At 49.3% G+C, this 138,374-nt stretch overlaps 7 protein-coding genes across 22 annotated transcripts; 4 read left to right on the top strand and 3 right to left on the bottom strand.

Annotated features, from left to right (window-relative positions):
* The first annotated feature begins 33,638 nt into the window (after window positions 1-33,638).
* On the top strand, window positions 33,639-35,935 carry UPK2 (uroplakin 2). Its single transcript, XM_031652891.1, has 5 exons — window positions 33,639-33,841; window positions 34,289-34,420; window positions 34,593-34,731; window positions 34,986-35,056; window positions 35,472-35,935. The coding sequence occupies exons 1-5, from the start codon at window positions 33,766-33,768 to the stop codon at window positions 35,606-35,608; spliced, it is 555 nt and encodes a 184-aa protein (XP_031508751.1). The 5' UTR covers window positions 33,639-33,765; the 3' UTR covers window positions 35,609-35,935.
* Window positions 35,936-49,167: 13,232 nt separating this feature from the next.
* On the top strand, window positions 49,168-59,100 carry FOXR1 (forkhead box R1). Its single transcript, XM_003910797.5, has 6 exons — window positions 49,168-49,440; window positions 56,533-56,607; window positions 56,711-56,958; window positions 57,196-57,422; window positions 58,309-58,547; window positions 59,026-59,100. Exons 1-6 carry the CDS (start codon window positions 49,380-49,382, stop codon window positions 59,052-59,054), a joined length of 879 nt encoding a protein of 292 aa, XP_003910846.1. The 5' UTR covers window positions 49,168-49,379; the 3' UTR covers window positions 59,055-59,100.
* A 12,512-nt stretch (window positions 59,101-71,612) lies between these two features.
* On the top strand, window positions 71,613-83,878 carry CCDC84 (coiled-coil domain containing 84). Of its 4 annotated transcripts, none has more exons than XM_021926610.2 (11): window positions 71,613-71,823; window positions 71,935-72,098; window positions 72,517-72,615; window positions 78,671-78,737; window positions 79,119-79,181; window positions 79,830-79,894; window positions 80,040-80,145; window positions 81,470-81,500; window positions 83,071-83,175; window positions 83,403-83,535; window positions 83,629-83,878. In XM_021926610.2, the coding sequence occupies exons 1-11, from the start codon at window positions 71,704-71,706 to the stop codon at window positions 83,687-83,689; spliced, it is 1,014 nt and encodes a 337-aa protein (XP_021782302.2). In that variant the 5' UTR covers window positions 71,613-71,703; the 3' UTR covers window positions 83,690-83,878. The 4 variants fall into 4 exon arrangements, with proteins under 4 accessions (XP_021782302.2, XP_021782303.2, XP_009185720.2 ...); XM_003910802.5 differs by having other exon boundaries at window positions 71,615-71,823; window positions 83,089-83,175; XM_021926611.2 differs by lacking the exons at window positions 79,830-79,894; window positions 80,040-80,145.
* Window positions 83,796-86,817, bottom strand: RPS25 (ribosomal protein S25). Its single transcript, XM_003910805.5, has 5 exons — window positions 86,429-86,817; window positions 86,106-86,201; window positions 85,517-85,700; window positions 83,927-84,025; window positions 83,796-83,842 (listed from the first exon to the last, which is right to left on the bottom strand). The coding sequence occupies exons 1-4, from the start codon at window positions 86,429-86,431 to the stop codon at window positions 83,931-83,933; spliced, it is 378 nt and encodes a 125-aa protein (XP_003910854.1). The 5' UTR covers window positions 86,432-86,817; the 3' UTR covers window positions 83,796-83,842; window positions 83,927-83,930.
* TRAPPC4 (trafficking protein particle complex 4) lies at window positions 86,635-92,017 on the top strand. Its single transcript, XM_003910803.4, has 5 exons — window positions 86,635-87,135; window positions 87,312-87,486; window positions 88,524-88,627; window positions 90,140-90,266; window positions 91,674-92,017. The coding sequence occupies exons 1-5, from the start codon at window positions 86,961-86,963 to the stop codon at window positions 91,750-91,752; spliced, it is 660 nt and encodes a 219-aa protein (XP_003910852.1). The 5' UTR covers window positions 86,635-86,960; the 3' UTR covers window positions 91,753-92,017.
* A 1,002-nt stretch (window positions 92,018-93,019) lies between these two features.
* Window positions 93,020-99,571, bottom strand: SLC37A4 (solute carrier family 37 member 4). 5 transcript variants are annotated; one of them, XM_003910799.5, is made up of 10 exons: window positions 99,492-99,571; window positions 97,921-98,263; window positions 96,880-97,112; window positions 96,314-96,557; window positions 95,607-95,765; window positions 95,273-95,358; window positions 94,638-94,751; window positions 94,361-94,426; window positions 93,859-93,997; window positions 93,020-93,744 (listed from the first exon to the last, which is right to left on the bottom strand). In XM_003910799.5, exons 2-10 carry the CDS (start codon window positions 98,066-98,068, stop codon window positions 93,578-93,580), a joined length of 1,356 nt encoding a protein of 451 aa, XP_003910848.1. In that variant the 5' UTR covers window positions 98,069-98,263; window positions 99,492-99,571; the 3' UTR covers window positions 93,020-93,577. The 5 variants fall into 5 exon arrangements, with proteins under 5 accessions (XP_003910848.1, XP_009185718.1, XP_009185717.1 ...); XM_009187454.3 differs by having other exon boundaries at window positions 98,863-99,501; XM_009187453.3 differs by lacking the exon at window positions 99,492-99,571 and adding an exon at window positions 98,846-99,481.
* A 16,589-nt stretch (window positions 99,572-116,160) lies between these two features.
* Window positions 116,161-129,454, bottom strand: HYOU1 (hypoxia up-regulated 1). 9 transcript variants are annotated; one of them, XR_004177332.1, is made up of 26 exons: window positions 129,233-129,413; window positions 128,283-128,380; window positions 127,962-128,055; window positions 127,705-127,783; window positions 127,381-127,535; window positions 127,180-127,256; window positions 126,688-126,869; window positions 126,321-126,436; window positions 124,521-124,713; window positions 124,179-124,313; window positions 123,961-124,043; window positions 123,690-123,822; window positions 123,309-123,496; window positions 122,908-123,046; window positions 121,740-121,800; window positions 121,525-121,604; window positions 120,987-121,172; window positions 120,683-120,855; window positions 120,451-120,538; window positions 120,227-120,349; window positions 119,925-120,058; window positions 119,713-119,797; window positions 118,530-118,799; window positions 118,385-118,435; window positions 117,748-117,801; window positions 116,161-117,621 (listed from the first exon to the last, which is right to left on the bottom strand). XR_004177332.1 is itself a non-coding variant. In XM_031652884.1 (26 exons), the coding sequence occupies exons 2-26, from the start codon at window positions 128,371-128,373 to the stop codon at window positions 117,560-117,562; spliced, it is 3,003 nt and encodes a 1,000-aa protein (XP_031508744.1). In that variant the 5' UTR covers window positions 128,374-128,380; window positions 129,366-129,454; the 3' UTR covers window positions 116,161-117,559. The 9 variants fall into 9 exon arrangements, 7 of the variants coding, with proteins under 7 accessions (XP_031508744.1, XP_031508748.1, XP_031508743.1 ...); XR_004177331.1 differs by having other exon boundaries at window positions 117,748-117,798; XM_031652884.1 differs by having other exon boundaries at window positions 118,530-118,770; window positions 129,366-129,454.
* Between the last annotated feature and the right edge of the window lie 8,920 nt (window positions 129,455-138,374).

The raw sequence follows: 138,374 nt of genomic DNA, 5'->3' as shown, positions 1-138,374 counted from the left end.
CCACAGTTTAACAGCTTGTGCCCCGGAACGCAATCCCGGAACTGGTCGGGTTCCAGGGCCCAGAAAGGCTGCTTGGTTCTGGAGTCGCCACACGCAAAACAAGGCACCTGAGAGTTGCGGAATCGCCCGCTCTCTTGCCTAATCTTCCCTGCCTCCCATCCCCACCGCCGCCCTCTGGGTCTCTCCCTCCACTCTTTGGCTACCCTCCCCCCACCCCACCCCCATCTCCAAGTTGCAGTCGAGAGCCGAGGTCCTTGCCAGATTGAAGCAGGGGAGCCCGGAAGTCTGGGTTCTGTAGCTGCCTCAGCGCTCTCCTCTACATCCCACCACTGAGGCCCAGCGCAGGTGACCGCAGCCCATGCCTCTCTTGCCCCCAGAGGGCCTGCTTCACCCATCTGGGGGGCTAACTACCCTACGGAGGCAGGGAACGCTGGCCTCCCCCAGCTCCAGCGAGGACTGAGGACCTGAGTAGCTGGAAACCTGACTTCGCCTCTACCCTAGCCCCTCCCCTAGCGAACAGCCCCTCCCCCGTCCTCTGTGCCCCTCAGCTCTGCTGTGAACGACTCTGCCGAGAGAATACCGCAGACTAGGCAGGAAGGGGTTAACGCAGCTACCGCGCTCGACTGGAGCGCCAGGTGAGGCACCGCCCATCTTGGCCTTCAGGTGTGTGGGTGGGGAAAGAGGAGGGTATACTGACCTTAAGGGCTGCTTTTTTGCCCCCTGGTGGCTAAATCTGGCTTAGCAGCCGCTGGCAAAAATAGGCTCACATGGGGATTCGCGGAAGAAGAGCATTGGCGACGACAGTAGAGTGTTCGTCTTGCGGGAACAGCACCTTCCCAGGGAAGGAGATCCTTCTGGGAAGGCTGATGGAAGGAGGGAGCTCCCACAGTCCCTGCCACACCATCTCTTTCATCAGGCTGCCTCAGCCACTTCCAGATCCTTGCCCTAGGGGCTCTATTTGCGCGTCCCAAACACCTGAAGGAGGGTAGGAAAAAAACCGGAAGATATAGGCCCTGTCCTCCCAGGGTCTCCATCTAATAGAGAGGGTCTGTAGGAGGAAGTTGCTCGCTCCTACCTTTTCTTTCTGTACCTCAGGCCTTCCCAGAGCACCCATTCCCTCCAGACCCCAGCATCAAATACAAATCAGCCAGGCTTCAAAGCTCCTACCAGCCACCCCAACCCCCGTCAGCTTCCCTCCCCTCTAGCCAAGCTGCTTTCTAGGTCCCTCCCTGTAAAAAGACTCCACTTGAGGGATTCCAGGTGTTCTTATCCCCAGCATGGCTGAGACCCTTCCTCCCATCTACCCAAAGCCCTCCCTGGTTAGCAAAGCCAATCATCTTGAAGGGCTCCTTCCCCTCCCCCTTTCAATTGCCTTACTTTTCCGCCTCTCCTTATTTCCCACTACTTTCCTTTCAAGACTTCTTTTTGCATGGGCAGTTCACTCAATTGGAGACAATTCTGTCCTCCTTGTACCCTGTGATACCTCAATATTTGCCTTTTCTCCCAGCTCAGTGGCAAGCCCTGTAGCCCCAGCTAGCAGGCGGGAGGATCGCTTGACCACAGGAGTTCTGGGCTGTAATGCATTATGCTGATGGGTGTCCACACCAAGTTCAGCATCGATATGGTGACCTCCTAGGAGTGGGAGACCACCAGGTTGACTAAGGAATGGTGAACTGGCCCAGGTCAGAATGGAATAGATTGAAACTCTGGTGCGGATCATGGTGGGATTGGGCACACAAGCCTGGACAACACCAAGACACCCTTTCTCTTTATTTTTATTTTTTTCAAACACCAGCTCAAACCAGATGAGACCTTGTCTCTTAAAAAAAAAAAAAAAAAAAAAAGTCTTTTCCTTCAGGAATCCTTCTCTGACCAGCCCCACCTACTTATTCATCCAACAGATATTTATTGAGGAGCTGCTATGTGCCTGGCACTTGACTAGACACTAGGTTGGTATATGTTGGTGACATAGATGTTTGTCCTTGTCCTCACACAGCCTGCAGCCTAGTGGGAGTCAGAAAACAAGTGAACGGGTGATTTCAATTCAGTGTGGGCACACTTAGGAGAAGTGGACACCAATCCCAGACTTGAGAGTTTGAGGAAGCTGCCTGCAGGGACCAACTGTCTGAGCTGGAACTTCCAGCATCAGGTATGGTTCTGTCCAGGCAAACAGTACATCTCACTAAGCTCTAAAGATAGAATAGGAGGCTGGGTGTGGAGGCTCACGCCTGTAATCCCAGCACTTTGAGAGGCTGAGTTGGGTGGATTGCTTGAGTCCAGGAGTTCAAAATCAGCCTGGGCAACATGGCAAAACTCTGTCTCTACTGAAAGTACAAAAAAAAAAAAAAAAAAATTAGCCAGGCATGGTGGTGCATTCCTGTAGTCCCAACTACTCGGGAGGCTGAGGTGGGAGAATCACCTGAGTCTGAGGTGGTCGAGGCTGCAGTGAGCCGAGATCATACCACTGCACTCCAGCCTGGGCAACTGGAGTTAGACCCTGTCTCAAAAAAAAAAAAAAAAATAGCATCCCACCAAAGCCTCTCCACCAGTTGTTGAGAGGCCTCTAAGGCAACATTCCCAAACAATGCTTCTTTTTGTTTGTTTTTTTCCCAGAGTCTTGCTCTATTGCCCAGGCTGGAGTGCAGTGGCGTGATCTCTGCTCACTGCAACCCCCGCCTCCCAGGTTCAAGCAATTCTCCTGGCTTAGCCTCCTGAGTAGCTGGGACTATACGTGCCTGCCACCACACCCAGCTAATTTTTTGTGTGTGTTTTTAGTAGAGATGGGGTTTCACTGTTTTAGGCAGGATGGTCTCGAACTCCTGACCTTGCGATCCACCCACCTCGGTCTCCCAAAGTGCTGGGATTACAGGCGTGAGCCACCATGCCCAGCCCCAAACAACCCATTTCTGATTCTCCAAGTCCCAAAAGAACTTTGGTCTAAGAGTCCAAAGTACAAGACCTTGGCCTAGTCACTCCCTGTCTCTGGGTTGCAGCTTCTTCAAATGTAAAACAAGAGGCTTAGGTGCCTTTATCTTCATGCTCTTCTTTATCCTATAGATAGCGATTAAATAGTTGGCTTGTTGAGAGAAAAACGCTCACTTGGCTCTGATCTGCGTGGGGCTACCAGAGCTCATAAACCCAGGAGAAGCTGCCAGAGGCAGGGTCTCAGAGAAAGCCAGTTGGTCAGTCACCCGTGTCTCGCCCACTGCCCCCTTGGTCTGGCAGTTCTGCGTCCTGGGAACATTTCATTCTTGCTACTAATGGAAGGCAAGAGGCTTTCTGAGATTGTGCCGGAGGGGAGAGCATGCCCATAATATATTTAGTTACTGCATTAATCTGCTCCAATATGTAGCACTATAGGACTGTTATTTTTGAGAGATGGAATGTTCTCAGGTGAGGAAACTGCTTGGTGAAGGTCCAGAGTGGTGAAAGGACTTCCCTAAAAGCATAGGGCTGGTGCTGATAGCTGGAAGAGGTACCCAGGCCTCCATGTCCAGACTCTTTCCACTACACCACAGCAGCACTTGATCCAACTTTCCATTGGACTTCTTCCTGTGTCTGGCTCATTTCCCTGTGAGGCCATACGATCTGGGAAGGCAGACTCGGCCTCCTTATCTGGACATCCCCCAGAGCCTGGAGGGGTGCTCAGAACCTGCCTTCTCCCAGGCCCCCCTTTTCTCTCTCATCATGACCCTGTTTATATTTATGTAGCTCTCTTACTCGTTCTAAAATGGCTTCCCTGGATTATGGACAAAGCCCTGGGCCAGGCATAGTCCCAATCCCAGCCAGACCTAAAACCTGCTCTGTGACTTAAAACAAACTGATTCACTTCCCTGGGCCTTGTGTTCTCCATCTGTCAAGACCTATAACCTGGTGGGGCACAGTGGCTCACGCCTGTAATCCCAACACTTTGGGAGGCCGAAGTGGGTGGATCACTTGAAGTCAGGAGTTTGAGACCAGCCTGGCCAACATGGTGAAACCCTGTCTCTACTAAAAATACAAAAATTAGGCCAGGCTCATGCCTGTAATCCCAGCACTTTGGGAGGCCGAGACAGGCAGATCACGAGGTCAGGAGATTGAGACCATTCTGGCCAACATGGTGAAACCCTGTTTCTACTAAAAATACCAAAAAAAATTAGCTGGGTGTGGTGGTGCACGCCTATAGTCCCAGCTACTCGGGAGGCTGAGGCAGGAGAATCACTTGAACCCAGGAGGCGGAGGTTGCAGTGAACCAAGATCGTGCCACTGCACTCCAACCTGGGTGACAGAATGAGGCTCCATCTCCAAAAAAAAAAAAAAAGACCTATAACCTATTCTAACTCTTAAGGCATTTGTAATCTCACCTCTGAAATCCCAAATCAGGGAAGTGTTTTTAAAAGACATAGCTCTGCCGGGCGTGGTGGCTCACGCCTGTAATCCCAGTACTTTGGGGGGCCTAGGCGGGTAGACCACAAGGTCAGGAGTTTTGAGACCAGCCTGGCCAATATGGTGAAACCCCGTCTCTACAAAAATACAAAAATTAGCCAGGCATGGTGGCACGCACCTGGGAGACTGAGGCAGGAGAATCACTTGCACCCGAGAGGCGGAGTTTGCAGTGGGCAGAGATCGCACCATTGCACTCCAGCCTGAGTTACAGAGCGAGACTGTCTCAAAAAAAAAAAAAAAAAAAAAAAGACGTAGCTCTGAGGTAAGGGAATAAGCCTAGTGCTTCTGTCTTCCTGCGGGGTCTCACAGCCTCAGGACCGCATCTGCTTTATCTGCAGGGACTAGGATGCTGCTTTTTTTTTTTTTTTTTCCCCCCAGAGGTGGTTGTCTCTCTATATTGCCCAGCCCCAAGTTCTTGTCCTTACTAGTCATTGTACAAATAATACAGGTACCTGCCTTCAAGGGGCATGTAAGATGGGGACAGTGGGAGAACAATAAAAGATGCTGAATAGGCCGGGCACAGTGGCTCACACCTGTAATCCCAGCACTCTGGGAGGCCCAGGCAGGCAAATCACCTGAGGTCAGGAGTTCGAGGCCAGCCTGGCCAACATGGTGAAACCCCATCTCTACTTAAAATACAAAAAAATTAGCCTGGAGTGGTGATGCATGTCTGTAATCCCAGCTACTCGCGAGGCTGAGGCAGGATAATCACTTGAACCCAGGAGGCGAAGATTGCACTGAGCCGAAATCATACCACTGCACTCCAGCCTGGGAAACAGAGCAAGACTCCATCTCAAAAAAAAAAAAGATGCTGAATAATTAAAATGATAAGGAGGGTTCATGCAGCTTTCAGTGCAAACCTTTGCACCCGTAGACCTGGGTGGAGAAAGAGAACTGACTCCGGGCCTGGAAAAAGACAGCCAGGACAGAGGCATGGGAGTGGGCCTCGGTGGAGGGGCAAGGAAAGAGCAAAAGCAGGATGAAATACAAATGGAAAGGGAGGAATCCCAAAGACCAAATCACCTAGTCTAAGTCTCCTCTCTCTCTTTTTTTTTCCTGGAAATGGGTCTCACTCTGTTGCCCAGGCTGGGAGTGCAGTGGCGGATCACGGCTCACTCCCAGCCTCACTTCCCCACTTGGATGGGTCCCCTCCTGCCCTCAGCCTCCTGTATGAAGCTTGGGATCAGCAGGCAATTTACTCTAATGCATAATCTTTGGCTAATTTTGTATTTTGTAGAGCTAGTTTTATTTTATGTTATGAGGGCTTTGTTTTAACTCCTGGCTCAAGCAAATCAATTCTCCTCAGCTTTCTTCCTCCCAAAGTGCTGGGTTTATAGGTGTGAGCCACTGTACCCAGCCTTCAAACTCTTTCTGATGGTTACCTCCCTGCCAACATCTCTGGCCAGCAGTGTATTAGCATCTTCTTTTTTTTTTTTTTTTTTTTCCTTGAGATGCAGTTTTGCTCTGTCGCCAGACTGGAGTGCAGTGGGGCGGTCTCAGCTCACTGTAACTTCCACCTCCCAGGTTCAAGCGATTCTCTTGCCTCAGCCTCCCTAGTAGCTGGGACTACAGGCACGTGTCACCACTTCCAGCTAATTTTTGTATTTTTAGTAGAGACAAAGTTTAACCATGTTGACCAGGATTTCTTGATCTCTTGACCTCATGATCCACCCACCTGGGCCTCCAAAGTGCTGAGATTATAGGCGTGAGCCACGGCGCCTGGCCATCAGCATCTTCTTGAACACCTTCAGTAACAGGGAGCTTACTGCCTCCCAAGACAGCTCACTCCATTTGTGGACATCTGTTTTCCTTCCTTAAAGCTGAACTTCATCTCCCAGTGGTCCCCACGAAACTGAACTTCATTTTGAGCTGATCTCTTATCTCCTGGTGGTCTGTGTACCACTTTGTGGGGGTGCACACTGTAAGTCTAATTCTTCTTCCCCATGATAGTCCTTCAGGTATTTGAGCTTTAGTGGTCCCTACTCTTTCTCTCTTTTTTTTTTTTTTTGTTTTGAGACAGAGTCTTGCTCTTGTCGCCCAGGCTGGAGTGCTATGGTGCAATCTCAGCTCACTGCAATCTCCACTCCTGGGTTCAAGGGATTCTTCTGCCTCAACCTCTCAAGTAGCTGGGATTACAGGCGCCTGCCACCACGCCCAGCTAATTTTTATATTTATAGTAGAGATAGGGTTTCGGCATGTTGGCCAGGTTGGTCTCAAACTCCTGACCTCATGATCCACTCTTTTCTTTTGCCTAAACATTCCCAAGTCACAAACAATGGCTCCCATTATAACACCTGGCCAACTTACAGTAAAGCAAGATTATCTATCTTCTCCTTTATTCCAAATACTGTATCTCCAGTAACATGACTTAACATTGGATTTGCTCCTGGCAGTCACGTTCAAGCGGGGTTTTGTATTTTTTGTAGAAACGGGGTTTTACCATGTTAGCCAGGCTGGTTTTGAACTCCTGATCTCAGGTGATCCACCCACCTCAGCCTCCCAAAATGCTGAGATTACAGGCATGAGACACCACTCCCAGCCTGCTGTCACTTTTTCTTTTCTTTTTTTGAGACGGAGTTTCACTCTTGTTGCCCAGGCTGGAATGCAATGGCGCAGTTGGTCTCAGCTCACCACAACCTCCACCTCCCAGGTTCAAGCGATTATCTTGCCTCAGCCTCCCAAGTAGTTGGGATTACAGGTGCCTGCCACCACGCTCAGCTAATTTTTATATTTTTAGTAGAGACGGGGTTTCACTATCCAGGCTGGTCTGGAACTCCTGGAATTCCTGACCTCAAGTGATCCGTCCACCTCAGCTTCCCAAAGGGATTACAGGCATGAGCCACCACACCCGGCTTGATGTCCCTTTTTCTTTCTCCTGATCCCCTCTCCCCCACCAATGCTGATGTCTCAGACTGAACTTACTAAAACCCCTGATTCTTTTTCACCTGAACTTCTTCTAAGCCATGTCTGGCCCACTGTGTATTGCTGAGGTCTTAGATATTTGATCACTTTATTCTGTTAGGTTTACCTAACCATTCTATACATGGAGGTGATTCTTGGATTTTTAAATTTTTTTATTTTTATTGATTTTTTTTTTTTTTTTTTTTTTTGAGGAGTCTCGCTCTGTCGCCCAGGCTGGAGTGCAGTGGCGCGATCTCAGCTCACTGCAAGCTCCGCCTCCCGGGTTCCTGCCATTCTCCTGCCTCAGCCTCCCGAGTAGCTGGGACTACAGGCACCCGCCACCTCGCCCAGCTAGGTTTTTGTATTTTTTAGTAGAGACGGGGTTTCACCGGGTTAGCCAGGATGATCTCGACCTCCTGACCTCGTGATCCGCCCGTCTCGGCCTCCCAAAGTGCTGGGATTACAGGCTTGAGCCACCGCGCCCGGCTGAAAAAGGCTTTTTCTACGAAAAAAGGCTCAGAGGTTTTTGAGTAGAAGAGTGATACAAGGAACAATCTGGCATAGCAAAAAAAACAAAACACTAACCTTGGAACTCAACAGATCTGGATCTGATCTACAATTCCAGCTCTATTGCTTATCAGCTGTAGAACTTTGGGCAAATTGACTGCTCTGAGCATCAGTTTCTTCTGTAAAATGGGATAACAATCACCTTAGGATTTATTGTGAAGATTAAATGAGATAGCATGTATGAACAGCCTAGTACATAACAGGTACTCAATAAATGAAGAAGAAAAACGAGAGGGTGAGGAGGAGGAGAAGAAAGTGGTGCTCAGGACAGGCCCAGGTCTAGCAGTGTCTCACTCTATTGCCCAGGCTGGAGTGCAGTGGCGTGATCTTGGCTCACTGCAACCTCCACCTGCTGAGGCAGGTGTTTCTCCTGCCTCAGCCTCCTGAATAGCAGGGATCACAGGCATGTGCCACCATGTCCAGGTAATTTTGTATTTTTAGTGGGGTTTCACCATGTTGGCCAGGCCGGTCTTAAACTCCTGACCTCAGGTGATCCACCCGCCTCGGCCTCCCAAAGTGCTAGGATTACAGGCATGAGCCACGGCACCTGGCCAGGTCTGGTTTCTGAAGAGGGACTGCATTTGTAGTAAACCCAAGCGGGAAGTCCACCTCTGAGGCTTCTATGAGGGCCTAGAATGACTCGCTGGGGCTTGGTCTAGGATAATATGTATGGAATGGCAAAGGGAAGGAAGCAGATCCAAATGACATTTCCAAAGGAGAATTGGTCCACCTTGGACTCGAGTGAGGTGTGGAGGATGACAGAGAGAGGAGTCACAGGTAGCACAAAGGTTTTGACTCTAGGTAGTGACAGGGAAGTATGAAGGGGGTGATGATTTGGGGAAGATTGTTCATGTTTAGTCACTGCATTAGGCATGGCAATAGGATACCAAGTGGACATGACCAGTGAGGAGGTGAAAAGATTTGATTAGAACTTCAGAGAAAGAGAAGTCAGAGCCAAAGTTAAGTTCCTGGGAAGCACCGCATGCCAGTGGTAGCTGCAGGCAGTGGGTGAGGTCTCTGAGGGTGAGCTGGGAAGCGAACCAAGGACAGGACCCTGTAGAACACATCCAGAGCCATGACTTAGGGCTGGAGAAGAAACTGCCCAACACTGCTTTCCCTCCCCACCATTCTCTGCCTCCTGGTCAGAGTTGAAAAGATCAACCCAAGCTGACACCCACCCACCCACTGCATCACGGCAGACAGAAATCTGCGCAAAGCCCACTGGAATCAAAACCCTCCAGGACTCTGCTTTTCTGTCCTGATATCAGAAAGGACACAAGTTATTGTCTAATCAACAGACCCCAGCTTGTTGCTGCAAAGGAGGGATGCCATAGAGAGATGTGGACAGAGGCAGGCAGGGACACCTTCGTGAAGAGCAGGAGAGAAACAGAAGCTGAGGGACAAAGGGGAGGGGAGCGCTGTGAGTACCTCGAAAGGCCGACTGATGGAGTAGGAGAAAAAGAGACTTAAGGAGGGGGCAGGAGAAAAGATTCGCTGAGAAGCTGATGAAGTGCAACTGAGAAAACTGTTGCCATGGTGATGGGTCCAGAGGAGGGAGTAGGAATATAAATCAGATTATGAGTTGGGGGAGTCTGTGTGTGCCGGGGGTGTTCAAAACCCAGATGCTGTCCCCCCACACCAGGCCTTCCCCACGAGACGTCCCACTGCAAGGAGCCCTTCCCAGAGGTCCTCCCCAGGCCAGGCCAAGGAATGCAGTGAGCAGAGGCACTGGAGTGGCCCAGGGCTCAGCATTCCTCCCCTTCTCCCCGAAAGGCCCCTCAGTGAAACAGAATAGCCCTGCCCCCCGACACCGGGTGCCCCCTGCCTCTTGGAGAGCCCTCTGCACGGACCCTCTTCATCAGTGCCCCGAGGAGAGGAGGGCATTGTTTTAAGCACCTACTTACTCTGTGGCAAGCAGTGTGTTGGGCACTTCATTCCTTGTTCATTTGGTCCCCACCAGGGCTCTGTGGGACGGTATTACCACCTCCATTCATAGACAGGAAGTGGGTCCAGGACACAAGCTGGAAGGCTGCAGACAGAGGGCGTGTAGTCCTGGCCCATCTGCTCCAAAGCCCATTCTTTCTCTTCTAGACCTTGCCTGCCTCGCATGGCCTGCTTCCCATCCCCTGCTTCCCATCCCCCGCTGCCATCTCCTGCACCCTCAGGGCACGGTGGGCATCTTGGGAGCTGCTCAGGGGATAGACTAGGGTGAGGCTCTAACTCCATTCTTGGAGATGAAGGGAACTGGGAAGGCTTAAGCCAAATATGTCACAGCCAGCGAGACTCCAGGTTGGGGAGGAGGTGCAGGGCAGCGCTGAGCTCAGGGCTGGGGAAATGGGGAGGAAGGGCTGAGGTTGAGAGGCCCCAGCAGGTCGGGGGAAGCTCCAAGGCCCAGGATTTCCGGGAGAGCAGAAACTCCCAGCATGGGCCACGTGGGGAGCTGGGGAAGCTGCAAGTCTCAGGAGTGGTGAGGGAGAGTGCTGGGGGTGGGCATTTTCCTGCAGGTCCCTGCCAGTGGAAGTGGCTGGAGGGAGGAAAGGGGGGGAGCAGCCTCCCTCCTTCATCTTCCCTCAGGTTTCTGTACAAATAACAGTTTTGCAAAGGGCACCGGTATCTGATGTGCATACCAAACAGGGCCTGGGGAGGTGGGAGAAGGCCAAGTTCAGGGCTGTGGCCTGGGTAGCTGTGCCAAGACCACCCCCAAACCCAGGAGGATGGGATAGGATTCCAAAGCATTCCCACCCCTTCCCATCATACCTGGCTGTTCCTCCTGGTGACCATGAAACATCCCCCACTGTTCTCTCAGGGGACCAGCCTGAGACACTTGGAAGTCCCTGTTGGGGTGGGTGGGGTGTCAGAAATGCCTGGACTCCAAGAGGAGTTAAAGGTCACAATGCTGTTGGGTCCCTTGGCCACTGGGCTGGAGAGTCCAGGTCTCTGCCCCACCTCTCCAAAGGAGGATAGGGCTCCTTCCTCCACAGGCCTGGAGGGAAGGGCATTCCAAGATCAGCTTGCTTTGGTGCTTCATTCATACCTTCTCCTCCGCCCTCCACCAGCATCCCAGGGAGGCCCTCCTGACCCTACTTCCCTGTGCCCATCAGAGGTTCTTTCAGACAACTCAGAAGGGGGCCCAGCAAGAGCCAAAAAGATCTAAAGAAGTGCATGGGGGCCGGACGCGGTGGCTCAAGCCTGTAATCCCAGCACTTTGGGAGGCCGAGACGGGCGGATCACGAGGTCAGGAGATCGAGACCATCCTGGCTGACACGGTGAAACCCCATCTCTACTAAAAAATACGAAAACTTAGCCGGGCGAGGTGGCGGGCGCCTGTAGTCCCAGCTACTCGGGAGGCTGAGGCAGGAGAATGGCGTAAACCCGGGAGGTGGAGCTTGCAGTGAGCTGAGATCCGGCCACTGCACTCCAACCTGGGCGACAGAGCGAGACTCTGTCTCAAAAAAAAAAAAAAAAAAAAAAAAAAAAGAAGTGCATGGGGAGGTGGGGCGGGGCAGCGGGGAGGATCCTTCCCTTTCCTTCTCCTGCCCTCTGGAGGCCCTCTGGTCTCTTAGCCTTTCACTGCGTCCTAGACCCTCCACACAGATATTTAGTCCTTCAGCATCCTCTTGCCCAGCTTAGTCCCTCTCATTCGCACACCCTCCAGTTTGAAGAGCTTTCCAATGACTCCTCTGACTTGCCAAATCCAAGGAGCACATTTCAGCACATCTCTTCAGTTCCCTGTGGTCCCGCTGCTGCTCGATGTGCCTCCCACAGGAATCTTCCTTGGGCACCTGGGCTACTGCTCCCTCCTGGCTATTCTTTTTTCTTTTAGGGAAGCCTCTTGGTTTCCTTTGCAGTCTCCTCTTTTCCTTTGCCCATAAATGCTGGGGCGCCCCAGGCTCTGTCCTTGACCTTGTCTTCTCAATCAGCATCCACTTGCTCCTCTCCAAGGCTTCAGCTGTCGCGCCTGCACTGACAACCTTTCCTGTGCTCCAGACCACACATCTAACCACCTTCCACATACCTCCATCTGGGTGTCCTTCAGGCACCTCAACTGGCAAGTTCAAGACCCAAATATCTCCACCCAGCCCCTTGCCACAACCTGCCCCTCCCACCCCCTACTGTGTTCTCTAGCCCCTGACAGTTCTGTCATCCACCCTGCTGCCCAAACCAGGACCTGGGAGCATCCTCCTTAACTCTGCTCCCCAAACCGCACACAACTGTCCCTATCACCAGACCTTGTCAGTTTTTCCCTCTACCTAGAGCAGTAGCCTATGCCTATAATCTCAGCACTTTGGAAGGCTGAGGCAGAAGGATCTCTTGAGTTCAGGAGTTTGAGACCAGCCTGGGAAACATAACGAGACCCTGTCTCTACAAATAAAAAGTTTTAAAAAATAGCTGGGCGCGGTGGCTCACGCCTGTAATCTCAGCACTTTGGGAGGCGAATGCGGGTGGATCACGAGGTCAGGAGTTCAAGATCAGCCTGGCCAACATGGTGAAACCCCGTCGAGAAAGAGGGAAAAGAAAAGAAAAGAAAAGAAAAGGAAAGAAGGGAAGGAAGGAAGGAAGGAAGGAAGGAAGGAAGGGAAGGGAAGGAAGGAAGGAAGGAAGCAGTGAGCCAAATTTATTGGGCTTCTAGTATATGTCTGTAGTCCCCAGCCACTGAGAGGCTGGAGGCAGGAGGAATCTGTTTTGAACCTTGAGGTGGAGGCTGGGTGTGAGCCAGATCATGCCACTGCACTCCCAGCCTGGGTGATGTGCCAAGACCTGGGCCTCCAAAAAACAAAAAAAGTTTAAAAAATCAGCCAGGCATGATGGTGCACACCTATAGTCCCAGCTAACCTGGGAGGCTGAGACAGGAGGGTCACTTGAGCCCAGGCTTGAGCTGCAGTGAGCTATGATCATGTCACTAAACTCCATTGTGGGCAACAGTAGAAGACCCTGTCTCAAAAAAAACAAAAAAAAAAGCCCTCTCCCCAATCTGTTTTTTTTTTTTTGGAGACGGAGTCTCACTCTGTCACCCTGGCTGCAGGTATATGATCTCAGCTCACTGCAGCGTCCGCCTCCCAGGTTCAAGCGATTCTCCTGCCTCAGCTTCCTGAGTAGCTGGGATTACAGGCCTGTGCCACCATGCCTGGTTAACGTTTGTTATTTTTAGTAGAGACGGGGTTTTGCCATATTGGCCAGGCTGGTCTCAAACTCTTGACCTCAAGGGATCCGCCCAAAGTGCTGGGATTATGTGTGAGCCACCACGCTGACCTAGAATCTGATTTTTTTTTTTTTTTTTTTAGACAGAGTCTTGCACTGTTGCCCAGGCTGGAGTGCAATGGCGCAGTCTCCGCTCACTGCAACCTCCGCCTCCCGGGTTCAAGCAATTCTCCTGCCTAAGCCTCCCCAGTAGCCGGGATTACAGGCGCCTGCCACCACGCCTGGCTAATTTTTTATATTTTTTAGTAGAGACGGGGTTTCACTATGTTGGTCAGGCTGATCTCCAACTCCTGACCTCGTGATCCACCCGCCTCAGCCTCCCAAAGTGCTGGGATTACAGGCGTGAGTCACCGTGCCTGGCTTTAGAATCTGATTTTAACAGCCTCTAAAATGTCTGCCAGCTATCTATCCAACACAATCTCTACATTGCAGCAAGAGCCATCTATATTCAATACAATGTGATCAGCACACTCTCCAGTTTAAAACCTTTCAAGGGCTTTCTTTTATCCTTAGGATCAAAATTAAAATTCTTTAAAGGGACTGCAAAAGCCTTCCATCTTTTCCCAGCTACTTCTCCAGTGACTTCCCCAAATTCTACTCTGACCCTCCAGTGGACCCATTCTCTGACCTTGTGCCTTTGCAGGTCTCTCAGCCTAGAATAATCTTCCCTCTTCCTGCCCTCTCTCCACTTTCACCTTGCTAACTCGGACTTAAATTTAGGTCTCCACTTAGTTACTACTTCCTCCAGGTAGCTCTTCCACACTACACAAGCTCATGTAAGTTGCCCTTTGGTGAGAAGCCTCTTTAGCAAGTTATTTAACTTATTGTGCCTTAACTTCCTCAATAAAATGAGGATAATAGTATTGCCTGCCTCACAGAGGTTGTTATAAGGTTTAAGCAATAAAATATATGTAAAGGGGCCGGGCGCAGTGGCTCGCGCCTGTAATCTCAGCACCTTGAGAGGCCGAGGTGGGCAGATCACGAGGTCAGGAGTTCAAGACCAGCCTGCCCAATACAGTGAAACCCTGTCTCTACTAAAAATACAAAAATCAGCTGGGCGTGGTGGTGCACACCTGTAGTCCCAGCTACTCGGGAGGCTGAGGCAGAAGAATCTCTTGAACCTGGGAGGTGGAGGTTGCAGTGAGCTGAGATCATGCCACTGCACTCCAGCCTGGTCCAGCCTAGGCGACAGAACAAGACTCTGTCTTGGGGAAAAAAAAAAAAAAGGCTGGGCACGGTGGCTTACGCCTGTAATTCCAGCACTTTGGGAGGCCGAGGCAGGCAGATCACCTGAGGTCCGGAATTCGAGACCAGCCTGACCAACATGGAGAAACCCCGTTTCAACTAAAAATACAAAATTAGCCAGGCATGGTGGCGCATGCCTGTAATCCCAGCTACTCCGGAGGCTGAGGTAGTAGAACGGCTGGAACCCAGGAGGCAGAGGTTGCTGTGAGCTGAGATTGCGCCATTGCACTCCAGCCTGGGCAACAAGAGCAAAACTCCGTCTCAGAAAAAAAAAAAAAAAAAAAAAAAAAGACGGCGTGGTGGCTCATGCCTGTAATCCCAGCACTTTGGGAGGCGAAGGTGGGTGGATCACCTGAGGTCAGGAGTTCGAGACCAGCCTGGCCAACATGGTGAAACACCCTCCCTACTAAAAATACAAAAAATTAGTCTGGCGTGGTGGTGGGCGCCAGTAATCCCAGCTACTCGGGAGGCTGAGGCAGGAGAATTGCTTGAACCCAGGAGGCAGAGGTTGCAGTGAGCTGAGATCACACCACTGTACTCCAGCCTGGGTGGCTGAGTGAAACTCCATCTCAGAAAAAAAAAAGAAAGAAAGAAAGAAAGAAAATATATGTAAAGGAATTAATGGAAAATATACATAAAAAGGAGTTAACATGCCTGGCATGTGGTAAACACATTATTCTTATTCTTATTAATTTTGAGAAAAGGTCTTGCTGTGTTGCCTAGGCTGGAGTGCAGTGACACGACCTCAGCTCACTGCAACCTCTGCCTTCTGGACTCAAGCAATTCTCCCACCTCAGCCTCCTGATTACAGGTGGGTTTACAGGCTGGGTTTACAGGTGGGATTACAGGCCGTGATTAAAGGTGTACACCACCATGCCCAGCTAATTTTTGTATTTTCTGTAGAGTCTCATTATGTTGTCGAGGCTGGTCTCTAACTCTTGGGCTCAAACAATCCTCCCGTCTCAGCCTCCCAAAGTGCTGAGATTACAGGCATGAGCCACCACACCCAGCCATGGGAAACACTTAGTGAGCAATAGCTGTTATTATATCTTCCACTAAAATCCTGATGCAGTGTAGTAGTGAACTCTTCTCAGTACCTCTCACTAGACCTTATTTCAGTAAGAGCAGTGTCTTATTCACCCCTCAATGTCCATAGCTCAGCATAGTGACTGACACTAAAGCATTTATTTATTTATTTATTTTGAGACGGAGTCTTGCTCTGTCGCCCAGGCTGGAGTGCAGTGGCCGGATCTTAGCTCACTGCAAGCTCCGCCTCCCGGGTTTACGCCATTCTCCTGCCTCAGACTCCCGAGTAGCTGGGACTACAGGCGCCCGCCACCTCGCCCAGCTACTTTTTTTGTATTTTTTAGTAGAGACGGGGTTTCACCGTGTTAGCCACGATGGTCTCGATCTCCTGACCTCGTGATCCGCCCGTCTTGGCCTCCCAAAGTGCTGGGATTACAGGCTTGAGCCACCGCGCCCGGCCAGCATTTATTTATTTATTTGAGATGGAGTTTCGCTCTTGTTGCCCAGGTTGGAGCGTAATGGCGTGATCTCAGCTCACTGCAACCTTCACCTCATAAGTTCAAGCGATTCTCCTTCTTCAGCCTCTCGAGTAGCTGGAATTACAGGTGCCCACCATCACACCCAGCTAATTTTTGTATTTTTAGTAGAGACGGGGTTTCACCATGTTGGCCAGGCTGGTCTCAAACTCCTGACCTCAGGTGATACACCTGCCTCGGCCTCCCAAAGTGCTGGGATTACAGGCGTGAGCCACCATGTCCTGCCGACACAAAAGCATTTAATAAGACATTTATTGAGGCCGGGCGCGGTGGCTCAAGCTTGTAATCCCAGCACTTTGGGAGGCCGAGACGGACGGATCACGAGGTCAGGAGATCGAGACTATCCTGGCTAACACGGTGAAACCCCGTCTCTACTAAAAAATACAAAAAACTAGCCGGGCGAGGTGGCGGGCGCCTGTAGTCCCAGCTACTCTGGAGGCTGAGGCAGGAGAATGGCGTAAACCCAGGAGGCGGAGCTTGCAGTGAGCTGAGATCCGGCCACAGCACTCCAGCCTGGGCGACAGAGCCAGACTCCGTCTCAAAAAAAAAAAAAAAAAAATAAGACATTTATTGAATAAACTAATTCATGTCAATTTAGTTCATCATTATGTCTTGTGTGGATGAGCTCTCCTTCAGGCCTGAGGAAAGGATTACCCCACAGTGAAACCTCCACCTACTCTTAATCTTTCTATAACCAAACTTAATTATATCCCTTTCCTGCTTAACCCCTGTGAGAGACTCCTCATGTCTGCAGAATACTTGTGGACCAGGTCTTTCCCAGGGCAATTGCTCTGCCACCTCCTCCACTGCCACCCCATGCCACTGCAATTCCTCCTTCCCAGGGCTCTGCTTGCTGGCTGCCCTGAGCACATTGCTGCTTCTAGAATCCTCCAGCCAATTTCCCACCAACTCCAAATATTCCTCCTTCTTGCTCACCTAACAACCTATTCTCCTCCCAATACCCTGTCCCAAATGGCACAATGTTGGGGGCCCTAATGACAAGGCTGACCTTGAAGAAGTATATGATTTGGCTCACAAAATGCATTTTCATAATGTGTATTTATTCATTGCAAATTTTAAAATAAAGTTGCTTTGCCTGAAAATCCAGATTTCTGACTCTGTCACCAGGCTGGAGTGCAGTGGCAAGATCTCGGCTCACTGCAACCTCTGCCTTCCGGGTTCAAGCGATTCTCCTGCCTCAGTCTCCTTAGTAGCTGGGACTACAGGCCCCACCACCACATCCAGCTAAGTTTTGTAATTTTTAGTAGAGACAGGGTCTCACCATGTTGCCCAGGCTGGTCTTGATCTCTTGACTTGTGATCTGCCTGCCTTGGCCTCCCAAAGTGCTGGGATTTCAAGCGTGACCCACCGCACCTGGCTGAGACCTGATGGTTTTATAAGGGGCTTCTCCCTTCGCTCAGCACTCATTCTCTCTCCTGCTGCCCTGTGAAGAGGTGCCTTCCACCATAATGGCCTTCCCAAGCCATGCAGAACCGTGAGTCAATTAAACCTCTTTCCTTTATAAATTATCCAGTCTCGGGCAGTTCTTTATAGCAGTGTGAAAATGAACTAATACAGTCCCTCCTTCTGCAAGGCAACTCTCACAGAGCTGAGTGAGGCAACCCCCTTTAGATAGAGCTCATGCTGCTACACTCTCTTCAGTTGGCCGCTCCTTGTACTATTTTTGTTATCTGCTTGGCCCCTGGAGGCAACTGGGTCTGCGACCCCTGACCTGGCCTCACAATATTTTGATCCACCCAACTGCAGTGAGGACCTCAGCTTCCTCTCCCCTGCAGCCACCTAACTAGCTGCCACTCTATGTCCTGTCCCCATCTACACTCTCCTGCTCTTTCGCGTCTCTCATGCCTTCCTTCTGCCCTGAGTTCACTGAAAATCTCCATCCCTCAGTGCTTTCCCCTCTATCGCTCTTGTCCATCACTAGCCTGGACCTTCTTCTCCATTTCTTCACTTCTGCCAATACCTCCAGATTTCCCTGCCTTGAAAACCCCAACCCTAAGCCAATACGACCTGATGGCTTTGTGATTTCTTCACTCAGCTGTTGGGTAATTTGAAAAAATCTGAATATGTCAAGGTAGATGCGATGGTTAATTTTATATGTCAATTTAGGTGGACCATGGTGCCAGGGATTGAGTCAAACATTATTCCAGATCTTTCTGTGATGGCATATTTTTGGATAAGATCAACATTTAAAATGATGGATTTTAAAATTTTTATTAAATTTGGCCAGGTGCGGTGGCTCACACCTGTAATCCCAGCACTTTGGGAGGCCAAGGCCAGAGGATCACTTTAGCTTTGGAGTTTGAGACCAGCCTAGCCAACATGGTGACACCCTGTCTCCACCAAAAAATATAAAAATAAGCGGGACATGGTGGCACATGCCTGTAATCCCAGCTACTCTGGAGGTTGAGGCAGGAGAATCACTTGAACCAGGAAGGCATAGGTTGCAGTGAACCGAGATCACATCACTGCACTCCAGCCTGGGTAATGGAGTGAGACTGTCTCAAAAAACAAAAATGAATAAGTAAATAAATTTAGAGAGTTGCGCTCTGTCACCTATGGTGAAGTGCAGTGATGCAATCTTGGCTCACTGCAACCTCTGCTTCCAGGGTTCAAGCGATTCTTGTGCCTTAGCCTCCCCAGTAGCTGGGATTACAGGCACGCGCCACCACACCCAGCTAATTTTTTTGTATTTTTAGTAGAGATAGGGTTTCGCCTTGTTGGACAGGCTAATCTCAAACTCCTAGCCTCAAGTGATCCATAATTTTAATTTATAATTATTTATTTAGCGCCGGGCACAGTGGATCACGCCTGTAATCCCAACACTTTGGGAGGCCAAGGCGGGGAGATCACGAGGTCAAGAATTCAAGACCAGCCTGGTCAACATGGTGAAACCCTGTCTCTTCTGAAAATATAAAAACTTAGCTGGGCATGGGTGGGCGCAGCATGCCTCCGTAAATCCCAGCTGCCCGGAGGCTGAGGCAGGAGAACTGCTTGAACCTCGGAGGCGGAGGCTGCAGGAGCCAAGATCGCACTACCGCACTCCAGCCTAGGACAGAGCAAGACTCCATCCCTGAAAAATATACATACAGCATGGCCGGGCTGCGGCCCCAGCCTGTAATCCTGCACTCTGGGGAGGCCGGGCGCGGGTGGATCACGCAGGCCCGTGAGATCGAGACCATCCTGGCTAATATGGCGAAACCCCCGCCTCTACTGAAAATACAAAATTGCCGGGCTGGGCAGGGCGGCCGTAGTCCTCAGTTATTTTCAGAGGCTGAGCATGTGGAGAATAAGAACTCCGAGGCGGATTTTGCGCATGAGCCAGATCAGGCTTTCACTGCACTCCAGCCTGGGAGCAAGCATGGTGACTCCGTCCCCAAAAAAAAAAAAAGAAAAATATATATATATATATATTCTCCTTTGGGGGGATCCCACCTGTCACCTAGGCTGAGGCAGAAAGTGGGATTACAGCTTACTGCAAGCTCTGACCTCCTGGGCCCCAGGGTCCTCCCCCAGCCTTCCCAAGTAGCTGCTGGGACTCAGGAACGCAGCCACCTAATTTTTCCTTTTTGATGACAGAGTCTTGTTCTGTCACTCCAGGCTGGGAGTGCAGTGGCTTGACTTCCACCTCCACTGCAACCTCTGGCCTTCCTCCTGTCTGCTAATTCTCTGGGCTCTAGCCTCCTGAGTAACTGAGGATTACAGGTGCCTACCACTACTGGCTAATTGTTATATTTTTTAGTAGAGAAAGGGTTCTACTACTACTGTTTTGTTTTTTGTTTCTTTTGCTTTTTGAGATGGAGTCTTGCTCTTGTCAGCTTCTGTGGCTGAGTGCAGTGGCTGGATTCAGCCTACTGCAACCTGCCTCCTGGAGTTTTATACCCATTCCTCTCTGCCTCTAGCCTGGAGAAGGGACTACAGGCACCTACCACTTTCCCCTGCTAGTTTTTTGTATTTTTAGTAGAGACGTCTCTACCTGTGATAGCTTGTGGGATGGCTCCCCATCTCCCTGACTCCTTGATCTCACGCCTTAGCCTCCCAAAGTGCTGGGATTACAGGTTTGAGCTTAACCAAGCAATTTGGCCTACTGTTTTGTTTCTTTTTTTTTTTTTTTGTTTTTGTTTTTTTTGAGATGGAGTCTCAGCTCTGTCTCTTCGGCTGAGTGCAGGGCTGGATTCCCAGCTCACTGTAAGCTCACTTCCTGGTTCCTGGCCATTCTTCTGCCCCCTAGCCTCCCTCCCGAGTAGCTGGATTTACAGGGCGCCTCTGCCACTCCGCTTCAAGAATTTTGTATTTTAGTAGAGACGGGTTAGTTTCTACCTGCATAGCTTGTGGGATGGTCTCATCTCCCACCTCGTGGACTCTGGCTCTGCCTCCCCAAAAGTGCTGCTGGGATTATAGGCTTGAGCCACCTACACCTGCCCTGTTTTGTTTTTTAGTGAGGGAATCTCATTCTGTCTAGGCTGGAGGTGTAGAGGGCGTGATCCTCGGCTTCACTGCAACCTCCTGCCTCTCCCAGGTTCAAGAGGATCCTCCTGCCTCAGCCCTCCCAGGCTGGGATCATTACAGGCGCCCGCCACTCCTCGCCTGCCACTTTGTATTTTAGTAGAGGTACTGGCTCTACTCCCGTGTTAGCTAGATGGTCTCATCTCCTGGACTCCTTGATCCGCCTCTGCCCTGCCTCCCAAAGTGCTGGGATTACAGGTTTGGATTTCACTCGCCTCTGTTTCTTCTTGTTCTTTTTTGAGGGAATTCATTCTGTCGCCAGGCTGAGGTAGAGGGCGCGATCTCGGGCTCACTGCAACTTCCTCTCAGCCCCCAGGTCTGCAGGATCCTCCTGCCTCAGCCTCCCAAGCACTGGGACTAAGGCAAGCGCATGCCACTACTTAATTTTTGTATAGAGATGGAGTTTCACTCACAAGTAGCCAGGATGGTCTCAATCTTTGACCTTGTGGATCTGGCCTGCCCGCCTCCCAGCACAGAGGCTGAGCCACCAAGCAAATTTCACAGGGAATTTTTTTTTTTCTGAGTCTTTGCTCTGTCACCTAGGCTGGAGTGTTAGTGACCCGATCTCAGCTCACTGCAACCTCCGCCTCCCAGGTTCAAGCGATTCTTGTGTCTCAGTCTCCCAAGTAGCTGGGATTACAGGCACATGCCGCTATACCCAGCTAATTTTTGTATTTTTAGTAGAGACAGGTTTTCATCATGTTGGCCATGGCTGGTCTTGAACTCCTGATCTCAGGTGATCCACCTGCCTTGGTGGGAGTGCTGGGATTACATGCGTGAGCCACTGCACCTGTCTGAAACAAGGAGTTTTGCCAGCAGACTACCTTTGGACTTGAACTGCAACTCTTTCCTGAGTCTCTAGCCTGCTGCCCCCCGACATCACCATTTTGGGACTTGCCAAGCCTCCATGAGCTAATTCTTTAAAATCTCTTTCTCTCCCTCTCTCTCTCCATATATATATATATATATATGTACACACACACACACACACACACACACACATCCTGTTGGCTCTGTTTCTCCAGAGAACCCTAATACAGTTGGTTCCCCAGTAGTCCCCAAGCTCAGCTGGGCCATCACCACCAAATACAGCCTTCCTTGAGGCTCTTTGTAGCTGCACCCACTCCTGACAACAGCTATTTCAAGCTCTTGCTCCTCTCTGGCCTCCAAACCCTTCTCCCCACTGAGTTTCCTATTTTGCAGAAAAAGCAAAGGCCTCTAGAAGGGAGCTCCCTTATGTCTCCCATCTTCCTGCCTTTCCCACCTCACGCCCCCCAAAAAGCATAGCATTTTTCTGCATCATCGCCCTCATTCTTCTCTCTGCTTGGAAATGTCACCCTTTTGGCCAAAGGCTAACCTGAACCCCAATTTCTTCCTCTTTCAGAAGTCTCTCGATCATCTCTCTCTCCTGCATCTTTAACTTTTTTTTTTTTTTTGTCTTTTGAGACGGAGTCTCTCTCTGTGACCCAGGCTGGAGTGCAGTGGTGCAATCTCGGCTCACTGCAAGCTCCACCTCCCAGGTTCACGCCATTCTCCTGCCTCAGCCTCCCGAGTAGCTGGGACTACAGGCGCCCGCCACCTCGCCTGGCTAATTTTTTTTGTATTTTTAGTAGAGATGGGATTTCACCGTGGTCTCGATCTCCTGACCTCATGATCTAACCGCCTCGGCCTCCAAAGTGCTGGGATTACAGGCATGAGCCACCACGCTCGGCTGCATCTTTAACTTTAAAAACAAAACACACAGTGGTGTGCCAGTAGTCCCAGACATTTGGAAAGCTAGGGCAGGAGGATCACTTAAGCCTAGGAGTTTGAGTCCAGCCTAGGCAACATAGTGAGACTCCCATCTCTAAAAAACAGAACAAAAACCAGGAAATCAATAGAGAAAACAAATGAAAATAAAATCTGTAAAATAGTTATAAAATATATGTTTTTTAAAATACAAGCCTTTCCTGTATTCCAAATTCCCCTCAAGTTATCTCTTTCCTTTGCTAGCCAAGCTTCTTCAAAGAACTGTCTACACTAACTCTAGTGCCTCAACTCCCAGTTACTACTGCACTTTTACAGGGAGCTTCTGCCTCCTCACCCATAGGCAGCTGCTCTATATGCATAACCCCCAAGATACTATGCCCAGTGGACATTTTAATAGTCCTTACCTTCAATCCTCATCTTTGTACTATTTGACACCTCTTTTTTGAAACTCTCCATCCACTCCCTCCTGATTTTCCTCTTATCTTTGTCTTTTTCTTTTTTGGAGACAGGGTCTCTTTCTGTCACCCAGGCTGGAGTGTGATGGCATGATCAGAGCTCACTGTAGCCTTGAACTCCTGGGCTCAAGTGCTCCTCCTGCCTCAGTCTCCTGAGAAGCTGGGAGTACAGACCTGTGCCACCACATCTGGCTACCTCATAATTTTCATTCCTCCTTCATCAGCCCCTCTTGCTGTATCTGTCCTTTAAATGCTTTATTTCCCAGAATTCTGTCCTTGGCTGCCTTCTCCCACTCTCCTTCCACTGCTCCCCTCAAGGACTCTCTTCCACAGGCATGATTTTAACCAGTGCCACCTACCCTGTCTGCATCCCACACCTCTCCTCCATGTTCCAGAATCCTATGCTCAATGTTGAGTTGCCCAAAATATTTGTATTCATTATTTTTTACCGCACAGCAAATTATCCCCCAAATCTAGTGGCTTACAAAAATAAACATTTGGCCAGGTGTGGTTGCTCATTCCTGTAATCCCAGCACTATGGGAGGCTGAGGCAGGCAGATCACCTGCGGTCAGGAGTTTGAGACCAGCCTGACCAATATGGTGAAACCCTGTCTCTATGAAAAACACAAAAATTAGCCAGGTGTGTTGGTGGGTGCCTGTAATCCCAGCTACTCAGGAGGCTGAGGCAGGAGAATCACTTGAACTCAGGAGGTGGAGGTTGCAGTGAGCCAAGACTATACCACTGCACTCCAGCCTAGGCAACAGAGCAAGACTCTGTCTAAGCAAAAAAAAAAAAAAAAAAAAGAAAAAAGAAAAAAAGAAGAAAAAATTCATCCTGAGAGTCAGGAGTTTGGGAGAGACCTACCTGGGAGACCTACCTGGGTGGTTTGGGCTCAGAGTGTCTTGGGAAGCTGCAGTGAAGATACCTACCTGGGCCACAGTCATCTGAAGGCTTGGCGGGCTGGAGCATCTGTTTCCAATCTTGCTCATTCCCATACCTACTGCCTGGAAGTCTCACAACCTCACAGGTCACTGGCAGGAGGTCTCAGTCCCTTGCCACACAGACCTCTCCACAGAGGAGCTCCAACATCCTAGAGAGTAGAGTGAGCAACCCAAGAGAAAATGAGGAGGAAGCCACCCTACCTAGCCTCAGAAGTGACGTGTCATCACTTCTGTTGTATTTATTGGCCACACAAACCAATCCTGATGTGATGTGGGAGAGGACCATATGAGGACACAAATGGGAGGAAGCAGGGATCATTCGGAGCCATGTGGGGGGCTAGCAGCCCCAACACCTCAGACTCAACAGATCCACAAGTGAACTTTCTTTCTTTCCTTTTTTCTTTTTGAGATGGAGTCTTACTTCTTTGCACAGGGCTGGAGTGCAATGGTGCAATCTCTGCTCACTGCAACCTCCTCTTCCCGGGTTCAAGCAATTCTCCTGCCTCAGCCTCCCAAGCAGCTGGGATTACAGGCATGTGCCAGCATGCCCAGCTAATTTTTGTATTTTTAGTATAGACGAGGTTTCACCATGTTGGTCAGGCTGGTCTAGAACTCCTGACCTCAAGTGATCCACCTGCCTCTGCCTCCCAAAGTGCTGGGATTATAGGCGTTAGCCACTGCATTCAGCCCACAAGTGAACTCTCTTCTCCTCAGTCCTCCCTCCAAATCTGCTCCAAGCCATATATCTGGAAATTGTTCTTGATTCTTCCTTCCTAAAATTACTCTGCAGTCAGTCACTGATTCCAGTCAATCTTTCCCTAACATCACTGCAGTCTGTCTGCTTCTCTCCACTGCCATGCTCATTGCTAGGCCATGAACTTTTTCACCTGGATCATTTTGCTTCTCACTTAGTTTTCCTGCTTTATGTCTCACCTGCTGCCAATCCATTCTCCACACTGTGCCAGAATGATCTTTACACATTTTAAACTCCTCTAAGGCTTGCTAAGAAACACGATCCTTAGCGTGGGATACAAAGCCAGTGGCTGTAGCTCCCACCATGCCCATCTTTCAATACTTCTCTCCAGCCAAGATGTATCATTTGCAGTTCCCAGAAGGTGTCAGCATAATTCACATCCCTGAGGCTTTTCATAGGCTGCTCCCTCTTTTTGGAATATGCCCTTCCACTTATCTCAACCAGGCTAACTCTGATTCATTCTTCAAAGCCTAGCAAGTTTTGAGAGCAGGAACTATGTCTTGTCCTCTCTGTATCTCAGCCCTTAATACAGTACCCACTATAGAGGAATTGCTCAACAAATGTGTGATGAGTTAACAAATGACCGGGAAGTTCCTGTGTGCCTGGTACCCTTGTGGCATGCTTGGCACACAGGAACAGCAGGTCCACAACTCAGTCACTTCCCCCCTTGGACTATCTTTCCCCGTCCAAATAGCTCCCTCTGCATCAGTGACAAAGCTGGAAAAACAAATTGTAAATCATATCCAACCTCATTCCCTGTGACCTTGGGAAAGTCATTTATTGTCTCTAGTCTTCTTCTGCAATGAAGGTTAATAAAAAGACAAAATGAATTACTTACATTAATATTTATTGAGCCAGATACTGTGCTAGGCACTCAAATAAATTCACTTGAGGGGCCGAGCACATTGGCTCATGCCTGTAATCCCAGTACTTTGGGAGGCTGAGGCAGGCAGATCACTTGAGGCCAGGAGTTCAAAACCAGCCTGGCCAACATGGTGAAACCCCATCTCTAATAAAAATACAAAAAACTAGCTGGGTGTGGTGGCATGTGCCTGTAATCCCAGCTACTCAGGAGGCTGAGGCGGGAGAATTGCTTGAACCTGGGAGGCAGAGGCTGCAGTGAGCCGAGATCATGCCAGTGCATTCCAGCCTGGGTGTCAGAGCAAAACTCTGCCAGAAAAAAAAATTGCCTTAGGGTTACTCAATATCGAAGTGAGATAGGTTTTTAAATTTTATTTATTTTATTATTTATACTTTAAGTTCTAGGGTAGTTGTGCACAACGTGCAGGTTTATTACATAGGTATACATGTGCCATGCTCATCTGCTGCACCAATTACCTCGTCGTTAACATTAGGTATTTCTCCTAATGCTATCCCGCCCCCTGCCCCCCACCCCACTACAGGCCCCTATGTGTGATGTTCCCCGCCCTGTGTCCAAGTGTTCTCATTGTTCAATTCCCACCTATGAGTGAGAACATGCAGTGTTTGGTTTTCTGTCCTTGTGATAGTTTGCTCAGAATGATGGTTTCCAGCTTCATCCATATCCCTGCAAAGGACATGAACTCATCCTTTTTTATGGTTGCATAGTATTCCACAGTGTTTATGTGCCATATTTTCTTAATCCAGTCGACCACTGATGGACATTTGGGTTGGTTCCAAGTTTTTGCTATTATGAATAGTGCCACAATAAACATATGTGTGCATGTGTCTTTGCAGTAGCATGATTTATAATCCTTTCGGTATATACCCAGTAATGGGATTGCTGGGTCAAATGGTATTTCTAGTTCTAGATCCATGAGGAATTGCCACATTGTCTTCCACAATGGTTGAACTAGTTTACACTCTGTCTGCTACCAACAGTGTAAAAGCTTTCCTATTTCTCCACATACCCTCCAGCATCTGTTGTTTCCTGACTTTTTAATGACCACCATTCTAACTAGCCTGAGATGGTATCTCATTGTAGCTTTGATTTGCATTTCTCCGATGACCAGTGATGAGGATTTTCTCACGTGTCTGTTGGCTGCAGAAATGTCTTCTTTTGAGAAGTGTCTGTTCATATCCTTTGCCCACTTTTTGATGGGGTTGTTTTTTTCTTGTAAATTTAAGTTCTTTGTAGATTCTGGATATTAACCCTTTGTCAGATGGGTAGATTGCAAAAATTTTCTCCCATTCTGTAGGTTGCCTGTTCACTCTGATGGTAGTTTCTTTTGCTGTGCAGAAGCTCTTTAATTAGACCCCATTTGTCTATTTCGGCTTTTGTTGCCATTGCTTTTGGTGTTTTAGTCATGAAGTCCTTGCCCACAGTTATGTCCTGAATGGTATTGCCTACATTTTCTTCTATGGTTTTTAGAGTTTTAGGTCTAACATTTAAGTCTTTAATCCACCTTGAATTAATTTTTGTATAAGTGTAGGGAAGGGATCCAGTTTCAGCTTTCTACATATGACTAGCCATTTTCCCAGCACCATTTATTAAATAGGGAATCCTTTCCCCATTTCTTGTTTTTGTCAGGTTTGTCAAAGATAAATGGTTATGAGACTGACTTTATACCATTTTTTTTTAAGACGGAATCTGGCTCTGTTGCCCAGGCTGAAGTGCAGTGGTGTGGTCTCGGCTCACTGCAACCACCACCTCCCGGGTTCAAGTTATTCTCCTGCCTCAGCCTCCCGAGAAGATGGGATTACAGGAACCTGCCACCACGCCCAGCTAGTTTTTTGTATTTTTAGTAGAGATGGCATTTCACCATGTTGGCCAGGCTTGTCTGGAACTCCTGACCTTGTGATCTGCCCCCCTCGGCCTCCCAAAGTGCTGGGGTTACAGGCATGAGCCACCACGCCCGGCCTGGTTTTATACCCTTTCTACAGCAGAGGAAGCTGAAGCTCAGAGCAGTTAGTGAGGTATGTAACTTGGCAAAAGTCACAAAGCTGGAAGATGATTTGGGGTAAGTGGTTGTATCATAGGCTACATTTTTTTTTTTTTTTTGAGACCGAGTTTCACTCTTGTTGCCCAGATTGGAGTGCAATGGTGCAATCTCAGCTCACTGTAACCTCCACCTCCTGGGTTCAAGCAAGTCTCCTGCTTCAGCTTCCGAGTAGCTGGGATTACAGGCATGTGCCACCACGCCCGGCTAATTTTGTATTTTTAGTAGAGATGGGGTTTCTCCATGTTTGGTCAGGCTGGTCTCGAACTCCCGACCTCAGGTGATCCACCTGCCTTGGCCTCCCAAAGTGTTGGGGTTACAGGTGTGAGCCACCATGCAAGGTGACTACATTTTTTAAAATGGAGCACCCAGGTCTCCTCCAACCCTGAATGACTGGTATTTTCTCATTCTCACAGCATTTTCCAGCCTCAGCTCTCAAGGATAGAGGCGCCACCACTTCCCAATGGGCCAACATTTGGTGAGCACCACATCTTACCTCCAAGTCCAGTCCTCCAGGACTCCCCCATCCCTGGCTGCTCCTAGGATTATGAAAATGATCTCCAACATTTCTTCCACACCTTTATTTTAAACCATTTTTATACCTGTCACAGTTTGATCTCCTGTATTTCAGACAGGGTCTTGCTCTGTCACGCAGGCTGGAGTGCAGTGGTGCAATCATAGCTCACCAAAGCCTCAGACTCCTGGGCTCAAGCCATCTTCCCGCCATAGCCTCCCAAGTAGCTGGGACTGAGGCATGTGCCACCATGCCCAGCTCATTTTTTTTTTGAGATGGAGTTTTACTCTTGCTGCCCAGGCTGGAGTGCAAGGCGTGATCTCCGCTCACTGCAACCTCCATCTCCCGGGTTCAAGTGATTCTCCTGCCTTACCCTCCCAAGTAGCTGGGATTACAGGCATGTGCCACCACGCCCGGCTAATTTTTTGTATTTAGTAGAGAGGGGGTTTCACCATGTTGATCAGGCTGGTCTTGAACTCCTGACCTCAGGTGATCCACCCAACTCGGCCTCCCAAGGTGCTAGGATTACAGGTGTGAGCCACTGTGCCCGGCCTGTTTTTTTGTTGTTGTTTTTGTTTTTGAGATGGAGTCTTGCACTGTCACCCACGCTGGAGTGCAATGGTGCAACTTCGGCTCACTGCAACCTCTGCCTCCCAGGTTCACACAATTTCCCTGCCTCAGCCTCCCAAGTAGCTGGGATTACAAGTGCACACCACCACACCTGCTAATTTTTTGTATTTTTAGTAGAGACGGGGTTTCACCATGCTGGCCAGACTGGTCTCGAACTCTTGACCTTGTGATCTGCTCGCCTCAGCCTTCCAAAGTGCTGGAATTACAGCCATGAGCCACCGTGCCCCAGGCCTTTTTTTTTTTTTTTTTTTTTTAAGAGATAAGATGTCACTATGTCACGCAGGCTGGTCTTGAACTCCTGGGCTCAAGCAATCTTCCCATCTTGGCTTCCCAAAGTGCTGGGATTACAGGCTGTGAGCCACAGCACCTGGTCATAATCTTTTTTTATTTTTTTAATTTTGTAGAGATGGAGCCTTGCTATGTCACTCAGGCTGCTCTCAAACTCCAGCCCCAAGTGATCCTCCTACTTCAGTCTCTCAAAGCGCTGAGATGACAGGCATGTGTCACTGTGCCTGATGAGTTTTCCATTTTTTATTTATTTATTTTTTTTGAGATGGAGTCTCGCTCTGTTGCCCAGACTGGAGTGCAGTGGCGTGATTTCAGCTCACTGCAACCTCCACCTCCTGGATTCAAGCAATTCTCCTGCCTCGGCCTCCCAAGTAGCTGGGATTACAGGTGTGCACCACCACACCCGGCTAATTTTCATATTTTTAATAGAGACAGGGTTTCACCATGTTGGCCAGGCTGGTCTGGAACTCCTGACCTCAGGTGATCCAACCGTCTCGGCCTCTCAAACTGCTGGGATTACAGGCGTGAGCCACCGTGCTTGGCCAAGTCTTCCATTTTAAATGTGAGAACATTGAGGTCCACCTAAAGTTATGTGGTATCTCATCAACAAGAGAACAGTAGCAGCCATCAGAGGCTGACATCCCCGTGCAGCCAAATATACATGTTTTTCTAATTGACTGGGAGGCAGAGAGTGGCAGTCTGGAAGGAGAACCCTGGCCATGTCAAACAGACCTGGGTTCTGATCCCAGCTCTCCTGGTTGAAGAACTGCCATAGTTCAAGAAAAAAAAAAAGGTACCACAGTCCAGAAAGAAGAAGTGTGTTTTAGGAGATAGTCTTCTAGGCTGAGCAGACTAGAGCTATTAAGAGCTCCCCGAGGGCAGAAACTTATCTTACCTTTATATTCCTGGTGGCTAGTGCAGTTCCAAGGACATAGTTGGTACTCAATAGGAGTACTTGAATAGCAGATTTAGAAGAAAGGAGGCAGGGGAGGGAACTCAAGAGAGTTTAGAATCAAGAATCCAAGGAGGAGACAGCCTAGAAAGAGTGGGTCCAAGACAGAGACTTCAGGCATGTGGGGCCCTGGTTCCCTTCTCCAAGCCATTGGGAAATCCTCTAGAGGAACATGGTGCTGTGGCTTTAAATGACTTCAGCATTGTCAATGAATCTGCTCTGCTAAAAGAGTTATCCTCTTGCTCCTGTGCTTGGCCTCCCCCTCCTCTCAGCTCCCCAAACCCTTCTCGGCCGCTGTGATGGGATAATTAGATGCGAGAGCTCAGCACAGATGATGCTCCAGTTGCTTAGCAACTAATGGTTTCCATGGAGACTGCAAAGCACAGCCTTCAGAGCAGCCAGTGAGCAGCTCGGCAGGGCAGGGAGAAGACGCAACTCCCCGCTCCTCCAGAAACCTGGGGAGGGCTGGGGTGGGGAAGGCTGGGGTGGGGGATTGGAGGGAGAAGGGAGAGCTTAAAGGCACAGGGCCCTCTTATCCTTTTAAAATCTGGTCAGAGATCTGCCCTCCCCTACCCCACTCTGTCCCACTCATAATTTTAGATGGCGATGGGGGCTTAAGAGTGGACCCAACGCAACCCACCCTGCAATAAACCCAACCTCTTCTTTCTGCTTCTTGGTTGTGAATGAGGAGAAAGACCTCCCAAGTTCAAGTGTAAACAACTTACTGGTGGGTGACAGGTTTTGAGGAGTACCAGGAAGATCCCCTCACCCTGGGTCCCCTCTCTCCCAAGTTCTCCTTAATGTGCAAGAGATCCTCTTTCAGTTTGTGCAGTGGTGGTGGAATCAAAAGCCAAGGTGCAGGAAAACCAGAACCAAATTCTTCACCCAAAAGCAGCCTGTTCGGGCAGATTGGGAAGGAACACCTGCCCTGATCCCTGATGTCCGTGGAAGAGGATCCAGTTGGGGGTGGGGATGGTGTTTACCAGTATAGAGCAGCTGGCAACTCCAAGTGTAGCCTGGAGACCACATCATCAGACCAGCATCATCAGTGTTACCGGGAAGTCACTAGAAATGCAGAATTGACTGGGAACGGTAGCTCACGCCTGTAATCCCAATACTCTGGGAGGCCAAGGTGGGTGGATCACTTGTGGTCAGGAGTTTGAGACTGGCCTGGCCAACATGGTGAAACCTCATCTCTACTAAAAATACAAAAATTAGCTGGGTGTGGCTGGGCACAGTGGCTTATGCCTATAATCCCATCACTTTGGGAGGCCAAGGCTGGTGGATCACCTGAAGTCAGGAGTTCGAGACCAGCCTGACCAACATGGAGAAACCCCATCTCTACTAAAAATACAAAATTAGCTGGGCGTGGTGGCGCAAGCCTGTAATCCCAGCTACTCGGGAGGCTGAGGCAGGAGAATCGTTTGAACTTGGGAGGCGGAGGTCACAGTGAGCCAAGATTGCACCATTGCACTCTAGCGTAGGCAACAAGAGTGAAATTCGTCTAAAAAAAAAATTAGCCGGCCGGGCGCGGTGGCTCAAGCCTGTAATCCTAGCACTTTAGAGGCCGAGACGATGATCACGAGGTCAGGAGATCGAGACCATCCTGGCTAACACGGTGAAACCCCGCCTCTACTGGGGTAAAAATACGCTGCAAAAACTAGCCGGGCGAGGTGGCTGGCTCTGTAGTCCCAGCTACTCGGGAGTAGTTGAGGCAGGAGAATAGCATAAACCTGAGGCGGAGTTTGCAGTGAGCTGAGATCCGGCCACTGCATCTGAAGTCTGGCGACAGAGCGAGACCCTGGCCTCCCCAAAAAAAAAAAAAAAAAAAAAAAAAAAATTAGCCAGGTGTGGTGGCAGGCGCCTGTAATCCCAGCTACTCCGGAGGATGAGGTTGTAGTGAGCTGAGATCGCACCACTGCACTCCAGCTTGGATGACAGAGATTCTGTCTCCAAAAAAAAAAAAAAAAAAAAAAGGAAAGAAAGAAAAGAAAAGAAATGCAGCCAGGCGCGGTGGCTCACGCCTGTAATCCCAGCACTTGGCCAAGGCGGGCAGATCATCTGAGGTCAAGAGTCTGAGATCAGCCTGACCAACATGGAGAAACCCCGTCTCTACTAAAAATTCAAAATTAGCCGGTGGTGGTGCAAGGACTGGCAATCCCAGTTACCTGGAAGGCCAAGGCAGTAGCACCGCTTTCGGGTCCCCCTGGAGGCGGAGGTTGCAGTGAGCTGAGACCACGCCACTGCACTCCAGCCTGGACGACACAGTGAGACTCTGTCTCAAAAAAAAAAAAAAAAAAATGCAGAATTTCAGGCTTCACCCCAGACCCATCACATGACTGCATGAGAAGCTGCATCCTAACAAGACCCCTGGTAATTCATATACACATTAAATTTGGAGAAGCCCTGGCTTAAGACCCTCCTACTCTCTGCTTAGGCCCATGAGTTCTTCCTTTACTGTCATTCTCCACTCACCCCAAACTTTGAGCCTACCCTTCCCACCTTGGCGGTAAGGACACAACCTCCCTCACATTCCTACCAGGACCCCAACCTTCCCTGGGACTGAGGAAGATAGAATAGTTCATAGAGCAAACGGTTATACAGCAACAGTCTCTGTACAGCTCTCAGGATTCTGGAAGTTCTACAGCTTCTCCTGACAAGGTATTCCACTTTCCACAAGTAACTCTATGGTCTGAGTCTCAGTTTCCACTTCTCTCTCTCTCTCAATTTTCTGAGACAGAGTTTCACTCAGTTGCCCAGACTGGAGCGCAGAGGCACAATCTCGGCTCACTGCAACCTCCACCTCCCAGGTTCAAGCGATTCTCCTGCCTCAGCCTCCTGAGTAGCTGGGATTACAGGCGCACGCCACCACGCCAGGCTAGTTTTTGTATTTTTAGTAGAGATGAGGTTTCGCCATATTGGCCAGGCTGATCTGAAACTCCTGACCTCAGGTGATCCGCCCACCTCAGCCTCCCAAACTGCTGGGATTACAGGCGTAAGCCACCATGCCTGGCCGATCTCTTTTTTATTTTAATAGAGATCAGTCTCTCTGTGTTGCCTAGGCTGGTCTTGAGCTCCTGGCCTCGAGTGATCCTCCCACCTTGGCCTCTCAAAGTGTTGGGATTACAGGCATGAGCCACCGTGCCTGGCCTCAGTTCTACTTCTACAAAAGGAAGTCAATACCATCTACCACCCAGGATGACTGTAGGCCTACAACGGAGCACACAGAACCCCTGCCCAGGGCCCAGAAGAAGTCCTGACTCCTCTCCCCTCCCTCTGCTCAGAACTCCTCTGCTTCTCTCTGACGTAGCCCAGGGCTGGAGGAGGCAGTCAGAAAGTTCTCTCTCTTTTTCCCGTTCTCTTACGAGGTCTCTTTCCTTCATTCTCAGTTCAACAAATGGTTGCTGCCCAAGGCTGACTGTGCACACCCCCTACCCCTGCTGGCCGGGTCAATATCTGTCTCTCTGGTCTCTCCAGAAGTCTTCTATGGCCACCTTCATCCCCACCCTCCAGAGGAATCTGAAACCACATGTGCTCCCTGGCCCCCACAGCCCCTGCCTCTCCCAGAGCAGCAGTACCTGAGCCTCAGTGCACTCCAATAATTAAAAGCCTTGGTCTGCTGCCCCTCCCCACCAGAATGTTTCTCTCCCATTTTTGCCCACTCAAGGCCCTTTCAGTAGCCCCTTGGAGTATTCTCTTCCTACATACTGGGGCAACTTCCAAACTCATCACCCTTCTGAGGGGTGGGGAAAGACACCCACCACATTGGGGGAGCAGTCCCCCAGGGACACGACAGGCTCCAGATGCCCGTGCACACAGGAACACTACCTTACACACAGGAGTCCCAGAAGAAGGGGTGATTTCTTTCCCCACCTTAGTTACCCAGCTCTCGGCAGCTGGCTACGCCACCAGGATCCAGCCAGGGCGTCCCCCTTCCTGGCCTGAGGGCCAGCTCCCCATCCTGAAAAACCTGTCTGCTCCCCCTACCCCTTTGAGGCCATAGGGCCCAAGGGGCAGGTTGGACTGGATTCCCCTCTGGCCCCTCCCACCCCCAGGACAAAATCAGCCATCCCAGGGGCAGGGCCTCACTTGCCTCAGGAACCCCAGCCTGCCAGCACCTGTTCTACCTCCCAGCCCAGCATGGCACCCCTGCTGCCCATCCAGACCTTGCCCTTGATCCTGATTCTGCTGGCTGTGCTGTCCCCAGGGATTGCAGGTCTCTTCCATCTCTGGCAGGGGTGGGAAGGGGGCTGGGGGCCTGGACAGGGAGCACTGTACCTTCCAGGGCTCTCAAAGAGAGGTCTGGACAGTTGGGAGTCAGAGCTGGTGATGGCAGTGACTGGGTATCAGACACTGGGCTCAGGGTACACTCTTGATCCTCCTCCAGACCTAGGAGGGCAAGGATCCCCCAAGGCTGCAGGTAGGGGTGAGGTTGGGCGCTGCCTGGCTCCTGGCATCCAGGATCTGGCTCTGGGGACCGCTTGGTGGAGGGTGCAGCTTCTGCAGCCCAAGCCTGCCACCTGGTGGTCATACCGGCACAGGCCTGGCTGTTCTGCCCAGGGTTCACAGAGTGGAAAGGGAGACGACTCCAATGGGACAGGGCCAGATCTCTTGGCCAGGAGGGGGCCAATCCCCATTGGAGCTCTCTCCTGCCTCCCATCAGACTTCAACATCTCAAGCCTCTCTGGTCTGCTGTCCCCGGCACTAACGGAGAGCCTGCTGGTTGCCTTGCCCCCCTGTCACCTCACAGGAGGCAATGCCACACTGACAGTCCGGAGAGCCAATGACAGCAAAGGTCTGCTACCCCTTCCTGCCACCCCTTCCTGCGACACCCCCTGTGCCCCTTTCCCCATTCATGCCTTCCTGTCCACCCCTCTCCTGGGGCACCCGCACTCTCAAAGCTGCCCCTTCTCCTTGGGGCCTCCAGAACCTTGACCCAGCCTTCTCCTCCCCCCACTTCTGCCCAGTGGTAAAGTCCAGTTTTGTGGTGCCTCCGTGCCGTGGGCGCAGGGAACTAGTGAGTGTGGTGGACAGTGGTGCTGGCTTCACAGTCACTCGGCTCAGTGCATACCAGGTGACAAACCTCGTGCCAGGAACAAAATACTAGTAGGTACCGGGTCCAGCCTGGGGCGCCTAGGGAAGGGGGTGCAGGAAGAGAAGCTAGTGTGGGGGAGATCTGGTGGGCATGGGGAGAGAGTGAGGGCACAGCAAAAGGGGGCGAAAGCTGGGCCTCTAGTGGAGGAATGCAAACTGGGGAGACACAGCTGTGAGGGCAGATGGCCCAGGCTGGAGTCCCTCTTCCTGTAAGTCCCAGATACTCACTGAGGGTTCTCCACTCTCTCCCAAACCCACCACAAAAGCATTTCCTACCTAGTGAAGAAGGGAACAGCCACTGAGTCTAGCAGAGAGATCCCAATGTCCACACTCCCTCGTAAGTAACACTCCTACCTTCCTTTCCCATCTCAGCGGCCACAAAAGTTTCCCTGGCCATTTCTGCCTCATCCCCAGTCTGGGTTGCCTGTGCCTCCCCGTGCGCCCTCAGGGCCCCTGCTTACCTTTATCCTAGCACAGAGCCTTCGGCATGGCTACTGCACACTCAGCTAAAGGTTCCTTGTGGGCAGGGACTGTGTTCTTAACCTTTCCTCAGCGGCTGACGTAGGAGATGCTTCATAAATGTCTATGTGATGGGTGTTTGGATCCATCAGCTGGTTGGTTGGTTGGTTGATATGGTTGGCTGGCTGGTTGGTTGGGCAGTCTGTTGGCTGGATGAGTGCGAGGCTGTGAGACTCAGGCAGGCTAGGGGCCTCTCCCACCCACAGTGGCCTCCCCTCTCCCTCTTTTGACAGGAAGCAACATGGAATCCATTGGGCTGGGCATGGCCCACACAGGGGGCATGGTGGTCATCACAGTGCTGCTCTCCGTCACCATGTTCCTGCTGGTGCTAGGCTTCATCATTGCCCTGGCACTGGGTGCCCACAAGTGAGGAGGTCTGCCCGGAGCAGCGGCTTCTCCAGGAAGCCCAGGGCACCATCCAGCTCCCCAGCCCACCTGCTCCTAGGCCCCAGGCCTGTGGCTCCCTTGGTGCCCTTGCCTCCTCCTCCTGCCCTCCTCTTCCCCAGAACCCTCTACTCCCTCTGTCCCTCTCCTTGCCCCCAGTGCCTCACCTTCCAACACTCTGTTATTCCTTTCACCCTACTCCTGTCAGAGTTGACTTTCCTCCCATTTTACCACTGTAAACACCCCCATTAATAATTCCCCCATCCTTCAGTGAACTAAGTCCCTATAATAAAGGCTGAGGCTGCATCTGCCACGTGTGTTTCCCTTTAGTGGGCTTTACCTTGGCTCAAACCTGCAGGTGCTCCCGGTGTCCTCCCTGTCCCACAGCCTGGAGTTGCTTTTCCCGTGAGGCAGGCAGGGGTCAGATGAGATAAGAACCCAGGAGTCAGAGTTCTCAGAGACACACCAGGGCTGTCCATCCACAGCACACAGTGGGCCACACCATCCACAGCACACAGTGGGCCACCCAACCAGGGGTGTGGGTCAGGGCAGAAGCTGGGACTGGTGCCATATGTTGAGGCCTGGAGGCCTGGGGGTGGGGGTGGGGGGCAGGACAAGCAAGGGAAGTGCTGGGGAAAAGAGGAGAGGATCTGTCTGGGAAAAGACAGGCCAGGTGCAGTGGCTCATGTCTGTAATGCCACCATTTTGGGAGGCCAAGGCGGTTGGATGACTTGAAGTCAGGAGTTTGAGACCAGCCTGGCCAACATGATGAAACCCTGTCTCTACTCAATATCAAAAAAAAAAAAAAAAAAAAAAAAAAAAGAAAAAAAAAAGCCAGGTATTCTGGCAGGTGCACATCCCAGCTCTCATCCCAGTGGCTGAGGCATGAGAATCACTTGAACCTGGGAGGCAGAGGTTGCAGTGAGCCAAGATCACACCACTGCACTCCAGCCAGGGTGACAGAGTGAGACCCTGTCTCAAAAAATAAAAAGACAAAGACGAGGCCACCAGGCTGAGACCTGAGAACATCGGGTCATGGGGAGGGAAGAACAGGCTAAAAGGAACCCTGGTTGGAGGGGAAGCAGAGGAACCCTGGTTGGAGTGGGCCAAGAGTGAAACAGCCTAGTACTGAGGGAAAAGGGCAGGAGTGGCCACCTTCCTTCACTTTTGTCCTCTGCAGTATATAATGTATTCTTTTTAAGGATCAATGATCTTTGCATTGTACTTAGGGTAAAGACCTTCAAGGCCAGGCCTGATCCAACTGTTCCTCAGCTAACAGGTTCCCTCCAATTTCCCAGGCTCCCTCTTGCCTCAGGGCCTTTACACAACTATTTCATATGCCCACACTGATCTTGGCACTCCCCCCACCGCCCCGGCCACACTTCCATTCCAGTTTGCATAGTTAGCTTACTGTTCATTCTCTAGGGAGGCCTTTTCTGACATTTTCTGCTATTTGGTTGGGTTCCATTCTCTGTCTTTCACAGCATTACTATGGTTTATAACCATGTGTTTGTGTGATTATTTGGTTGTCTCTCCCATCAGACTGTAAGCAGTTGCTTTGCTCCCAAGGACCTTGCTCCACAGTGCCTGGGACACAGTAGGTACTCAATAAATGCTTGCTGAATAACTGAACAAACAAATGCACAAATGAATGAACCAGTCTCTGAAGAGAAGGACAGAGCTGGGAAAGTGCATGAAAGAGGAAGGAAAGGGAGAGAGAGAGAGAGAGAAAGGAAAGAAAAGAGAGAGAAAGAGAGAAAGGAAGGAGTGAAGGAGGGAAGGAGGGAGGGAAGGCAGGCAGACAGGCAGGCAAAGAAAGCAAGCCGGGCATGGTGGTTCATGCCTGTAATCCTAGTACTTTGGGAGGCAGAGGCAGGAGGGTTGCTTGAGACCAGGAGACCAGCCTAGGCAACAAGGCGAAACCCCGTGTTGCTCTGTCACTCTGACATCCAGGCTGGAGTGCAGTGTCTCAATTTTAGCTCACTGCAGCCTCAAAATCCTGGGCTCAAGCGTTCCTCCTGCCTCAGGTCTCTGCATAGCTAGAGATACAGGTGTGTACCACCATACCCAGCTAACTTTTAAAATTTTTTGTAGAGATGGCATCTCACTATGTTGCCTTGGCTGGTCTCAAACTCCTGGGCTCAAGTGACACTCTCGCCTCAGCCTCTTAAAGTACTGGTATAACAGGATCTCTGGGGTGTCAACTTTACTGGTTGGAAACTTCTGTGGCCATGATGTCTTTGCCCGAGTTCTTGTCCTGCATCCAGGAAGAATGAAGTATGCAGACAAGTGAAGGGTGAAGAAGAGGGTTTTTTGTTTGTTTGTTTGTTTGTTTGAGACAGTTTTGCTCTTGTTGCCCAGGCTGGAGTGCAATGTCGCCATCTTGGCTCACCACAACCTCTGCCTCCCAGGTTCAAGCGATTCTCCTGCCTCAGCCTCCTAAGTAGCTGGGATTACAGGCATGTGCCACCAAGCCCGGTGAATTTTGTATTTTTAGTAGAGACAGGGTTTCTCCATGTTGGTCAGGCTGGTCTCTCTCCATGTTGGTCAGGCTGGTCTCGAACTCCCGACCTCAGGTGCTCCACCCACCTTGGCCACCCAAAGTGCTGGGATTCAGGTGTGAACCACTGCATCAGGCGGAAGAGTTTTATTTAGAGTTAGAACAGTTTGGAGGGCTGTTCAGCTCCTAGCAGAGAGAAGGCCCTGGAGAGGGTGGCTCTCTCTGCAGGCAAGTCATTCCAACATCTCTGCAGGTCTCTGAAGCTCTCAGAAGAGAGGGTAACTCCTCTCTGCCAGCAGGTCATCTCCACAGCTCTCAGCAGAGAGGGTACACCCTCTGCAACTGGTTGTCCCATGGTCTCCTGCTATTGGAAGAAAGGGTACTCCTTTCCGCAACTGGTCATCAGGTCCCATCGTCTCTCTGCCCTCTTCATCCTCTGGCCATCCTCTGCCCTGCTCTGGCTGAGCCCAGAGCTTTTATGGACATTAGAGGGGAGAAAGGTCCATAGGAAGCCAGGGGCAAGCCCACAAGAGGCACCATGAGTCCCCACTCCGGTCAGTGGGACTGGCAACCCAGCCCCCAGCCTTCAGGCCCTCCCTGGCCTGAGGGTGGGGCCTTACTGGGGGCCCCATCCCCTCCCACTGCCATTCATGACCCCTGGGCTTGGCCCCAACTCCCCTCCTTTCTGAGATCGGAGCAGGTGCTGGGAGTAGAGAGAGGCCAGGCGGTGGGAGCAGACACCCATAAGCCTGCAGGGATGGGGGATCAGGGTGGGGGGGTGCTTCCTAGGGCCCTCGAAGGTGCAGAGACGCCAGGGTCCTGTGCCTGGGAGGGTGGCCGCAGCTGCACCCAGGAGCTCCCACCCTGCCAACTCAGAAGGGGCAGGACTACTGCTTGTCCCTGGCTCCTGCCTGCTTCCTGGAGCAGGAGGCCCAGGTCTGCAGCTGCACCCGGGAGGGCAGATCCTGCCTGTGCTGGGCTCCCCCAAGAGCACAGGAAGGCAAAGATCCACAGCTGCGGTTCGGGCGGCTGTAGCCTCCTGGGCAGGGCTTCTGCCTGCTAGATAGAGCAGGAAGCCTGGTCTGCAGCTATGTTTGCATGGCTGCAGTGGCTCAGGGAGCTCCTGTCCCAACTCAGAAGGGGCAGGGCTCCCACTGGCTCCATGGAGTGTGCAGCCCCAGCTGTAGTTCCCTGCTGCAGCTGGCATGATGCCATCACTGGGATTACAAATGTGAGCAACCATGCCCACCTACACATTATTTAAAATTGTGGTAAAATATACATAACATAAAATGTACTACTTTGCCCAGATGCAGTGGCTCACAGCTGTAATCCTAGCACTTTGGGAGGCGGGCAGATTGCCTGACCTCAGGAGTTCGAGACCACCGTGGGCAACATGGTGAAACTCCATCTCTACTAAAATACAAAAAGTTAGCTGGGCATGGTGGTGTGTGCCTGTAGTTCCAGCTACTTGGGAGGCTTAGGCACAAGAATCGCTTAAGCCTGGGAGGCAGAGGTTGCAGTGAACTGAGCTGAGATTATGCCACTGCACTCCAGCCTGGGCAACAGAGCAAGACTGTCAAAAAAAAAAAAAAAAAAAAAAAAGTACTACTAGTTTAACTGGTTTTAAGTGGACATTTCAGTGGCATTAAGTATACTGACATTGTACAACTATCACCACTGTCCATTCCCCAATTTTTCGTCATCTCAAATAGAAACTCTGTACCCATTAAACAATAACTCTCCACTACTAACTCCTTCAGCCCCTGGAAACTACCATTTAACTATGAATTTAGGTCACTGTAGGTACCTCATATAAGAGGAATTATACAAAATTTATCCTGTTGTGTCTGGCTTATTTCACTAAGGATAATGTCTTCAAGGTTCATCCATGTTCTTAGCATGTATCAGAATTTTTTTTTTTTTTTTTTTTTTAGACAGAGCCTCAAAAAAAAAGGCTTAGATTCCAGAGTAGCTGGGATTACAGGTGTGCACCACCATGCCTGGTTAATTTTTGTATTTTTAGTAGAGATGGGGTTTCGCCATGTTGTCTAAGCTGGTCTGAACCCCTGGCCTCAAGTGATCCGTACACCTCAGCCTCCCAAAGTGCTGGGATTAGAGGTGTGAGCCACTGCACCTAGCAGCATTATTCCTTTCTATGGCTGAATAATATTCCATCATATAGATATCCCATATTTGGTTTATCTGTTCATCTGTTGATGAACACTTGCATTGTTTCCACTCTTTGACTGTTGGCCATTGTGAATAATGTTGCTGTGAACATGGGTATGCGAATATTGCTTTCTGTCTTTCTTTCTGTCAGTTCTCTTAGGTATAGAAGTCTCTGCTTTCAGTTCTTTTAGGTATAGAATCAGAAACAGAATTGCTGAATCATATGGTAATCCTATGCATAATTTTTTGAGGGACTGCCAAACCGTTTTCTTTTGCTTGTGTTTAAATTTTTTTTCTTTCTTTTTTTTTTTTTTTTTTGAGACGGAGTTTCACTCTTGTCACCCAGGCTGGAGTGCAATGGCGTGATCTCAGCTCGCTGCAACCTCTGCCTCTCCGGTTCAAGTGATTCTCCTGCCTCAGCTGGGATCACAGGTGTCCACCAAAACTCCCGGATAATTTTTGTACTTTCAGCAGAGACAGTTCTGCCATGTTGGCCAGGTTGGTCTGGAACTCCTAACCTCAAGGGATCCACCCACGTTGGCCTCCCAAAGTGCTGGGATTACAGGTGTGAGCCGCGGTACCTAGCCTGTTTGTTTTTTCTAACAGCCATCTTATGAAGCCCTCCTATGAAGTATGAAATTGTATCTCACTGTGGTTTTGATTTGCATTTCTCTAATGATGTACGCATCTCTTCATGTGCTTATTGATTATTTGTATATTTTCTTTGGATAAATGTCAATTCAAGTTCTGTGCACATTATTTTTTTTCTTTAGAGACAGGGTTCATGTGTGGTGGCTCATGCCTGTAATCCCAGCACTTTGGGAGGCAGAGGTAGGAGGACTGCAGGAGTCCAGGAGTTTGAGAGCAGCCTGGGCAGCATAGTAAGAGCTCGTCTTTACAAAAATAAATCAAAATTTAGCCAGGCATGGTGGTGCTCAGGTAGTCCCAGCTACTCAGGAGGCTGAGGTGGGAGGATTGCTTGAGCCCTGGAGGTTGAGGCTGCAGTGAGCCATGATCATGCCACTGCACTGTAGCCTGGGTCACAGAGTAAGACTGTCTCAAAAAAAATAAAATAAAACAGTAGACACAAGGTCTTGCTCTGGAGATCCTCTTACCTTCGCCTCCCAAAGTGCTGAGATTACAGGCTTGAGCCATGGTCCCATACCAGACATGTATTTGTATAATTAGGGTAGAAAAATTATCATTAAAATTATTATTGTTGGCCAGGTGTGGTAGCTCACACCTGTAATCCCAGCACTTTGGGAGGCTGAAGCAGGTGGATCACCTGAGGTAAGGAGTTCAAGACAGCCTGGCCAACATGGTAAAACTCCGTCTCTACTAAAAATACAACAACTTCGATGGCAGAAGGGAAAATAAACAGTATAGTACCGGCCAGGTACAGTGGCTCACACCTGTAATCCTAGCATTTTGGGAGTCCGAGGCGGGCAGATAACTTGAGGTCACGAGTTCAAGATCAGCCTGGCCAACATGATGAAACTCCGTCTCTACTAAAAATAGAAAAATTAGCCAGGAGTGGTGGTGGGCACCTGTAATCCCAGCTACTCGGGAGGCTGAGGCAGGAGAATCGCTTGAACTCGGGTGGCAGAGGTTGCAGTAAGCCGAAGAGTGCGGCATTGCACTCCAATCTGGGCTACAGAGTGAGACTCCAACTCAAAAATAATAATAACTATAACAATAAATAAATAAATAAATAAAAATAGGCTGGGCACAGTGGCTCAAACCTATATCTCAGCACTTTGGGAGGCCAAGGCAGGCAGATCACCTGAGGTCAGGAGTTCAATACCAGCCTGGCCAACATGGTAAAACCCCATCTCTACCCAAAATACAAAAATTAGCTGGGTGTGGTAGCACATACCTGCAACCCCAGCTACTCAGGAGACTGAGGCAGGAGAATGGCTTGAACCCATGAGGCGGAGGTTGCAGTGAGCTGAGATCATGCCACCGCACTCCAGCCTGGGCAACAAGAGTGAAACGCCATCTAAAAAAATAAAAAATAAATAAATAAAATAAAATAAATAAGAATACAAAAATTAGCCGGGCATGGCAGTGGTGGGCACCTGTAATCCAAGCTACTAGGGAGTCTGAGGCAGAAGAATCACTTAAACCCAGGAGGCAGAGGTTACAGTGAGCCGAGATCACGCCACTGCACTCTAGCCTGGGCTACGGAGAGAGACTCCATCTCAAAAAAATATATATATATATATATGTGTGTGTGTGTGTATATTTATGTGTGTATATATATGTGTGTGTGTGCATATATATATATACACATACATAACATACATATACACACACACACACACACACACACACACACATACACAAATTAGCCAGCTGTGGTGGTGGGTGCCTGTGATCCCAGCTACTCAGGAGGCTGAGGCAGGAGAATCGCTTGAATACAGGAGGTAGAGATTGCAGTAAGCCAAGATTGCGTCACTGCATTCCAACCTGCGTGACAGAGTGGAACTCTACCTCAAACAACAACAACAAAAAAAATTGTTATTGCAATTAAAGGTAGACTCCTAGCAAACTTTTTTGTTGTTGAGACAGAGTCTCGCTCTGTTGTGCAGGCTGGAGTGCAGTGATGCGATCTCGGCTCATTGCAACCTATACCTCCTGAATTCAAGGGATTCTCCTGCATCAGCCTTCCAAGTAGTTCGGACTACAGATGCATGCCACCACACCCAGCTAATTTTTTTTTTTTTGAGATGGAGTCTTGCTCTGTTGCCCAGGCTAGAGTGCAGTAGTGCGATCTTAGCTCACTGCAACCTCCGCCTCCTGGGTTCAAGCGATTCTCCTGCCTAAGCCTCCCAAGTAGCTGGAATTACAGGCGCCTGCCACCACGCCTGGCTAATTTTTGTATTTTTAGTAGAGACGGGGTTTCACCATCTTTGCCAGGCTGGTCTCGAACTCCTGACCTCGTGATCCACCCGCCTCGGCTTCCCAAAGTGCTGGGATTACAGGCGTGAGCCACTGTGCCTGGCCAACTAATTTTTATATTTTTAGTAAAGACGGAGTTTCACCATGTTGGCCAGGCTGGTCTTGAACTCCTGGCCTCAAGTGATCTGCTCACCTCCACTTCCCAAAGTGCTGGGATTACAGCTGTGAGTCACTGTGCCCAGGCAAACTTTTTTTATTATTATTATTAGAGACGAGGTCTTGCTATGTTGCTCAGGCTTGTCTCCAACTGCCGGGCTCAAGTTTGAGTTTGAAACCAGCCTAGGCGGGCCGGGCGCGGTGGCTCAAGCCTGTAATCCCAGCACTTTGGGAGGCCGAGACGGGCGGATCACGAGGTCAGGAGATCGAGACCATCCTGGCTGACACAGTGAAACCCCGTCTCTACTAAAAAAATACAAAAAACTAGCCGGGCGAGGTGGCGGGCGCCTGTAGTCTCAGCTACTTGGGAGGCTGAGGCCGGAGAATGGCGTGAACCCGGGAGGCGGAGCTTGCAGTGAGCTGAGATCCGGCCACTGCACTCCAGCCTGGGCTACAGAGCGAGACTCCGTCTCCCAAGAAAGGAGATCACTGTCTCAAAATAAAACAAATTTTAAAAAACAAAAAAGAAGCTGTTTCCAATCACAAGCATCTGGGGAGTGGGAGAGGAAACTGCTGATTTCACTTTAGTTAAATCACCATCTATTGAGGGTCTCCCATGTACCAAATCCTAAAATACTATGCAAAATTTCTGGTCTAGCACACAGGCAACAGGCAACACAGTACAGGGTGGATGGTCTCTGCTAAGGGAACCCAGGATGCCACACCAAGGAACCAGAGGATGCCTCACCTCCTGGGCAAGTTTTAGGACTAAAAGAATAACAGTAATGAATTACGATTTACTCAACAAAATAAGAATCCATTGAGTCAGGCCAGGTGCAATGGCTCATGCCTGTAATCCCAGCACTTTGGGAGGCTGAGCCAGGTGGATCACTTGAGGTCAGGAGTTTGAGACCAGCCTGACCAACATGGTGAAACCCCGTCTCTATGGAAAAAAAAAAAAGCCAGGCGTGGTGGCACATGCCTGTAATCCCAGCTACTTGGGAGGCTGAGGCAGAAGAATTGCTTAAACCTGGGAGGTGGAGGTTGCAGTAAGCCGAGATTGCGTCATTGCCCTCCAGCCTGGGCAACAAAAGCAAAACTCCTTCTCAAAAAAAAAAAAAAAAAAAAAATTCCACTGAGTCTATTCTTATTTTTTACTTTTTGACACAGAGTCTCGCTCTGTTGCCCAGTATGGAGTGCAGTGGCATGATAACAGCCCACTGCAGGCTTGAGGATCAGCTAATTTCTAAATTTTTTGTCAAGATGGGGTCTTGTTATGTTGCCCAGGCTGGTCTAAAACTCATGTGCTTAAGAAATCCTCCCAACTCAGTCTCCCAAAATGCTAAGATTACAGGAGTGACCCACTGTGCCTGTCGAGTACATTCTAACAAATACGGGAGGAGAAAAAGCTCTTCTTTGCAATAGAATGCTAACTAAATAAATGGAGAAGGAATTATAGATTTGAAAAATTATCATTTTACAACCATCATACTAATGATTCAGTCAAGAATCATAAATGAATGTTAGTGAGTCCAAGTTTAATAAGGAATAGGATTTTAGATAATTTCAAAATATCTCCCCACAAATTACTTACTAATTACAAAAGGGAAAAAAGATAACTTTACAGTAGAGAAATCTGATAGATACCACTAAATCAAGTGATTGAAGTTAAACATCACTAATAATGAGACAAACTGACACCATCTGCTTCTTGATGCCATGCACTAAGAAAGAAACATCACTTCTTTGGCCCAAAAGCTCCCTCAGCTGGTAAACAACTTCAGCAAAGTTTCAGGATACAAAATCAATTTACAAAAATCACTAGCATTCCTATACACCAACAAGAGCCAAGCCAAGAGCCAAATCAGGAATGCAATCCCATTCATAATCGCCACAAAAAGAATAAAATATCTAGGAATAGAGCTAACCAGGGAGGTGAAAGATCTTTACAATGAGAATTACAAAGCACTGCTCAAAGAAATCAGAGAGGCCGGGCGCAGTGCCTCATGCCTGTAATCCCAGCACTTTGGGAGGCCAAGGTGGGAGAATCACTTGAGCCCAGTAATTCAAGACCATCCTGGTAACATAGTGAGACCCTGTCTCTCTCTTAAAAAAAAAAAGAAAAAAAAAAGACTTAAATGTAAAACCCAAAACTATAAAAACCCTGGAAGACAGCCTAGGCAATACCACCTTGGGCAAACATTTCATGACAAAGACACCAAAAGCAATTGCAAAAAGGCAAAATTTGACAAATGGGATCTAATTCAATTTAAGAGCTTCTGCACAGCAAAATAAACCATCAATAGAGTCAACAGTCAACCTAAAGAATGGGAGAAAATACACATCTGACACAGGTCTGATATCCAGAATCTACAAAGACTTTAAACAAATTCACAAGGAAAAAAACAAGCCTATTAAAAAGTGGACAAAAGACAAAAACACTTTTTCTTTTCTTTCCTTTTTTTTTCTTAGATGAGGGTCTCACTCTGTCACCCAGGCTGGAGTGCAGTGGTGCAATCTCAGCTTACTGCAGCCTCTGCCTCCCAGGCTCAAGTAATCCTCCCACCTCAGCCTCCTGAGTAGCTGGGACTACAGGTGCACACCACCATGCCCAGCTAATTTTTGTAGCTTTTGTAGAGATGGGGTTTTGCCATGTTGCTCAGGTTGGTCTTGAACTCCTGAGCTCAAGCGATCCACCCACCTCAGCCTCCCAAAGTGCTGGGATTACAGGCACGAGCCACTGTGACCAGCCAACAGATGCTTTTCCAAAGATATACACATACATGAAAAAACGCTCATCACCAGCAATCATTAGAAAAACGCAGATCAAAACCACAATGAGATACCATCTCACACCAGTCAGAATGGCTACCTTTTTTTTTTTTTTTTTTTTTTTGAGATGGAGTCTTTCTCTGTCACCCAGGCTGGAGTGCAGTAGCACGATCTCGGCTCACTGCAACCTCCGCCTCCCGGGTTCAAGCGATTCTCCTGCCTCAGTCTCTTGATTAGCTGGGATTACAGATGCACACCACCACGCCCAGCTAATTTTTGTATTTTTAGTAGAGACAGGGTTTCACCATGTTGGCCAGGCTGGTCTCGAACTTCCGACCTCAGGTGATCCACCTGCCTCGGCCTCCCAAAGTGTTGGGATTACAGGCATGAGCCAATGTGCCCAGCGAGAATGGCTATTATTAAAAAGTCAGAAAATAGCACATGCTGGCAAAGTTGTGGACAAAAGGAAAGCCTTACATACACTGCTGGTGGGAATGTAAATTAGTTCAGCCATTGTGGAATGCAGTTTGGTGATTTCTCAAAGAACTTAAAACAGAATTACCATTCAACCCAGTAATCCCATTTTTGGGTATATACCCAAAGGAATATAAATCATTCTACCATAAAGACATATGCATGGCCAGGCACAGTGGCTCACGCCTGTAATCTCAGCACTTTGGAAGGCCAAAGCGGGCAGATCACTTGAGGTCAGGAATTTGATACCAGCCTGGCCAACATGGTGAAACCATATACTAAAAATACTAAAATACAAAAAATAAAAATACAAAATTAGCTGGGAATGGTTGGGGCCACCACCTGTAATCCCAGCCACTAGGGAGGTGGAGGCAGGAGAATCGCTTGAACCCGGGAGCAGAGATCACGCCATTGCACTCTGGCCTGGACAACAAGAGTGAAACAAGAAAAGAAAGGAAAAGAAAAGAGAAAAGAAAGAGGGAAGGAGGGAGGGAGGGAAAGAAGGAAGGAAGGAAGGAAGGAAGGAAGGAAGGGAGGGAGGGAGGGAGGGAAGGAAATAGTACATATACACCATGGAATACTATGCAGCCATAAAAAAGAATGAGATCATGTCTTCTGTGGAAACCTGGATGAAGCTGGAGGCCATTATCTTTAGCAAACTAACGCAAGAACAGAAAACCAAATGCCATATGTTCTCACTTGTAAGTGGAAGCTAAATGATAAGAACTCATGAACACAAAGAGGGGAAACACACAGACACTGGGGCCTACTTGAAGTTGGAGGATGGGAGGAGGGAGAGGAGCAGAAAAAAATAACTATTGGGTACTAGCTTTAGTACCTAGGTGATGAAATAATCTGTATAACAAACCCCTGTGACATAAGTCATATATAGCAAACCTGCACATGTATACTTGAACCTAAAAGTTAAAAAAAAAAAAAAGACACATCACTTCTGTGGTATTCTTGCCAAAAATGCATACTCTAATTAAGAGGAGACATTAGCCAAATCCAAACAGAGGGCCAATTCTACAAAATAAATGGCCAGTGCTCTTCAAAAATGTCAATGTTATGGAAGATTATAAAGACAGAGAGGCCGGGTGCAGTGGCTCATGCCTGTAATCACAGCACTTTGGGAGGCTGAGGCAGTTGGATCACTTGAGGTCAGGAGTTTGAGACCCAGCCTGGGCAACATGGCAAACCCTGACTCTACCAGAAATTAGCTGGGCATGGTGTCGCACACCTGTGGTCCCAGCTACCAGGGAGGCTGAGGTGGGAGGATTGCTGGAGTGTGGGAAGTCGAGGCTACAGTGAGCTGATTGCACCACTGCACTCCAGCCTGGGTGACAAAGTGAAACCCCATTTCAAAAAAAAAAAAGAGTAAAGATGGCTGGTCTGATGGTAGTGGGTTATCAGAACTTATTATTAATAACATTAGTGTCACTAAAGTTGGTGTACAAGCCCCTATTGCTAAATTTGGCTTAAAAAAAAAAAAAGAAATTGTTCCAGATTAATGGAGAGTAAACAGACACGGATATTGAGTGTATTGCATAGTGCTGAAAGGGATCCTAGGCCAGAAAAAAAATTCATATAAATGACATTGTTGGGACAATTGGTAAAATTTGAATAAGAACCATATATTAAATATAACATTGAATCAATCTTAAATTTTCTGATTTCTGATTTTCTGGATAAATAAAACAATATCCTTGTTTTTAGGAAATAACAGATATATTTATAGGTAAATGGACACGATGTCTGCAAATTACTCTCAAATTGTTAAGCAAAACTTAATATATATGTAGTATATATGGAAATAAAAATATAAATGTGATAAAATGTTAATAATTGGTGTAATTGGTGAATCTAGGTGAAAACGTATACAGGAATTTTTTATAGCATTCTTGGGATTTTTCTGCAAATCTGAAATTATTAAAAACAAAATTTTTATTTTAATTTTATTGTCCCCCAGGCTGGAGTGCAGTGGCACCATCTCGGCTCACTGCAAACTCCACCTCCTGGGTTCAAGCAATTCTCCTGCGTCAGCCTCCCTGGTAGCTGGGTTATAGGCTTGAGCCACCACGCACGGCTAATTTTTGTATTTTTAGTAGAAACGGGGTCTCACCATTGGCCAGGCTGGTCTCAAACTTCTGACCTCAGGTGATCCGCCCACCTCGGCCTCCCAAAGGGCTGGGATTACAGGTGTAAACCACCGCGTCGGGCCGAAAAACAACAAAAAATTTTTTCATCAAATCACCATCCAATCTAACTCCATCTCCACCATCTACTACAGATGTGATCGTGGATAAGCCATAAACCTTTCATAACTTTTAGAAAGTAACTACAATTATGGTAGAAAAGATCAATGTTAAAGCAAAACTATAAAAATAAATACGATCACGTGACCATGGCGCCTTTTCAATGAAATAAGGGGCTTGGGCAAACGAGGATGCGGAAGATGGTCTGGGGTCCCTTCCGGATCCCCAGGTCCTCGACCCCCAGCATGTAAGGGTAGGGTCAAGAGGGTCTTCCTAAGCGTTCCTCGGCGCGGTCCTGAGGAGATTAAAGGCGTCAAATGGACCGCTCCACACCTGAGCTGCCGCCAATCTAACTCAATCGCAGCCGGCGCATTTGAGAAGGCGCCTGTGAAGGTCGCTCCTCAGCCGCCGCGCTCCCACTCCGCGCCGCCGCGCCTCTGCCCGCCCCGAAGGTGGACGTGAAGCTCCAGCACCTCGACTTCTGGGCCAGCCTCCATGGCCAGGTCCCGGGACTGCTGGACTGGGACATGGGGAACGAGCTCTTTCTGGCCTTCACCACATCTCACCTCTCCTTAGCCGAGCAGAAACGTGAGTAGCGGGTGGGGTGAGGTGGGGGCTGGGCGTGGCGGCGGGGTGGCCTAGGGGCTCGCGGGACCCCGGCGCCGGGCGGCTCCCCAGCCTTCGCCCCCGCCTCCCGGGGAGGCTTGCGGGGGTCGAGCCCCCCGGGCTTAGCTCCGCAGCCCCCACTCCACCCCCACTCGCGAACTCCACTCGGGAGTGGTGGGGCGGGGGCGGTTCGCGCCTGACTCTGACTCAATTGGAAGCTCCCCGAGGGCAGCTGGTCTTACCTAAAAACGGAGGCTTTCCACTCTACGTCACCCGTCAGGCTCCCAGAACATTCCAAGGCCTCTTCTGGGTCTTCGTCTTGGCGCTGGTCGCCATTTGCTATACTGTATATTTCAGTTACTTTTCCGTCTCTTAAAAAAACAGGCCTCATCGTTTTATCCATGGCTGTATTCTCCCTCTTAACATATTGTCTGACACCTAGAAGTGCTCCGTACTTGCCAAATGCTTGGTTGACCATTGCGATCTTTTAGGTTTTCTTTTTCTTCTTTGGACCTCAAGTGTGGAGAGTTGAGGTAATTACTCCCCACATTCATGGTACCTTTTTGCCTGCAAGGCCCTTGGATTAACTTTTTTTTTTTTCCAAATTTATTGTTTTTGAGACGGAGTCTTGCTCTGTCTCCCAGGCTAGAGTGTCAGCTCACTGCAGCCTCGACCTCCAGCATTCAAGCTATTCTCCCGCCTCAGCTTCCTGAGTAGCCTGGATTGCAGGCGTGCGCCACCACGCCCTGTTAGTTTTTTTATTTTTAGCAGAGGCGGAGTTTCACCATGTTGCTCCTGTCGGCCTTCCAAAAGTGCTGGGATTACAGGCCTGAGCCACCGCCCCCGGCCTTAACTCTTCCTTTTGCCCCTTAAGTGTCCACCCCTCCTTCCATTACCTCCGCTACTCCCATAACCAACCCTAATCTATTTAACGTCTGTTTTCTCCACTCATTGTTTTTGAGAGCTGTTGTTTTGCGTTGCTAAATTCAGGCCTGGTTCATTATTTCTGATTGTTGTTACTATTCTATCTGCTGGGTGTCCCACCTTTTACATTTTAATTTTCTTTACACCTAGATTGCTTCCAACTCTTTGCCACCATAATTAATGGTAATGAACATTCTTTCTTGTTTCTTCATTCAAGAAATATGTATTGAGCACCTCCAACTGACCTGGCACTGTTCTAGAAACTCATAATACACAGTGAACAGAACAGACAAGGAACCTTACATTCTACTGGGGGCAGATAGATAATCCACATAAGTATAATAAATGGGTAGACCATATAGTATGCTATAAAGTGATCATCTGCAATGGGGAAAGAACAGGAGGAGACTCAGGAATAGGGGAAGCGTATGGTAGCAGCTACAGTTTGTTTTTGTTTGTTTATTTTTGTTTTTTGAGATGGCGCCTGGCCCTGTTGCCCAGGCTGGAGTTCAGTGGTGCAGTCTCGGTTCACCACAACCTCTGCCTCCCGGGTTCAAGGAATTCTCCTGCCTCAGCCTCTTGAGTAGCTGGGACTACAGGCACGTGCCCCCATGCCCGGTTAATTTTTGTATTTTTAGTAGAGATGGGGTTTCACTCTGTTGGCCAGGCTGGTCTCGAACTCCTGACTGTGATCCGCCGTCTCAGCCTCCCAAAGTGCTGGGATTACAGGTGTGAGCCACGGCACCCGGCCTTTTTTTTTTTTTTTTTTTTTTTTTTGACATGGAGTCTCACTCTGTTGCCCAGGCTGGAGTACAGTAGCGCAATCTCAGCTCACTGTACCCTCTGCCACCCAGGTTCAAGCAATTCTTGTGCCTCAGCCTCACCAGTAGCTGGGATTACAGGCATGCATCACCATGCCCACCTAATTTTTGTATTTTTAGTAGAGACAGAGTTTCACCATGTTGACCAGGCTGGTCTCAAACTCCTGGCCTCAAGTGATCTGCTTGCCTCAGCCTCCCAAAGTGCTGGGATTACAGGTGTGAGCCACCACGCCCAGTGGCAGCTACAGTTTTAAATAAGATTGTGGGGTTGAACTCAATTAGGAACATAATATTTGAGCAAAGAGTTGATAGGAGGGGAGGAGTGAGCCTAGAGGGTACTTGAAGGGAAAGTGGTAAGGAGGTCAGTAAGGCTGAATGACAGTAAATAAAGAGCTCCGAAGGGTGTGGTTGAGAGCAGGAATGCCTGTCCTCTAAGGACTTTCGGGTTGACTTTGAGTCAGATGAGGGTTGGTTTTAAGGTTTTGTTTGAGATGGGCTCTTGCTCTTGCTCAGGCTGGAGTGCGGTGGCACAATTACCTCCAGGCTCAAGCAATGCTTCCACCTCAGTCCCCAAAGTAGCTGCAACCACAGGCACGGGCCACCACACTGGCTAACTTTTTTAGTATTTGTAGAGATGGGGATCTCCCTATGTTGCCCACGCTGGTCTCGAACTCCTGGACTCAAGCAATCCTCCTACTTCCCAAGTTGAGTAGAGGAGTGACTTGCTCTCAGGGTCTGCTTCATGAGTGTGTGACCCGTGCAGTTGCCTAGGTGCCTGTGTTTGGTTTAATACACTGCTATCACTGTCTTGAAATTTTTAATAATTTTTCAATGAGGAGCCTCATGTTTTCTTTACTGGACCCTACAAATTATGTGGCTAGTCCTGCATGATCTGTATTTGAAAAGATCACTCTGGCTGTTGTGTTGAGGGTAGACTGTGGATGTACAGAGACTAGGAGGCTGCAGTAGTAATCCAGACAAGAGATGATGGTAGACTGGGCCAGGGTAGTAGCAGGGAGAACCAGCTGGCTATGCTGATGGATTGGATATGGAGTATAAGACAGACAACTGAGTATGAACCTTTCAAAGTGTTTTGACCTAGTGGAAGGATGGAGTTGCCTTGTACTTCAAGTGGGATACAGGTTTAGGAAGGAAAATCAGGAATTCTGTTCTGGATATGCTGAGCTGAGAGATCCTTAGACATCCAAGTAGAAGTGTTGAGTCTGCGGTTGGATACCTGAGCCTAGAGTTCTGGAGAGAGGTGGGGACTGCAGATGTAAATTTTGGGTCTTTTGGTATATGGGTGGAATTTAAGGAGTAATAGAGGAGGAACAAGAATGAGCCCTGGGGGCAGTCCATTGTAAAGAGATTGGAGAGAAGAGAGATAACTAGCAAAAAAGACCATTGAGAATCAAAAGTAGGGGGTCTGTGGTGTCCTGGAAACCAAGTGGAAAAAGCCTTTCAAGGAGGGAGTGGTTGGATGAGTGGAATGTAAGTGATGATTGGACTTAACTAAGCAGAGGTCCCTGGCTAGTGGTTTTACTAAGTGGTAGAATATAAAACCTGACTGAAGGGGGTTTAAGAATGGAAGGAGGGGAAGTAGAGGCAATGCATTATGCTTCAACAGGAAATAAGATGGTATTTTTTTTTTAATTTTTCCTTCTTTTCTTCTCTCTCTTTTTTTTTTAGAGACAGGGTCTTTATCTGGTGCCCAGGCTGCAGTGCAGTGGCACCAGCACAGCTCACTGCAGCTTTGAGCAGGCTTGAACTCCTGGGCTCAAGTAATCCTCCTGCCTCAGCTTTTTAAAGCAGGCTGGGATTACAAGCATAAGCCACTGCACCTGGTCCCTAAAATGGGAGAATTAACGGCATGTTTGCATGCTGATGAGAATGACCCAACAAAGACAAAAAATCAGTGACACAGGACAGAGAGGGGAAGATTTGTGGAACAGTGTCCTTTAAAAAGCATGGGGGATCTGTGCCAAAGCGAGACACAGACATCCAGAGGTGCTATCCTTGGGTCGCAATGAGATCAGCAGTCCATTGATCCTACCTTTTCACTGTTTCAGTCACTTGATGTGTCTACCCTTATTCAACTAACTTGAATCCCATGGTCAAATATTACGCAGGTTCCCTGGATCGTCTGTGGCTTTGGAGCACTTTGTTGGCCAAACCACAACCCTGACTAAATCCACCTCTGCCAAACGAGTGAGCCAAAACCGTAATTCAGTGGACTGGTGATCTCAGTGGGATCATAGTTGGGCTTGAGGGAGTTAGCCAGAAAGACACAAGGTGGTGCATTTTTATGTGGTGCATAAATGAGGTTACGGAGAGGTTGCAGTTGTTAGTTTAGGTTATGACTGAGGGAGTGTCTACAGTAGAGTAGAAGTCAGACTCGCTGGAGAAGAGTTCAATAAACAGCAAAGATCATGTTTTTGTTTTCAAAACAAGGTCTGGCTTTGTTGCCCAAGCTGGAGTGCAGTAGCGTGAGCTTGGCTCACTGCAACCTCCCCTTTCCCTCTCGAGCCATCCTCCCACTTTAGCCTCCTGAGTAGCTGGGACTACAGGCTTACACCACCACACTCGGCTAGACTATTATCTTTGTATTTTTTGTAGAGATGGGGTTTCACCATGTTGCCCAGGCTGATTTCAAACTCCTGGGCCCAAGCAATCCGCCTGCCTAAGCCTCTTAAAGTGCTGGGATTATAGGCATGAGCCACCACACCTGGCCAGCAACCAAGATTTAAGGCAGGAGTAGTGTTGGAGAGTGACAGTAAGTCAGGAGCTAAAACAGGAGGTCAGTAGATGATAGTAACAATGGAGATTGATTAGTATATAAGTTCCTGTATTAACTTGAAAATATACATCCAGGAGCAAACAGTAAGGTAAATTGTAGTCCTGCCTCATTGCTCTTAACAAGGGCTGCTCCAGTTGATACTCAGAACTGCAGTATAATAAGAGATTCTATTTCTTTGTATGTTTCTCAACACTTGGTATTATCTTTATAACTCTAGTCAATTTGATTATCTCATTATCTTACAGTGTTTTTCTTATTAATAATACTGATCATCTTGTTAGCCATTCAGTTATCCCCTCCTTGTGAATGCTGATTCATATCATTTGCCCATTTGTAAGTTTGTGTTGACCTTTTACATATTGATTTGTAGGAGCTCTGTATATATTAGAGAACTGAGAAATTTGGGTTGAGGCCGGGCGCGGTGGCTCATGCCTGTAATCCCAGCACTATGGGAGGCCAAGGCGGGCGGATCACAAGGTCAGGAGATCGAGACCATCCTGGCTAACACGGTGAAACCCTGTCTCTACAAAAATACAAAAAAAATTAGCTGGGCGTGGTGGCAGGTGCCTGTAGTCCCAGCTACTCGGGAGGCTGAGGCAGGAGAATGGTGTGAACCTGGGAGGTAGAGCTTTCAGTGAGCTGAGATGGCGCCACTGCACTCCAGCCTGGGTGACAGAGCAAGACTCTGTCTCAAAAAAAAAAAAAAGAAAGAAAGAAATTTGGGTTGAAGTTTGCTGTCTATTTTTTTTTTTTTTTTTTTTTTGCTTATGGTGATTTTTACTATGTTTGAACGTTTTTTAAGAGAGTCTTGCTCTGTCACCTACGCTGGAGTACAGTGGCATGATCTCAGCTCACTACAAACTCTGCCTCCCAGGTTCAAGTGATTCTCCTGCCTCAGCCTCCCAAGTAGCTGGAACTACAGGTAAGCACCACCACACCCGGCTAATTTTTTGTACTTTTAGTAGAGATAGGGTTTCGCCATGTTGGCTAGGCTGATCTTGAACTCCTGACCTCAAGTAATCCACCTGCCTTGGCCTCCCAAAGTGCTGGGATTACAGGTATCAGCCACCGCACCTGGCCAAACTTTAATTTTTGTACTATAATATGTGCATAAAACTTATAGATTCATTTTAGGGTAACTGGCATCTTAATAGTATGTATTATAAGTCTTTGTTCAAGTCTTTTTATTTATTTAAGAGCTGAGATGGGAGGATTGCTTGAGCTGGGAGGTGGAGATTGCAGTGAGCCAATGTCACACCACTGCACTCCAGCATGGGCAACCAAGCAAGACCGCGTCTCAAAAAAAAAAAACAACCCTATGTTTATATCTTTTGCTACTTTTTCCTTTTTTGAGTACTATGTTGAATATTAACAACCTAATAGGCATCCTCTCTAATTAAGCTCTCTGATAAGTATGTCATTTCCCAAACAAAAGCCTAGATTCATCTGTAATATAATGACACTCATAGTGACAGTGAGGGGGCAAAAATAGTTTTTGTCCTGAACAACCAGTTAATGGTGGTGCCACTTGCTGAGACAAAGAATACAGGAAGGCTAGGCATGGTGGTTCACGCCTGTAATCCCATTTTGGGAACCTGAACAGGAGGATTGCTTGAGCCCAGGGGTTCAAGACCAGCCCAGGCAACAACATAGTGAGACCCTTATCTATACAAAAAATACAAAAATTAGGCCGGGCGCGGTGGCTCATACCTGTAATCCCAGCACTTTGAGAGGCTGAGGCTGGTGGATCATGAGGTCAGGAGTTAGACACCAGCGTGGCCAATATGGTGAAAGCTCTACTAAAAATACAAAAATTACCCGGGCGTGGTGGCAGGCACCTGTAATCTCAGCTACTCGGGAGGCTGAGGCAGGAGAATCACTTGAATCCGGGAGGCGGAGGTTGCAGTGAGCCAAGATCATGCCACTACACTCCAGCCTGGGTGACAGAGCAAGACTCCATCTGGAAAAAAAAAAAAAAAAATTGCAAAAATTAATGGGGCGTAGTGGCATGCACCTGTAGTTCCAGCTACTTGGGAGGCTGAGGTGGGAGAATCTCTTGAGCACACCACTGCACTCCAGCCTGTGCAACACAGCAAGACCCTGTCTCAGAAAAAAACAAGAATACAGGAGGAAGAGCAACAAGATGGAATTCAGTTTTAGAAGCCGTCTGAAGTGCCTGTGGGCTACCCAAGTAAAGATATCCAGTAAGTAGTTCTCCTTAAGGGCTAGCACAGAATGCTAGGCTAGAGGTGAAGATTTGAGAGCTCTACATTTTTTTTATAGATGTTAACTGAAGCCACGGGCATGCAGGAGATCAATTCAGGGACAGTATATGTAGAGTGAGAAGAAAAGAATGCAGAGGGGAATGAGAAGGTCAGAGAGGTAAAGGGAAAACCAGTAGAAGTACAATGTGATGTTAACTCCCCAGGCAGGGCCCACAATACCTTCTCCCAGAGAAGCCTTAATGCCTAGGATCCTAGGGTCACAAAGGGATATCCTAGGATGTTTTGACTGTCTCTTTCTTTTTGCCAGTTGCCAGGTATAAACTCCGAATTGTTAAGCCACCAAAATTACCCCTAGAGAAAAAACCCAACCCTGATAAGGATGGTAAGTATTGAGTTCTCTGAGCTGTTTCTGTGACCTGGGCTGGAGACTAGGGGCACCCAAAGCCAGTGGGCTGCGGCACACAATCTCCTTTTGTTCTGCACAGGTCCAGATTATGAACCCAACCTCTGGATGTGGGTAAACCCCAACATCGTGTATCCCCCTGGAAAACTGGAGGTCCCAGGACCTAGGAAGAGGGAGGATCTGACAAGCACACTCCCCTTGTCTCAGCCACCACAGAAGGAGGAAGATGCCAGCTGCTCAGAAGCCACAGGGGTGGAATCACTGTCCCGGTCCTCCAGCAAGTGGTCTCCCCCTCGGAAGCGCTTTGCCTTTTCCCCCAGCACCTGGGAGGTATGGATCTCTGGGGGTGGGAGCCGGACTTGGGCAGTAGGTGAGGGGCATGGGGAAGAGCCATCACAATTCTGCTCTCTTAGCCATAGCAAAAGGCGAATGGGTTCAGAAATTACCTTCATGCTTGGGTTGGGGAGAAGCCCAGATGGTGGCCTTAGACCACCCCCCCTTCCTGCCACTGCACCCTGGAGTAGAGGCTGAGGAGTCAGGACCAGTTCCTACTCTGTGCTCCTCTAGCTCACAGAAGAGGAGGAGGCTGAGGACCAGGAAGACAGCTCCTCTGTGGCTCTCCCATCCCCTCACAAAAGGGCCCCCCTCCAGAGTCGGAGGCTTCGGCAAGCCAGCAGCCAGGCGGGGAGGCTCTGGTCCCGGCCCCCTCTCAATTACTTCCACCTAATTGCCCTGGCATTAAGAAACAGTCCCCCCTGTGGCCTCAACGTGCAACAGATCTACAGTTTCACTCGGTATGTGCCGGGGGCCCTGTGAGGAGGGGGAAGTGGGGGCCAGGGCCCTGGGCTGATGCCTTCCAATCCATCCCAGGCCCTGGGTTGCTGACCTGGTTTCCCTATCTGGGTCTGAGAGGACGAGTATGTTCCCAGTTCCCTTTTCCCAGGTGCATTTGTGCCCACATGTGTACAGGAACATATCCATTCCCACCCCTTTTCACATCTAAAGAACGCTCCAACCTTTTTATGACTTTAGTTCTTTTTTTCTTTTTCTTTTTTTTTTTTTTTCTTTTTAACTAGTTTTCAGTGCTCTTTGGGTATAGTTCTCCTTTAAAACATAAATTCACTTGGGTCAGGTAACAGTTTTCCACCATCCTCTGAAGATGAGCCAGTCTAAAGTCAGGTTCCCCAACAGTTCCCACCTGCTTCTGCTAGGACTGGACTGCCTGGCACAGCTCCCTGCACCCCCAGGGGCGCAGGGAACCCAGTTGAGAAGGGTTTTCCATTTAGCTCAGAAAGTCCTGCTCACATGAGTGTGAGGAAGGGAGTTTGTTGGGCCCTTTCCCAGTGTTAGGAAAAGTGCCTGATGTCTCAGAATAGGCATTTTCAAGTGGTTTCCGTCCTCGATCAAGATTCCTCTTATGGGAGATGCTTGGCCTGATTCTGCTTTGTTCATGCTGTGGTCCAAGCCCTGGGCCCTCAGAGGGAGGGAGGGTTCAGGTGAGCCACACACCATGTGGACGCTTTGCCACGTGCTCAGTCAGCAAAGAGCAACTCCAGGCCAACTTGCTACTATCCCCCTGTAGAGGGGCTGAAGCCCCTGGCCCCTGGGTAGAACATGCTCCAGAGAAGGGCATTCCCGAGACATAACATCCCTTTCCTTACCTCTCCTCCCTGTCCACAGAAAACACTTCCCCTTTTTCCGGACAGCCCCGGAAGGCTGGAAGAATACTGTCCGTCACAATCTCTGTTTTCGAGACAGCTTTGAGAAAGTGCCTGTCAGCATGCAGGGCGGGGCCAGCACACGGCCTCGATCTTGCCTCTGGAAGTTGACCGAGGAGGGACACCGCCGCTTTGCGGAGGAGGCCCGCGCCTTGGCTTCCACTCGGCTGGAAAGTATCCAGCAGTGCATGAGCCAGCCAGGTGTGAAGACTTCTCGTGCGTGGGCCCAAGGGGAGGAGACCTGAGGATCCTGACCCAAGACTGAGTGTGGAAGCCTGGGTCACACCGTGGTGGGGGGGCGGGGGGGCATCTTCTATAGGAAACAGGAATTAGCAGTGATCTGAGACCTTCAGGTGATGCCTGCCTGAGGTGAGACCTCCCCCACCAATGTGGGACGTGATGTGCCAGGAATCCATGGGCAAACACTAAGGGGCAGCTGGCCTTACCAAGCCCAGCAGCCTAGGCAATAGTGAGCACACAACATGAGAAGCACACTAATAGAGGTTATGTGCAAAGAGTACTTGTACTTTCCCTGGAGCAGTGCAGGGAGGCTTCAGAGAAGAGGCAGCATTTGAGCCTTGAGTGAAAGCAGCAGATCACTTGCTATGAGAGAGCATCCCAGGCCTAGGAAACAGCAACTGTGAAGCATAAACTCCTGAACTCTCTCCTTTTCTTACAGATGTGATGCCCTTCCTCTTTGATCTTTAACCCCAAGAAGCAGGAGCCAGCTAATGCTTTATTAAATTTACCCTCAGTAGCCTTCTGTGTGTGTCTATGGAGGTGGGGGTCTCTAAGGATAGGGTTAAGGGTGGAGGTGGAGATCAACTCCAACGTTGGAGATGGGACGCCTTCAGCTTACAGATGCTCCTGAGGCAATGGGGCAGGTGCCTGCTGTGCAGCAAAAGAAGTCCGTAGTTTTCTTTCCTCAAAGGAGGAAAATGCACAGTCTTCTAAAGCATCTTGGAGCAATTTCCATTTTCCTGAATTATGAAGATAATCTTGGCTGGGTGTAGTGGCTCACATGTAATCCAGCACTTTGGGAGGCTGAGGCAGGAGGATCCCTTGAGCACGGGAGGTTAAGGCCGAAGTCAGTCATGATCACACCACTGCACTCCAGCCTGGGCAACAGCAAGACTCCATCTTTAAAAATTATCCTGGGAGATGCCAGTTTGTAACAGCCAATTCTGTAAGCACCACACATTCATTCAATTGATACTCCTTAACCACCACGCCCAGCTAATTTTTTGTATTTTTTAGTAGAGATGGGGTTTCTCCATGTTGGTCAGGCTGATCTCGAACTCCCGACCTCAGGTGATCCGCCTGCTTTGGCCTCCCAAAGTGCTGGGATTACAGGCGTGAGCCACTGCACCCGGCAGGTGACTTGTTTTTTTTTTTTTTTTTTTTTTGAGATAGAGTCTCGCGCTGTTGATCAGGCTGGAGTGCAATAGCACAATCTTGGCTCACTGCAACCTCCACCTCCCAGGTTCAAGCGATCCTCCTGCCTCAGCTCCCCTAGTAGCTGGGATTACAGGCATGCACCACAAGGCCCAGCTAATTTTTGTATTTTTAGTAGAGACAGGATTTCACCATGTTGGCCAGGCTGGTCTCCAGTTCCTGACCTCAGATGATCCACCTGCCTTGGCCTCCCAAAGTGCTGGAATTACAGGCGTGAGCCACCGCGCCTGGCCTCTTGAGTTAATTTTTGTATGGTCAGCGTTCATTTTTGGCTTGTAGATGTCCAATTGCTCAGCCTTCCAAAGTGCTGGATTACAGGTGTGAGCTGACTACAGCCTCGAACTCCTTGGGCTCAGGCAATCCTCCCACCTCAGCCTCCCAAGGAGCTGGGACTACAGGTGCATACCACCACACCCGGCTAATTTTTTTTTTGAGATGGAGTTTTGCTCTTGTTGCCCAGGTTAGAGTGCAATGGTGCGATCTCTGCTCACTGCAACCTCCACCTCCCGAGTTCAAGCATTCTCCTGCCTCAGCCTCCCGAGTAGCTGGGATTACAGGCATCCACCACCACATCTGGCTAATTTTTTTGTATTTTTAGTAGAGATGGGGTTTCACCGTATTGTTCAGGCTGGTCTCAAACTCCTGACCTCAAACTCCTGATCCACCTGTCTCAGCCTCCTAAAGTGCTGGGATCACAAGCGTGAGCCACCGCACCCGACCTGGATACTGATTTCTAAGTGATAGCCACTAAAGGAGTGGGTAAGGGAGACCAGGTCAGGTCAGTTGCTCTGGGCCCATCCAGAGCTCTCCTGCAGCCAGAGCCTCTTTCCTACCACCCTAATCTATTCAGTTCCCAGGAAGGAGAGGGTCCTGAGTCCCAAGCTCTGCTTTCATCTGATTTCGCCTCAATTTGTCCACCTCATCTGCACTTTGTATACAGCCTTATCACTGTGCACATTCTTGTTAACATCAGGGTTTTTTTGCTTTGTTTTTGTTTTTTGAGATGGAGTCTCACTCTGTTGCCTCGGCTGGAGTGCAATGGAGCAATCTCGGCTCACTGCAACTTCTGCCTCCCAGGTTCAAGCGATTCTCCTGCCTCAGCCTCCCAAGCAGTTGGGACTACAGGTGTGCACCACCATATCTGGCTAATTTTTGTATTTCACTAGAGATGAGGTTTCATCATGTGGCCCAGGCTGGTCTCAAACTCCTGAGCTCTGGCAATCCACTTGCCCCGGCCTCCCACAGTACTAGATTACAGGCGTGAGCCACCACACCTGGCCAACATCAGGTTTAAGTTGCAAGTGGATCCCAAAATGCAGCAGATCAGAAAGAAAGTACAAAACAATACAGCCTTTGGCGAAAATGGGACTTGGAAAAAAATCTGCCTTTGCCCACTTTGCTCTCTAATAAACTCCTGTACTTGCACCTAGTTTTCACTTATCGATTACTTTGTTATTTTTCTTTTTTTAGGCAGAATTGCAATCCCAGCTCACTGCACTCCCAGGTTCAAGCAATTCTCCTGCCTCAGTCTCCTGAGGAGCTGGGACCATAGGCACATGCCATCACATCCTGCTAATTTTGGTATTTTTAGTAGAGTCGGGGTTTCACCATGTTGTCCAGGCTGGTCTTCTACCCTCCCTGAGGTCAAGCGATCCACCCACGTCAGCCTCCCAAAGTGTTGGGATTACAAGTGTGAGCCACCGCCCCAGGCCAGAGGAAAAGCATTCTAATAGAGGGGTTAGAATGGACAAAGCCCTGGAGGTAGAGACATACCTTGGCCTTTTGAGCAAATGGGGATGAGACCATGGAAGACAGAACACACTAAACAAGGGCAGAAGGATCCAAGGTGAAACTGGGAGAGGCGCAGGGTAGGCTTTTCTAGGCTATAACGGGGCATTTGGACTTTTTTCCAGTATGGTGAAAAGTAATTGAAGTAACTTACTTAAGCTGTTTGTTGTTGTCATTGTTGTTAATCACAATTAGCCATTCATTGACAGTGGCTTGTCGGGGAAAGCCAACATGGAAGCAGGAAGACCCATTAGGAGGTGACTGCGGTAAATGAGACCGGTTGGAGTAGTAGTGGCAGTAGAGATGGAGACAGGCAGAAGAACAATTTGATGATGCATCATGGAGGTAGAAAAAACAAGTCAATAGTATTGACTGCAGGAGAAGAAACGACAAGAATGACTCTGAGGTTTTTGGTTTGAGCAAGTAGGTGAATGGTGAGGAGATGAAGCCTGCAGGAGTAGCAGGTTTGAGCGTTCTGTGTTTAGTATCTGTGAGACAAGAGCGGGCACGATGGCTTACATCTGTAATCCCAGCACTTGGGGAGGCAGAGGTGGGTGGATCACTTGAGCCCGGGAGTTGGAAACTAGCCTGGGCAACATGGCGAGACCCCTTCTCTACAAAAAAGAAATAAGCTGGGCGTGGTGGCATGTGCCTGTGCTCCCAGTTACTTGGCAGGTTGAGGTGGGAGGATTGCTTGAGCCCGGGAGGTCAAGGCTGCAGTGAGTCATAATTGTGCCACTGCACTCCAGCCTGAGTAATGACAGAGCAAGATCCTGTCTCCAATTAAAAATAAATAAATAGGCCGGGCGCGGTGGCTCAAGCCTGTAATCCCAGCACTTTGGGAACGGCCAGTGATCAGTCCAGGAGATCCGAGACCATCCTGGCTAACACAGTGAAACCCGTCTCTACCTAAAAAATATCTAAAAAATAGCAGAGGCGGAGTGGGCGGGCACCTGTATTCAGGCTGGGAAGAATGGCATAAATCCAGGAGGCGGAGCTTGCAGTGAGCTGAGATCCGGCCACTGCACTCCAGCCTGGGCGACAGAGCGAGACTCCGCCTCAAAATAAATAAATAAATAAATAAATAAATAAATAAATAAATGGAATCTGTGAGGCCAGGCGTGGTGCAAGGTGGCGGGCACCTGTAGTCCCAGCTACTTGGGAGGCTGAGGCAGGAGAATGGCATAAATCCGGGAGACGGAGCTTGCAGTGAGCCGAGATCCGGCCACTGCACTCCAGCCTGAGGCGACAAGCGAACTCGCCTCAAAATAAATAAATAAATAAATAAATAAATAAATAAATAAATGGAATCTGTGAGGCCAGGCGTGGTGGCTCACACCTATAATCCCAGCACTTTGGGAGGCTGAGGTGGGAGGATCACTTGAGTTCAGGAGTTTGAGACCAGCCTGGCCAACATGGTGAAACCCTGTCTCTACTAAAACTGCAAAATTAGCCAGGAATGCGGTGGCTCACACTTGTAATCAGCAGCACTTTTGGGAGGCAGTGAGGCCCGGATCATAAGTCAGGAGTTTGGGGCAGACTGGCCAACTTAGGGTGAAACCCCATCTGTACTAAAAGCCCACAAAAATTAGCTAGGCGTGGTGGTGGGCGCCTGTAGTCCCAGCCTGGGAGACTGAGACAAGAGAATTGCTTGAACCCAGGAGGAGGGAAGAGGTTGCCTGAGCCCGAGATCGCTGCGCTGCACTCCAGCCTGGGTGACCAGAGCAAGACTCCATCTCAAAAGCTCTAAAAGGCAGGGCGAGCCGTGGCTCACACCTGTAATCCCAGCACTTTGGGAGGCTGAGATGGGTGGATCACCTGAGTGGGGAGTTTGAGACCAGCAGCCAACGTGGAGAGCGTCTCTACTGAAAAAAAAAAAAAAGGAGATTAGGTGGGGGTGGTGGCACATGCCTGTAATCCCACACCTGCCGAGATGGCTGAGGCAGGAGAATCGCTTGAGCTTGAACCCAGGAGGAGGTTCTGTTGAGGCGAGAGATCCCTCACACTCCAGCCTGGGCAATGAAACAAAACTCCATATGAAAAAAAAAGAATCTGTGAGGGCATCCAGGGTGGTTATGTCAATGTCAAGTAGATAGTTATAAGTCTGGAGTTCAGAAGAGAAGTCTGAGGTGAAAATGTAAATCCACTGAGGTCCACAGCTTGGTATGTGGATAGCATGGCCTCATGCTCTATGTATGACATAGAAAGATATCCACAAGGCCGGGTGCAGTGACTCACGCCTGTAATCCCAGTACTTTTAGGAGCCGAGGTGGGTGGATCACTTGAGGTCAGGAGGTGTTCGAGCAGCCCTGACCAACATGGAGAAACCCTGTTTCTGCAAAAATACAAAATTAGCGGGCATGGTGGTGCATGCTTTTGTGTCCCCAACTTCCTTGGGAGGCTGAGGCAGGAGAATAAACAAACCAGAGGTGGAGGGTTGGTGCGAGATGAAACCTGCACTCCAGCCTGGGCAACAAGAGTGAAACTCCATCTCAAAAAAAGGAAAAAAAAAAGGAAAGATAACTACAATACATTTTGAGGAATTACAAAAAAAGAGTAGCAGAACAGTGTGTTCAAAATTACTCCAAATATGGCAGAAATTATGTTTATATATATATATATGAAGTCTAAACAGAAAACATCTTGATCAATATAGGTGTCAAACAGCAATGGCCACCTTTGAGGACTGGGTAGGCAACATAAATGGGGCAATTGTTTGTAGCCTCTGTACAGTTTTTGTTTTTTACAATAAATTGCTTTTTACAATTTTTCTTTTTTCTTTCTTTTTTTTTTTTTTTGAGACTGAGTCTTGCTCTATTACCTAGGCTGGAATGCAGTGGCAAGATCTCAGTTCACTTCAACCTCTGCCTTCCGGGCTCAAGTAATCGTCCTGTCTCAGCCTCCCTGGTAGCTGGGACCACAGTCGCACACAATCCTGCCTGGTTAATTTTTTATATTTTTAATAGAGAAGAGGTTTTGCCATGTTGCCCAAGCTGGTCTCAAACTCCTGAGCTCAAGCAATCTGCCTGCTGGGATCACAGGCGTGAGCCACCGTGTCCGGCCTATAGTTTTTGTTTGTTTGTTTGTTTTTGAGACGGAGTCTCGCCCTGTCGCCCGGGCTGGAGTGCAGTGGCCGGATCTCAGCTCACTGCAAGCTCCGCCTCCCGGGTTTACGCCATTCTCCTGCCTCAGCCTCCCGAGTAGCTGGGACTACAGGCGCCCGCCACCTCACCCGGCTAGTTTTTTGTTTTTTTTTTTGTATTTTTTAGTAGAGACGGGGTTTCACCGTATTAGCCAGGATGGTCTCGATCTCCTGACCTCGTGATCCGCCCATCTCGGCCTCCCAAAGTGCTGGGATTACAGGCTTGAGCCACCACGCCCGGCCTGTTTTGTTTTTTGAGACAGTCTAGCTCTGTCACCCAGGCTTGAGTGCGGTGGCATGATCTCAGCCCACTGCACCTCCACTTCCTGGTTTCAAGCCATTCTCGTGCCTCAGCCTCCTGAGTAGCTGGGACTACAGGTGAGCACCAACACACCTGGCTAATTTTTCTATTTTGAGTAGAGACCAGGTTTTGCTATGTTGGCCACATGTTGGCCAGGCTGGTCTTAAACTCCTGATCTCAAGTGATCCACCTGCCTCGGCCTCCTAAAGTGTTGGGATTGCAGGCATGAGCCACCGCACCTAGGCTACAATTTTTAATAAAGGAAAATTTTTACAATTTTTTTTTTTTGAGACAAAGTCTCGCTCTGTCACTCAGGCTGGAGTGCAGTGGGACAATCTGCCAGCTCGCCAGCCTCGTCTCTGGAGTTCTAGCGATTCTCTTGCGTCAGCCTCCTGAGTAGCTGGGATTACAGTCTTGGCGCCAGCACGCCCGGTAATTTTGTATCTTTTTTTCTTTTTTTTTTTTTTTTTTTTTTTTTTTTTGAGGCGAGGTCTGCGGCTCTATGCATGGGCTGGGTGCAGTGGCGGGATCTCCAGCTCACTGCAAGCTCCGCCTCCAGTTCACAGCCATTCTCCTGCCTCAGCCTCCCGAGAGTAGCTGGGACTACAGGCGCCCATTACGCGCCCGGCTAGTTTTGTATTTTTAGTAGAGGCGGGGTTTCACGGCGTTAGCCAGGATGGTCGATCCTCCGACCTACCATTGATCCTTCCGTCTACGACCTCCCAAAGATGCTGGGATTACAGGCTTGAGCCACGGCGCCCGGCCCTAATTTTGTATCTTTGATAGAGACACAATTTCCTGCCATGTTGGTCAGGCTGGTCTCAAACTCCTGACCTGGTGATCCATGCCTTGGCCTCCCAAAGTGCCAGGATTGGCGTGACCCCAATGCCTGGCCATTTTACAATTTTTAAGGAAAACTACCCATGAGCCCATTTGGTAGCTTGATACTACTAATTAGCAGGCTGTTAGCTGCATGCTTCCTGGGCTCCTTCCATGCACTAACTCCCACCACTAAAGGGCATCTTAACCTCAAGGTGCCTGGGTTTTGATGGTTTTACTTAATTTGACAAGCATACATAGAGGACCACCATCTGATGATTAGAGTCGAGGCATAAATAGAACACAATCCCTGAACGAGGAGTTTTCTTTTTTTTTTTTTTTTTTTTTTTGAGATAGAGTCAGGCTGGGGCAGTGGCTCAAGCCTGTAATCCCAGCACTGGGAGGCACAGGCGAAGGCGGATCAGAGAAGTCAGGAGATGAGACCATCCTGGCTAATACAGTGAAACCCCGTCTCTACTAAAAAAATACAAAAAACTAGCCCGAGGCGTGGTGGCTGACCTGTAGTCCCAGCTACCGGAGCTCAGGAGCAGGAGCAGTGTGAACCTGGGAGGCGAGGAGCTGCAGTGAGAGCTGAGATCCAGCCACTGCACTCTAGCACCCTGGGCGACAGAGCCAGACTCTGTCTCAATAAAAAGAGAGGCAGTCTAGCTCTATCCTGGAACCCGAGAGTGCAGTGGCCCTATCTCGGCTCACTGCAAACTCCTCCTCCCGGGTTCACGCCATTCTCCTGCCTTAGCCTCCCCAGTAGCTGGGGCTATAGGTGCCCACACCCACCATACCCAGCTAATTTTTTGTATTTTAGTGGAACGGACCACATTGTGCAGCCAGGATGGTCGATCTGCTGACCTCGTGATCCATACGCCTCCGCCTCCCAGCAGTGCTGGGATTACAGGCTTGAGGAGCCACCGGCCGGCCTTGAGGGCTTTTTCAATTTTTGGTTTTCAACTAACTGCTAGACAAAAATGATGACAGAATGAGCAAAGGATCTTGAAGTTGAGGAATTAATTCTTCAGAGACAACTCTGGAAGGCTTCACAAAGGGGTGACATTTCATTCTTTCAATAAACATTGATTTAGAGCTTACCATATGCAAGATAAAGTCATCAGCTTCATGGAAATTACTTCTAGTTCATAATTCAGAGCCTTATATAATAGAAAATTTGTAAGGCAGGATTGGAAAGATGTAAATTCCAGGCAGAGGAGCTGAAGATGCTGAAGCTCATAGGAGCAGACTAGAGTATGGAGGATATATGGAGCGTAAGAGCAGACACTTGGAAACCAGTTAGAAAGATTTTATGTGAACCAAAGCAAGAGAAGAGGAGAATTGAAATGAGGTATGCTCTGAGTTTAAAAAAATGTAAGATAGGGTGCGGTAGCCCATGCCCGTAATCCCAGCACTTTTGGATGCCGAGGCAGGAGGATCCCTTGAGCCCAGGAGTTCAAGACCAGCCTGGGCAATATAGCGCGACCCTGTCTCTATTATACATATATAGATTTTCTTTTTTTAAGGGTAGGGAGCTGGGCGTGGTGGCTCACGCCTGTAATCCTAGCACTTTGGGAGGCCAAGGCAGGCAGATCACCTGAGGTCAGGAGTTAAAAACTAGCTTGGCCGACACAGTAAAACCCTATCTCTACTAAAATACAAAAATTAGCCAGCCATGATGGTGGGTGCCTGTAATCCCCGCTACTCAGGAGGCTGAGACAGGAGAATTGCTTGAACCCAGGAGACGGTGGTTGCAGTGAACGGAGATCGCACCACTGCACTCTAGCTTGAACAGCTGAGTGAGGCTCCGTCTCAAAAAAAAAAAGGAAGACAGCTGGGCACCATGGTGTACCCTGTGGTCCTAGCTACTCAGGAGGCTGAGGTGTGAGGATCCCTTGAGCCCAGGAGTTCTACACTGTAATGCATTATGCAGTTTGGGTGTCCACACTAAATTTAGCATCAATATGGTGAACTCCCAGGACAGGGGACCATCCAGGTTGTCTATGGAGGGGTGAAACAGCCCAGGTCGGAAATGGAGCAGGTCAAAACTCCCATGCTGGGCTGGTCTGATGGTAGTGGGTTATTAGAATTTAATAACATTAGTGTCACTAAAGTTGGTATACAACCCGCCACTGCTAAATTTGACTGGCTTAAAAAATTTTTTTAAAAACTCCAAAGCTCCCTTGCTGATCAATAGTAGGTTGGCCCCTGTGAACAACCACTGCACTCCAGCCTGGGCAACACAGAAAGACCCTGTTTCAAAAAATAAATGGAGACAGACCCCTTAAACATATTAGAAGTCCAGTGAATAAGACAACTTGTGTGCGGTGGATGTTGATGGGGTTGAGTAAAAGGGAAGATGTTGAGTTCCATTTGACACAAGCCAAGTTCCAGGTGCATTGTCTTATGCCTGTAATCCCAGCACTTTGACCAGCCCAGCATGGGAGTTTTACGCCTGTAATCCCAGCACCCTGGGAGGCCGAGGAGGGTGGATCACCTGAGGTCAGGAGTTTGAGACCAGCATTACCAACACAGTGAAACCCTGTCTCTACTAGAAACACTAAACTTAGCCAGGCGTGGTGGCACACACCTGTAATCCCAGCTACTCAGGAGGCGGAGACAGGAGAATCACTTGAACCCAGGAAGCGGAGGTTGCAGTGAGCTGAGATCTAACCACTGCACTCCAGCCTGGGTGACAGAGTGAAACTCCATCTCAAAGGAAAAAAAAAAAAAAAAAAGCCTGGAAGTTTGGGGTGAGTTATTCTTTTTTTTTGAGATGGAATCTCGCTCTGTTGCCCAGGCTGGCAGGCTGGAGTGCAGTGGCACAATATTGGGATGGTCTCGATCTCCTGACCTTGTGATCCACCTGCTTTGGCCTCCCAAAGTGCTGGGATTACAGGTGTGAGCCACGGCACCCGGCTTTTTTTTTTGTTTTTTGAGACAAGGTCTCATTTTGTTACCCAGGCTAGAGTGCAGTAGCACAAATACAGCTCATTGCTGCAGCCTCAACCTCCCAGGCTCAAGCAATCCTCCTGCCTCAGTCCCCCAAGTAGCTGGGACTATAGGCATATGCCACCAGGCCCAGCTAATTTTTGTTTTGTGTTTGTTTGTTTTTGTTTGAGATAAGAGTCTTGCTCTGTTGCCCAGGCTGGAGTGCAGTGGCGCGACAGGCTCACTGCAGTCTCTCCCTCCCATGTTCCAGCGATTCTCCTGTCTTAGCCTCCGGAATAGTTGAGATTATAGGCACCCTCCACCATGCCTGGCTAATTTTTGTATTTTTAGTAGAGACGGGGTTGCACCATGTTGGCCAGGCCGGTCTCGAAATCCTGACCTCAGGTGATCCGCCCACCCTTCCTCCCAAAGTGCTGGGATTACAGGCGTAAACCACCATGCCTGGCCTGTTTGTTTTTTTGAGACAGAGTCTGGCTCTGTAGACCAGGCTGGAGTGCAGTGGCACTATCTTGGCTTACTGCAACCCCTTGGGTTCAAGCAGCTCCCCTGCCTCAGCCTCTCGAGTAGCTGGGACTACAGACACATGCCACCCCACCAGGCTAATTTTTGTATTTTTAGTAGAGATGGGGTTTTGCCATGTTGGCCAGCCTGGTCTCAAACTCCTGACCTGAGGTGATCTGCCCACTTAGTCTCCCAAAGTGCTGGGATTACAGGTGTGAGCCACTGTGCCCAGCAGTATTTTTTTGTAGAGACAGGGTTTCGCCATGTTGGCCAGGCTGCTCCCAAACGCCTGGGCACAAGCCATCTGCCCACCTCAGTTTCCTAAACTGCTGGGATTACAGGCATGAGCCAGCACACGCAGCCTCCAGGCTTTAACTTGGTGGTGTCATTCACAGGGAGGATGAAAATAGGGGATGTCCTGAAGAGGAAGATGTTGAGTTCCATTTGACACAAGCCGAATTCTGATGCCAGCTGACTACTTGGTGGTGGAGAACTTCAGTGAAGCAGTTTCACAAGCAAAACTGTTGAAGGCTTAGACGTTACCAGAAGTTGAAGCAGATAGTAGTGTAGACTACTCTGACCAGCTTTGGAACACATGAGGGAAGGATGCGTGGGTTGATCCAAAATTGGGGTTTGACAGAACGAGAGGTCTTGGAAGGTCAAGTGAAGTGAGAAGTTGCCCTGAGAGTGTAGCTGAACATTCCTGAGATCCAATGAGGAAAGTGAACCAAGAGGATCTAAGACCTAGACCAGTGCTTCTCAAATTTGATCACGCATCACTATCCCCTGAAGAGCTCATAAAACCACAGCTGGCTGGGCGTCACCCTGAGTTCCTTTTTTTTTTTTTTTTTTTTTTTTTGAGACGGAGCCTCACTCTGTTGCCCAGGCTAGAGTGCAGTGGTGCAATCTTGGCTCACTGCAACCTCTACCTCTTGGGTTCAAGTGAGTCTCCTGCCTCAGTCTCCCAAGTAGCTGGGATTATGGGCACACGCCACCACATCTGGCTAATTTTTCTATTTTTAGTACTCACAGGGTTTCACCATGTTGGCCAGGCTGGTCCTCAACTCCTGACCTCAGGTGATTCGCCCTCCTCTGCTTCCCAAAGTGTTGAGATTACAGGCATAAGCCACCGTGACCGGCCCTCACCCCAAGTTTCTGATTCAGTAGTTCTGGGTTGGGGCCCAAGAATGTGCATTACTGACAAATTCCCTGATGCTGATGCTCTAGGCCCGGGGGGAGCGGGGAAGCACACTTTGAAAACCCCTGGTGGAGAGCAAAGCATCAGCAGCAGGCAGACATTGAATCATTTCCAGAGTGAATGGATGAAAAGAGGTGTCTTCTTTAGGAAGAGAGGTTTCCCTGCAGTCAAAGACTAGGCTGATGGTAAGGCCACATGGGATAACTTAAGGTTAGGTAGGCAGAGCCGAACTTCAGAGTCTGGATTCAGAGACGGAGCAATTTGGGGGGACAAGGCCGAGGACTGACCCTGCCAGGAGAATGATGGGAGATCAAGGAATTGGGAGTTACAAGGGTATTCAAAATGAATTATTTCTGGCAGAGGCTAGAGTCTAGAGGACAGTTCCAACAGGAAGTGAAGATCTGAAGGGGGAAGTAGTTACGCCGGGCCTGAATTCTGTAGCGCTGACCCTGTGCAGGCCCTACAGACAGTAGTCCATCCAGGTTAGTGCACCAGAACTAGCAGCAAAATCTACGGGAACTGTGCGATCCCTCAGCAACGACGCTGCAGACTGTGTAGCTTCCCTTACAGCTTTATAGGAGCCACGGCGAGCACACCCTGTGGGGGCGACTACGATTTTTAGTTCGTGGTCCCCTCCAGCAGGCATTCCCCTCCATCCGCCGCACTGATGAGTGCCGGGGCTCAGGTGCTGACCGTGCTACTTAACACCTGTGCAACCCTCCTCAAAGCTCCTTACCTCCTCATGCCTCAGGTTTCCCGCTTAAAAATGCGCTAACAGTAGTAAACCACACAACCTCAGCGAGATGACACAGTGAGGTGGTTAACGTAAAGCTCTGGACACACAGTGCGCACCTATACATCAGTTATTAAGTGTCCTGTTGGCTACTACAGGTCCTGGCCAATGCCGAGTCGCGTGTGGCCTGTGAGCCTCACGCTGCGGAGGGCGCACGTCCCCGCACATCTGCAGGATGGCGCCGCCTTCCCCCTTAACCGGCCGGACTCTGGAATGCTGGTGCCTGGGCGGGACCAGAGGCCTGGGAGGTGTCTGCGCAGCCGCAGAAGGGCTTGCAGTGGCGCCTGCTGGGCGCTTGGGGGCCGCTGGGTTAGCCCCGCCCCGAAGGGTCAGAGGTCAGGGGTCAGGGGCCGCCGGATGGCGTAGGATCAGCTGCTGGTGGTGGTGATACCGGGTCCCCCGCCTATGGCGCCGGCGCAGCGCTGCCCTCTGTGCCGCCAGACCTTCTTCTGTGGTCGCGGGCACGTCTACAGCCGCAAGCACCAGCGGCAGCTGAAGGAGGCTTTGGAGAGGCTCCTGCCCCAGGTGCGGCGGCAAGGCTAGAGATGGGATGGGAGTGCGGGGCAGGTCGGTGAAGGCCAGAGCGGGTTGATTTGGGTGCCCCCCTTGGGGTTCTACTTCGTCTCTCTCCCGCAGGTGGAGGCGGCCCGCAAGGCCATCCGCGCCGCTCAGGTGGAGCGCTACGTGCCGGAACACGAGCGATGCTGCTGGTGCCTGTGCTGCGGCTGTGAGGTGCGGGAACACCTGAGCCATGGAAACCTGACGGTGCTGTACGGGGGGCTGCTGGAGCATCTGGCCAGGTGAGAGCCGAACTGGGGAGCCTGCTCCAGCACAGACGCATACATATACGGGAGGAGGGTTTGGAGTGGGTGACAAAAGGAACGCTTTTGTGATTTGATCAAGATGGATGGATTGAGTCACTTCACAGGTGCTGCCAGCCTTTTTAGGGTAGGGGTCCTATGCTGCCACGGTCCCAAGTGGTGCTGGTGGTCTGGCTGCGAAAGCCAACTTGGTTACCGCCCCTAACCTCCCCTCAGATTCTCACAATTTTATGGGAAGAAGAGACACGAGATCTTGAAGAGATGGTAACAGTGTTCCTCTCTCAGCCCTGCCCCGGGCAGAAACCCAGATGTCAGTTTGCATTACAAACCTAATGCTTAATATCTGAGTAATATTTTATAATCTATAGCTGAGATTACTTATCCTCTCCATTTTCAGCCCTGAGCACAAGAAAGCAACCAACAAATTCTGGTGGGAGAACAAAGCTGAGATCCAAATGAAAGAGAAGTTTCTGGTCACTCCCCAGGATTATGTACGGTGAGTCACTGGTATTGAACATGAAGTAGCAGAGTGAATTCTCTGGATCTTTGTCAGGTATGGGAGCTTACTCTATTAACTGGAAAGTTCAGGAGGGACTTCCGAAGTATCTGCTGTCTTCATAGCACTTCTTATTCTAGGTACTATGTTGGACACAAAAATGTGACAGTTCTTGAGGTTTGGTTGGGGGATGGGATTTAGCAAATAGAGAACAATACTAAAAGTTGGCTATTGTCAACTACTTAAATGTGAGGCACAGAGAATACTAACGTTAGAAGAGGCTGTTTATAGTTTGTAAGAAACTGCTGTTCAGCCAGTACCTACTTTTAATAGTTTTGAACTCTATTTTATTTTTTTTGAGACACAGTTTTGCTCTTTTTGCCCAGGCTGGAGTGCAATGGCACAATCTCAGCTCACTGCAACCTCCACCTCCTGGGTTCAAATGATTCTCCTGCCTCAGCCTCCCAAGTAGCTGGGATTACAGGCGCACACCACCACACCTGGCTAATTTTTGTATTTGTAGTAGAGATGGGGTTTCACCATGTTGGCCAGGTTGGTCACTAACTCCTGACTTGTGATCCACCCGCTTTGGCCTCCCAAAGTGCTGGGATTATAGGTGTGAGCCATCATGCCTGGTCTCAGTGATTTTCTTAATGGTATCTGGGAATTCATCTGCTGCCTCTTGGTTGGCAGAAGCTGCCCCTTCTGCTGTTTTGACATATTTTAAGCCAAACTTCTTTCTAAAAGTATCAAACCATCCTTTGTTGGCATTAAATTCTCCAGCTTTAGATCCTTCACCTTCCTTTTGCTTTGTCATGTAATGATTTTGCTGTTTCTTGAATCCTATTAGAAGCTGTAGGTAGGCCTTTCTAACAACCCTGTACCCACATAAAAGCTGTGCTTTCAATATGAAGACAAAAAGGTATTGTGCAAAGCATGCAAGGTGCAGTGATAGCTTCATGAATTTCCTCCTATTTTTTTTACAGTGTTCCTTAGGCTGGATTTAGTTATTTTTTTCTTTGCCTTTAGACCAAAAAAATTTTTTTGGGGGCAGGCATGGTGGCTCATGGGAAGTCAGGAGTTTGAGACCAACCTGGCCAACATGGCAAAACCCTATTTCTACTAAAAATACAAAAATTAGCTGGGTGTGGTGGTGGGTGCCTATAATCCCAGCTACTCAGGAGGCTGAGACAGGAGAATTGCTTGAACCTGGCGAGGCAGAGGTTGCAGTGAGCCAAGATCGCACCACTTCACTCCAGCCTGGGCAGAAAATATAAACTGTCTCAAAAGGAAAAAAAAAAAAAAAATTCTTTTTTAAATTGAGACGGGGTTTTGCTATGTTGCCCAGGCTGGTCTCGAACTCCTGGGCTCAAGCAATCCGCCTACCTCAGCCTTTCAAAGTGAGCCACCATGCTCACCCCTCACCCTTTTTTTTCCACATGGGTTTTGTCAATGTGTATGGATTCATTTATCTTGAAATGCTGGGCAACTGCAGCTGTAGATCTTAATCTACAGTACTTATCAAACAATTCAGCTTTTTCTTGTAATGTCATGACTTTTCTCTGCTTCTTGGGAGCGCTTCAGGCATCACTAGTGGCGCCTCCTATAGGTTCCACGTTACTATTCAAGGTTAATGGTATGACATTACTGAAAAATATGCAGGAACCATGAGTGATCACTTTCACTGTAATATGCAATTTACTGGTGAGACAACTGCTTACAAGATGACCAGCATTACTGTGTTTTAAGCAGATACTCACAACACTTGAGTTCACTGCAGGCTGGTCTTGAACTCCCGACCTCAGGTGATCCGCCCGCCTCGGCCTCCCAAAGTGCTGGGATTATAGGCGTGAGCCACCGAGCCTGGCCCAGGTTAGAAATATTTCTAATCAGGTATTTCCATGGTTATAAATATTTGGTTGCTTGATTCATATGCATAGAAAAAACAGTTGTCATAACTATAAAAAGCAGTACTTAGCAAGTATTTCTAAGTGATTGGAATCGTTTTCCTTTAATATTACAATACTGCCTATTGGTTTGGAAATTAGATCACACTGTATGTTTCGATTTTACTCAAAGGCATCATGAGTACTCTGCTCATTCTTTCATTCTTCATAGTGTTCTAGTTGAGTTAGGAACTATTTTATCAGAAATCATTTTAGCACTATAATAAGGATAGATTACATACCATAATGATTTTCAGACCTTTTTTTTTTTTTTTGGAACAGAGTCTCGCTCTGTTGCCCAAGCTGGAGTGCAGTGGCGCGATCTCAGCTTACTGCAACCTCCGCCTCCTAGGTTCAAGCAATTCTTCTGCCTTAGCCTCCCGAGTAGCTGGGACTATAGGCACACACCACCATGCCTGGCTAATTTGTATTTTTAGTAGAGACGGGGTTTCACCATATTGGCCAGGCTGGTCTTGAACTCCTGACCCCATGATCTGCCTACCTTGTCCTCCCAAAGTGCTGGGATTACAGGCATGAGCCACTGGGCCCGGCCTGATTTTCAGATTTTTAATAAAAAGGATATCTGGATTAGTGGATTAGTGGGGTATATAGTCCTACCTGCTTTGAAGGCTAGCCTATAGTCATACTTACTCTGGAGGCCAAGGCAGGAGGATCACCTGAGCCCAGAATTGAAGCTGCAGTCAGCTGTGATCCCACCACTACACTCCAGTCTGGGCAACACAGCAAGAATGTCTCTTAAAAAAAAAAAAAAAAGGCAATTCAGTTGCAGTAGCTCATGACTATAATTCCAGCACTTTTGGAGGCTGAGACAGAGGATCATTTGAGCCCAGGAGTTTAAAACCAGCCTGGACAACATAGCAAAACCCCATCTCTAGAAAAAAAATTGTATTAGCCAAGCATGGTGACATTTGCCTGTAGTGTTAGCTACTGGGGAGGCTGAGGCAGGAGGAATGCTTAAGGTCACGAGGTTGAGGCAGCAGTGAGCTGTGATCATGCCACTGCGCTCTAGCTTGGGCAACAGAGCAAAAGACCCTGTCTCAAAAAGAGAAAAAAAAAAAACAGTACCTGGAGAGTTTGAACAGGGCGAAAAGAAGAAAACATGGAGGAGTCTGCTAAAGCACAAAACTTCTCTCTGGTCCTCAAATAAAAGTTTTTGGTCAGGCGCAGTGGCTCACGCCTGTAATCCCAGCACTTTGGGAGACCAAGACAGGAGGATCATGAGGTCAGGAGATTGGGACCATCCTGGCTAACACGGTGAAACCCTGTCTCTAAAAAATTAGCCAGGTGTGGCAGCAGGCGCCTGTAGTGCCAGGTACTCAGGAGGCTGAGGCAGGAGAAACGCTTGAACCCAGGAGGCGGAGGTTGCAGTGAGCCAAGATGACACTACTGCACTCCAGCCTGGCGACAGAGTGAGACGCCATCTCAAAAAAAGAAAATTTTTTTTTACAATTCCACATTGTCATTTTCTTTTCCTCTGGTCTCAAACTCCTGGTCTCAGGCAGTCCTCCCACCTCAGCCTCCCAAAGTGCTGGGACTACAGATGACCCACTGTGCCCAGCCAGCCGCCTAGAAATTTCTGGACTTCAACCACAGTGTAATGTTTTTTTTAAATCAGTTTCTTCTATTTCCTTGAACTCAGTTTCCAGGAACTTCTGGTTTGGAAATTAGATACCTGCCTTCCAGGTTAGTCTATAGAAAGTCCAATTGTGTTCCACTGTGTCTTCATTGTCCTGCTCACTCATGTGATACACTCAGGTGTTGTGGATTACGAAACCCATAGAGAAATTTCCTGGTGATAATCGCACAAAGTAAAGGAAAGAAACCTGGCAGTCTATACTATCCATTATCATTATGTGCTTTTAGTCCATTTGGTTAAATAATTTGAGATGCTTTTTTTTTTTTTTGAGACGGGGTCTTGCTTTGTCACCCAGGCTGGAGTGCAGCGGTACAATCATGGCTCACTGCAGCCTCAAACGTCTGGGCTCAAGCAATCCTCCTGCCTCAGCCTTCAGAGTAGGCAGGATTTTTTTTTTTTTGAGATGGAGTCTCGCTCTTTCGCCAGGCTGGAATGCAGTGACATGATCTCAGCTCACTGCAACCTCTACCTCCCAGGTTCAAGCGATTCTCCCGAGTAGCTGGGACTACAGGCGCAGGCCACCACGCCAAACTAATTTTTGGATTTTTTTTTTTTTTTTTTTTTTTTTTTTTTGAGACAGAGTCTCGTTCTGTCACCAGGCTGGAGTACAGTGGTGCAATCTCGGCTCACTGCAAGATCCACCTCCCGGGTTCATGCCATTCTCCTGCCTCAGCCTCCCGAGTAGCTGGGACTACAGGCACCTGCCACCATGCCCGGCTAATTTTTTGTATTTTTAGTAGAGACGGGGTTTCACCGTGTTAGCCAGGATGGTCTCGATCTCCTGACCTCGTGATCCGACTGCCTCGGCCTCCCAAAGTGGGAATTACAGGTGTGAGCCACCGCGCCCGGCCTAATTTTTGTATTTTTAGTAGAGATGGGGTTTCACCATGTTGGCCAGGATGGTCTCGATCTCTTGACCTCGTGATCTGCCCACCTCAGCCACCCAAAGTGCTGGGATTACAGGCGTCAGCCACTGTGCCCAGTTAGGTCCACCTATTTCTAATGTGACTGGGTCAGTCATCAACCTCTGTGATAAGGTTTAGCTGTGTCCCCACCCAAATTTTTTTGAACTGTATCTCTCGTAATTCCCACATGTTGTAGGAGGGACCCAGTGGGAGATAACTGAATCATGGGGGCATTTTCCCCCATACTGTTCTCATGGTAGTAAGTCACATGATCTGACGATTTTGTAAGGGGTTTCCCCTTTTGCTTGGTTTTTCATTCTGTCTTGCCTGTCACCATGTAAGACATGCCTTTCACCTTCTGCTGTGATTGTGAGGCCTCCCCAGCCACATGGAACTAACTCTAAGTCCATTAAACCTCTTTCTCTTTGTAAATTACCCAGTCTTGGATATGTCTTTATCAGTCAGCAGTGTGAAAACAGACCAATACACCCTGTCAGCATCATCTCTCTGCTCCAGCGCTGCATCTTCAGGAGCCCAGGTTCCAGATAAATGAACCGTAGTGGCAGCCAGTGGCCAGGAGATACCAGCAGCCTGAACAGTTTTCGCTTCTTTTTTTTTTTGAGACGGAGTCTCACTCTGTCACCCAGGCTGGAGTGCAATGACCTGATCTTGGCACACTGCAACCTCCGCCTCCCACGGTCAAGTGATTCTCCTGCCTCAGCCTCCTGAGTAGCTGGGATTACAGGTGCACACCACCACGCCCGGCTAGTTTTTGTACTTTTAGTAGAGATGGGTTTCAGCATGTTGGTCAGGCTGTTCTCAAACTCCTGACCTCGTGATCTGCCCACCTCGGCCTTCCAAACTGCTGGGATTACAGGTGTGAGCCACCGTGCCCGGCCTCTTTTTTTTTTTTTTTTTTTTGAGATGCAGTCTTGCTCTGTTGTCCAAGCTGGAGTGCCATGACACAATGACAGCTCACTGCAGCCTCAACCTCCCAGGCTCAAGCAATGCTGCCACCCCAGCCTCCCAAGTAGGTGGGGCTAGAAGCGTGCACCATCACACCTGGCTATTTCTGTATGTTTTGTATAGACAGGGTCACTATGTTACCTGAGCTGGTCTCAGACTCCTGGGCTCAAGCAATCCTTCCACTTTGGCCTGTATGCCTACACTCAAGTGTAAAGACATATAAACCATGTCTATACTAACCAGCCAAATACTTGAACACTAAAAAGAATAATTTTCTTGATGTGGTAATGGTATCATGGTTGTATAGAATGTTCCTCTTCTTGGGAGATACGTACTGAAAATCTGGTTTGACATCTAAACCTATTTTTGTTTTGGCAAAGAGGACATGTGTCTGTACAAAAGAAATGGAGCCAGCGTGGCAAAATGTTTACAATGACTCTGGGTGAGAGGTACATAGGTGCTTATTATACTGTTTTGTTTCTGAATTTGAAATTTCTCAAAATTAAAAAAAAAAAATCTGAGGAGCTTTTCATAACTGGTGGGGAATGGGTTCTGGGCGGTTTTGCCCCTTTTCTTTTTAGATTCAAGAAATCCATGGTGAAAGGTTTGGATTCCTACGAAGAAAAGGAGGATGAGGTGATCAAGGAGGTAAGTTAAAGCAGCAGTCCCTCACCTTTTTCGCACCAGGGGCTGGTTTCGTGGAAGATGATTTTTCCAGATGGACCCAGGCAGGGGATGGTTTCAGCATGAGACTGCTCCACCTCAGATCAGGCATTAGATTCTCATAAGGAGCGCGCAACCTAGATACTTTGCATGCCCAGTTCACAATAGTGTTTGTGCTCCTATGAGAATCTAATGCCACCGCTGATCTGACAGGAGCTCAGGCAGCAGTGCTGTTGCAGCTTGCTTCCTGACAGGCCACAGACCAGTACTGGTCCACGCCTGGGGGTGGAGGGCCCCTGAGTTAAAGGAAAGGCCTCTGAAGAAACTGGCCCCCATGATCCTGTCTAAGCAGCCTCTCTCCCACAGATGGCAGCTCAGATCCGCGAGGTGGAGCAGAGCCGGCAGGAGGTGGTTCGGTCTGTCTTAGAGGTTGGTTTCCCTCGGAGGATCCAGACAAGTATCCAAATCCACTGATCCCTGGCATTCCCAAGTCCAGCATTTCATGAACCAGTGCTGTTTTTTTTTTTTTTGGAGACAGAGTCTCACTGTCACCCAGGCTGGAGTGTAGTGGCACAATCTTGGCTGACTGCAACCTCCACCTCCCAGGTTCAGGTTCAAGCGATTTTCCTGCCTCAGCCTCCTGAGTAGCTGGGATTATAGGTGTCACCACCACGCCTGGCTAATTTCTGTATTTTTAATAGAGATAGGGTTTCATCATGTTGGCCAGGCTGGTCTTGAACTGACCTCAGGTGATCCACCTGCCTCAGCCTGCTGGGATTATAGGCGTGAGCCACTGCACCTGGCCATGAAAAAGTGCTTCTAAGAGAACTCTGACTGCATTCTCATTTGCTTGGCTTGAATTCCCTTACCTGTGCACAAGGGGGCAGGCCTAGTCAGTGAATATGTGGACTGGGCTGGGAGGGAGGGAAGGAAGAGTCTGTAAAACATGGCAGGGCAGTACCTTCCATATGCTAATTTGTTTCCTTCATGTGATACTGGGGTCTGGAGGGTGGAGGCATGGCCTAGGCAGGCTCTTAAGCATCCCAGACACATTTATTTTTCCTGAATCAAACTCAGCCTCAGGCAGTGCCAGACCCAGAAGAGGGCTCTTCAGCACCTAGAAGCTGGAAAGGGATGAACAGGTAAGACTGTTAGAGAATCTCTTGTTGGGAATTTGACATCTTAGAACATTCTGCAACCTTTTGGCCGGGAAATGGAAACAGATCTAATCTTTACCACCCTCATGGCTCAAGGACCTCATCTGCCAGCCTGGCTCATGTTTTTCAGCCAAGTAGCTTCCAGCTCACAGCAGCCCTCAAACTTGGACCTGCCACCAGCTCCAGAGCTTGACTGGATGGAGATAGGACCATCTCTGACATTCATTGGCCATCAGGTACAAAGGATAAGCAAGCCAGAAGAGGGCCAATGCTCCCTCAGGTCTCAGGACCCCTCTTCTGATTTTCTACGTATTCTAGTCACTGCTGTCTCCACTGCAGGCTTTTCCTTCTTACTTCACTGTTCCCTAGTAGTGTTCTCAGACCTCTTCTCACCCTCCAAAGGGATCCTATTCACATGTATTGCCACTTAGGAGTGCCAACTCCTAAATCTTGCCCTCTGTAGAACTCATAGTACCAACTCAACACAGGACTATTATATTTAAATATCCCATAGGCATCTGAAACTAACCTCCACCACTCCTGTATTTCCAATCACTAGATGCAGATCCTTTCCTTTTCCGTCTCCCATATCCTGTCAACAAGCAGTCAGTTTTAAACATCTGTCTGCCTCTATTCAGCCTTTGGACAACTTCTACTCCCCCTTCAATCCTGCCTCACCAACAGAAAATCATCGTACCACTTATGATCTTACTCTACACTTCAGCTGTATTGATTGTGTTGCTTCGGGCTTTTACAGTTGCCATTGCCTAAAACATGCTTTCCTTCCCTTATCACCTAAAGTTTACCTTCCTTTAACTGTTAGCTCAAATGTCACTTTTTCATAAATGGCTTATCTGAACAGGTTATCTCTATTTCAAGTGGATGTAGCACCATGTAAAGTTGCAAACGTAATTTACCTAACTTGTGCTTAATGCTGTTCCCCAATTATATGTGTGCTGTGAAGGCAAGGGTTTGCTCACCTGGCACGTAATAGCCACTCTACTTACGGACATCTCCACTGTTATGACTGTGAGCTTCCTAAGGACAGGGCTGTCTTAAGAATGACTTACTGCCGGGCGCGGTGGCTCACGCCTGTAATCCCAGCACTTTGGGAGGCCGAGGCGGGCGGATCACGAGGTCAGGAGATCGAGACCATCCTGGCTAACACGGTGAAACCCCGTCTCTACTAAAAATGCAAAAAAAATTAGCCGGGCGAGGCGGCGGGCGCCTGTAGTCCCAGCTACTCGGGAGGCTGAGGCAGGAGAATGGCGTGAACCTGGGAGGCGGAGCTTGCAGTGAGCCGAGATCGCGCCATTGCACTCCAGCCTGGGCGACTAAGCGAGACTCTGTCTCCAAAAAAAAAAAAAAAAAAGAATGACTTACTGTGCTTTCAAAGTTTAACATCAGCTGGGGTGCAGAATTGAGCATTGTGGCAGCAGTCACACCCACCTCTTTTGAAGTGTACTTTGTCTATCTTTTCTAGGTTTTTTTTTTTTTTTTTTTTTTTTAAATCATGGCTAGACTTTAACTAGCATTTTTTTTTCCCATTTCCAACTACAGGATATACCAGGAGTTGGTAACATCCACTCAGGTAAGGTCCAGGGCAGAGTTTTTAAAACCCTGGGAGATAATTTTCTTGTTTTCTTTTTAAATAAAGTTGACCAAGATAAAGCATATGTATCTGGTAAAAGCCTTGTATCCAGAATATAGGAAGAACTGTCAACTTGATATTAAACAACCCAATAAAAGCATATGAATAGATGTTCATCATTAGTCATTAGAGAAATGCAAACCACAGTGAAATACCACTATGTATATATTGGAATGGCAAAAATTAAAGACTGACTGTGCCAAGTGTTTGGCAATGTAGAAAAACCAAACCCTTGGCCGGGCGCGGTGGCTCAAGCCTGTAATCCCAGCATTTTGGGAGGCCGAGACGGGCAGATCACGAGGTCAGGAAATCGAGACCATCTTGGCTAACACGGTGAAACCCCGTCCCTACTAAAAAATACAAAAGAAAAAACTAGCCAGGCAAGGTGGCGGGCGCCTGTAGTCCCAGCTACTCGGGAGGCTGAGGCAGGAGAATGGCGTAAACCCGGGAGGCGGAGCTTGCAGTGAGCTGAGATCCGGCCACTGCACTCCAGCCTGGGCGACAGAGCAAGACTCCGTCTCAAAAAAAAAAAAAGAAAGAAAAACCACCAAACCCTCATACACTACTGCTTAAAATGTAAACTGGTAATAGTCACTTCGGAAAACAGTTCAGGATACACCTACGATATTATCCAGCCATTCCACTCCTAACTAGAGAAAAGAAAGCCTGTCTACACAGACTTGTACACAAACCTTCAGAACAGCTTTATTTGTAGCAGCTCCAAATTGGAAACAATTCAAATGTCTATCAACAGGCAAATGGATTAACAACGGAATAGTACTCCAGGATGAAGACAGAATTTTTGATACATACAACACAGATTAATCTCAAAAGGCCAGACCCGGCCGGCGTGGTGGCTCACGCCTGTAATCCCAGCACTTTGGGAGGCTGAGGCAGGTGGATCACGAGGTCAGGAGTTTGAGACCAGCCTGGCCAACATGATGAAACCCTGTCTCTACTAAAAATATAAAAATTAGCTGGGCGTCGTGGTGTGCACCTGTATTCCCAGTACTCGGGAGGCTGAGGTTGCAGTGAGCTGAGAACGTGCCACTGCACTCCAGCCTGGGCTAGCGTTAAGACTCCTCTCAAAAAAAAACCAAAAAAAGCCAGACCCCACTCAATATCCACACACAGAAAATCCTAAAAAATACAAACCAATAAAGCAACAGAAAGATCACTGATTGCCTGGACAAGAAAATATTTTAATGGGGGCAGTGATACTTAGAGGCAGATGTTTGGGGTCTTGATTGTAATAGCTTCACTCAAAAGTCACCAAATTTAAATGTGTATCGTTATGTCAATTATGCCTCAAAGCCATTTTAAAATGACTATCACATATGGGGTACGTTGCTTTAAATTAGCCTAGGGCCTTCTTCCTAAGCTCCAGAATTCCTGGGCTTTGGTTTTTGCTTTTAGACATTTCTAGTTCTTAATTAGGAGAGGTGAGCTAACAGCTAGGACATGCTTCACAATAGCCTGAAGACTTAAAAAAAAAAAAAAAAAAAGGAAGCCTTTATTTCTTTTTCAGGTGCCACACCTCCCTGGATGATCCAAGATGAATACATCGGTGGGAACCAAGAAATAGGACCATCCTATGAAGAATTTCTTAAAGAAAGTAAGTAAACTAATTCAAGAGAGGGTCTTCTAAATCTTCACACTCAAAAACAGTTTCCTTGCCTGTGTGTGATGGCTCATGGCTGTAATCCTAGCACTTTGGGAGGCTGAGGTGGGAGGGTCACTTGAGCCCAGAAGTTTGAAAACAGCCTGGACAACATAGTGAAACCCCATCTCTATATTCTTTAATAAAGAAAAATAAAAAGCTGTTTCCTTATCATTGCACAGAGGAAAAACAGAAGTTGAAAAAACTCCCCCCAGACCGAGTTGGGGCCAACTTTGATCACAGCTCCAGGACCAGTGCAGGCTGGCTGCCCTCTTTTGGCCGAGTCTGGAATAATGGACGACGCTGGCAGTCCAGGTATGTGTTCAGTGCCAGGTCTCCAACCTACCCATCCAACCTCCTTTTTGGAGATATCACCCTTCATCCTGTTAACCCTTTATTTCCTTTCAGACATCAATTCAAAACTGAAGCTGCAGCAATGAAGAAGCAGTCACATACAGAAAAAAGCTAATCATGCTTTACCAACTACCATGAGGCTAAAAGCAAAGTCAACAAACCCCTACTTTCCAACGAATTCTTTATCATTGTCTTTCTTAGGAAACAGACATACTCATTCATTTGATTTAATAAAGTTTTATTTTTCCAAATGTACAATTGGTTGGACCTGTAAAAAAGAAATTAAAAGAATCAGAACCATAAAGCTTTGTTATCTACCTCCTACTCCATGAGCCCACGCATTCCTACTCACCTATTCATGCATCTTCACCAGCAGCTGGAGCATCTCCGCCCTTGGTATTTCTGGTGTAAATTACTTGAGCTCTGTGCTTTGAAACCAGTTTGATAAGTCCTAGGGAGAGAAGATAGTAGGATGAGATGCTTAATAGATGCTGTAATAGAAACTAGTAAGGTTTTTGGTTGGGCATGGTGGCTCATGCTCGTAATCCCACCACTTTGGGAGGTGAAGGCGGGCAGACAGCTTGAGGTAAGGAGTTGCACACCAGCCTGGCCAACATGGTGAAACCCCATCTCTACCGAAGATACAAAAATTAGTGAGGCATGGTGGCACGTGTTTGTAATCCCAGGTACTTGGGAGGCTGAGGTGTGAGGACTGCCTGAACCCAGGAGTTGGTGGTTGCAGTGAGCCAAGATTGCCCCTCTGCACTCCAGCCTGGGCGACAGAGTGAGACTGTCTTTAAAAAACAAAACAAAACAAAACAAAAACCAAAAAAACAAAAACATACTATTAAGGTTTTTGTTTTGGCCAGGTGTAGTGGCTCATGCCTATAATCCCAGCACTTTGGACAGGTGGATCTCTTGAGCCCAGGAGACCAGCCTGGGCAACAAGAGCAAAACAGCATCTCTATTTAAAAGAAAAAAAAAAAAGGCCGGGCGGGGGGAGGTCCTCTCAAAGGTGCCCAGAATGTACTCAAACTCCTTGGCTCAAATGATCCTCCTGCCTTGGCCTCCCAAGTAGCTAGAAATACAAGGGTATCACTGCACCTGCTTAATCTGACGTTTGGTAACAGAGAATCCTACAGTTTTTAACGATCATCTATCTTTACTTTTCCTTTAAATTAGGGGCCCATTATCTTCCACCGCACCTCCCCGCCCCCTTTTTTGAGACAGTCTCTTGCTCTGTCACCAAAGCTGGAGTGCAGTAGTGCCATCTCGGCTCACTGCCACCTCCATCTCCTGGGTTCAAGCAATCCTCATGCCTCAGCATCCTGAGTAGCTGGGATTATAGGCATGCGCCACCACGTCCGGCTAATTTTTGGATTTTCAGTAAAGACAGGTTTTCACCATATTGGCCAGGCTGGTCTCGAACTCCTGACCTCCAGTGATTCACCCGCCTCGGCCTTCCAAAGTGCTAGAATTACAGATGTTCAGTCACTATAGTTAGCTGAGCCTTATTATTGTGGAATTATGGTAATCAAACCATACTACTGAGTAGACCATACTAAATTTCTGGTTTTAAAATTTAATACATCAAAATATTTACCATAAAGGTTTTCAACATTTTCAAAATTGTTTTAAAATAGTAATCTAATTATTTCAAAAACTGTTGTCCCTGTAATTCTATGCATCCATTTACTTGAAACATAAAAGATCCTTGGGCTTCACCAAACTGCCACAGGGTCCACAGCACGAAAGTGGCTACGAACCCTAAGAATTCATCTCAGGAGTAAAACATCAGAATTACATTACTAACAGTCAATGGTCAAGCTATGCCTTTTTTTTTTTTTTTTAATTCTGCTTTTCCAGCAAAATCACTGAAGATGGTTAACATGGTCAAGACAATTTACCCTACAAAACCACACATGTAGGATACACCCCTCACCTTTACTAAGGAGCTCCTGAAGGGCTGCCCTGGCCAGGGAGCCTCGAATCTTCAGTCTCTCAGAGACTACAGCTGGGGTTATAAGTTTATAGTTGGGAACTTCCTTACAGAGTTTGTCGTAGGTAGCTTTGTCAAATAAAACTAAGTTATTGAGCTTGTCCCGAACTTTGCCTTTGGACCACTTCTGCTCACCAAAACAAAACAGAAACAAGTTAGTATTTCTGGCAGAAGCACCCTTTCCCTCTCGAGTAATCTGCGTCAGAGAAATCTGTTCCATCATCATCAAAGATAAATTACACATTACTAAAAAAAAAAAAAAAAAAAAACCCGACAGGTGCTTGGGCTTCAGAACAGGGGCCGAGCCCCACTAGATCAGTTAAAAATCACACGACAGGCACAGAGGCAGACACTTTACACACTGGTCTCATTTTCATGATCCTAATGGAAACTAGAAAAAAGAATGAATGGTGATGGGAGGATAAACTCTCACATTTTTACTCTAGAAATCTATACCTGAAAAACCAATTGCTATACAAGCTACCTATTACCAGAAGGCTCCTAGTCTCTCTCAGAGGAATCTTATTCCTACCTTCTTTTTGGCCTTGCCCCCAGATTTGTTCACTGGGTCTTTGTCTTTCTTGGCCGACTTTCCGGCGTCCTTCTTCTTCTTGTCGTCCTTGGGCGGCTGTAGGAGGGCAGCGGGAATGCAACCAGGTCCTCAAGTAGCCCCAAACTCCCCTAATACTGCGCCCTCAGCCCCCGCAAACTCCACCACCGAGCACATGGGCGAAGCAATAACCGCGCCCGCCCTGCAACCAAGGCCGGCAGGCCAAGGAGAGCTCCCGCCGAAGGCTCTCTCCACTGAGTCCTCAAACCCAAGAACCCCGGCGAGTTCATACCCCTGAAGCTTACCATTGCGAAGCTCGGGGAGCAGCAGCAGACACCGCAGGCTTGCTAAGATGTCGGACAAAAAGGAAGCGCTGCTCAGAAACGGGCCCAGAAACCTCTGTCCGCTGTAAGTACTTCCGGGGCAAGAGGCGGAGCCAGGAGGAGGAAGTCCCACGGCGAAGCGCTCGCCCTCTAGCCTCAAGAGGAAGACAGGAAGTGAATTCCAGTTCCCAAGCCGCACCGCCTAAATACCGCGCCAGGTTGTCGGAGTCCGGGCTAGTTGTGACGCAGTACTGTAGTACTGTTTTCCGGCACTGATAAACGGAAAACAATCCACCAGGTCTCGGCAACTAACTTTCCGGCACTACTTATGCCCGAGCGTGTCGCTCCCAATGCGCAGGCGCCGCAGGTGCCGCAGGTGGCGGCATGCAGGGCCTGGGAGGAGGAGGAGGAGGAGGAGGCTGGGGTGGGGCCGGGGGCAAGTGCTGTGATGCGGTTCCGGGGAGGGGCCTTCGGGTAGCGGCCGAATGACAGTTTCCGAGCGGCAGCGGCAGGGATGGCGATTTTTAGTGTGTATGTGGTGAACAAAGCTGGCGGCTTGATTTACCAGTTGGACAGCTACGCGCCACGGGCTGAGGCTGAGAAAACTTTCAGTTACCCGCTGGATCTGCTGCTCAAGCTACACGATGAGCGTGTGTTGGTTGCTTTCGGCCAGCGGGACGGCATCCGAGGTGGGCTAGGCTCGGGCCAGAGGCGGGGGGGGGTGGGGGGGGACGGGCCCCAGTGCTGCAGAAGTGGGTTGGTTGTAGGTGCGGGGCTGGGGGAAAGGGGGTGGTGTCGGGTCTCTTGTCCCCGCGGCGGAATCCCGGGGCTGCAGTTTCGCTGACCGTTAGCTTTACCTCTGCAGTGGGCCATGCAGTGCTGGCCATCAATGGCATGGACGTGAACGGCAAGTACACGGCCGACGGGAAAGAGGTGCTGGAGTATCTGGGTAACCCTGCTAATTACCCGGTGTCCATTCGATTTGGCCGGCCCCGCCTCACTTCTAATGAGAAGCTCATGCTGGCCTCCATGTTCCACTCGTAAGTCCACCGTCTCCTGAACGGCAGCGCTTGTAATTTGTCTACCTTTTCTTAAATCGTCATTTTGGTGTTATGAAAAACGCAACCGATCCAGATCTAGATTTTAGGTAATAGTGGCAGTGGTGTCATTTTTTTTGTGGGGGGAGAGGAGGGGGCACGGAGTATCGCTCTGTTACCCAGGCTAGAGTGCAGTGGCGCGATCTTGGCTCACTGCAATCTCTGCCTCCCAGTTTCAAGCGATTCTCCTGCCTCAGCCTCCCGAGTAGCTGGGATTACAGGCGCGCGCCACCAGGACCAGCTAATTTTTGTATTTTTAGTAGAGACGGGGTTTTTTTTTTTTTTGAGACGGAGTCTCGCTCTATCACCCAGGCTGGAGTGTAGTGGCCGGATCTCAGCTCACTGCAAGCTCCGCCTCCCGAGTTCACGCCATTCTCCTGCCTCAGCCTCCCGAGTAGCTGGAACTACAGGCGCCCGCCACCTCGCCCGGCTAGTTTTTTGTATTTTTTTAGTAGAGACGAGGTTTTGCCCTGTTGGCCAGGCTGCTCTCAAAACTCCTGACCTCAGGTGATCCACCCGCCTCCGCATCCCAAAGTGCTGGGATTACAGGAGTGAGCCACTGCCCCCGGCCGAGGTGTCATCTTACTTAAAGTCAACTTCTCTTCGCTGAGCCTTAGTTTCTTCATATTTAAAGAAAGCCAGTTTAACTAAATGATCTTAAAAAATCTTTTCCTGCTCTCAATTGTGGTATCAGATGTGCCAGCTTTTGCTTAAAAGCACAAGCTTAGTAAGCGCGGCACACATTCCTAGAGTAATCATTTTATCCAAAGTTTTAGATTTAAAATGTCTTAAAGTATGAATGTAAAATATTCACAGAATTCAAATGAATTTAAAAATTTTGACACTATTGCCAGACAGTTCACACTACTTCTCCTGACTGTCCCAGGCCATAATGTTAACTCCTCAGCAAATAGGGACACTTCAGTGGAAGTTTGAGAAGCACTCCTGCCTTAGAGCAACTTTGCCTCCTTTGCATATAGGCTGTTTGCCATCGGCTCCCAGCTGTCTCCTGAACAGGGAAGCTCAGGCATTGAGATGCTGGAGACAGACACATTCAAATTGCACTGCTACCAGACACTGACAGGTATGCATCTCCACGGAGGCCAGAGGAGTGTGATGGAGAAGGTGGGGAAGAGACACTGACAAGTTTGCATCTCCAGGTGGGCCAGAGGAGTGTGGTGGAGAAGGTGGGAGGAGGGGATTGACCAAAGACACCTTTGGTAAGCAGGAAGAGGGGGTGTACTTTTCCTGGCACAATTCTTTTTTTTTTTTTTTTTTTTCTGAGCTGTTTCACTCTTGTTGCCCAGGCTGGAATGCAGTGGCATGATCCGCCTCCTGCGTTCAAGCGATTCTCCTGCCTCAGACTCCCAAATAGCTGGGATTACAGGCATCCATCAACATGCTCGGCTAATTTTTATATTTTTAGTAGAGACGGGGTTTCTCCATATTGGTCAGGCGGGTCTCAAACTCCTGACCTCAGGTGATTGCCCACCTCGGCCTCCCAAAGTGTTGGGATTACAGGCATGAGCCACCGCACCCGGCCCACAATTCTTTTTTTTTTTTGAGATGGAGTTTCACTCTGCCACCCAGGCTGGAATGCAGTGGCATGATCTTGGCTCACTGTAGCCACCACCTCCTGGGTTTAAGCAATTCTCCTGCCTCAGCCTCCCAAGTAGCTGAGACTACGGATGCCCACCACCATCCCCAGCTAATTTTTTGTGGGGTTTTTTTGTTTTGTTTTGAGACAGAGTCTCGCTTTGTCGCCCAGGCTGAGTGCAGTGGGACGATCTTGGCTCACTGCAGCCTCCGCCACCCGGGTTCAAGCAATTCTCCTGCCTCAACCTCCTGAGTAGCTGGGATTACAGGTGTCTGCCACCACGCCCAGCTAATTTTTGTATTTCTCTAGGAGAGATGGGGTTTCACCATGTTGGCCAGGCTGTCTCGAACTCCTGACCTCACGTGATCCACCTGCCTCAGCCTCACAAAGTGCTGGGATTACAGGCATGAGCCACCGTGCCCGACCTTCCTGGCACAATTCTACAGACACATCTGTTTGTTTGTTTTGCAAATACAAAACCAGTATTTAATCTGAAACTGATTTTGTGCATGCCACCCAGCATGTTCAGCACAGGTTATCTTGTGTTCAGATAAAACTCACCTTAATGCTAGCCCTGTTGCATGTACTTTGGAAGGTGTTAAATGTCTTTCCAAAATGAAATGTGAAAGCCAAATGGATATGACCTTTGGATTGCGAGTGTCATTGCTTCACCCCTTAATTTACTGAAAACTGCCTGAGTTTGTCCCTTGCCTAGCAATGTTTCTGCTGAGGGACTCCAAAACTGTTAGTTAGTAAGTGGTACAGCTAGAACTCAAAGCTTGGTCTTAATCAGTTGGGTGACATAATAAAGTTACTTCACTTCTCTGGTCTCATCAGTAGATTCAAAGTCTTGCCTTTTCTGCATTATGTGGTAAAAAGAATAAAATTAAAATGGGCTTATAAAAGTGTTTTGCAAAATTGAAAGTACTGTACAAATACAGAATGACACTATTTGCTCCAATGTCTACCCTTTAGTAACCATTCTTGGTCTCTCTCCAGGGATCAAGTTTGTGGTTCTAGCAGATCCTAGGCAAGCTGGAATAGATTCTCTTCTCCGAAAGATTTATGAGATTTACTCAGACTTTGCCCTTAAGAATCCATTCTACTCCTTAGAAATGCCCATCAGGTAAGTGGCTCCACTTCTAGATACTGGTTAAAGCCTCCTTGCCCCAAGCCTCCTTGCCCCTCCCTGTGTGCTCTGTCCAAAGTTAGTTGAAGCATAGTAGAGTATTACTTTTTTTGTTTGTTTTCGAGACTGAGTTTCGCTCTTGTTGCCCAGGCTGGAGTGCAATGGCGCGATCTTGGCTTGCCGTAACCTCCGCCTCCCAGGTTCAAGCGATTCTTCTGGCTCAGCCTCCCGAGTAGCTGGGATTAAAGGCATGTGCCACCATGCCTGGCCAATTTCATATTTTTAGTAAAGACAAGGTTTCACCATGTTGGTCAAGCTGGTCTCGAACTCCCGGCCTCAGGTGATCCACCCGCCTTGGCCTCCTACAGTGCTGCGATTACAGGCGTGAGCTACTGCACCTAGTTGAGTATTACTTTTAAGTAAGATAGAAGGACAGGCCGGTGGCTCACATGTGTAATCTCAGCACTTTGGAAGATGGGGGGGGTAGGATCACTTTAGCCCAGGAGTTTGAGATCAGCCTGGACAACATAGACCCCATCTGTACAAAAAAAAAAAAAAATTAGCCTGGTGTGGTGGCAGACACCTGTAGTGCCAGCTATTAAGGAAGCTGAGGTGGGAGGATTACTTAAACTCGGAAGGTCAAGGCATCAGTGAGCCATGCTCATGCTACCGCATTCCAGCCTGGGCAACAGAACAAGACAGTGTCTCTAAATAAATAAGACAATCGCTGGGTGCGGTGGCTCACGCCTGTAATCCCAGCAATTTGGGAGGCCGAGGCGGGCAGATCACTTGAGGTCAGGAGTTTGAGACCAGCTTGGTCAACGTGGTGAAACCCCACCTCTACTAAAAATACTGAAAATACAAAAATTAGCCGTGTGTGGTGGTGTGCACCTGTAATCCCAGCTATTCTGGAGGCTGAGGCAAGAGAATCACTTGAACCTGGGAGGCAGAGGTTGCAGTGAGCTGAGATTGTGCCACTGCATTCCAGCCTGGGTGACTCTTTAGAGAAAACAGTCTTTCCTTGGGGTTTATGTCATTTTTTTGGTTTTTGTTGTTGTTTGTTTTTGAGACAGAGTTTCACTCTTGTCACCCAGGCTGGAGTGCAATGGTGCGGTCATGGCTCACTGCAACCTCTGCCTTCTGAGTTCAGGCGATTCTCCTGTCTCAGCCTCCAGAGTAGCTGGGATTACAGGTGCCCGCCACCATGCCCAGCTAATTTTTATATTTTTAGTAGAGACAGAGTTTCACCATGTTGACCAGGCTGGTCTCAAACTCCTGACCTCAGCTCATCCACCAACCTCAGCCTTCCATGATACATGTTGTTCTTCAAGTAGTTTCCCCTGGCTTAAGTGGGGAGAAAGCCTCAGGCCTCACGCTTTTTTTCCCACCTTGGGCCTGGCTTAGGTGTGAGCTCTTTGACCAGAACCTGAAGCTAGCCCTGGAGGTGGCAGAGAAGGCTGGAACTTTTGGACCTGGGTCATAGGCTGAACCTGTGATGGACCCCCAAATTCTGAGAGTTCCTGCAAAAGGAATACTGCTGTTTATACTCCAGTGGAAACCCCAGCAGCCTTGTTAGTGCACTGGAAAATGGGAGAATGCGGACCCTGAAGACAAAACTGATTCCTGAGCCTTAACACTGTGTTCTTTCCTTCTGTATATACCATGGTCTTACTTTCCAGCTCTGTATGGATTTATTTTTGGAGGAGCTAGGTCCATAAATGTTGTAATAAATATTCCTTTGATCTTGGTGTTTGCTCTCTATCTTAATCGATGGTTTTGGGGGAAAGGTAAAGGAAGGGAGACAAAAATGGTGAGGGAATTCTGGGAAGATGATTATGTTCTAGTAAAAAACATAACAAATATGTGTTCATTAAATAAATGAACATAAGATTTTGAAGCATGAGCACTGGATCTAGTCCCAGAATTGCTGCTGATTTCCTGGGGTCCTGGGGTGGTGGTGGCCATGGTGGTGGCTGTTATAATGATGATGATGGGCCGGGCGCAGTGGCTCAAGCCTGTAATCCCAGCACTCTGGGAGGCCGAGACGGGCGGATCACGAGGTCAGGAGATCAAGACCATCCTGGCTAATACAGTGAAACCCCGTCTCTACTAAAAAAGTACAAAAAAACTAGCCGGGCGAGGTGGCGAGCGCCTGTAGTCCCAGCTACTCCAGAGGCTGAGGCAGGAGAATGGTGTGAACCCGGGAGGCGGAGCTTGCAGGGAGCCGAGATTGCGCCACTGCACTCCAGCCTGGGGGACAGAGCGAGACTCCGTCTCAAAAAAATAAATAAATAAAAATAAATGATGATGATGATGGAACATATATCAAGCACTTACAGTCAGGCATTCCTGCTTTATCTCACTTGATCTTCACCCTAAGTCCAGGGGGTACGTTCTGTTACAGATTTAGCAGACTTTCTGCCTCAAAGTTTCCAAGCTAGTTACTGACAGTATGGGTTTGAACCTAGGCTTTCTGACTACACATTCAGTAAACCACTGTTACACTTCCTCCCTCCATCAAGTTATTTAACCTGTCCACAACCCAATAGCTTTATCTCTAAAATAGTCATTGAACTATTCAATGTTCAGGTGAAGGCAGAGGAGGCATGAGCTTTAAAGGAGTCCATCTACACTTCAGCTTCCCGATTCCAGGGAAATGAAGTCTTTCCCTTTTGGGGTGGCAAGAGCAGGTATCAACAGTATTTCCCAAGGAAGCTGTCTCACTTTGAAAAAATGAATCACTGACAGTGTTCAGTATCAAATCTAGTTTTAATCTCCTATAACAAGTCATCTTTTCTTCCCACCTATACCCAACTGCGCCTAGTGGTACAGTGAGAGTGATAGCCGCCTCTCTTTCCCTGGAGTCTGAGGTATCGGCAACAGCTGTCGCCCACTGCTGAGAGGACTTAGGGCCCAGCAGAAGTCAAGGGCCATTAGTGCCCTGCAGCTGCAGGGATAGCCTCACTTCAGGTGGGGATAGGGTAGGATGGGGACAGGATGGGGCCTAGGAAAAGAAGAAGGGTACAGGAGGCTTCCTGACTGCAGAAGTTTTCTGTTTGTCTGAAGGCAGGAAATAGGAGCTAATGGAGTCTAAGGCCAAAGGTTATCTTTTAAATAGAGCATAGGACCAGGGAAACTGGGACCTCACTAGCCACTGATAGCTTCCAGCGCCACCTGGGTGAGGGAAAAGGCGCAGAAATGGAAAGTGAAAGGTTCAGGGCTAGCCAAGCAGGCCCCGCCTTTTCTCCCCCCCACAGCGTGCAGGGGGAAGGCCACCGTGGGATGGTGCTCTGGAACCTGGACTCTCTTCACTCAGCCTTCTTGGACACTCGGCCCATCTTGGTGCGGATGTTTCGTAGGAGGAAGAAGGCAGCCGTGCTGGCTGCACACATCACTTCAGCCACCCAGAAGGCTGTGCTCCAGCTGTAGTGCTTGGCAATGGTGCTGAAGGGCAGCCCAGCCAGAAAGCCGCCCACTGTCAGGGGGAAGGGGATGAACCTAAGCCAGTGGTGCTAGCTCCAGCTTCTCACTGGTTTATATGCAAAGCACAGGTGGGGGTGAGGGAGAGACTCTAGAAGGTAACACTTACCATTGGCCATGAGTCCCACAATGGCGTGGGAGGTGCCACACAAGTTGGGAGGGGCACTCTCGTTGGCTATGACTCCAAACAGGGCAATGGGACCATACGAGGAGAAACCAAATACAGCTCCCAATACCAGGATCCAGAGCTGCCAAGGGCAGAGTGGAGTGGCATTCAGAGTTGGAAAGCTGACCTGCCTGCCCACCGCTGCCAAAGCGAGGAAGGAGGCTTGGTCCCCAGGAACAAACGGGAGTCATAAAGGGACAGTAAGTAAGTGACCCTTTTCCTCCCACTCCCCAACACAATTGACAGTACAGAGCTAGAGTAGCAGATGCCACATTGAGCAAACCCTGGGACCTAGGTGGGCAAGGAAAGGAGGTACAGAAGTCATCCCTCCGAGCTAGAGGCTGTCCTCAGGATTCACACAAATTGGACTGGCTAGGGGTAAGGCAAAGGGGTAGGACAAAGGTAAGACAGACGAGGAGAAAAACCAGAGATATCTTTAAGGCACCTCATGCTCTGTAAAGCCTGTGAGCTCTGCGAGAGGGTGAAGAGCCGGAGTCCAGAAAGCAACATCCTAGAGGAGCACAGGGAAGAAAAGAAAACCAGGCCCAGAGTGGAGGAGGAGAACCCAGACACAGAGAGGAACGGTCCAATCAGAACTGAAAAGGGAATCTGAGAGGCAAAGAAAAGATTGGCCCAGGCTACAGCCAGGAGAGGAAGAGAGAGTCAGTGGCCCTTGCCTTCTCTCCTTGTGCCCTGCTGTGAGCCAGGCCTTTCTTAATTACCTTGGGGGAGTCACTGGTCACTGTTACCCGGAAGAGGTACATGGACACTGTCATGCCAGCCATCATGAACAGCAACAGGCCATGGCGAGGGTTCCCGTAGATGGACAGTCCCGCCTATGGATACAGTCCCGGCAATGTCACACCCTCAGAACAGGGCAGAGAACCCCCATCCCTGGACTCTGATACAGCAGGGACTCTGCTGACAGGTCTTTGGCAATCCCACCTCAGTTCTTGGCCCTGGGCAGCTCTGGGAGGCCCTGGGACCTGCTCATTACATTCTGAGGCCAAACTCCACAACATCCCTTCCTCCCCCATGGGGCAGGTCTAGGACACGTGCTGGGGAGTGCACCTAGTCTGTTCCCAGCCCGTTTTCCTGGGGCTGTGGAGAAACCTATAGCTAAGTTAAGAAATATTCTGGCTGTCCTTCACATCAGTTAAAATTCTCCCAAGAGCCTTACCTCCACAACTGTAGGAAAGCTAAGACCAGCCCGGAATCGTTCCCTCCTCACCCGGTCTAAACCAGCAGATGCCAACCTGCCTGTGCCCTGGGACTCCCATCTCTCCAGTGCCTGTCCCAGCCATGCTGTGAAGACTGAAAGGGACCCTTCTCCTTCCTGTCCCTTCTGCCCGCTCACCTTTGCCATGGCCCGGTCTGACAGGTAGCCAGCTGCGATGCTGCCTACAAGGCCCCCAACTTCCAGGGCACTCATGTAGGAGCTACCTGCAGTGGGGAGTTGTGGTAGGAAGAGGGAAGGGAAGGGTGGGAGGGTGTTACACATTGGGGTTGTCCCACAATGGCTTAAACCTGGAGAGGTACAGGGTTCCCATGGGTGACTGGCCATAGCTGCCTGAGTAGTGCCCGGCCTCAAAGAACGAATAAAGAGGATAAAGGGAAGCAAGGCCTGAATTTCCATCCCCTGCATTGGTTCCTGCTCCTTATGCCCACCCTTGTCCCCATGCTCATCTTACCTACAAGGGCTGACTGTCCTTTCTCCTGGATAAGGAAGAACTGGCCCCAGTCAGTACAGCAGGTCTTTACTCCAAACACCACAAGGTAACCAGTGGAGAGCACCCACAGGTAAGGGGACAGCAGCAGCTGCTGTAGGGTGCTCTCCTCCTTCAAGGAGCCTGGAGGTAGGAAGAGGCTGGGCGTCAGGCTCGACTCTGACTGCTCTCCCCAACCTGAGCCCCCAACATTCATTAACCAGCTACAGGGGCAGAGTCCATCTGCACAGCCAGGATCAACGTGAAGGGTATTCCCTCACCCCACTGCTCTCCTCTCCCCTTCTCCTCTGCAAGCTCAATGAATGAAAGAGAAACAGGACCAGGGAGGACCAAGCCACTTAAGGACCAAGCTCAATGAATGAAAGACAAACAGGATCAAACAGGCCCAAACCACTAAAGCTCATGATTCTATCTATCCAGGACAGGGAAGTCTGTGCTGTTGTGAGGAAAGGCCAGAAAATAACATGAGTCACAGCTCTTGCTGGCTCTGCCACTTGTCGAGTATTTAACTGCCTCTTGGGATGGAGTTTTGTTCACTCCCCATGCAGCCTTCGTTACCACTCCTTCCCCCACATCCACTGACTAGCATAAGACCAGGCAAACGCCTAGTCTTCAACAAAAATCTGCCTGCTGAATGAGTGCCCCAGTGGTTGGCTTGGGTGGGGGCTTACCCTTCTTGCCCTTAGAGGGTGTGGGGTCCAGGTTGCGGAGTCCAACATCAGCAGGTTCATTGTGGATAAGCAGAAGACAGAGGAAGGAGACAACCACACATAGTGCCCCAGACAGGCCCAGCGTGCTGCGCCAGCTGTAGCTCTGGGCGAGGATAGTTGCCAGGATAGGGCCCAGCCCTCCAGCCAGGTTCATGCTGGTTGACAGGATGGCCCACCAAGTGCCAAACTGAGATGGCTCAAACCACTGTGGGGCAGAGAGCAACAACATAGGTGTCCAGCCTACTGCCCATGTTGAGGGTGGGGTCAGGTGGGGCAGCCCTAGAAGCTCACATTACAGGGAAGAGGGAGAGGGCGCTTCTGTTTGGCAGGGCAGTTCCCTCCTCTGCCACCTGATCCCACCACTCTCAGCCTCCTAAAATATCTTGACAAGCAATAGGAGCTGGCCAGGAACTGCTCAGGAACCTGCTCTGGGTTGGGTATGGAGGTGGTGGGTAAGAAGGGGTGCTCCCACATGCTCTTTAGGCATCCTCTATGACAATCCAAACAGGCTCTTTGGAAACACTCACCTTCCTCAGGACCTTCCCACATGGGGGCCAGCCCAGCCCCTGGGCCAGGCCATTAAGGAACCAGAGGGCAGCAAAGACAGGTACTGTGGAGCTCCAGGAAAAGAATATGTTGACCAGGCCAACCAGGAGCAGCCCAGAAGAGAAGAGCCAGCGAGCACTCATCTGGTCAGACAGCACTCCGCTGACAAACTTGCTGATAGCATAAGCTGCTGACTGGCTGCTGGTGATGAGCCCTGCAGGGGAGGGGAGCAGGGAACAGTACACTTAGGGGTTAGGGACCAGGGGAGAAACACGGGAGCAATGGAAGAAGGCATGGGGTCAGGTGTGTAGGGGTGCCCAGTGGGGTGAGACAGGTTACTTCTCAGAGGAACAGGAGGAGCCTGCGCTGCAATCGGACACTCACACATGGGGCCCTACTACTTCTGCCACTTCTCCTGCCTCACCATCAGCACTAGCCCCAGACTGACCCATGAGTCTCAGCTACAGTTGTCAGGGAACAAAAAGGGAGCAGGACATGGCAGCTCCCCATCCCTGGGATTTGCATATGGGATTTCCCACCTCACCCTGGATGCCAACCCCGGGCCTCTAGCAGTTCTGTTGCTCCACCACCCAACATGGGGCGAAGGGCTCAGGATTGGAGTCAGGGACCCTGTCCCTCCTGAAGGGTAGCATGCCAGGCCACATGAAGTCATTGTGCCAACTTTTTAGTTTCCAGTGCTCACAGTGTCAGTAGCCAGCACTCACCCTGAAGCCTCCACATGCACCCAAACAGATGTGAAAACCATGCTCAGAAGCCCCCAGACACTCTCAGAATAAACAGTGCCTCCAGAGGCATGCGCACACACATCCACACACATCAAATAAGCAGCCCTCCTTAGCCCTGCATGCACCCACATCCATGGATCTCAGAGCCTCTTTTTCTGGCACCTGGCCTCTACTGCACAGACACTCCACCCACACGACATGCCCGTACACAAACACCCAGTGTGTCCTGCTGGTTCTGTGTCCCCAGGCCCACCACCCTGCTGTTTCAGGGCTCACCCAAATCATCCTTGTCCAAAGGGATCTCTTCCACCAATGATGGCATGACAAAGGAGAAGGTCTTGCGATTGAAGTAATACAGGCTGTAGCCCCCAAACATGGCCGAGAAGATCACAGTGCGATAATAGCCATAGCCCTGGGCTGCCATGGTAGAAAAGAGCAGGCCCTACCAGCCAAGACGCACAGCCTTTGACCACAGCTTCTGCTTGCCACTCTCACAGTTCCCAGATCTGCTGAGTTGGATTTTTTCTGCTCCCTCCTCCACCCAGCCTCCCAGGCTCCCTTTATAGCCACCTCCTGGACAATCATTAAGCCTGGGGAGGCTCCTAGGGGACCCAGTGTCCTGAGGGAAACAAGAAAACAAGAGATTACTGATCGTCAAACTGCAGGGGGTGGAGGAGGTCCCAGAAGGAGGCATGCCTGTGAGCCAGGCCAGCACCCTGTGTCCCCAGGATTTCTGCCTTTACCTCCTCTATCATGTCTGCTTGCCTGTGAAACCAGCTTTGATTAAAGGTTCAACCTAATTACTTTTGTCTGCATGAGCCCAGGGGAGGCAGGGGTGGGATGAGCAGAGATGCCCTCTCTAGCCCTGCTCCCTCAGTCACAGAACCTTCTCATTCATTCACGAAAGGTTTATTAACTTACTAGTTGACAGACACTGCACTTGGCACTAGGTTAGTTTCTACACCCACTCACCACCACCCCAGCAAAACACAAAGTCAGACACACACCCCGTCTACCCCACTTCTAAGCCTTCTAGAGAGGGCCTCAATCCATAGAACTCTCAATCCTTAGCACATAATAGATGTAATTGCTTCCTACAGTTGCCCCCTGTAATTCTAAGCAAAGGGGACCTCCCCAGTTCAGGTCCCACGGTGTCACACAGAAAGCCCTGCTAAGCTCTGATGGGGCCCCACAGAGCTACCTCTGGATCCCCATTACCCTGCGACGTCAGTCTGGGCTTCCTTCGGGCTGGCTGGGGGCTGCAGGGTCTGGTTTCCAACCTGGGGGACGTTGGCAGGGGCCGCAAGCAGCGGGACTGGGCAGCCCGTGGGCGGGAAGGTGCACAACAGTCCCGCCCAGGGCCCCGGCAACATGCCCCGGCTTTTCCGCTCAATTGGTAAAGTAACTGGAGCAGAAGGTGTAGGCGCACGCGGAGCAAGGGACCGCACGTATTCCCCCGGAGGCCCCGCGCTTCTGGCACCCAGAGGCTCAGCCTGGTAGGGGAGGGCCAGGCGGCGGGCGGGGGAGGAGGAGAGGCGGCGGGCTCCTGGCACCTGCCCAGCCCCGTGTCCTCACGCTACTCAGGACACGCGATTGTGCGGCTGGAAACCACGGGGCCGAGGGTGCAGGAACTGGAGAGGTGCGGATACCACAGGACTGGCGCCATAGAAAGGGGTCTTGTGCTGGTCAGGGGCAGCGTCTCGGTGCCCCCAAGACCCATGAATTGTCTCCGGAACTGCAGGAACAGCTCCGGGTCGTATCGGAAGTTGGGGTTTGCCAACAATGGATCCCCAAGACCTGAGAGCCCCGCCCTCAGGTGACGCCCCTCCCCCGCATACCGCCCCTACCTGAACAGAGGCAGGAACCCGAATAGGACGGGGCGGAGCCAGCGAAGGCTGCGCATGCGCGACTGGCGGGGGCGTGGTCTTCTCCTGTTTCGCTTGCCGGCAAGTGGAGTTCTCCGCGCCACATGCCGGGGACATCGACTTACTCCCTTTCCCGGTCACGCTGCTCCTTGGACTAACACAGCGCCCCTTACGGGTTGAGCACGGCATGTCCAATTCTTAAGTGGTTGCATTCAGCAAACCATGTTTTTAGTGAGTGCCCTCCTCTACAAAACACATGGAACACTGAGGTGGATAATCATTGTTCCCAAGTTGCTCACAGTCTGGGAAAGGTGTTGTAAGATAACACAGCATTTTTTTTCTTTCCTTTTTTTTTTTTTTTTTTTTTTTGAGACGGAGTCTCGCTTTGTCGTCCAGGCTGGAGTGCAATGGCACAATCTCAGCTCACTGCAAGCTCCGCCTCCCAGGTTCACGCCATTCTCCTGCCTCAGCCTTCCGAGTAGCTGGGACTACAGGCGCCCACCACCACGCCAGACTAATGTATTGTATTTTTGGTGGAGACGGGGTTTCACCGTGTTAGCCAGGATGGTCTCGATCTTCTGACCTCGTGATCCGCCCGCCTCGGCCTCCCAAAGTGTTGGGATTATGGGCGTGAGCCACCGCGCCCGGCCCACAATTTGGAATTTTAACTTGTGGTTTGATCGTTGGGGACAGAGACGGGGCCCAGAGTAAATATCAAATTCTAGTCCCAGACCCACAGCATTCTAACAGTGTGACCTTGGTTAATTACTATGAGCCCCGGTTTCCTACCAGCCTGGTAGGTCATTGCAAAGACTCGACAGATGATTTAGATAAGAGCTCAGAAATTCTGTAAGAGTTCTCAACAACAGTGGTTTTCACTGATCCCAGGTAAGAGTTGTGAGGAGTAACAGTAGTGATGCTATTTTACAACAATGATGACAAAGCAAATATTAACCCTGCCCATAGCTTCAACAGAAGATAACATAGCCTAACAAAGTCCCCAACAGTCCCAATCAGCCAGCACTTCCCAACCCCTTCCCAATATAAAAGCCTCAGCTTGTAAGCGATCAGGGTCTCAGCCAGACTCCTGACTGGAACCCCTCGCAGGCTTATTCCTGTGAATAATCCTGTTTGGCCGTTAAATTGCCTCCTGTCTCTCGCTCTCTTCCCTTATATCTTCCTAACAAGAGTGACTGAAGGAATTTTAAGTGTTCCAAAATTGAGAGCAAAGATCTTTTACTCTAGAGAAGGTGGTCGGAGAAGGGAGGAGGAGGAGATGAGATAAAATAGGATGACAGGCCGGACGTGATGGCTCATGCTTGTAATCCCAGCACTTTGGGAGGCCAACGCAGGCGGATCACTTAAGGTCAGGAGTTTGAAACCAGCCTGGCCAACATGGTGAAACCCTGTCTCTACTAAAAATACCAAAATTAGCCAGGTTTGGTGCTGCACGTCTGAAATCCCAGTTACTGGGGAGGCTGAGGCAGGAGAATTGCTTGGACCTGGGAAGCAGAGGTTGCAGTGAGCTGAGATCATGCCACACCACAGCAGGCTGGGCGAGGGCGGGACGCCCCCAAAAAAAAAAAAAAAAAAAGAATGGCAATGTCACTGAACTTCGTTAATTCAAAACTGAGCAGGAACCTAGTTTGTACCAGGCACTGTGCTTTCAGCCAGGTAGATCAGAGGACCAGGAAACAGTGTCTCCAAAAGCAAACCAGAACAGATTCTTTCTTTACCTAATAGAGGAGTACAGAGCCATCCGGTTTTTCTCCCCTTTTATTTTTAAGATTAACATACACATAATAAAATACAAAAAGTGCAGGAATCTTACATGTACAACTTAATAATTTTTTACATATATTAATACCCCTGTAACCACCACCTAAATTAACAGCCCTATCGTTTTATTTTGGAAATGGAGTGATCTCAGCTCACTGCAACCTCCATCTCCGGGGTTCAAGTGATTCTCCTGCCTCAGCCTCCCGAGTAGCTGGAATTACAGGCATGCGCCACCACGCCCAGCTAATTTTGTATTTTTAGTAAGGATGGGGTTTCTCCATGTTGGCCAGGCTGGTCTCGAACTCCCGACCTCAGGTGATCTGCCCCCACCTTGGCCTCCTAAAGTGCTGGGATTATAGGCATGAGCCACTGCACCTAGCTAACCTGGCTAATTTTTCTGTTTTTAGTAGAAACAAGAGTTTCACCATATTGGCCAGGCTGGTCTCGAAATCCTGAATTCAAAGGATCCACCCGCCTTGGTCTCCCAATGTCCTGGAATTACAGGCAAGAGCCACTGTGCCCGGTTGATGGTGTTTGTTTGTTTGTTTTTGAGACAGAGTCTTGCTCTGTTGACCAGGCTGGAGTGCAGTGGCACGATCTCAGCTCACTGCAACCTCTGTCTCCCTGACTCAAGCAATTCTCCTGCCTCAGCCTCCTGAGTAGCTGGGATTACAAGTATGTGTCACCACACACAGCTAATTTTTGTATTTTTAGTAGAGACGGGTTTCTCCATGTTGGCCAGGCTGGTCTTGAACTCCTGACCTCAGGTAATCCGCCCACCTCGGCCTCCTAAAGTGCTGGAATTACAGGCGTGAGCTACCGTGCCCGGCCTGTTTTTTGTTTTTTTGGTTTTTTTAAAATTTATTTATTTACTTTTTTGAGGCAGGCTTGCTCTGTTGCCCAGGCTGGAGTGCAATGGTATCTTAGCTCACTGTAAACTCAAACTCCTGAGCATAAGCAATCCTCCCAAGTAGCTAAGACTACAGGACCAGGCCACCTGGATTCAAGCACTTCTCCTGCCTCAGCCTCCTGAGTAGTTGGGCTTATAGGCACCCGCAAACACGCCTGGCTAATTTTTGTATTTTTAGTACAGACGGGGTTTCGCCATGCTGGCCAAGCTAGTCTCAAACTCCTGAATTGAGGTGATCCACCTGCCTCAGGCTTCCAAAATGCGGGGATTATAAGCATGATCCATCGCACCCAGCCAGTGGGAATTAAATGAAAAAACATTTTAAAGCACTTTGTGATCAGGATAATAGGGACTCAAATGCTAGTTTGCTCATCGTATTTCCCAAGAATGTTAAGAAATGAGAAGATAGGCTGGGCGTGGTGGCTTACGCCTGTAACCCCAGCACTTTGGGAGGCTGAGGCGCGCGGATCATGAGGTAAGGAGTTCGAGACCAGCCTGACCAACATGGTGAAACCCTGTCTCTACTAAAAATACAAAAATTAGCTGGGTGTGGTGGTGTGTGCCTGTAATCCCAACTAATTAGGAGGCTGAGGCAGGATAATCACTTGAACCTGGGAGGCAGAGGCTGTAGTAAGCCAAGATGGTGCCATTGCACTCCAGCCTGGGCAACAGAGTGAGACTCCGTCTCAAAAAAAAAAAAAAAAAAAAAAAGAAATGAGAAGATGACATCCCAATACAGCGCAAAGACTTTACTAAGGGATAATAAAAGGTAATTTGAACAAATGTAAATTGTGCTACATGCCTGAAAAACAAGCTATGACTTTGATACTGTCCAAATGTCAATTCATTCAAAATTCGTTTGGCATTTTAAAACCATCCCAATCTATATCCCAACAGAATTTGTTGGAAACTGGACAAAGTCATTTTTTTTTTCAGAGTCCAGAAATGAATGGACAAGGTCACGCTGTGGCTCAAGCCTGTAATCCCAGCACTTTGGGAGGCCGAGGCGGGTGGATCGGGTGGAGGTCAGGGAGATCGAGACCATCCTGGCTAACACGGTGAAACCCTGCTCTACTAAAAATACAAAAAAAACTAGTCGGGCGAGGTGGGCGGTGGGTGCCTGTAGTCCCAGCTACTGGGGAGGCTGAGGCAGGAGAATGGCGTGAACCCGGAGGCGGGAGCTTGCAGTGAGCCGGTGATCGCTGCCACTGCACCTGCAGCCTGGGCGGTGACAATAGCCAGACTCGCCTCAAAAAAAAAAGGAACCCCTGTTTGCCGGGCGCCCGTGGCTCGCCTGTAATCCCAGCGCCCTTTGGGAGGCCGAGGCGGTGGATCACGCAGGCCCGGAGATCGACCATCCTGGCTAACATGCAGGAAACCCCGCCTCTACTAAAATACAAAAACTAGTCAAGGTGGCTGGCTTCGTGGTCTCAGCTACTTGGGAGGCTGAGGCGGAGAATGGCGTGTGAACCCCGGAGGCGCTGAGCTTTTGCAGTGAGTCGGGGAGATCAGCCACTGCACTTCCAGCCCGGCGACAGAGCAAAGACTGGCTCTCAAAAAAAAAAAAAAAAAAAAAAAAAAAAGAAATGAATGACAAAATGAATGGACAACATTATTTTAAATATCATCTGAGGTTGGGCCCAGTGGCTCATGCTTACAATCCCAACACTTTGGAAGGATGGTTTGAGGTCAGGAGTTTGAAAACAGTCTGGGCAACGTAGTGAGACCCCATTGCTACAAAAAATTTAGAAATTAGCCAGGTGTGGTGGCACGTGCATCTAGTCCTTAGACGGGAATTAAGGGGTTAGACGGGAAGAGCACTTGAGCCTAGAAGTTCAAGGCCTCAGTGAGCTATGATTGCAACACTGCACTCCAGCCTAGGCTACAACAAAGACCTTGTTTCAAAAAAAACTTTTATTGCATGTATGATTTTAACTATGATAAAAGGGACATCCTGCACAGGTGCAGTGGCTCATGCTATAATTCAACCACTTTGGGAGGCTGAGGTAAGAGGGTTAAGTCCAGGAGTTCAAGACCAGCCTGGGCAACATAGGGAGACCCCCCCATCTCTACAAAAATTTAAAAAATTAGCCAGGGCCAGGTGCAGTGGCTTATGTCTGTAATTCCAGCACTTTGGAAGGCTGAGGTGGGCGGATCACCTGAGGTCAGGAGTTCGAGATCAGCCTGGCCAACATGGTGAAACCCAGTCTCTACTAAAAATGCAAAAATTAGCTGGTCGTGGTGGCACGTGCCTTTAATCCCAGCTACTCCTGAGGTTGAGGCAGGAGAATTGAATGAACCTGGGAGGCAGAGGTTGCAGTGAGCCGAGATCGCACCACTGCACTCCAGCGTGGGCCCAGAGCAAGACTCTATCTCAAAATAATAAGTAAATAAATAAATAAAATTAAAAATTAGCCAGGTGTGGTGGCTTGTACCTGTGGTCCCAGCTAATTGGGAGACTGAGGTGGGAGGATTGCTTGAGGCAGGAAGGTCAAAGCTGAAGTAAGTACGATCGCACCACTGTACTCTAGCTTGGGTGAAAGCAAGACAGTGTCTCAAAATAAAATTTTTTTAAAATTAAAAAAAAAAATGACACTCCTGGCCGGGTGCGGTGGCTCACACTTATAATCCCAGCATTTTGGGAGGCCGAGGTGGGTGGATCATGAGGTCAGGAGTTCGAGATCAGCCTGGCCAACATGGTGAAACCCTGTCTTCTAAAAACACAAAAATTAGCCAGGCGTGGTGGCATGCACCTGTAATCATAGCTATTCAGGAGGCTGAGGGAGGAGAATTGCTGGAACCCAAAAGGCAGAGGTTGCAGTAAGCCAAGATGGTGCCATTGCACTCCAGCCTGGGTGACAGGGCAAGACTCAGTCTCGATCTCCTGACCTTGTGATCCGCCCACTTTGGCCTCCCAAAGTGCTGGGATTACAGGCGTGAACCACGCCCGGCCACTTTCCCCTCCCTCCCTCCCTTCTTTCTTTCTTTTCTTTCCTTTCTCTCCTTTCTTTCTCTCTCTCTCTCTCTCTCTCTCTCTTTCTTTCTTTCTTTCTTGACTGAGTTTTACTCTGTTGCCCAGGCTGGAGTAGTGGTGCAATCTCGGCTCACAACATCCACCTCCCAGATTCAAGAGATTCTCCTGCCTCAGCCTCCTGAGTAGCTAGGATTACAGGTACATGCCACCATGCCTGGCTAATTTTTGTATTTTTAGTAGAGATGGGGTTTCACCAAGTTTGTCAGGCTGGTCTCCAACTCCTGACCTCAGGTAATCCACCCGCCTTGGCCTCCCAAACTGCTGGGATTACAGGCATGAGCCACCACGCCTGGCCAGCAAAAGTAATTTCTTTCTGAAGGAAGATAACATAATCCAAAACCTCAAATTATCTTTTTTTTTTTTTTTGACAGTCTCACTCTGTCACCAAGGCTGGAGTACAGTAGTGCGATCTGGGCTCACTGCAAATTCCGCCTCCCAAGTTCAAGGGATTCTCCTGCCTCAGCAGGAGTCCCAAGTAGCTGGGACTATAGGCATGCACCACAGCGCCCAGATCATTTTTGTATTTCTAGTACAGACAGGGTTTTTCCATGTTGACCAGGCTGGTCTTGAACTCCTGGCCTCTAGTGATCTGCCAGCTTCTGCCCCCCTAAGTGCTGGGATTACAGGCGTGAGCCCTGTGCCCGGCCTTAGAGCTGAATAGATTTTAAAATAATTGTGATTGAGGCCAGGAGTTAGAGACCAGTCTGGGCAACAAAACATGATCTCTTATAGATAAAAAATTTAAAAACTGAATGGGTGTGGTGGCATGTGCCTGTAGTTCCAGGGAGGTAGGAATCAGCAGGACTTGTTTTCCCAACCCTAGTCATGACCCTGGCCAGGACCCTGCTGGCTGGAGCAGGATCTGATAGAAACAAGGTACAGTGAAGAAGCCCACCAAAATCAGCAGATGGTGACAAAAGTGACCTCTAGTTGCCCTCACTGCTCATTAACATAAAGACACTCCCACCAGCGCCATGACAGTGTACAAATTCCATGGCAACACGCCATGGCAACGACTTGAAAGTTACTATATATGGTTTCATACACTTCCTGCCCCTTTTCTAGAAAGCTCTAAATAACCCACCCTTAATTTGCAAGTAATTAAAAGTGGTTATATACTTAAAAACACACACACACAGACACATGAAGTGGGTAGAAATACAGCTGCCAACAGCCCATATGCTGCTACTCTGGGCACACTGCGTGTGGGTTAACCTTGCTCTGCAAGAAGTAGCACCTTGCTATTGCTGCTGTACTCTGCTGCTTCGATGAAGTTGCAGATTGCTTTCTTTTACCACCATATTGCCCGTGATTCTTTCCTGGGAGAAGCCAAGATCCCTTCTGGCCAAGCCCCACCTTGAGATCACTTGTATCAATAGCTAACAGAAGGTTAGCAGAGGATCACTTCGAGCTCAGAGTTTGAGGCCGCAGTGAGCCATCTCTTTGAGACTCTCTGCACTGCTCCAGGCCACAGAGCAAGACTCCCGTTTAAAAACAACAAAAGGCTGAGGCAGAGGCTCATGCTGGGGAATCCTAAGCACTTTGGAGGCCAAGGGCAGATCACCTGAACAGGAGCCGAGACCAGCCTGGCCAACACAGAAACCCCGCCTTCTACCGAAAAATACAAAATTGGGGCCAAGCATGGTGGTGCATACCAATTACAGCTGAGGCAGGAGAATGCTGAACACAGAAGGTGCGAGGTTGCAGTGAACCGGAGATCGCGCCATTGCACTCCAGCCCGGGCAACAAGAGTAAAACTCCGCCTCAAAAAAAAAAAAAAAAAAAAAGATATATATATTATAGATATTAAGTTGGAGACACGCCTGTATCCTTAAAGACTTTGGGAGGTTGAGAGAGATCACAAAGTCAAGAGATTGGAGAACATTTGGTCAACATGGTGAAATGTCCTTATTCTCTACTAAAAAATACAAAAATTAGCTGGGCATGGTAGTATGCCATTAGACTAGCTACTCTGGAGGCTGGAGGCAAGAGAATCGCTGAATTGGTAGAGAACAGGAGACTGTATCTAGCAATAGAGAAGATCTATTCAAAAAAAAAAAAAAAAACAAAGAAAGAAAATTAGAGATGGTATCAACAAGGGAGAGGTAACTTTTTTTTTTTTTTTTTTTTGAGACGGAGTCTGGCTCTGTCGCCCAGCCTGGAGTGCAGTGGCGCCATCTCAGCTCACTGCAAGTCTGGCCTCGATCCGCCATTCTCCTGGCTCAGCCTCCCGTAGCTGGGACTACAGGCACCAGCCATCATGCCCGGCTAATTTTTGTATTTTTAGTAAAGATGGCTCACTGTGGTCTCGATCTCCTGATCTGTGATCCACCACTGCCTCCCAAAGTGCTGGGATTACAGGCGGAGCCACCCGCCCGCCGAGAGGTAACTTGATAAATTAATACTGAGGAATTTATTTGGTAAAGGGGGATAATATCAATTTTGAAAGTTTGCTGAATCGACACAGAAAAATAAACATAAGAATAGGTATTAATAATTAAAGAGTAACCACCAGAATAATCTCAGCTGTCATGCTTGGCTAATTTTAATTTTTATTTTTGTAGAGATGGGGGTCTCACTATGTTGTCCAGACTGGTCTGAGCATTCTGGGCTCAAGTGATCCCTTCTCACCCTCAGCCTCCCATAGTGCTGGGATTATAGGCTGAGCTTCACCACAATAATGCCCATGTGAGACCCTGACCCTCTGCTGCTCTCCCCATCAACACCTGTGTTTTCTTTTTTCTTTTTATTTTCTTTTTATTTTCTTTCTTTCTTTTCTTTCTTCTTTTCTTTTTTTTTTTTTTTTTTTTGAGACAGAGTCTCACTCTGCCTCCAGGCTGGAGTATGATGGTGCGATCTTGGCTCACTGCAACCTCCACCTCCTGGGTTCAAGTGATTCCTCCTGCCTCAGCCTCCCCGAAGCTGGGATTACAGGCGCAGCCACCACCGACTCAAGTTTTGCATTTTTAATTGAGATGGGGTTTCACCATGTTGCCCAGGGCTAACCCCGAACTCCTGACCTCAGGTAATCCCACTCGCCTCGGCCTCCCAAAGTGCTGGAATTACAGGCATGAGCCACTGGCGCCCAGCCAATTTTGTATTTTAGTACGGATTAGGTTTCACCATGTTGCCCAGGCTGGTCTCGAACTCCTGACCTCAGTTAATCCGCCTGCCTCGGCCTCCCAAAGTGCTGGAATTACAGGCATGAGCCACTGCGCCCAGCCAATTTTTGTATTTTTAGTACGGACAGGGTTTCACCATGTTGGCCAGGCTAGTCTCAAACTCCTGGCCTCAAGTGATCCACCCACTTCAGCCTCCCAAAGTGCTGAGATTACAGATGTGAACCACTGCGCCTGGCCTACAGAGAGCAGGTTTATTAATCAAATGCTAACAGTTGGGATATGGCCAGACTCATGCCTTTAAAGGACTCTTTTCAGCTTTTTGGGCTCAGTGAAGAGATTTTATAAGAAAAACTTGGTATGGGAAATATGGGAGTGGTACAGGAAGGTGTCTGTGTGTCTTGTTCTGATAGCTCTCTTGAGTAATTCTTGTCTGAAAGCCCAGCTGGCATCATCTTGACTCCTACCTGGTGGTTTTGGATTAATTGTTCATGACTCCCCCGAAACAGGAGGATTCCGTAGCTGAGTCTTTATTCCTGGCTTGTTTCAAAATTAGGCCCTGTCCGAATAAGATGGCTCATGCTTGTAATCCCAACACTGGGAGGCAGAGGCGGAAGGATTGCTTGAGCTCAGGAGTTTGAGACCAGCTTGGGAAGCATAGAGAAACCTTGTCTCTACTAAAAATTAAAATGGTGGCACACACCTGTGGTCCCAGCTATTTTGGAGGCTGAGGTGGGAGAATTGCTTGAGCCCAAGAAGTTGAGGCTGTAGTGATGATCACATTACTGGACTCTAGCCTGGGTGACAGAGTAAGACCTTGTCACTAAAAAAAAAAAAAAAAAATGCCAGGCATGGCGGCTCACGCCTGTAATTCCAGCACTTTGGGAGGCCGAGGTGGGCGGATCACCTAAGGTCAGGAGTTTGAGACCAGCCTGGCCAACATGGCAAAACCCTGTCTCTACTAAAAATACAAAAAAGTTAGCCAGGCGTGGTGGCAAGCACCTGTAATCCCAGATACTTGGGAGGCTGATGTAGGAGAATCGCTTGAACCTGGAAGGTGGTGGTTGCAGTGAGCCAAGATCGTGCCACTGCACTCCAGCCTGGGTGACAGAGCGAGATTCCACCTCAAAAAAAAAAAAAAAAAAAAGTAGCCACTGGATTTTCTGAGCAAGCACATAATTAGAGAAGTGAGTGTTGTGCATGGGAGTGCCTGGTGGGGAGGGAAACAAACAGTTTGTTTGTTTGTTTTTTGAGACTGAGTCTCAGAGTCTCGTTCTGCCGCCCTGGCTGGAGTGCAGTGGTGCCATCTTGGCTCACTGCAACCTCTGTATCCCAGGTTCAAGCAATTCTCCTGCCTCAGCTTCCCATGTAGCTGAAACTACAGGCGTGTGTCACCACGCCCGGCTAATTTTTTTTATTTTTAGTAGAGACGAGGTTTCACCATGTTGGCCAGGATGGTCTCGATCTCTTGACCTTGTGATCCGCCTGCCTAGGCTTCCCAAAGTGTTGGGATTATAGGCGTGAGCCACCACGCCCGGCTCAAAGAGTTTTCAAGGATGTTTTAAGGCTATATTCTGAGATTAAGAAGGAAACGTTAAAAACAGTTTTGTTTTTTTTTTTGGAGTGGGGATCTCCTGACCTCGTGATCTGCCCGCCTCTGCCTCCCAAAGTGCTGGGATTACAGGCGTGAGCCACTGCACCCAGCCTAAAAACAGTTTTATAAAACTAGATTTTATTATACTAGGAAAAAAATTAAAAATAAAATTTAAAAATGTTTCAAAATGCATTTTGATGCTATGCTAATAGGTTACACTTTTAGTGTCATATTTATGAAATCATTATTATATTAAACCATTCTTGCATTGCTATCCACAAATACCTGAGACCAAGTAATTTATAAAGAAATGAGGTTTGTGGCCTGGCATGCTGGCTCATGCCTGTAATCTCAGCACTTTGGGAGGCCGAGGTGGGCACATCACGAGATCAGGAGCTCGAGATCAACGTGGCCAACATGGTGAAACCCTGTCTCTAATAAAAATACAAAAATTAGCCGAGTGCGGTAGGGTGCGCCTGTAATCCCGATTACGCGGGAGGCTGAGGCAGGAGAATCGCTTGAACCTGGGAGGCGGAGGCTACAGTGAGCTGAGATCGCGCAAGTGCACTCCAGCCTGGGAAACAGAGCAAAATTCCGTCTCAAAAAAAAAAAAAGAGGTTTAATTGGCTCACGGTTCTGCAGGCTTCACAGGAAGCGTGGTGCTGGCATCTGCTCCACTTCTGATGAAGCCTTAGGGAGCCTTCAATCATGGCAAAAGGGAAAGTGGGAATAGGCTTGTCACATGGCAAAAACAGGAGTAAGCAAGTGGTGAGAGGTTGGGATGGGGAGGCTTGCCACACACTTTTAAACAACCAGAATCTTGTGTGAACTCAGAGCAAGAGTTCACACATCACAAGTGGATGGTGCTAAGCCATGCACGAGGGATTCACTCCAATGACCCAAATACCTCCTACCAGGCCCCACCTCTAACGTTGGAGACTAGTTTTCAACATGAGATTTGGAAGGGACATATTTCCAAACCCATATCAATTGTCAAATCCAAATTCCCATATAGTTTCTTCTAAGAGTTTTATAGTTTTAGCTCTTAAGATTAAAAATAATCTTGTCTTATTTCTGATCTTAGAGGGAAAGTTTTCAATATTTTACTATTGAGTATGCTGTTAGCTGTGGGGGTTTCTGTTTTGTGAGACAAAGTCTCACTTTGTCACCAGGCTGGAGTATGGTGGCACAATTTGGACTCACTGCAACCTCAGCCTCCCGGGTTCAAGCAACTCTCTTGCCTCAGCCTTTTGAGTAGCTGGGATTACAGGCGCGTACCACCATGCCCGGCTAATTATTATTTTTTTTTTTTTGAGATGGAGTCTCACTCTGTCGCCTAGGCTGGAGTGCAGTGGTGTGATCTTGGCTCACTGCAAGCTCTGCCTCCTGGGTTCATGCCGTTATCCTCCCTTAGCCTCCCGAGTAGCTGGGACTACAGGCACCCGCCACCACGCCTGGCTAATTTTTTGTATTTTTAGTAGAGACAGTGTTTCATTGTGTTAGCCAGGATGGTTTCGATCTCCTGACCTCGTGATCCACCTGCCTTGGCCTCTCAAAGTGCTGGGATTACAGGCGTGAGCCACTGTGCCCGGCATGCCCGGCTAATTTTTGTGTTTCTAGTAGAGATGGGGTTTTGTCAAGTTGGCCAGGCTGGCCTCGAACTCCTAACCTCAAGTGATACATCCGCCTGGGCCTCCCAAAGTGTTGGGATTACAGGCGTGAGCCACCACACCTGGCCTACATTGATTTTTATACATTAAACTACCCTTGCTTGCATTCCTGGGATAAGTCTCACTTGGTCATAGTATCCTTTAATATGCTGGCTGCTGAATATAGTTTGCTAGTATTTTGTTGAGGATTTTTACCTCTTTATCTATAAGCAATACTGGCCTATAGTTTTCTTTTTTTTTTGAAATAGAGTCTCATTCTGTCGCTCAGGCTGGAGTGCAGTGGCACCATCTTGGCTCACTGCAAACTCTGCCTCCTAGGTTCAAGTGATTCTTCTGCCTCAGCCTCCCAAGTAGCTGGGACTACAGGTGAGCACCACCATGCCTGGCTCATTTTTGTATTTTTTTTAGTACAAATGGGGTTTCACCGTATTGACCAGGCTGGTCTCAAGATCCTGACCTCATGATCTGCCCTCCTCGGCCTCCCAAAGTGCTGGGATTACAGGCATGAGACACCATGCCCGGCCCTTGGTCTATAGTTTTCTTTCTTTTCTTCTCTCTCTCTTTCTTTTTTTTTTTTTTTTTTTTTTTGAGATGGAGTCCTGTTATGTTGCTCAGGCTGGAGTGCAGTGGCATGATGTCGGCTCACTGCAACCTCTGCCTCCCGGGTTCAAGCGATTCTCCTGCCTCAGCTTCCCAAGTAGCTGGGACTACAGGCACCCACCACCATGCCCAGCTAATTTTTGTCTTTTTAGTAGAGAAGGGGTTTCACTATATGTTGGCCAGGGTGGCCTCAAACTCCTGACCTCAAGTGATCCACCCACCTCAGCCTCCCAAAGCGCTGGGATTATAGGCATGAGCCACCGCATCCAGCCTGGTCTATAGTTTTCTTGTAGTGTCTGTCTGGCTTTGGTATCAGCGTAATTCTTGCTCATAGAATGAGTTAGGAATTATGTCCTCCTGTTCAATTTTAGGGAAGAATTTAAGAAGGTCAGTGTTTACTCTTCTTTAAATAGCCTAGGTCAGGCCAGGCGTGGTGGCACATGCCTGTAATCCCAGCACTTTGGGAGGCCGAGGCGGGTGGATCACCTGAGGTCTAGAGTTCTAGACCAGCCTGGCCAACATGGTGAAACCCTGTCTCTACTAAAAATACAAAATTAGCCGGGCATGGTGGCACGTGCCTGTAATCCCAGGTACTCAGGAGGCTGAGGCAGAAGAATCGTTGAATCCAGGAGGTAGAGGTTGTAGTGAGCCAAGATTGGGCCATTGCATGCTAGCCTGGGCAACAGATCGAGATTCTGTCTCAAAAATAAATAAATAGGCCGGGCGTAGTGGCTCAAGCCTGTAATCCCAGCACTTTGGGAGGCCAAGACGGGCGGATCACAAGGTCAGGAGATCAAGACCATCCTGGCTAACACGGTGAAACCCCATCTCTACTAAAAAATACAAAAAATTAGACGGGCAAGGTGGCGGGCACCTGTAGTCCCAGCTGCTCGGGAGGCTGAGGCAGGAGAATGGCGTGAACCCGGGAGGCAGAGCTTGCAGTGAGCTCTCAAAAAAAAAAAATAAATAAATAAATAAATAAATAAATAAATAGCCTCGGTGACAGAGTAAGACTCTGTTTCAAAAGAAATGAAATGTATTTTTTATTTCTTTCTATGTTTTAATTAATTATTTATTTATTTTTGAGATGGAGTCTCGTTCTGTCGCCCAGGCTGGAGTGCAGTGGCCGGATCTCGGCTCACTGCAAGCTCTGCCTCCCGGGTTCATGCCATTCTCCTGCCTCAGCCTCCCAAGCAGCTGGGACTACAGGCGCCCGCCACCTCACCCGGTTAATTTTTTGTATTTTTTAGTAGAGATGGGGTTTCACTGTGTTAGCCAGGATGGTCTCGATCTCCTGACCTCGTGATTCACCCGTTTTGGCCTCCCAAAGTGCTGGGATTACAGGCTTGAGCCACCGCGCCCAGCCCCCCGCTTTTTTTTTGAGACAGAGTTTTGCTCTTGTCGCCCAGGCAGGCTGGTCTCGAACTCTTGACCACAGGTGATCAGCCCTCCTCGGCCTCCTAAAGTGTTGGGATTACAGGCGTGAGCCACTGTGCTGGGCCTTTTTTTTTTTAAGAGTCAGGGAGGGTCTCTCCCTCCCAGGCTGCAGTGCAGTGGTATGATCACAGTTTACTGCAGCTTTGAGCTCCTAGTCTCAAGTGATCCTCCTGCCTCAGCCTTCTGAGTAGCTAGGACTACTATTTTTTGTAGAGATGAGGTCTAGCTATGTTGTCCAGGCTGGTCTCAAACTCCTGGCCTCAAGTGATCCTCCCACTCCTGCCTCCCCAAATGCTGGTATTACAGCCATGAATCACTGCACTTAGCCCCGCCTTTTTTTCTAAGAGCACTTTTAGGTTCACAGCAAACTTGAGGGGAAAATACAGAGTTCCTGTATATTCCCTTCCTCCATACACTCACAGCTTCCCCCATGATAAACATTTCACACCAGAGGTCTACAGGTGTTACATCTGAGGAACCTACATTGACACATCATATTTGCCCCAAGTCTACAGTTTCAGTTGTCTTGGTGTTGCACATTCCATAGGTTTTGACAAATGTATATGCACCTACCATTATGGTGTCATACAGAACTTTGGGAGATAATAAACTGTAAGTTCAGTGATTGTAACAAATGTACCACTCTGGGGGAGATCCAATATGTGGGGACAGGAGTTATATGGCAACTCTGTACTTCCTGCTCAATTCTGCTTTCTGCTGTGAATCTGAAACTGTCTAAATGTCATCCAAAAAACAAAAAACAAACAAACAAAAACTTCCACATTCAAAACTTATGTGACTTGTTCAACTTTTAGAGAAGAAAAAAGACAACCTTCATGGTTATTGTTATTTTTTTTGAGATGAGTCTCTGTCACCCAGGCTGAAGTACAGTGGCACGATCTCGGTTCACTGCAACCTCAGCCTCCCGAGTTCATTTGATTCTCCTGCCTCAGCCTCCCGAGCAGCTGGGACTACAGGCGGGTGCCACCACGCCCGGCTGACTTTTTGTATTTTTAGTAGAGATGGAGTTTTACCGTGTTAGCCAGGATGGTCTCGATCTCCTGACCTCGTGATCCGCCTGCCTTGGCCTCCCAAAATCCTGGGATTACAGGCGTGAGCTACCACACCTGGCTGGGCCTTCATGGTTATTAAATGTAAATACAACGGGGCTAGGCTCAGTGGCTCATGCCTGTAATCCCAGCACTTTGGGAGGCCAAGGCAAGCAGATCACTTGAGCCCAGGAGTTCAAGACCAGCCTGGGCAACATGGTGAAACCCCATCTCCACCAGAAAATACAGAAATTAGCCAGGTAGTCTCTGCTACAGGGTTGAATGGGAGGATTGCTTGAGCCTGGGAGGTCACGGGTGCAGTGAGCCAAGATGGCACCATTGCACTCCAGCCTGGGTGACAGAACAACACCCTGTATACTGTATACAACTGCTTAGATATGTACATGATTAAAGACAAAAGGGATCCTTCCTTGGTAATAGAAAATTTGGGTTAGGAATGCTCCATCCCAAACTGATGAACAACTGAAACTGTGCTACAAATGGTGAATCTCTACCAACACATTCCCTTGGCTAAGTAGGAAGAACAAGGGTGAATGGGTCCGAATTAAGCTGAAATCTAGCTGAAGCACTCAACATTGATTCATTCCTTGGACCAATTACTTACTAAATCTCTATGAACTGGTATCTTGTTTGTACCATGAGGTTGCTATTTTAAAAATTAATGTTACCAGCTGGGCCTAGTGGCTCACGTCTGTAATCCCAGCACTTTGGGAGCCCAAGGCAGGTGGATCGCTTGAGGTCAGTTCGAGACCAGCTTGTCCAACATGGCAAAATCCCGTCTCTACTAAAATACAAAAAAATTAGCTGGGCATGGTGGCGGGTGCCAGTAATCCCAGCTACTCGGGAGGCTGAGGCAGTAGAATCACTTGAATCCGGGAGGCGGAGGTTGCAGTGAGCCTGGATCGCACTATTACACTCCAGCCTGGGCAACAGAGCAGGACTCAGTCTCAAAAAAAAAAAAAAAAAGTTACCTAAAAATGCCTGGGATATAGGAGTCCAAATAATGTTAGCAGTAAAATAAAACCAGTATTTTGTTCCCATGAAAAAAATACATATACAAATCTCAACTAAGTCCAAAGTGTTAATAACATTTTGATAATTATTCAAACATTTTTGAGGTTTTCACTGTTACACATGCTGGAGTGCAGTGACACGATCATAGCTCACTGAAGCCTCAAAGTCCTGGGCCCAAGGGACCCACCCTGCAGCCTCAGTCTCCGAAGTAGCTTGGTCTACAGGCGCACATCCCCACACTCAGATTTTTTTTTTTTTTTTTTTTTGAGACAGGGTCTCGCTGTTGCCCAGGCTGGTCTGGCCTCAAGCGATCCTCCCATCTTGGCCTCCCAAAATGTTAAGATGACAGGTATGAGCCACCATGCCTGGCCCAAAGTTTCTATTTAAAAATTTTTCTATTTTTAAAAACTCACGGCACAAAAACTGTAGAAAAGAATATTTTATTGAAATAGTTTCTCAATTAACAATGAAGCAAAGTACAACTTGACTCAAACCTGTCCAACCAGCATCAACTGCTACTGAAATAATTCAAACATACAGAAGAGGTGGGGGTGGGGTGAGGGGTGGGACCCTTAGGCCCCATCTCTGCCAATGTGGCAAAAAAAAAAAAAAAGGAAAAGACAAAATGACTGACACAGCCAGGTTCATTCTTGTCGTGGACCTGGGGTGGCAGCCCTAGCTTCTGCTACAGACGGAATACTGGAGACGGGCTCCCTAGGCATAGGCATGGTGGGTCAGGGGTCCCCATCCTAGCAGAGCGATGCACAGAGGAAGGCCAGCCCTGACCCTCCTCCTTCATCCACAGGCCTGCCTCGGAGAGAGGGAGGTGGCATCTCTACATTCACGCCATGGTCTCTCCTTTCCCCAGGACCTTGGGATAGGGGCTCACAGTAGAAAGCACATTTGGTCAGCCCAGGGGTCAGGGGGTGAGGGAAAGGCTCTGTCTGGGAGGAGCACAACAGCAGAAGAGAGGAGGAGGAGGCAGGGAGTTACAGGAACCTGGGGTACCAGGCTGCTGGAAAGATGCAGATTATGACAGAGCTTGCAGGATGTGGGCACCCCATGCCAACCTCTCTATGTGGCTTTCCTCTTTGGAGAGGTGGTGGACTCCCTTCTTCACTGTGTCCCTCCCTCCTCTGGCCACTAGGGGTCGGAAATACGAGTGAGAATCCTTCCAGATTTACTTCCACTAATCCAGAGGTACAGGTTTTTAGGCAAGGGGCAGAGAACTGCCCAATTTGCAGCAGGAAGCCAAGGAAACCCAGGGGGAAAGAAGCTGGATGGGAACGGGGGAGGGAGGCTCAGGGAAAGAAAAGCCCGCAGAGGGAGGAAAGAGTACAGATAGGCACTCGGAAACCAAACCTGGTAACCGAGGCTCTGAAGACACTGGCCTGAAAGAATGCTGATCGCATGGTGGGAGAGGAAGGGAGGGGAGGAAGGATCACCAGAGAAGAGTGGAAACTCCCCAGCAACCCCAGATACCCTTCCCATCACCAGGACCCATCAACCACTGGCAGCCATTCTCTCCCTACCCACAGGCAAATTAAGACATAATAGTGATTTTTCCCAAATTTAGGGCCTATATGGGTAGGGAACAGGGAGTGGGGCTGGGGAAGAGAACAGGTTCCATTTTTAACCACAGAGGTACTGCAGAAGGAACCAGTGAGCTGTCTCTCCCTTCCCCTTCTCCACACCTCCAATCACGGGTGAGAAAGGAACTCCAGCCGAGGGCAGGACCTACCCCTCCCCCCACCCTTGATGTTTAATAAATAGAAGTAGTGGGGGAAGGGGGTGGAGATGAATGGGAAAAACAGAGGTGGGCGTTATAGTTCGTCATTCTTCAAAGGCCGCTTCTGTCCTGTCGATTGTTCTTTCTGTTCAGGCTCTGTTGGGAGTTTGGGGGAGCAAAGGAATCACGGCAGGTGAAACAGAGGAACCAACCCCAGTTCTTTGCAGAGGATTTTCTGAGACCCCACCAGGCTTCCCACTGTAGCCCCAGCTCCACCCTCACCTGCTCCAGGACCTCCTAACTCCAAAGGCTCAGTGTCTCCTGGCTCCGATCCTGCTTTGGAAAGGAACAGGTTAGTCTCCTCAAAAGGGAAGAAGAGGCTAAGGGAAGGCTGGGCCAGTTTTTCCATGAAGAGCCACCTAGTAAATATTTTAGGATACATGAACCACATTTGGTCTCTTTGCCTACTCTTTTTTTTTTTTTTTGAGACAGAGTCTCTGTTGCCCAGGCTGGAGTGCAGAGTGCAGTGGCGCCATCTCAGTTTACTGCAATCTCCGCCTCCCAGGTTCAAGGGATTCTCCTGCCTCAGCCTCCTGAGTAGCTGGGATTAAAGGTGTGCGCCACCATGCCTGACTCATTTTTTTGGCATTTTTTAGTAGAGATGGGGTTTCACCATGTTGGCCAGGATGGTCTCGAACTCCTGACCTCAGGTGATCCACCCGCCTCAGCCTCTCAAAGAGCTGGGATGACAGGTGTGAGCCACCGCGCCCAGCCTTTTTTTTTTTTTTTAAACAACCCTTTAAAAACGCAAAGGCCATTCAAGCTCATGGGCTGTCTAGAAACAGGCTGTGCCCGCCAGTTTGCCTAGCCCTGGGCTAATGCAACATCCACGTGCTCAACCATGGTTGCTCCAACTCACCAGTCTCTACTTTCTCCGGTTCTGAAATGGGCTCTGCATCTTCAGTCTGGCCTGGAAGGAAACCAGGGGTAAGACACAGCCTCAGGAGGGAAAGGAGGCCATCTCTCTGTCCAGCAGAACATGCAGCCAGGTACCCTGCCCTCACCTGCTGGAAGGATGACCTTCTCCCCCTGGTCACTGGCACTGGCGTTGAGGGGTGGCTCTGCCCGGGTCCCATTCTTGTCTTTGGGCCGAGGCCGGGGCTTGGTAAACTTGGCCTTATTGAGCAGATACTGCACCTCTCGGTCCAGGGCCATCATCTTGGCCTCAATGTCTTTTGAGAGCAACACGGGCTTCTCTGTGGCGGGCAGCTTGGCCTGCTCGGCCAGAGTTGCATTCTTCCAGGCCTGTGGGTGAGACCAGGAGAGGCTCCGAGCTAGCCATGGAGAGAGCAGACATCTCTGTCCCAGATGGAATCACACCCTCAACCAGCCTCTTCCCTCAGACTGCAAATCACTGCCACCCCTGGCCTCAGTCCCATGAGGCTAACAGACTCCTCAGAAGGGTATTATAAAGGTTCTCCACAACGAAGTCCCAACCTGCATGTTTCTGGCTTACATCCTACTACTCTGGAGTGACTGCAACTGAACAAACCCCTTGAATACTCCTTTTTTATTTTTATTTTTTGAGACGGAGTCTCGCTCTGTTGCCAGGCTGGAGTGCAGTGGCACGATCTCAACTCACTGCAACTTCCGCCTCCTGGGTTCAAACAATTCTCCTGCCTCAGTCTCCCGAGTAGCTAGGACTACAGGCACGCCCCACTATGCCCAGCTAATTTCTGTATTTTTAGTAGAGATGGGGTTTCACCATGTTGACCAGGATGGTCTCGATCTCTTGACCTCATGATTCACCTGCCTCAGCCTCCCAAAGTGCTGGGATTACAGGCATGAGCCACTGTGCTCGGCTGAATACTCCTTTCTTGACTCTCCACTTCTGAGCTGTGGCTCAAGAGTCCCCACACATCCAAAACAGTTTCTACTTCACATGCCACATCAGTCTCACCTAGCCAAACCCTGGACCATGTTCTGACCTAGGTCAAATCCCAGCCCCTCAAAGCAGCTTTTTCTATCCTCATGGCATGGGCATTTTGCTCCTCCAGTCTGATGACTCTTATGGCCATGGCTCTTGCTTGGGACTAATCAGATGTGGGCTCAAATACAAATATCTTTTGTCTTCAGATTAGATGCTAAGCCAGGAGGCAGGGGTTGCTGTGGCTTCCTCTCTCCGCCTCTCCCACAGTACCTAGGATGGCAGCTAAGTATCTGGTTAAGTATTTATGAAGTGATTACCCAGGTCTCATTGATGACTTTCTCTAATGTTGTCATCTCCACCTCAGTGAAGATCTGGTCCATCTCTGGGATGAGCCTGGCCCCCCTGGAAGGCAGAAAGGAGACCATTAACTTCAGAGGGAGAGGGGTCTGGGGTGTGGGGAGTGGGAAGCTGGGAGGAATGAGAACCTGTGGCCTGGCAGGACTGCATACAGGGTTCAGGGGCTGCTTACTTGAGGAACATGCTGGAATGGTTGAGGAGATTATCGAGGGCAGACAGCCGTTCGGGCCACTTCTTGCGCTCCTCTACCCGAAAAAACAGCCCTTGGCACAGCTTCCTCAGCTCAGCCAGCTTCTCCTTCAACATCTGATGGATGTGGGATTGGGCAGAGGGGTGGAGGGACGACAGCAGAGCCTGGAGTCAGCCCCCTGTCTTTCTTTATGGGCTCAAGCCCCGGCTCTTCTCTCTCTCTCTGACCCTGGGAGAGGAAGGAGAGCTCCCATTCCACCTGCCATGTCCTGAGAGGCCCCTCACCACTGTGGTGGCTCCAACACCCTCATCCTCCAGCCAGGTGGATGCGGCGCTGAGCTTCCCAGAGATCTCCTCACGCTGCTCCTCTGTGGACACTTCCTGGTACTCGGGCTGGTACAGCTTGTCCTGGGTGGGGGACATGCAAACACATGCACCCGCAAGCCCAGGGGCAAGGCCCGCAGAGCCAGGCGTAAGCCCGCAGGGGCTGCTGCCTCCTGCCCACTGACCTGGGTCTCAAAGATGAACGCTTCCAAGCTGTTGGCAGCTTTTTCCCGTTCCTGCTTCTCCAGGTCTCGGAGTGTCAAGTCCTGAAGTCTATGGGACGAAGGAGGGGTAGGGATGAGGGAGAGAGCGAGTGAGAACTTGAGACTCTGGGTCAGACAGCCCTCCCTCCCAGGGCGCCATCCCACACCCTGCCCACTCTGCCCACACATGTACACACCATCTGTCCTCACTTACTTCTGCACCGACTGAGCCAGCTTATCCTCTGGCAAGTCAGGCAGGTCCAGAACGACCAGCTCCACCCCAATCTCCTCAACCATTCGCTGCTTCCTGGCAGGCTTCTGTTTCTTCTCTCCCTCTGGGGCTGGAGCGATGCCCTCAGGCCCTGCCTCTGCCTTCTCACTTGGCTTCTGGGTGGGAAGAGTCAGGGGTGTCAGGAAAAGCCTCTGCCCTCCTACATTCTCCATGGGGTCAGATACAAGGCAGTTGCCCGCTCCCTTAGTCTCTGGATCCACACTGGCCTTCCTCTGCCACAGCTCACCTGGGCCTCAGACTTGTCCCCATTTTCTTTTTCTGTGGCCTTTTCTCCCTCGGGGGCTGCATCTCCCTTAGGTTCAGGGGGCAGGGGCTGAGAGCCATCCTCCACCGGGGCCTCAGCTTCCTCCTTGAGCTCCACCTGCTCTCCAGGCTCATCCTTGCTCCCCTCTGCAGGGCTCTCCTCTTCCTCCTGGGAAACACCGCAGGCGTCCCACGGACCGATCAGGAGCAGAGCCTCCAGGCAGGCCTGGCTGAGCACCGCTGACCCCATGGGGGTTCCATACAGGTGACCGCTCTATGCAAATGGTCAATGGCCTGCTTGGACTGTGACAATGTAGCTGGACAAAGGAAGAGAATCTGGAACAAGGGGAATGGGCCTTGGGAGCACCGGTCAAGAAACAGTTGAGAGCCCAGAAGATCCTGGGGAGTGAATGGTTAACATAACAGGGGCAGGTGTGGCCTACCCTCACCCCCTTTCTCTGCTGCTACCACCTGCATCCCCCACTATCCTCCATGCTCCCCTGGCTCCATCCTGAACTCACCTGGACAGTATCAGTACCGTTCTCCTTGGCATCTGGTGTGGTACCGCCTCCAAACAGGCTGGAAATGGTGTTGCCAAGTTCTAGGGGGAAGAAAACCCAAAGACTCAAAAGGAGACCACAGCAGTGACTCCACCTTCTAACCCAAGGGCCATGCCCTGTCCACCTCCCGAACCCTCACACATTCTCTCCCGTACACACATGCATGCCCATCTTACTGGTGAGAGTAGATTCCTCTTCTGGGCTGTCCTCCACTAGTGTCTCAAATACAGACTCCACCTGAAAACAGGTTCAAAATCAAGAAACACACAGGCTAATCCACCTTTTTTCCACAAACATCCTGCCAAAGTGGGTGTCTGCTTATGCACACTCCACGCCATTGCAGGCCTAGTCTCTCAGCTGCCTTTTAGTTGGTTGCCCATCTCTTGATTAGGAGGCCTCCACGAATAGGGTCCCAGCTCCTCTTTCCCCAAAGAGCCCCCTACTTCTCCACTCAGTAACTGTATGAGCCATTACATCCATATTCCCAGATTTGTTCTTCAAAAACGGATTCCTGCTTGAGTACAGTGGCTTATGCTTGTAATCTCAACAGTTTGGGAGGCCAAGGCGGGTGGATCACTTGAGGTCAGGGTTTTGAGACCAGACTGGCCAACATGGTGAAACCCCACCTCTACTCCAAATAACAAAAATTAGCCAGGCGTGGTGGCGGGTGCCTGTAATCCCAGCTACTCAGGAGGCTGAGACAGGAGAATCGCTTGAACCCGGGAGGCGGAGGTTGCAAGACTGCGCCACTGTACTCTAGCCTAGACAAGCAGACTCTGTCTCAAAAAAAGTAATAATAATAATAAGTGGATTCCTGAGGCCAGGCACAGTGGCTCCCACCTGTAATCCCTGTACTTTGGGAGGTTGAGGCAGGAGGATCGTTTGATCCCAGGAGTTAGAGACCAGTCTGGGCAACATAGTGAGACCCTGTCTCTATAAAAAGAACAAAAAAATTTTGCAGGATGTGGTGGCACATGCATATCATCTCACCTACTCAGGAGACTGAGATGGATCATTTAAGCCCAGGTGTTCAAGGCTGGAATGAGCTCTGACCATGCTACTATATTCCAGCCTAAGTGACAGAACCAAGACCCCATCTCAAAAAAAAAAAAAGAGTGGATTCTTCAAACTATTCAACAGTTCCAAGAAATTTACAATGCCTATAAGCATTTATAGGCTATAAGGAGGTCTGCACCAGATCACCGCTTAGCTGTTTAGAGCCAACATTTTTCTGATTCCTAAACTTCTGGTTACCATATCCTAATGCCATGTGGAACCCGCTTTGGAAATGGCTGGCAGGGCCTGAGCCCCTGCCCTGCACCCAGGGTCTCCTTTAGCTCTCACCCTATCTAGACTGAGCACGCCACTCTCATCCAGGTTGAAGTGAGCCTTGATGCCCTTGGACTCGTAGTCAGGATACTTCTTGAAGCTGTCACCCACCCCTTTTAGCTTCACTGTGGTCAGATTCTGGGAGCCAAATACCCTGGTTGGGGAGGAAAGAGGAGTTCAGGGGGACCCATTCCAGCCCATCTCCCGCTCTAGACAACATGGCCTCCTGACATGAGGTGTCAGGGGCACTCCCCAAGGGCACACTCAGGAGGATGGATGCATTCTCCAGAGAAGTTGCTCATAGCTGCCCTGTTTCAGCCCTGCAGGCCCACATCCTCCCTCACCCCCAGTCCTCATTGTCCAGCAGCCACGCCTCCCTGTCCCTGGACCTCCCATCCTGCACCCCCGCCCCTCACCGAAGATCTTCAGGCCCCAGGAAGCCCAGGTCACCGTAGTTGATGTGGAAGTTGAAATCATGGCTGTAGCGGTTAAAGGTGATGACTTTGCGTTGAGGGTAGGGCCCCATCCGAGAGAAAAGTACCCGTTTATTGTGCTTCAGGCTGTGAACCCCAGGCTCCTCCTCCACCTCCCTCGTGAATTCCACCTACACAGCAGGCAGACAGAGGCATACTGTTGCACACTAGAGAACCCAAGTAGGTTCTGGGGTAAGGATGGGGGTAGGGTGGGGAATACCTCTTAGCAGAAAGACAATGGGATGAGACAGAGCAGACAGAAGGGGAAACCCCACTTGGGAGAGGTAAAGGGAGCTTGTCACCTGCTCAGTCAGGCTCACTCACCAGGATGGGGTAGACCACTGCATCTCGGACGACAAATGGCTTCACTTTAAAGGCTTTGCTGAGTGCAGCTGCCTGGTACACTGCCCCCATGGCAGCTGCTTCATCTGCATTGATGTTCTTCCCCAGCTCCTCCCTGGGAAAATCCCAAGCCTCAGCACGGCCTACCCTGGAGCATGCAACTGGGACTTCCCTCCCCTCAGCCCTCCAGCTGCTCAGCCCAAAGCTGTGCCCCAGGCAGAACTCAGCCCAGCGCTCTAGCCCCTACACTCACTTGCCCACGGCCTTCAGCAGCACCTCCTGAACTTTGGGGACCCGAGTGGCCCCGCCCACCAGGATCACCTGCTCAATCTCATCCTGCAATGGGTAAGAATGAGAGGTGGAACAGCAGACACTTAGTGCTCTTCCTCAGCACTGACTCGTCCCTTGACACCCCATGGGTTTCCTATGCCCTTTCCTACGGGGCATTCCCACCTTCCTCTACTCGCTCACCAGACTCATTTCGGCACTCTGGAGGGCCTGCTGTACAGGCCCAGGCACCCGCTCAAACAAGTCTGCACACAACTCCTCAAATTCCACACGAGTGACTTTTGCCTTGAAGTCCACATCATCCATCAGGCCTTCAATCTGGGGAAGGATGGGGACTGTCAGGGAGTTCTTGCCCAGGTCCCACTCTCTTGGTGAGTAGGACAGAAACAAAAAGAATAGGTCTTTGGGGAGGATGGTAGAGGGAGGAGCATGGGCCATGCCAGGAACGAGCAGTCTAGTTCAGTGGCAGGGTCCCCCACCCTCTACGTGGGACAAACATAGCCTCAACCAGCCACTTGTGGGCACCTGTGCCATGTGGTCAGCATTGGCACTGAGGACGGTTTTGAGCCGATTAGCCTCACGCAACAGCTTGGCCATGGCGCGTGGGTTCTCCCGCACATCCTTTGCTCTCTGACCCTTGCGCTGCTCATTGAAAAGCCCAGCCAGGTGTTCTCGAAGCCGGAGCTCCATCTCCAAGCCCCCCAGGGTGCGGTCAAATCTGTTGAGAAAAGGGAGCAGGGAAAAAAGTGAAGAAAACATGGGGTCCCCACATCTGCATAGGAGCCTGACTCTCATCCCCACATGGCAACTTTCCTTCATCTCAGGGGACCTTGTTCATCTCCAGTGCCCCATGTGTGGACACACACTCTGCCCTCAACGCTCTACAGCACAGCTGACACCTCACAGTGACCCTTCTTCCACTCATTCATTCGACAGTGTTTACTGAGCATTACTTATGTACTTCTCTCTGGGAATACAAATGTGGCAGCGGGGAGAGAGACACGGTCCCTGGTATGGAAAAGCTGAATAGTCGCATAAATGTGAAATTATCACTACATCACATGTTGTAAAGGTCAGGGGACAATGCCTGAAGAACATGCAGGGGGAGATTCAAGCTACTGAGGGAGGCCCAAGAACATGTCCCCTAAAGTGATGCTTGAGGCTGGGTGCGGTGGCTCACGCTTGTAATCCCAGCACTTTGGGAGGCCGAGGCGGGCGGATCACGAGGTCAGGAGATCAAGACCATCCTGGCTAACACGGTGAAACCCCGTCTCTACTAAAAAAAAAAAATGCAAAAACTTAGCCGGGCGAGGTGGCGGGCGCCTGTAGTCCCAGCTACTCGGGAGGCTGAGGCAGGAGAATGGCGTGAACCCGGGAGGCGGAGCTTGCAGTGAGCCGAGATCTCGCCACTGCACTCCAGCCTAGGCGACTGAGAAACACTCCGACTAGTGAACTCTGAACTCTTCAGTTCAAGTGATGCTTGAACTGAAACCTGAAGGATGAGTTCAGTGCAAGCATCCCTTGAACTGAAGAGTTCAGAGTTCACTAGCTGGAGGGGAAAGAACATTCTAGACAGAGGCAACAATGTTCATAAAGAACTTGAAGTGGGAGAGTACATGGCAAGTTCAGAGGAGGGCAAGCATCTGGGGCTCAAAGAGCGAGAGGGCTCAGGGCTCAGACAGGCTGCAGAAGGCAGGGTTGAGACAGGCGCAGGGAAAGTTTTGGAGCCAATGACAGGTTTTTAAAGAAACAGGTTAATGATCAGGTTGGATTTTAAGAATAACCCTCTAATACGAAGAAAGAAGTAAAAGGAGACGTCACCAGAAACAGGGAGATGTTTTTAATTCTGCAAATAAGAGCTGATGGTAACTTGGACTGGGTGGTAATGGTGAAGTCAGAAAAAGATGGCTTCAAGAAATGAGACAACAGGGCACATGTTCTCAGGATCTCCTGAAGGCTATGTCACAGGTCATAAAAATAAAAAAAATTAAAAAACACGACAACAAGAGTGGTAAATTATTTAACTGGAAATGACAAGAGAACAAAAACATGATTGAATCTGACACCCTACATATGGCCTGCAGCTCCATGGATTTCCTTAGAATACGTTTCGAAAGTTCATGTCTTCCAATTTTCCCAAACTGTCCTCCCCTGCACCCCAGCTTCCCCTTACTCTTTGTGAGTGGTCCCCTACAATGACTGATGGCTCAATCGGGAGAGCATTCCTGCAGCATGCAGGACAGCAAAGCAGTGTTTCTTCTCCAAGAAGAAACCCCTGACTTGAGGGTCTTCACAAGAAGCCCTCCCTGCCAAGTACCCACTTACCCTACTCCCCGGATCTGCAGCTGTGGCTGCATCCCAGCTTCCTTAGTCTTCACCATCTGGTAGGTCACAATGGTGCATACAGTGCTGCCCGAGCCCATGTCATAGAACATGATATTCTGTAGAGATATCAAGGCAACTGTCACAGGAACCTTTTCAAACTCCAGGGTGCCTGCCTGCCCACCCGCCTGCTTCCAAGGGGCTGTCTGACTCTTAACATAAAGCTAAACAGCTCCAAGAGGGGCTGGGAGGAGGCTATTGGTACATTTTGCCAAGGGCCAGCCCATGCAAACAAGATGCAAAAGGGACCAAGTGGCCTCTGTGCTTAGATTCAGTCACCCTGCATGTCTGGTCAGGCCCCCCGGCTCACCTGGGCAGTGGTGTTGATATCTTTCCGGCGGAAGACACCATAGCTGAGGGCAGTGGCAGTGTTGTCATTGATGAGCTGCAGCACTTTGAGGCCAGCCATGCGAGCAGCCTGCAGCACAGCTCGGCGCTCGGCCTGGTTGAAGAAGACTGGCACGGTGATCACTGCATCCTTGATGGGCTGCTCTACAGATGACAATAGAAGAGAGTCCCACTGGCTCCACACCTTAGATGAGGGCTTCTAATCTCATCACTAATGACATTTTGGACGAAGTAATTATTTGTTGTGGGTGCTGTCCTGTGCACTATAGGACATTTAGCAGCATCCCTGGCCTCTACCCACTAGATACCAGTTGCACCCCTTAGAAGCGACAACCAAAACGTATCTTCATATGTTGCTAAATGTTCCCTGGGAGGCAAAGTTGCCGCTGTTTGAGAACCACTGCCCTAGATCCTGGGGAGCCTGGCCATGAAGGGCCCCACCTTGACCACTCACCTGCAAAATCTTCAGCTAGAGAACGAGAGTAATTGAGAACCATGCCCAACACTTCCTCAGGTGAGAACTGCAGCTGCCTGAGGGGAGGGAAGGTAGTTGGAGCCAAGGAAAGTCAGGCATTAAGGCGGCACAATCAGGAACACACACCAATGAGGAGCCCAGCAGAGTTGCTGAGACCACCTTCCCCAACAGAACACTCACGGGCTGATCTGAAAGTGCACAGTCTGCCTCTGTGGGTCGAAAGTCAGCTCGTGCTCCGGGAAGCGGGCCTGGTAAAGAGCTACGTGGGGGTTATCTGCCTGCTTCCCCAGGAGGTGCTGGAAGTAACGCAGCGTAGCCTTTGGATTCTTAATGGCCTGAGGGGTGAAGAAGGAGCAGAGTATTAGGCTCCCAAGTCCACCATTACCTACCTCTTACATCACAGAGACTGATAAGGAAACAGACTCCGGGGGCTGCCATCTCCTCTCCTCTGCCCACCACTCTGGTGGGAACTGCTAGCTCTGGGAAGGGGGACTGCTAGCTCACCATGCTTGCTGCACTGTCTCCAAAGAATCTTTCATTTTCTTTCAGGGTCACAATCACTGGGGTTTTCCTCCGAGATTCCCTGAGGAAAAGAGACTTTGGGCCCAGGTGCCTGCAGCAGAAGGACTCGGAAGCCTCGACACTCACATACATTTAACCACTCAGACGCCGAAGTCTGCTGTGGGCACTATGACGAACACATTCACACTTGCAGCCCAGACTCCCTCGTTCCCCACCCTTAACACAGGAGCCACTCTCACTTATTCAAGACAATTTCCATGGGCACTCCAGGTTTGACGATGGCCACCTTCATGGACTCACTGCCCAGGTCCACAGACATCACTGCCAGCGTATCTGAAGGGAAAAGAGGTTTGTCAGTTAGCTCTCCCTTCCCCCACCTTCCTGAGACCCCCCTCTAATCAAAGCATACCACTTTCCATAGGTAAACGAAGATGGCAAAAGACAAAAAGGTCTGGACCTAACAACTCAAGAGACTTCTGACCAAGAGCCCCAAGCCCGCTTCCCATCACGCATCCTTCAGTCATCATTTATCCATTTGCTCCCTCTACTTGGGTACATACCACTCAGTGCCAACAGGTCTGCCAAGAGCACAGCCACCAAGGCCCAAAAGACTCGCCTCCTCGGCTTCTGCCTCCTAACTTTGACTGTCATTGTGCCCCTGAGGGAGGCGAAGAAAGAAAACACTTCAAACTGGATGCCCGGAGTGAAGGAGACAGAACCACATTCCAGAACGGAGAAGCTGTAAGATTCATACCTACTCCATTCTTACCCAGGGCAAAGCAGCCTACTTCTCCCCCTCTCCCTCCTGATGGGTACTAACCACTCTCTAATCATCCCAGCAGCGCCCACACAAAGGCCCAAGTGAAAGAGCATGGGTCCTCAGCTATGCCACATCCCTAAACAGAGAAGCTAACAGGACAAGACGAAGGAGACCCGAGCCTTTCATCCACCACACAGGCAGTGAGTGGCGCACCGCAGCACTGTGCCTGTTGTCAGATACCTGGGGTGCGGCCAGGGATCCCCGCCCAGGGCACAACCACCTCCCCACACCTGGAGCTCCCCCGCTGGCGGGGAAAGCCAGGCTGGGCCTGGACGGGAAGAGAAAGGTAATGACGTTGGGGGTGACTAGGATGGAGGAAAGGCCTGTCTCCTCCTCGGCATCCCTGCGGGTTGTCCCGCCCCCTCCCTTTCCCCACCTCACTCCCCGGCCCCGCTGTGCCCACAGACGCAGTGCCGGGGCGGTAAGGTTCCCTGCCCGGCAGGTATCCGGTACCCGGTGTTCACCTAAGCCTCACCTGACGAAGGCGGCGGCTCCCACTCCCGGAAACGGATCCCGCCCGCCCCAGCGCGTGGGGACAGACCGGGGGGCCGAGCTGCGAGCAGACCGGTGCGAGGCCGAGTGCCCGGCGTCCGCGCGGCCCTCCCTTGCGCTCCCGACCCGCCCCCGGAGCTCGCACGCTGTCTCCTCTAGGAGGGGTGGCTGGCCCGCACCTCCATCCACCCCAGCTACCTCTTGCCTCCGCTCCTGCGGCCCCAGCTCTGGGACAGACGCGGCACGAACGTACCCACGAGGCCGGCAGCACCCCCGACCCGCGCCCTTCACAACTCCCCTCGGTTTGCAAACTGTTACATTAGCCACCAACCTCTTGGCGGCGTCTGGCTCACCAGCCGGCCCCGGACGCGGCGCGCGCTCATTGGCGCCTCGGCCGCCCGGCCCTGCGCCGCGCGCCCGGCCCCGCCCCTGCCGCCCCGGCGCGCGTATCCATTGGACCACGTCCCAGGCCCCGCCCCCTCCCTTTGCCTGCCTTGTCCTAGGGGCGGCGGAGGGGACCAGCCACCGGTTGGACAAAAACCGCCGGCGTCGGCTCGGGATTGGACCACGTCACGGGGCCACCGCGCTCCACTCCTTCCTCCCCACCGCCGGCCCTGGGGCGACGGCGGGACCTTTTCCGGCGCTGGATGCTTCGCTGCCGGGGTTCGGGAGTGACCCGCGCCTGGAGCCCGTCGGGCGCACTGCAGTCTCGCACTCGGGGCTTTTCTTCCGGTCACCTGGAGAGCCCGGCCGAGGAATGGGATGACAGGCGTCCCGTCCGCAGCCCTGCGGAGGTGGCGCTTGCCTGCCGGTTGGTATTGAGGTGCCCTAGGCTTTAGATAGACGTTGGAGAATGGCTGTGCCTCCAACTGAGTCCGCCGCAACCCCCTCTGTTTTACTGAGGAAACTGAAGCCACAGAAAAAGATGTTTGTTGATGAGTCAGAGATAACCGATGCATTCGTCGCAGAATTTGGCCTAGATTTCTTAGGATAAGCCCCACTCATTTGTATAAGAATATTCCAAACTTTTGCTACATGCAAAAGACACTTTTATTTGTGAGGCTATAGTTGGTTGAGCATGTGTGCACCTTCTCCTATTTCTATTCTATTAAATCTTGTGAACATTTCTCTACTCTTTAGCTGTTTCTGCCATAGAATGACAGAAGCACCTCACTGCCTTCTTTTTTAATTTACAGCTCCATAGAAATGTGCGCAGTCGCCCGGGCGCGGTGGTTTACGCCTGTAATCCCAGCACTTTGGGAGGCCGAGGCGGGCGGATCACTTGAGGTCAGGAGTTCGAGACCAGCCTGGCCAACATCGTGAAACCCCGTCTCTACCAAAACTACAAAAATTAGCTGGGCCTGGTGGCAGGCGCCTGTAATCTCAGCTGCTCAGGAGGCTGAGGCAGGAGAATTGCTTGAATCTGGGAGGCGGAGGTTGCAGTGAGCCCAAATTGCGCCACTGCACTCCAGCCTGGGCAACAACAGGGAGACTCCTCAAAAAAAAAAAAAAAAAGAAAAAAGAAAAAAGAAAAAAAAAATCCGCAGTCCTTGGAGAGTGCATTTTCCTTAAGTGTGGCTGGAAATAAGTCACCTGTTTTCTCTCCTACTAAATTGATGCCTGGCCACCCTTCACAGAAAGACCCGCTTGAAGGCCCTGGCCGTTAGGGCCAGGGCTGTGTCAACCCTGAACTTGTTTAAGCAGCTCTTAGCTTTTCCTTTCTCTACATTTTTCGTGATGCTTAGGTGGAGAGTGGTCCGGTGTCTATGCTTAGAAGGAAAAATTATTGGCAGTCCCAGAGAGAGTCTCTATTCTTCCTTTTAAGAATAGTTATGTATTCAGGCAGTAGACATATTGGTAGAAATAAAATTCACTTAAAATTTTAACAGAATTGGCCGGGCGCGGTGGCTCAAGCCTGTAATCCCAGCACTTTGGGAGGCGAGGCGGGCGGATCACGAGGTCAGGAGATCGAGACCATCCTGGCTAACACGGTGAAACCCCGTCTCTACTAAAAAATACAAAAAACTAGTTGGGCGAGGTGGCGGGCGCCTGTAGTCCCAGCTACTCCGGAGGCTGAGGCGGGAGAATGGCGTAAACCCGGGAGGCGGAGCTTGCAGTGAGCTAAAATCTGGCCACTGCACTCCAGCCTGGGCGACAGAGGAGCAAGACTCTGTCTCAAAAAAAAAAAAGATTTTAACAGAATTTAATTACACAAATAATACACAAATGTAATCATTAAAAAATTCATTCTACGGCTGGGCGCGGTGACTCACGCCTGTAATCCCAGCACTTTGGGAGGCCGAGGCGGGCGGATCACGAGGTCAGGCGATGGAGACCATCCTGGCTAACACGGTGAAACCTCGTCTCTACTAAAAATACAAAAAAGTTAGCCGGGCCTGGTGGCGGGCCCCTGTAGTCCCAGCTACTCAGGAAGCATGGCATGAACCCAGGAGGTGGAGCTTGCAGTGAGCCAAGATCGCGCCACTGCACTCCAGCCTGGGCAAAAGAGCCAGACTATGTCTCAAAAAAAAAAAAAAAAAAAAAAATTCATTCTACATAAAGGTAAATTTCCTTGACACCAACCCAAACCCCCACTCTCTCTTGTGGAGGTACCTGCTATTGTTGGTGCGATGTATAAGCTTCCAGGTCTTTCCCTCTTTTACACATATATATGTCTCTAGAAACTTGTAGCTTTTATCTTTTCATAATATACACTTCCTGTTTTTTGCAACCAGCACCTTGCTTGCATTTTATCTTTTTTAAAACCATAAAATGTTATACAATTACATTGTTTGCCATTTTTTTAAACTAATAATAAAGTGTGGAGCATTTTCCATGTCACTGTGATTCACTTCCTCATTTACTGCTGTAGAACATTCCATAGCACGGGGTTTGTTCTGCTATAATGATGGACATATAAGTTGTCAATTCAATTCCACAGGGAAAGATTTTGTTTCTCAGTAATTGACTCCACTTTTGACCAACTATCCAAGTAGATTCTTTCCATCCATTTCTTTTTTTTTTTTTTTCCGACAGAGTCTGTGTCACCCAGGCTGGAGTGCAGTGGTGCAGTCTTGGCTCACTGCAATCTCCACCTCCCGGGTTCAAGCGATTCTTCTGGCTCAGCCTCCCGAGTAGCTGGAACTACAGGCACACACCACCATGCCTGGCTAATTTTTGTATTTTTAGTCGAGACACGGTTTCACCATGTTGGCCAGGCTGGTGTCTAACTCCTGACCTCAGGTGACCTGCCTGCCTAGGCCTCTCAAAGTGCTGGGATTACAGCGCGAGCCACCACACCCAGCCTTTCCATTCATTTCAAACAGAGAGCATGCGTTTTAACACTTATTGGGCCACTCTGATATGCAAGCACTGGGCTAGGTGCTGCTAATCCAGAGATGGGTATGAGCTTGTCCTTACCTTCAAAGAAGTCATAATGTGTTGGGAAACAAACATGTTCATCGTTTCATGCGCTTATTAAAAACCTATTTGGGGGGCCGGGCACAGTGGTTCATGCTTGTAATCCTAGCACTTTGGGAGGCTGAGGCAGGCAGATTGCCTGAGCTTAGGAGTTCAAGACCAGCCTGGGCAACATGGTGAAGCCCCATCTCTACTAAAATACAAAAAAATTAGCCGGACGTGGTGGGGCATGCCTGTAATCCCAGCTACTCAGGAGGCTGAGGCAGGAGAACTGCTTGAACCTGGGAGGCAGAGGCTGCAGTGAGCCGAGATTGTAACACTGTACTCCAGGCTGGGCGACAGAGTGAGACCTTGTCTTAAAAAAAAAAAAAAAAAAAGAACAGTTCTCAACTGGGTATCTGTCCCCCTGGGTAGTGAAGCAGGTTCAAGTGCTCTGAGGAGTCAGCTGTTTTGTTCTGGGACCAGAGGGGAGAATAGCATTTCACAAGAACAAGCTGAAGAACAATGGGAAATTTTTAATGTAGAACACCTGATTTAGATTGACCTAGGCAGGTGAACTCATTAGTTCTTTTCCAGAATAACTTGTTAACATTTGAGGACTATATCGCTTCCCCTATACTGCAGAAACCCAAGAGAAGAAAGTTGCTCTCTTGCAGAACACGTGCCAAACTGACAGAGGTGTAAAATAGACACATTGGTAAGGGTATATGTGTACATAAACCATGCAAATTACATGATGGGCTGAGGGCAGTGTTGATCAGAGAGAACATCCTACATCAGAAGAATTTTTAAAAATTAATTATTAGGCCGGGCGCGGTGGCTCAAGCCTGTAATCCCAGCACTTTGGGAGGCCGAGATGGGATCACAAGGTCAGGAGAGATCGAGACCATCCCTGTAGCTAACGGTGAAACCCCGTCTCTACTAAAAATACAAAAAACTAGCCCGAGCGCCAGGTGGTGGCCGAGTGTAGTCCCAGCTACTCGGGAGGCTGAGGCAGGAGAATGCGTGAACCGGGAGGCCCGGGCTTGCAGTGAGCTGAGATCCACGGCCACTGCACTCCAGCCCGAGGCAGAGAAAGCGGAGACTCCGTCTCAAATGGTATTGGCCAGGGTGGCTCCCACCTGTATTCCCAGCACTTTGGGAGGCTGGTGAGGTGGATCATGAGGTCAGGAAGCTCGAGACCATCACAAGCTAGCACAGTGAAACCCTGTCTCTGCTAAAAATACAAAAAATTAGCCAGGCGTGGTGGCACGTGCCTGTAGTCCCAGCTATTCAGGAGGCTGAGCCAGGAGAATTGCTTGAACCCGGGAGGTGGAGGTTGCGGTGAGCCAAGATCGCGCCACTGCACTCCAGCCTAGGGTCTGAGCCAGACTCCATCTCAAAAAAAAAAAAATTAGCCTGGCGTGGTGGCACACACCTGTAATCCTAGCTACTGGGGAGGCTGAGGCAGGAAAATTGCTTGAACCCGAGAGGTGGAAGTTGTATTGCGCCAAGATCGTGCCACCGCACTCCAGCCTGGGTAACACAGTGAGACTCTGTCGGAAAAAAAAGTAAACATATGTTCACCCAGAGGCTGTTGGTAATAGCTTTATAACAGCCCCAGGCTGAAAACTATCCAAATGCTCATCCACAATTGGATAGATAAATGAATCACAGATTCATACAGTGGAATTCTATATAGCAATAAGAATGAGTGGACTATTATTACATAGGACAACTTAAATGAATTCCACAAACATAATACTGAGTGAAAGAAACCCAAATATTACTGTATGATTTAACTTACATCGAGTTTAAAAGCTGGCAAAACTAAGCTACAGGGATAGAAGTCAGGATGCTGCTATCCTTTAGATACAAGGTCTTGCTCTGTTGCCCAAGCTGGAGGGTTTAGAAGAGGACATAAGGCAAGCTTCTGGGGGTGCTAGATATGTTCCCCCTTTTTTTGAGACAGAGTCTCACTCTGTCACCCAGGCTTGTGGGCAGTGGCACAATCGCAGCTCACTGCAACCTCTGCCTCTAGGGTTCAAGCCATTCTCCAGCCTCAGCCTCCCAAGTAGCTGGGATTTTGGGTATGCAACACTACGCCCAGCTAATTTTTGTATTTTTAGTAGAGACAGGGTTTCACCTTGTTGCCCAGACTGGTCTCAAACTCCTGACCTCAGGTGATCTGCCTGCTTCGGCCTCCCAAAATACTGGGATTACATGCATGAGTCACGGTGCCTGGCCGCTAGCTGTGTTCTCATTGCTGGTTACTATGGGAGTGTCCAGTTTGTTCCTGGAATTTCAGTGGGCTGTATTATAGAACTTTTTTGTATGTTGTTACTTCAATAAAACATTTTAAAATTATTTTGTCTGTCATACAAATGACTCTAGGGTTTGTTGTTGTTGTTGTTTTGAGACAGGGTCCTCACTCTCTTGCCCAGGCTGGAGTGCAGTGGTGTGATCACAGCTCACTTCAGCCTCCATCTCCTGGGCTTAAGCAATTCTCCCTCCTCAGCCTCTCAACTAGCTGGGACTACAGGTGTATATCACCACATCTGGCTACTTATTTATTTATTTATTTTTAGTAGAGATGAGGTCTGCCTGTGTTGCCCAGGCTGGTCTTGAACTCCAGGCCTCAAGTAATCCTCCCACCTTGGCCCCCCAAAGTGCTGGATTACAGGCATGAGCCACCTTGACTGGCCTCAAGAGACACTAGGTTTGACTTTGCTGTAACCCTAGGCAGGAGAGAGCCCATTTTCAGCAGGAGAGGAACCAAGATAAGTTTTTTCCTACTTCTATAACAATATTTTTAGAATTAACGAAAGAAATACACGGCTAGGGCTGGGCACGGTGGCTCACACCTGTAATCCCAGCACTTTGGGAGGCCCAGGCGCGTGGACCATTTGTGGTCAGGAGTTTGAGACCAGCCTGGCCAACATGGTGAAACCTGGTCTCTACTAAAAATACAAAAATTAACTGGGTGGTAGTGGCGTGCGCCTGTAATCCCAGATACTTGGGAGGCTGAGGCAAGAGAATCACTTGAACCCAGGAGGTGGAGGTTGGGGTGAGCCAAGATCGCACCACTGCACTCCAGCCTGGGCGACAGAGTGAGACCCTGTCCCCCCCGGGTCTCCACTCCAAAAAAAATAAAGAAATATGTGGCCAGGCATGGTGGCTCACACTTGTAATCCTAGCACTTTGGGAGGCTGAGGCATGTGGATTGCTTGAGCCCAGCAATTCGTGACTAGCCTGGGCAACATGGCGAAACACTGTCTCTACTAAAAATACAACAACAACAACAACAAAATTAACTGGGCCTGGTGGCGTGAGCCTGTAGTCCCAGCTGCTGGGGAGGCTGAGGTGGGAGAATCACCTGAGCCTAGGAAGTGGAGACTGTGGTGACCTGTGATTGTGCCACTGCACTCTAGCCTGGGTGACAGAGTAAGACCTTGTCTCAAAAAACAAAACAAAACAAAAAAGAATGAAAGAAATATGTGATTATTGACGAAAACTGGAAAAACATTAAAACAACAACAGGCCGGGTGTGGTGGCTTATGCCTGTAATCCTAGCACTTTGTTGGCAGAGGCGGGCAAATCACTTGAGGCCAGGAGTTTGAGACCAACCTGAGAAACATGTCAAAACCACGTCTCTACAAAAAATGCAAAAACTAGCTGGGCATGATGGCGTGCGCCTGTAGTCTCAGCTACTTGGGTGACTGAGGCAAAAGAATCGCTTGAATCTGGGAGATGAGATGGAGGTTGCAGTGAGTTGAGATAGTGCCACTGCACTCCAGCCTGGGCGACGGAGGGAGACTCCGTCTCAAAAAAATAGAAGATAGTTTCTTTTTTTTTTTTTTTTTTTGAGACATAGTCTGGCTCTTTCGCCCAGGCTGGAGTGCAGTGGCGCGATCTCGGCTCACTGCAAGCTCCACCTCCCGGGTTCATGCCATTCTCCTGCCTCAGCTTCCTGAGTAGCTGGGACTACAGGTGCCCACCACCATGCCCGGCTAATTTTTTTTTGTATTTTTAGTAGAGACGGGGTTTCACGTTGTTAGCCATGATGGTCTTGATCTCCTGACCTCGTGATCCACCCACCTCGGCCTCCCAAAGTGCTGGGATTCCAGGGGTGAGCCACCGCGCCTGGCCAAAAAAAGAAGATGGTTTCTACCTGGAGAGCCAGATGAGAAAAACAGAAAATTAAAGTTTTCTGAAGCAGCTACTCGGGAGGCTGAGGCAGGAGAATCACTTGAGCCCAGGAGGTGGAGGTTGCAGTGAGCTGAGATCGCGCCACAGCACTCAAGCCTGGCGACTGGCGACACAGCGAGACTCCATCTCAAAAAAAAAAAAAAAAAAAATATATATATATATATATATATAAAAATTTGCATTTGGGACAAGAAGTTTTCTTGTTTTGTTCCAGTGGATATAACTGTTTTATATCATGGGCAGTAGTTTGCTAAAGGGAAAAGAGAGAATACTGCAAGACAATTCTTGCATTCTTGATTCTGAGTTATGACCTCTAATTTGAAACTAAAGACTTATATTTCTTCTTTATCTTTAGTCCCTTTAGAACTTGAGTTCTCAGTATGCAGAACTAACTGTAAGTGAACAGACATTTTCTGTGTAATTTGCTTGGTTATCTTCCTCACTATCCTGAAATTCCTGGATTCAGACCAGTGTAACTAAGAGACAAACCCTGGTGTATGTTCTGACAAGCATAATCTAGCTTTACACCCATCAAACTATCTAATTAGAGGGTAGGGGGCTGAATTACTCATTTTGTTTCCAAAGAACTTTGCAGTTTTTGCCCAGAGAGAGCCACTTTAAGTTAAACTCTTTGAGACCCCATTTCTTATCAGGGATAATGATACCTCTTCTGCAGATGGTTGCTATGAAGATTCCATGAAAAGCAAAGGCACTTTATTAGATATAATTTACTACACGAAATTAGGGGCTTGTTACTGTCCGTTCTTTTTATGCCTGTCCCTAGGGTGGTGGTTGAGGACCATGTCTTGTTCATTTATATTCTGGGCATTTGGTATAATTCCTGGACTAGGAGTGCTCAATACACATTTGTCAAAAGAAGGACAGGAAAGAAGGTAGTAAGTCTGAAGAGGTGTTGTGGGTCTCTCTGGCAGCCAATCTCAGCCTTTGTATCCCTCATCAATAAGAGGATCCAATGGGCACAGGTAGAACCAGATTCAGCCCTCAGAAGATGACGTGGAGCCTCTGCCATTGGACAGCAGGGGGAGCACCCAAGCAACGGAGATGCACTCTATCTCCTGTTCACATCTCTGCTTTTACATTGTGTCTTTTTTGAAGTCTGTTGCCCATGCTGGTCTTGAACTCCAGGCCTCAAGGGATCCTCCTGCCTCAGCCTCTTAAAGTGCTGGGATTACAAGCGTGAGCCAGCTTGCCTGGCCACATTGCTTCTTTTAACATATATTCTTCATAGGCTTAACAACTGACATATTAACATACCATCTAAACACTCTGATGACTAGTATGGAATATGCTCAGTAGGTGAAAGTGGGTTCAATCTGCTCCCATTTGTGCTTCTGCCCAAGAGTTGGTATCCTGAAACAGTTCCAATGAATTGGAGATATCCTGTGTCATGAAGAGGAAAGAAACGTTAGTTGGAAGTCAGGAAATCTGTGTGCATGGTGGTGGCTAGAGTTTCTTTCTATCATTTACCTCTTCAGACAAATGGACACCACCTGCCCATCAACCAGATTGAGGAGAGGAGTGGATAAGAAGGGAGTCATCCACATTCATTCCTCCAACCAAACATGGGACTTCTACCAGGCTCTGCTAGGCCTCGTTCACGGTAAACAAGACGTAGCCCCTGCTCTCAGGGAACTCTGGCTGGTGGAAATACAGCATCAAATATTCTGAAATAAGTTGGGGGAGGGCCAGATGCGGTGGCTCACGCCTGTAA

This window comes from Papio anubis, chromosome 12 (genome assembly GCF_008728515.1).
Source record: "Papio anubis isolate 15944 chromosome 12, Panubis1.0, whole genome shotgun sequence".
NCBI lineage: Eukaryota > Metazoa > Chordata > Mammalia > Primates > Cercopithecidae > Papio > Papio anubis.
Note: the sequence above shows the minus strand (reverse complement) of the source record. Positions and strands in the feature narration are given on the sequence as shown.

What these genes read in the sequence shown, in the direction of transcription:
- UPK2 (XM_031652891.1), top strand. Translation starts at nt 33,766, where the DNA reads ATGGCACCCCTGCTGCCCATCCAGACCTTGCCCTTGATCCTGATTCTG. An exon ending in GCTGTCCCCAGGGATTGCAG is followed by an intron (nt 33,842 to 34,288) that starts GTCTCTTCCATC and finishes GCCTCCCATCAG; the next exon opens with ACTTCAACATCTCAAGCCTC. An exon ending in CCCAATGTCCACACTCCCTC is followed by an intron (nt 35,057 to 35,471) that starts GTAAGTAACACT and finishes CTCTTTTGACAG; the next exon opens with GAAGCAACATGGAATCCATT.
- FOXR1 (XM_003910797.5), top strand. Translation starts at nt 49,380, where the DNA reads ATGGGGAACGAGCTCTTTCTGGCCTTCACCACATCTCACCTCTCCTTA. An exon ending in CAGATCTACAGTTTCACTCG is followed by an intron (nt 57,423 to 58,308) that starts GTATGTGCCGGG and finishes CCCTGTCCACAG; the next exon opens with AAAACACTTCCCCTTTTTCC. An exon ending in GCAGTGCATGAGCCAGCCAG is followed by an intron (nt 58,548 to 59,025) that starts GTGTGAAGACTT and finishes CTTTTCTTACAG; the next exon opens with ATGTGATGCCCTTCCTCTTT.
- CCDC84 (XM_021926610.2), top strand. Translation starts at nt 71,704, where the DNA reads ATGGCGCCGGCGCAGCGCTGCCCTCTGTGCCGCCAGACCTTCTTCTGT. An exon ending in AGCTGGAAAGGGATGAACAG is followed by an intron (nt 79,895 to 80,039) that starts GTAAGACTGTTA and finishes CATGTTTTTCAG; the next exon opens with CCAAGTAGCTTCCAGCTCAC. An exon ending in TGAAGAATTTCTTAAAGAAA is followed by an intron (nt 83,176 to 83,402) that starts GTAAGTAAACTA and finishes ATCATTGCACAG; the next exon opens with AGGAAAAACAGAAGTTGAAA.
- RPS25 (XM_003910805.5), bottom strand. An exon ending in GGGGCAAGGCCAAAAAGAAG is followed by an intron (nt 85,701 to 86,105) that starts GTAGGAATAAGA and finishes TTTGGTGAGCAG; the next exon opens with AAGTGGTCCAAAGGCAAAGT. An exon ending in TCAGGAGCTCCTTAGTAAAG is followed by an intron (nt 84,026 to 85,516) that starts GTGAGGGGTGTA and finishes TTCTCTCCCTAG; the next exon opens with GACTTATCAAACTGGTTTCA.
- TRAPPC4 (XM_003910803.4), top strand. Translation starts at nt 86,961, where the DNA reads ATGGCGATTTTTAGTGTGTATGTGGTGAACAAAGCTGGCGGCTTGATT. An exon ending in CTGGCCTCCATGTTCCACTC is followed by an intron (nt 87,487 to 88,523) that starts GTAAGTCCACCG and finishes CTTTGCATATAG; the next exon opens with GCTGTTTGCCATCGGCTCCC. An exon ending in CTGCTACCAGACACTGACAG is followed by an intron (nt 88,628 to 90,139) that starts GTATGCATCTCC and finishes GTCTCTCTCCAG; the next exon opens with GGATCAAGTTTGTGGTTCTA.
- SLC37A4 (XM_003910799.5), bottom strand. Translation starts at nt 98,068, where the DNA reads ATGGCAGCCCAGGGCTATGGCTATTATCGCACTGTGATCTTCTCGGCC. An exon ending in TTTGGACAAGGATGATTTGG is followed by an intron (nt 97,113 to 97,920) that starts GTGAGCCCTGAA and finishes CCTCCCCTGCAG; the next exon opens with GGCTCATCACCAGCAGCCAG. An exon ending in CAGGCTTTACAGAGCATGAG is followed by an intron (nt 93,998 to 94,360) that starts GTGCCTTAAAGA and finishes TGCCCTTGGCAG; the next exon opens with CTCTGGATCCTGGTATTGGG.
- HYOU1 (XM_031652884.1), bottom strand. Translation starts at nt 128,373, where the DNA reads ATGACAGTCAAAGTTAGGAGGCAGAAGCCGAGGAGGCGAGTCTTTTGG. An exon ending in ATATCAACACCACTGCCCAG is followed by an intron (nt 126,437 to 126,687) that starts GTGAGCCGGGGG and finishes ATATCTCTACAG; the next exon opens with AATATCATGTTCTATGACAT. An exon ending in GCGTGCTCAGTCTAGATAGG is followed by an intron (nt 121,801 to 122,907) that starts GTGAGAGCTAAA and finishes ACCTGTTTTCAG; the next exon opens with GTGGAGTCTGTATTTGAGAC.